Source organism: Phocoena phocoena, chromosome 2, assembly GCF_963924675.1.
Source record: "Phocoena phocoena chromosome 2, mPhoPho1.1, whole genome shotgun sequence".
NCBI lineage: Eukaryota > Metazoa > Chordata > Mammalia > Artiodactyla > Phocoenidae > Phocoena > Phocoena phocoena.
Window position 1 is genome coordinate 98507164 of NC_089220.1, and position 121896 is coordinate 98629059.

At 41.1% G+C, this 121896-nt stretch overlaps 2 protein-coding genes and 1 non-coding gene across 4 annotated transcripts; all 3 read right to left on the reverse strand.

The window, feature by feature from the left end:
- Positions 1-14998: 14998 nt before the first annotated feature.
- RSL24D1 (ribosomal L24 domain containing 1) lies at positions 14999-41183 on the reverse strand. Its single transcript, XM_065872009.1, has 6 exons — positions 41069-41183; positions 23119-23232; positions 21293-21365; positions 18531-18594; positions 16688-16773; positions 14999-15740 (listed from the first exon to the last, which is right to left on the reverse strand). The coding sequence occupies exons 1-6, from the start codon at positions 41147-41149 to the stop codon at positions 15667-15669; spliced, it is 492 nt and encodes a 163-aa protein (XP_065728081.1). The 5' UTR covers positions 41150-41183; the 3' UTR covers positions 14999-15666.
- Positions 41184-47528: 6345 nt separating this feature from the next.
- Positions 47529-121253, reverse strand: RAB27A (RAB27A, member RAS oncogene family). 2 transcript variants are annotated; one of them, XM_065870975.1, is made up of 7 exons: positions 121132-121253; positions 105456-105574; positions 74666-74840; positions 66368-66453; positions 64291-64394; positions 58835-58958; positions 48410-49863 (listed from the first exon to the last, which is right to left on the reverse strand). In XM_065870975.1, the coding sequence occupies exons 3-7, from the start codon at positions 74816-74818 to the stop codon at positions 49665-49667; spliced, it is 666 nt and encodes a 221-aa protein (XP_065727047.1). In that variant the 5' UTR covers positions 74819-74840; positions 105456-105574; positions 121132-121253; the 3' UTR covers positions 48410-49664. The 2 variants fall into 2 exon arrangements, with proteins under 2 accessions (XP_065727048.1, XP_065727047.1); XM_065870976.1 differs by lacking the exon at positions 105456-105574 and having other exon boundaries at positions 47529-49863; positions 121132-121225.
- LOC136119752 (U6 spliceosomal RNA) lies at positions 96640-96746 on the reverse strand. The gene has a single exon (XR_010655711.1). It is a non-coding gene; the product is annotated as a U6 spliceosomal RNA (small nuclear RNA).
- Positions 121254-121896: the final 643 nt, after the last annotated feature.

The following is a 121896-nucleotide window of genomic DNA, read 5'->3' on the forward strand; positions in this document are numbered from 1 at the left end:
TTCCTCCCTCTGCAATTTTTTGGGATAGTTTGAGAAGGATAGGTGTTAACTCTTCTCTAAATGTTTGATAGAATTCACCTGTGAAGCCATCCGGTCCTGGACTTTTGTTTGTTGGGAGTTTTAAAATCACAGTTTCAATTTCAGTACTTGTGATTGGTCTGTTCATGTTTTCTATTTCCTCCTAGTTCAGTTTTGGAAGATTGTACCTTTCTAAAAATTTGCCCATTTCTTCTAGGTATTCCATTTTGTTGGCATATAGTTGCTTGTAGTAGTCTCTCATGATCCTGTGTATTTCTGTTGTGTTGTAACTTCTCCTTTTTTGTTCCTAATTTTATTGATCTGGGCCCTCTGCCTTTTTTTCTTGATAAGTCTGGCTAAAGGTTTATCAATTTTGTTTATGTTATCAAAGAACCAGCTTTTAGTTTCATTGATCTTTTCTATTATTTTCTTCATTTCTATTTCATGTATTTCTGCTCTCATCTTTGTTTTCTTTCTTTCTACTAACTTTGGGTTTTGTTCGTTCTTCTTTCTCTAATTGCTTTAGGTGTAAGGTTAGCTTGTTGATTTGAGATTTTTCTTGTTTCCTGATGCAAGATTGTATTGATATAAACTTCCCTCTTAGAACTGCTTTTGTTGCATCCCATACGTTTTGGATTGTCATGTTTTCATTGTCATTTGTCTCCAGGTATTTTTTTTATTCTTTGATTTCCTTGGTGATCCATTGCTTGTTTAGTAGCATATTTTTTAGTATCCACGTGTTTGTGTTTTTTAGGTTTTTTTTTCTTGTAGTTGATTTCTAATCTCATAACACTGTGGTTGGAAAAGACCCTTGATACGATTTTAGTTTTCTTAAATTTACTGAGGTTTGCTTTGTGGCCCACCATATGATCAATCCTGGAGAATGTTCCATGTGCACTTGAGAAGAATGTGTATTCTGCTTTTGGATGGAATGTTCCGTAAATATCAATTAAGTCCATCTGATCTAATGTGTCATTTAAGGACTGTGTTTCCTTATTGAATTTCTTCCTGGATGATCTGTCCATTGATGTAAGTGGAGTGTAAAATTCCCGCACTATTATTGTGTTACTGTTGATATCCCCTTTTAGGGCTGTTAGCATTTGCCTTATATATTGAGGTGCTCCTATGTTGGGTGTATATATGTTTATAATTATTATGTCTTCTTGGATTTACCCTTTGATCATTATGTAGTGTCCTTCCTTGTCTCTTGTAACAGTCTTTATTTCTAACTCTATTTTGTCTGAGTGTTGCTCTTCCAGTTTTCTTTGGATTTCTATTTGCATGGAATACCTTTTTCCATCCCCTCACTTTCCGTCTGTACGTGTCCTTAGATCTGAAGTGGGTCTTTTGTAGACAGCATATATATGTGTCTTATTTTTGTATTCATTCAGCCAGTTTGTCTTTTGGTTGGAGTATTTAATCCGTTTACATTTAAGGTAATTATCAACATGTAAGTTCTATTTCTATTTTGTTAATTGTTTGGGGTTTGTTTTTGTGGGTATTTTTTCTTCCTTTCAGCTTCTCTTGTGATTTGATGACCATCTTTGGATTGCTTTTTCTTGTGTGTGTGAATCTATTAAATATTTTTGGTTTGCAGTTCCCATGAGGTTTTGATATAGCAGTCTATATATAAACAAGATTGTTTTAAATTGCTGGTCTCTTAATTTCAAATGCATTTTCAATATCCTGCATTTGTACTCTCTTCTTCTCATGATTCCTGGTTTTGATATCATATTTGTGTGTGGATAATTTCCTAACTTTACTGTATGTTTGCCTTTACCAGTGACCTTTCCCATTTGTAATTTTCTTTTTTCTACTTGTGGCTTTTTCTGTTCTGCCTAGAAAAGTTCCTTTAGCATTTGTTGTAAAGTTGGTTTTGTGGTGCTGAATTCTATTACCTTCTACTTGACTGTAAATCTTTTGATTCCTCGGTCAAATCTGACCGAGACCCTTGCTGGGTAGAGTATTCTTGGTTGTAGGTTCTTCCCTTTCATCACTTTAAACATATCATGTGAGTGCATCGTGCATGCTCCAGGAGAGAGGTGGTGTCAGAGCCTGCAGATTTTTGCTGAGTTTCCCTGAGAAGTTTCTGGAAAGTCAGAGCTCAAGGGAAGCTGGGGGATAGAGAGTGCAGGGAAGCAAGCATTTGAGAGAAGGAAAAGCAAAAAATCCAAAGCACACTGCCACTGCCCTGCCTCCATCCATCAAGCCATGACCAAAGCAAAGCCCAAGCCCACCAAGACCCTCATGCCTGAGGAAGAAGCATGGGGATGACAGCAGCTGCTCCTTCTGCCTGTGCCCACCCCCTGATACCCCTCACCACAGGGAGAAGGGAGAGAGCAGGAGGGAACGATGAAAATCCTAAGACACTCACTGGATGTTTGCGTGGTGGAGTGAAAGCTGACATCCACGCTCTAAAGTGCCTGCATGCAGTGAGCCACTGGTGGCTCTTCACTGCTCTCTTGGGTGTGGACTCAGTGTTGGAATTCAACATGGCTGCTGAAGGCCTGCTATGGGACTTTAGCGCCTTTTCCTTAATTTCTCCTCATCAGGGGACTCTTTGATTCCCCTTTCCTATCTTTACTTTGGTGGCCTGGAGTTAAGCTGCGGGTGTGGAGACCCTAGGAAAGGGGTGCTCCCTCCCCCCGTCCAACCAAAAGGGTGTCCTTGGCAGACAAGTGTCACCTAGCAGGTGTGCCATGCTCAGTTCTTTCCAGTTTGTATGCCCTTAAGTAAGAGCCTCCTGAAGAGGGGGCTGTTTGGAAGGGAAAAGGCAGCCCAGGCACAAAGTTGCCAAGTCTTTGGACTTGAGAGGGCAGAGGATGGTGCTGCTGGGTGGGGTGGTATGGGAAGGCCGGGGTGTCTCCACGAGGCCACGGAGGTGTGCCTGTGCCCAAGGAGGGCTGGGGGCCCTGACCACCATCAAGAGGAAGCTCAGGCTTGCATTGCTGCACTAGGGATGGGATCCATGGCACCTTTAATTTCTCTGCAGCACCTTTAATTTCCCCTCCAGTGCCCACTTGGGGCCTGGCCCAGCTGTCATCTTGTGACACAGCTGCCATTTTGTGGCGTGGCCACGGTTTCGCCCAGCCATGGGGGCCATGTTGTGGGGGAAGGGCACACTGCCAAAGAAGGGTGGGTCTGGCAACTGGGCATGGGCTGCCCCCAGGAGCAAAGGTGGGCAAGTCCCCTTTGTTATTCTTCTGGGCTCAGGGCTGGGCTTGGGCTCTGCCACAACCCTCTCCAGACACAGGCCAGGTGCATGTGGTCTGTGAACCTCTAAAAAGCACAGAAAGGCATGCATGGAGTCCCAAATCCTTCCTGCCCTCTAAGCTCTTGAAAAGTGGGATTTTTTCATGCCCACCCTTGCAGTGTGATAGGGATTGACTTTATGAGGCTGTGCTCAGAGCTCGAGCATGGGAAGCTGTAATTTCACTCTGAGAGTGAAGGCACTTTCTGCAGCCCTGTGCTGCTGAGAGTCGTAAGCCCACTGGAAGGCCATACCTTGAACCACAGTGGCATTCTGCAAATAAAAGTTACACTGCGGACCTGGGAGAACCAGCAATGGTGCTAAACACCAGTGTAACTGAGAGGTCAGTCTCCTTAAAAAAGAAAAAAAAGAAAAGGTAGTGTCTTTGGAGTGCCATCAGCCATAGAAAAAGGGAGATGTTGCTTTTCATTGGCTGGCTTTGAAGCACACACTGTGCAACTATTTTCAGATCATGTTTATTTTATTTATATGTGAGCTATAAACTGGAACAATAGATTTGAATATCTTATTTCTGTCTGTTGAGAACATCTTCCATTTAACTTCTTTTTAAAATCCCTTATGAGTATGTAAATAACAAATTGACTCAATAAAATCTGTTATGTGCCAAAAATAAATATCAATATGTATCTACCTATATCATGCCACTCCCCTCTGGCCTTCAGAGTCTCTGCTGAAAAATCAGCTGATAACCTTATGGGGATTCCCTTGTATGTTATTTGTTGCTTTTCCCTTGTTGCTTTTAATATTTTCTCTTGGTCTTTAGTTTTTGTGAGTTTGATTTATATGTGTCTCGGCATGTTCCTCCTTGGGTTTATGCTGTATGGGACTCTCTACACTTCCTGGACTTGAGCGAATGTTTCCTTTCCCATGTTAGGGATGTTTTTGGCTATAATCTTCAAATATTTTCTCGGGCCCTTTCTCCCTCTCTTCTCCTTCTGGGACCCCTAGAATGCATTGATGGATTCAGTGTTGTCCCAGAGGTCTCTGAGACTATCCTCATTTCTTTCCATTCTTTTTCTTCTGTTCTGCAGCAGTGATTTCCACCACTCTCTTCCAGCTCACTTATTTGTTCTTCTGCCTCATTTATTCTGCTATTGATTCCTTCTAGTGTATTTTTCATTTCAGTTATTGTATTGTTCCTCTCTGTTTGTTGTTCTAGCTCTTTGGTAAACATTTCTTATCTTCTCAGTCTGTGTCTCCATTCTTTTTCTGAGATCTTAGATATCTTTACTATCATTAGTCTGAATTCTTTTTCAAGTAGATTTTCTGTCACCACTTCACTTAATTGTTCTTCTGGGTTTTTACCTTGTTCCTTCATCTGGAACATGTTTCTCTGCCATCTCATTTTATCTAACTTTCTGTGTTTGTGATCTCCTTTCCACAGGCTGCAGGATCGTAGTTCCTCTTGCTTCTGCTGTCTGCCCCCCCCGGTGGGTGAGGTTGGTCCAGGGGCTTGTGTAAACTTCCTGGTGGGAGGGACCCGTGTGCTTGCCCACTGGTGGGTGGATCTGGGTCTTGTCCCTCTGATGGACAGGGCTGTGTCAAGTGATGTGTTTAGAGGTGGCTGTTAGCGAAGTACATCTTGAGGCAGCCTGTATGATGATGGGGGGGGCTGTGTGCCCCCGCTTCCTTGCTGTTTGGGCTCAGGCGTCCCAGCAGTGGAGTCTGCAGACTACTGACTTGGGCCAGGTCTCAGTGGCAAAATGGTGACCTCCAGGAGTGCTCATGATGATTGATATTCCCTGGGGCCAAGCCACCAGTGTCCTTCCCCCCACAGTGAGCCACAGCCAACCCCTGTCTCCCCAGGAGACCCTCCAAGACACACAGTTATGTCTGGCAGAGGCTCCTATGTAGCCACTGCTTTGTGCTGTGTCCCAGTGCACATGAAATCTTGTGTGTGCCCTCTGAGAGTGGAGTCTCTTGTTTCCCCCAGTCCTGTGGCGCTCCTGCATTCAAGCCCCACTGGACTACAAAGCCAAATGCTCTCAGGGTTCCTCCTCCCAGTGCCAGATCCTCAGGCTGGGGAGCCTTCCACGGGGCTCAGAACACTCACTGCTGTGGGAGAACATCTGCAATATAATTATTTTCCAGTTTGTGGGTTGCCCACTCAGCAGGTATAGGATTTGATTATATTGCAAAAGCGCCCCCTACTGTCTCGTCGTGACTTCTTCTTTGTCTTTGGATGTAAAATATCTTTTTTGGTAGGTTCCAGTCTTTTTTTGTTGATGGCTGTTCAGCAGCGAGCTGTGATTTTGGTGTTTTTATAAGGAGAGATGAGCTGAAATCCTTCTACTCTCCCATCTTGTCCAGAATCAAGGGGCTGCTTTTAGTGTGGATGCTTGCTGCCTCTTTCCTCAGTGTGTGCTGGCCACTATCCCCTTGATAGGTGGTGTGCAGGTGCGGCGGCCTGTGCGCTCTCCCAGTACGTCAGGGGCAGCGATTGGCACCCACTCGCAGGTCTCCCAGCCATGGCAGCGGCCCACGCACTCCCAGGACAGCAGGAGCAGTGCTTGGCGCCTGCTTCTGTGTCTCTTACTGGCGGCGACAGGCCGTGCACTCCTGGGATAGCAGAGGGAGCAATTAGTGCCCGCTGCGGCCCATGTGCGCTCCTACAGGTCTTTTGCTTCCTTAGGTAGGTTTATACCTAGGTATTTCATTCTTTTTGATGTGATGGGAAATGGGATTGTTTCCTTAATATCTCTTTCTGATCTTTCGTTGTCAGTGTTTATTTATATGATTTCAATCTTAAATTTATTGAGGCTTGCTTTGTGGCCTAACATAATCTATCCTGGGGAATATTTCACGTGCACTTGAAAAGAATGTGTATTCTGCTGCTATTTGATGGAATGCTCTATAAATGTCTATTAGATATATCTGACTAATGTGTGGTTTAAAGTGCGGTATTTCTTTATGGATTTTCTGCCTGGATGATGTATGCTTTAATGAAAGAGGGATATTGAACTCCCCCACTATGACTGTGCTGCTTATATATTACTCCTTTCATGTATGTTACCACTGAAGTTATATATTTAGGTGCTCCTTTGTTAGCTGCATAAATATTTACTGATGTTTTGTTCTACTGATAAATTGAACCCTCTATCATTATTTGATGACCTTCTTTGTTTCCTGTTAGTCTTTGACTTAAAGTCTGTTTTGTCTAATGTAAATTTAGCTACCTTGCCTTTTGATTTCCATTTGTTTGGAATATCTTTGCTAATCCTTTCACTTTCAGTCTATGTGTATCCTTAAAGCTGAAGTGAGGTTTTGTTTGTTTTTTGTGGTTTTTGTGTGTGTGTGTGTGTGTGTGTTTTGTTTGTTTGGGCCATGCTGCACAGCTTGTGAGGTGTTAGTTCCCCAACCAGGGAGTGAATCCATGCCCTCAGCAGTGAGAGCATGGCATCCTAACCACTGGACCACCAGGGAATTCCCTGAAGTGAGTTTCTTGTAGGCAGCATATAGGTGGGTCTTGGATTTTTTTCATCTTTTGTTTTGGTTTTGGTTTTGTTCGTTTTATCCATTCAGCTACTTTGTCTTTTATGAGGATATAGCCCATTTACATGTAACGATTGTTAGAAATGGAGTTGATATTGCTATTTTGTTATTTTTCTGGTTGTTTTGTAACTGCTTTGTTCTTTTGATCCTCTCTTGGTTTCTCCCTTTGCGATTTAATGATTTTCTGTAGTGGTATTCTTAAAGTCATTTCTCTTTATCTTCTGTGCATCTACGATAGGTTTTTGCTTTGTGGTTACCATGATGCTTACATAAAATATAAGTCTATTTTAAGCTGATAATATAACTTTGAAGGTCTACATTTTTACACTCCCCCACCCACATTTTTGTCACAATTTGTCTTTTTATGTTGTGTAACCATTAACAAATTATTGAGGTTATTATTAATACTTTGGTCTTTTAATCCTTATAGAATTATAAGTGACTTACCCATCAATGTTATAACTTTACAGTATTCTGAGTTGAACTATATAGTTACTTTTACCAGTGAGTTTTATGCCTTCTTATGTTTCTCGTTACTAATTAGGATCACTTAATTCCAGCTTGAAGAACACTTCAATATGTCTTGTAAGGCCAGTCCAGTGGTGATAAACTCCTTTAGCTTTTGTTTGTCTGGAAAACTCTCCAAATCTGAAGGATATTTTTGCCAGAATATTCTCCATTGGCAACATTTTCTTCCTTTCCTTCTTTCTTTCCTTCTTTCCTTTTTTTCCTTCTTTCTTTCCTTCTTTCTTTCTTCCTTCTTTCCTTCCTCCCTTCCTTTTCTTTCTTCCTTTGTTTCTTTCTTCTACTTTGAAAATATTCTGCCGCCCACTTCTGTCCTGCCAAGTCCCTGCTAAAAAATCCACTGATGGTCTTATGGGGGTACATATACAACTTGTTGCACGAAACAAGTTGCTTTTCTCTTGCTGTTTTTAAGATTCTTTCCTTTTCTTTGTCCTTTGGCAGTTTAATTATAATATGCCTTAAATGGGTCTCTCCGAATCCTCTTTATCTGGAACACTCTGGCATTCATAGATGTGTAAGTCTGTTCCCTTCCCCAGATCAGGGAAGTTATCAGCCAATATTTTTAAAAATAAGCTTTCTCTCTCTCTCTCTCTCTCTCCTCCTTCTAGGACCTCTTTAATGCATATAATTGTGCTATGATGGTTGGTATCCCATAAGACCCTTATGATATCTTTACCTTCTTCATACTTTTTGGGTTTTGCTTCCCTGGATGAATTCCATTGCCCTGTCTTTAAGTTCACTAATCCTTTCTTCCAGTTGCTCTAATCTGCTCTTGAATCCCTCTATTGAATTTCTTAGTTCAATTTATATTTTTCAGCTCTGATTTGTTTTGTGCTTTTCTGCATTTTCTCTCCCATTTTTGAAATTATCATTGTGTTGCACATTGCTGTCTGACCTCAGTTAGCATCTATATGACTGTCATTTTGAATTCCATCAGGTACTTTACTTTTCTCCATTTCATTAAGATCTTTTTCTAGAGATTATCTTCTTTTGTTCAGAACATACTCATCTATTTCTTCATTTTTCTTGATTCTTTATGTTGATTTCTGATAAAACAGCCACCTTTCCCAGTCTTGACAAAATGGTCTTGTGTAGGAGATAAACCTCATCTGTCAGCCTGGCCCCAGCTCCTGGTTCTCTCAAACCTCTGTGATCTTCCAAGCTGCCTTCTTTGTTCTGAATGGCTCCCAGTACTTGAGGGTGTACCAAGATCTGTCAATGTCCTAAAGTGGAGGACCTCAGCCGGAACCTAGATACAGACTGATTAGAAGGCAGACCCTTAGGCGGCAGCTGGGAAAGTTTTTAGTTAAGCCCCTTCTAGGGAGAAACTGGGAGATAAGAATTTTTGCCTGCTCCCTCTGCTCTAGGCCCGCATATATAGATGCAGGGGTCAAGGGGTGCTTCTGTGCCCATTAAGAACTGCTTCTTTGTTTGTTACTATTCTGTAGGACTCGTGAATGCAAGCCCTGTTAGCTATCAGAGCCAGGCAATCTAAGGGCCCATCCCACAGGCAGCAGCGCAAAAGCTGGGCACAGATATGCATATAAGCTCGTTCCATGGTGACAGTGGCAACTTTGAGGGGCTGTAGGGAGAGGCTATAGCAGAGGAGGTGTCCGACAGGTTCCTGTCTCCAGGAAACACAGCTAGTGCCTAGATGTGTCCTAAAGTAGAAGCCTGACCCTAAGGCAGCAGCTTTCAACATATGCACATACACTCCTTTCAGAGAAAGATTGGGAAACTGGTGATTTTTGCCTGCTCCTGCCACACAGAGCCCAGGGGATATAGCCACAGCAAGTGCTCACACACCCACTAACAACTGCTCCTTTGTTTGCTGTAGTCTTGTGGGTGCAAGCCTGATTGGCTTTCAGAGCTAGGTGTTTTGGAGGACCCACTCCTCAGGTGAGCATCTTTAAAGTTGGGACACCAGATGGGAGGTTCAAACCCTTTAATCCTCAGGGAGAAGCTGGAAGTTGGGAGTTTCTACCTGACTGTATGGTGGTGTGCTGGGCGTGGGGTTTACGGTGAGTGTGTCGCAGCCTTCCCTATCCATTTCAATGTGGGTTTTGTTCATTCACCAGTGTATACAAGTCATTCAGCTAGTTTCTAAATTTCTTTCAGAGTTGATGACTCTGCGTGTCCATGGGAGAAGAGTTCAGGTACCTCTTTTGTCACCATCTTTCTTGACCCTAACACCTGATAACTTTTTAAAAATAACAATGCCTGGGCCTCAATCCCAGATTCTCATTTAATCGTTCTGGGGCAGGGACCTGGGACTGATAATTGTAAATTGCCCCAGATGATTCTCTTGTGCCATCAGGCTGGAGGCCCCCACTCTGAGTGCTGCTGTAGCTAATCCTCAACTGTTTTGATCAAATCTTCCTGGATCCCTAATCTCCAGTGGGGACTTAGCATCAAGAAAAAGGAATACAGTTGCTTAGTAGGGCCCACATTATTTCTGAGGTTCCACTTAACTAACAGTGGGAATAAAATATTATCATGTGTGCTTACGCGTTGCAAGAACATGATTTTAGATTCTTTTCCACATCAGTTATTAGAAAGACAAATCCAATAGTACACTGGGCATCTTCAGATCGCACCTCTCACCTTCGATGAAACCTGAAGCTTGTCAGCATCAGGACTTTCAGCCCCTGGGAAAAAGACGTAACTGTATTGTCAGTAATCCTGACAGTCTTAGAGAATTTAAGAATTGGCCCAAGAGCAACAGCTATTAGAATTAAAGTCCTATAAAATGAACTCTAACTAGAGGAATGCACTTTGCAATGATTCCGATTTCTCAAGTATAACATGAATTAACTTGCTAAGTGAGGCAAACAGTGCCTCACACATAGCAGACACAAAATAAAAATTTAAAATTAATACTGAAGTTGCTCAATTGAAGCAGGTGTTGAATTTCAAAATCTTCTTGGGATAACAAGATTAGCAAGCATTGTAGTGCTAAATGAACACTTGCTCCAATAATTATACTGTAATTACTTGTACTGCTGTACTAATTTTTGAAGTAAATTTCAAAAAAACTTAATTTCCCTGAACTTGCTGTCTGAATTATACTCAACCTGGGATAGGTGATCACCTGTCAGTCCTGGAAGAACTGGTAAGAAAAAGTGTTCATTCTAGAGTCATAGGTTCAACTACTCCATGAAATCTATCCTTTTCTCCTGGATACTTTTTTACTGCTAGATTTTTTTCCTTGAATGAATAAACACAGGTATATTGAGCACCAACATGCTCGATGCTGTTTAGGATTTCAGCTAGTGATTGTCAGAGCTTGAATTTAAGCTCTGCTACTTGTTAGTGACGAGCATATGGATGAAGCTGTTTTCATATTCTAATGTTCCTCATCTACAAAATGTAGGACTAACTTAAAGGGCTGTGAATATTATGAGATAATATATGCAGTGTACCTGGCCGTAATATTTCCTGTATCACTGAGTTCTCACAACTCTGGGATAAGGTGGTACTACCTCTTGGCAAACGTGTGATCAAAGGAACTGAGAGATTAGGATCTAGATATTTTCCCCTACAGAACTTTTATTTCCATTGTATATTATCTTCTAGAAATGGGGAAACTGTCTCTACAAAGTCAAAAAGCTACTAGCTCTGGTGTTTCAGCAGCATGAAGAATCAGAGTACTGAAGAGAAACTCAGTGGACAACAATGTAGTTTAACACAGTATAAGCATGTAGTATCATTTGCTTTGGAATGGGGAATCCTTTTAATCAGCTGGACTGCCTTTACTTGCTCACTGCCTACATCATTCTGTATCAGAAGAGTTAATATGTAACAATATCATCAAATGTACACTGGAAAACAGTGTGAGGTAACTCACTAGAATGGCATACTGTTCATTGGTGTTCCTCTTAAGAGTCCAAGGCTTGGTGCCGAACCAAACATATATACACTTTATTGGAATATATTAAACAAATGAAGTATTTAAAATCTGGCATTCTCAAAACAAAGAGTTCCTCAAAATGCTAATGGACCAGTCTCCTGTATTTTTTTGGTTGGTTAACATCCCTTTAAGAGAAGCAGTACTCTTTTAACAGATTCTTCCCAATTGTCCTTCTTTCTATTTTAGACTCTGTGGCTCCTGAAGTAAAGTTCTACTTCCACCAGCAAAGCACGTTCCAAACAAAACATTAGGAAACCTGCCAAAACCATGGCTCATGCTCAGTTTTTCCTGGGATGTCTTGACTTGTGAATGCTCCGCCAGACCCAGAAGTGGAGGTTGGTGTACCACGACTAGACGGTTAGACCTAAGCGGCAAAATCAGTTTTCTGCAACCCAAGGTAAGCACTGTTCTTCAGCAAGTCTTCCCAACAGTGCAGATACAATTAATGTTAAAGTCACAGACAGGCTGCTTCCTTTCCTGATGTAGTATCTCTCTACTGCTAATTGATTCTTTGTATCTTCCAAGTTACTGGCTATCTTAAAGATAAGCAGGAGTAAACCTAGCAAATGGCTACATTTAGTCGCATCTATTGAGAACCTTCCATGCACCAGGTACATGTGTCTGGGATAAGAAACAGTCCCTGCAATCTTAATACATTATGATAGAAATGGGTTGCCTGGACTTGCTGGAGAGGATGGGGATGTCTATCAATCAAAATTTTTGGTTACAAACACTGGCAAAAGGAATTTATTGTCAGGATCAAAGGAAAGACACAGAATCGATGGGAGCCTAGAGAATCAGTTCAGGTAACTGTAGTGAGTTTTTCTACTATGTTGGTAGAAACATCACCTCCAACCCCTGCATGATAGCTTGAATTAAGATACAAAACCTAGGGGGGGGGAGGGGGCTTCCCTGGTGGCACAGTGGTTGAGAATCTGCCTGCTAATGCAGAGGACATGGGTTCGAGCCCTGGTCTGGGAAGATCCCACATGCCGCGGAGAACTAGGCCCGTGAGCCACAACTACTGAGCCTGCGCGTGTGGAGCCTGTGCTCCCCAACAAGAGAGGCCGCGATAGTGAGAGGCCCGTGCACCGCGATGAAGAGTGCCCCCGCTTGCCACAACTAGAGAAAGCCCTCACACAGAAACTAAGACCCAACACAGCCAAAAATAAATAAGGAGGCAGATTAAAAAAAACAAAACCTAGGGAGAGTGTTCAAGAAGGAGAGCTTAAGTTAGAGACTCACCCCATGGCACCAGAAACTAAAGATTGTTACATCCAGAGTGTCAGAAAAGATAAGAAAAAGGTCACTTCTCCTTTAAAAAGAAATTCAACAGACAAAAACGATTCCAGTCAACACGAGGCTGATGGATACACTCATTGTAAACACATGCAGGGTAAACCATGTGGGTTAACTTTTCCATTCTGCTATGTATCAGTAAAGAATAGACACCTTAGAAAATTCTTCCTATAGCCTTTGAAACTGATTTTTAATATATTTTTCCCCTTAGTTTTTCAACACTCTCAATTCAGCAGGCTGCTAAGTTAATTTTTACAAGGTGTAGTGTTCATTCAATATTGGAATTTATATTGAGTGATTAAAGTCTGATGTCTTTTTCCAGATCTCCATTTAAAATGTAAGCTAAAGGACAGAGGGAAAAAATAACTTCCCTTATATCATGTAAATTAGCCATTAAAACTACGGGCGATGAGTCATTTTTTAAACTAATGCTGATGAACCAGAAATGTATTTCCCCCTCCCAATCTTCACAGCAGAGAATGTTTGTGGAATGAGATGCTTTTAATAACTGAACTTGCCAGCTGACATAAAGGCTAAAATTAACATTTTAAACCATACATACCACTTTGTAGACTAAGTACACTGCACTCAATTTAGCACAGCTAGCCCCAACCCTAAGACCTTCCATCTTTCTTCCAAGTCAAAGTCCTTTGCTGTTACTGAGTTTGTTAGTAGCTAACTTTTTTTTTTTTGCGGTATGCAGGCCTCTCACCGTTGTGGCCTCTCCCGTTGCGGAGCACAGGCTCCAGATGTGCAGGCTCAGTGGCCATGGCTCATGGGCCAGCCGCTCCGCGGCATGTGGGATCTTCCCGGACCGGGGCACGAACCCGCGTCCCCTGCATCGGCAGGCGGACTCTCGACCACTGCGCCACCAGGGAAGCCCCGATAGCTAACATTTTAACAGTACCTTACTATAGTGGTGGAGTTGAAATGACTATTTTACATGTATTAACTAATTAGATCCTCATAAAACTCCTGAGGTTAGTCATATTAGTCTCCATTTTTTTTTTCCAGATGAAGAAACCAAAGTATAGTCAAGGGAGTGTTACAGCTAACACCTGGACTTGTGAAGATGGGATCTGAGAGGCTCTAGATCAATCCCTTCCATATAAACGCAGGGCAATGCTGGAAACAGACTGGTAAGAACACAACTCCCTGCCTCTTCCATCTTCTGTTCCGTGTGATTAAGGGGCAAGATTTTATACCTGAAATTTGGCCATTTATAAAATTAGAAAAATGCTGTCTTCTTCATGAGATAATAGGCTAGTTCTTCTCAAACTTTCTTCTACAGGGCAAACATCTTCCTAGGGTTTCCATTTTTAAGAAATGAGATTTTTTTTTATGTGAGAATTTTTTTTCTGCAATCTTACAAGGTTTTTTAAGAGGTACATGTTAAAAAAAATTCTATGACTTCCAGCCCTATGCTGTTCTTAAACAATGAGAGAATATATTCTGTGTAGTGAGTGTTTGGACAATTTACGCTTTTGTGTTTATGCTAACTGCCCAGCAGAGGTCTCAACCAGACAAGCTAAAACAATAGTAGCCTAAAACCATTGAACCTCGCCACTCTCAGGCAAACTTTAAAGGGACAACTCATCCTCAGTGGTCCAACCAAGCTTAAAAAGCTGTGGGTGGATAAAATCATGGCATTTGCACCCAAATACTTATCTGGTGTCTCACAATAATATGAAATCCTGACAGCTAAGAGAACTGCCTGAATGTTAAACCTGAGACACAGTGTCACCTCTTTGTTTCAGCTCAATTTCCCCAATTAATGATCTCAAAGCAATAGCTAAGCTGCTCCCTAACTAGCACAGTAGGAAATTTGTTTCTTAGTAAGTTTTACTGAGTTTTAAGAAACTAAGTTTTACTTAGTTTTACTATGTAATTTTAAACAAGTTTATATTAAAACAAACATGAAATGAAAACATGCAATGAAAACTTCAAGTAATTTTACAAATGTCTTTACATACATATTTCCCCTAAATGTTGCATCAATAATGTTTACAAATGAGCTTTATTTTATCAATAAGAACAAAGCTGGATTTAGGTCTTCTAACACGTGGTCCAGTGATCGGTCCACTTTTTTACTATCTAATACTAAAATTAAAATTTAGCCATAACTATATAATTATATAACCTTAAAACTTGGAATTTATTCTAACTTTTGTCCTAAAAAAAAAAAAAACCTGAGTTACCTAATACTCTAAACATACTTACTCATAAGTAATGTAAAAAAAAGAAAACATGAAGTATAAAGTATACATTTCTCTCTAAATGTATCTCCTGCTTCTTGTGTGAGCAAACGTCATACCTTTTGTTTAGTACTTTTAAATAATAAATATGTAGGCACTTACTTCAGAAACAATTTTATGTGCAAATAATCTATAATGTGTTACCCATACGTCCAATTTTCCACAAACAATTAAGGAGTTTTTAAAAAGAAAACCACACAAAACATTTAAATAGGTACTGGACGCCTAGAAAAATAAAGCTTATTCTACTAGGAATCTCAACTTAGAAGTGAGTATTCTCCAAAGTAGAAATTATATAGTGCCATTTCAGGAACAGACTATTCAACTCACCCCCAACATCCACAAATCCCTATCAATCACAATAGTTAAAACCAGATCAAAACGGTCCAACATAATTAGGCTTCAATATATTAGACCATTATGTTCTTCTAAGAAGCTAATAAACCAAAACCAAAATCAAAAGAAATTACTAGATGCTAATTATCATACAGATGTTAGTTCCTTGCTGTATCCCTTCTAGAAAAGGAATATTTTACTGCAATGAAAGTTTTATTTTATATATAACTCGTCATGAATTTGTCATTAATTGTTACATAAATGCTGCCTAGTGCCATTAACCAAATGGCATGACCATTTTATGTCCACAATTCACTTCTGTATTTACAAACAATTTTCATGACTTATAAAAGTGTATCTCTCAGTGAAGGCTTAATGTTGAGATGCAATCAAGCATCCACATCTGCTGTTTTGTAGAGACCAATGTAGGAAGGAAGTACTTTAATCCCCTTTCATATGAGTGACCTTATATGAAAAAAACCCCAATAATTTAGAAGTTCTATGTCGCCAAAGGAGATTTCCAGATGCACTTATAGAAATGGTTACAGACAGTAAGAGTTCTAAGAAACATCTTCCATGTCCACATCCTGTTGTAATTTCTGCACCATTCTGTCTTCCAGCTGCTTTTCTTTGCCTTAAAAAAAAAAAAAAAGAAAGAAATTAAACTCTTGACAAAGAGCTGGGATGTGAACCCTGGCCACCTTGAACCAGGGTCTCTGCTCTTAACACTGTACTACCTACCTCAAAGAGGGTTACCTGAAAACTTAGGTAACAATGGTTCATTCCTATTGTTCTTTGGGTGTCTGTCAGTCCATATCATCTATATGTGAAACAATGCTCCAGGATTTTGTCTTTTTTTTAAAAATTTGGTACAAAAACAACCTAGCTAGGACTTTTGCATAAATCTACCCAATATGTGGCTATAGGATTTGACTTTACTAAGGTTTAGGCATAGCTATATCTCACCAAAATTTCTCTCCTTTTAACAGATTGTACTTGGCACCAGCTGAGTAAAGAGTGGTTTCCTAGCATCTCACAGAAGAAATGATGCACACAAGCAACTGCTCAAGTGAGTGCCTAACTGTAAGTTACATGAGCACAAGGAGGGTTTTTGATACAGAACTGTAGTTCTCAGACTCACCTGGAGAGCTAGTAAAGAACAGAGGTCCAAACTCAAGGGGCTTAGACCTCTAAGTTTACATACTAAGTCCCCCAAGTAACTCCCACACCAAATGAAGTCTGAGAGCTACTATAAAACATTATCCTTTAATCAAAACAGGTATGAGGCAAAATCATCTATTAAATTATTACTCAAATCGTTTTGATTAACTTGGATTTTGTGGAAGCTAGGATTTTACGAAGGGAGAAAAGAAACACCCTACGCAATAAACTGACTGGAACTGGGAAACACGCTGACTAAATTATTTTTATAAACAGTCATATCATAAATGAGGGAGAACACTTACATGAAAAGATTCAACCTTAAAAAGTTGGTTGGTACCCAATTACATGGACCACAACAATCCAGATTTTTCATTTCTCTACTTAAGGCAGAGAACTCCTGCACAATGCAGTAGTTACCTGCAAGAGGGGCCCGGATAAGATGGATGTTTTGCTTCACTTCTTTAATGTCCTGAACTTTCTGTAGTTCTTTATTTTTCTTCAACCTAGGATAAAGGCCAAAATTTCAGTTACTAAAATCTCTTTAAAAGAAAGACATTAATTCCTAATTTGTAAAAATTGTATTAAGTTAGCCACACAAATGAGCAATGGGAACACAATTCATTTCTTGTTCCTAATTAGCTTAAACATGATTCCCGCACTCCCAATTTGTTCATTCACTGTATTCTTAGCACCTAGTCAGGAATAAAACAGGGGTTGAAAAGATATTTGCTCAGTGAATGAAGGGATGTGATTGAAACAAAGAATTAACAAGTCTCAGAGATTACACAGAGTAAGAATCTCTAATTATTAAAGTGTCTGTGTTCTCTATTTGAGGAGAAAGATTTGTAGTCTCTGTGTTACCTAATTTTTTAAATCATTCAGTAATTACAAGAGCACAAAACACAAGACATTCAACAAAAAAAGCTAACAGACTAGTTCTCAAGCATTTGGGTCCTTTTTTGTAATGCTTTAAAAAATAAAAAAAAAAATTTTTTTTTTAAGCCAGAAAGCTGTTGACGCATGCTTTTCTATGACTAGATCAAAAGCGATGCCCCTTGTAAAGAAATGGCCAATTCCAAGCTGGGGCAGGGAAAATCTTATTAGCCATAAAGCAAAAAGCAAGAAAGGACTCAAAGAATGGTGAGGTACTGTCAAAATGACACACAGCCTGCCTGAAGGAATTCTCACTGGCCAACTTGGGGCACTTAGAACATCAAAATAATGACAAAGGATTATAACTCGTGGAATACAATGAATTAATGAATACATACAGATATGATGTGAATAAATGAATAAAAGAATAAATTTTGGAACTGGGGAAAAAGGAAAATGCTGTTTCTTAGATAAGAAGGTCAACTAATAAACGGAGAAGAAATGATGAAATCAGAAAAACCACCATTTGGCAACAATCACAGTAATCACAGTAATAACAGATTCAGGCAGAACGCTAATGGATGCGAAAACCAGTAGGTATCAGTTTGAGGAGTAACAGGCTCTTTGCTGAGTCTCAATGTGTCTCCCTCAAGATATATACTGATTAAAAAGGGGGGAAAGACAGTAACTTTCCAGTGGAGAAAACTGGCAGACACTACTTTAACCAAGCAATGAAAGTTAACATCACCAGTAAGGGACAACAGGTGCCTCTGCTGGGGTGCTTAAGGGGGACACACTTCTATGATGTTCTGGCCAAAGGGACCTGAATCTAATCACGAAGAAAACATCAAACAAAAACCGGGGAACATTCTATGAAATGACTGACCTGTACTCTTCAAACAGGCCAATGTCATCTAAGACAAAGGTGAGAAACTGTTTGGATTAAAGGAGCTTGAGGAGATACGACCACTAAATGTAATGTATGATCCAGGATTTTCTGCTATGAAGGACATTATTGGAACAACAGGTAAATCTAGTAAGGTCTGTAGTATTTTAGCAGTGTTAATTTTCTGATTTAACTATACTGTGGTTATTAAGAGCATGTTCTTATGCTGTACACCTGAAACTAATGTTGTGTGTCAATTATATCTCAATTTTAAAATCCCAGAGAAAAAGAACATACTATTTTTTAGGATATATATATAGATGAGAGAGAGAGAGAAGCATACTTAGGAGGAAAAGGTATCATGTCTTCAACTTACTGCGCACAGAGTTAAAGTAAATTTGGCAAAATGCTAACAGAATATACAAGACTTCTTTATACTATCTTGCCAGTTTTTGAAAGTTTGAAGTTACATGAAAATAAAGGTATTTTAAATATTCATACCTGTTCATTATAAATGTAGCCTGGCGTTTCTGTTTGATCTCTTCAACTCTCTTCATTGCATCAACTACAAAAAAAATTCATATATATTAAAATTCATAAATGTTAACAAATTTATGTACATTCATTCAAGCAGGATGATTATAACCAACAGGAGCTTTAACAATCACTACTTTACTGTGGCTAAGAAGTGGATTAAACTCAACAAAAAACTCACCTCAAAAACAATTCCTACTAAAATAGCTGACAAAGGTATGCACCCTTGGCTGATATCACTGTTGACTCTTTCCCACGTATCATTTCTCTTTTATTTTGCAAAAGCCTTTACTACTAAATTTTTCTTGTACTTGAAACCAGTCCAACGCTTTTCAAATTTATTCTACAGAGAACTTGGATTAATGGCAGTTAATCCCATTCTTAGCTTGTCATCTCCATAAATAGACTCTACCTTGTCATAAAAGCCACTTTTTCTTCAAGTGCCTAGGATATGATCTGCACATGAGGAATACTGGTAGAATGAACCAGTCAATCTGCCACGTTCTTAACCACTAAAATCCAACTGTTTCAGAAAATGTGTAGAGGAGCCTTGGCTATAAGGGAGTTGAGTCCAACTACTCTAGAATCTATATCAGCACTGTCCAATGTAAGATAAATCACATATGTAATTTAGAATTTTCTAGTAGCCACTTTTTTAAAGTAAAAAGGAACAGTTTGAAATTAAATTTAAGATAGATTTTGTTTAACCCAACATAGCCAAAATACTGTCATTTCAACATGTAATTAATATAAAAACTTATTACTGAGGTCTCTTATGCTTGTTTTCATACTAAGTATTCAAAATCCAGCATGTATTTTATATTTATAGAACATCTCAATTCAGGCTAGTCACATTTTAATTGCTCAGTAGCCCCTGGGGCTAGTGGCTACCACACTAAATAGCACAATTCCCAATCCAGATTCTTAAAAGTGTAGTCTGTGGATCTGAGTGGGGCAAATGAATGAGACTCCGTGATAATACCTAAACCAATTACTGTCTTAACAGAAACAATAAAATACTCAGTAAAATGCACTGAGAGATCAGGGACTGTGTATGCCCTGTTCATCTTTGTATGCTAGAGTCAGTGGTTATTGGTAAAGGAGACAACATCTTAGAGAACACACAGTATTTCTCAGGAACAACATAAACAGCATGATACCAGCACAGAGGATCTTAGTAAGTGAAGATCCACAGATGACTAAAATATGTACCTTAGTTTCCATATCAAGCTGAATACCCATCAAGTAAAAGTAGTTATAGGTAAAAATGGTCTGGAGCTGCTATCTTCAAGTAGTAACAAAAAAGAAAACAAAGGCCAAAGTGAAATAAAACTCAATGGGGTCCAGAAACGCTTTAGGGTCTTCCAATAATGTCCCTGCCAAGAGTACCTTTAGGAATCAATTTAATAATCCTATGAAAATCAGCTATGTATGGTGTAGATGTTAACCAGACTTACCTTGGTGATCATTTCACAATATACACAAATATCAAATCATTGTGCTGTGCACCTGAAACTAATATGTCAATTATAATCTCAATTTAAAAATCCTATTAATCTCTTCAGAAATCCTTGCGTTTGAATCAGTGTTATTTCCTTACTAAATAAACCCAATAAAACCAACTGCTAATCAGAAATTAACTCCTCCTCTAATTACAGAACAGAAGGGAAAGACCTTATTTTTTAAAAAGATAAAAAAACCAAACAAGCACACCAAGGGGCAGAATACTTATTCCCCATTAGGACTCTGATTTTTCCACACAGTTCAGGAAGATAAACAAGGCTTTAGAGGGTGTCAAATGCTACTACAAAGGCCCATAACTTTCCAACTCTTCCTCTGAAGTCTTGTGACTAACTGGTGAAAAGGTGTTGAAAGTATGCCCTGCCAATAATCCATTAGACACCAATAAAGTTGGTAGAATTCTAAGTCTTAGAGACTTCTAGTTAACAAACTACATCACCTCCACACCCAAGACTAGAAATGGCTGAAGGCCGCATAAGCAGGCATGGGGGAAGGAGAAAAGGCAGGGCCAAGGGCCTCAAACAAACACACATAGAGATGTAGTGGAATCTACAAGCTAGCTTAAGGAACTACGTTTTACTACATTAAAGCCTCTGCTTACTTAAATAAGTAAACAAAACAGAGATAGGTAGGTAGGTAGATAAGAATTAAACATTACTGCTTTTAGTTTCAGTAGCCTATAGCTTCATTTTTACCCAAGTCAAGCACTTAGAAGTTCTCTTAGAAAATTTGTAATTATCACCTTACATGCTGTACTTTTTAACTTTACAGAATCACTAAGTTTTATTAGGTATACAGAAAAACCTAACTATCACTTTACAAGTTTAGATCTAAACTTGTAAAGTGTGTTAGGTTTTTTGTATATTTTAACTATGCCACACTCACCCCCCAAAAGTATTTTACATCTCTATTTTTTTCCCCAGATATTTGAATGTTTTTATATTTCTGTGTAGGCACTTCAAGTAATATCAAATTTAATAATTATGTCATTTTTATAATGGATACATCAGCCAATTCTGAAAAGGATTTGGGATAGCTTATTAAAAAAACCCACAAATACAACAGAGCCATTAAAATAAGGATCAAAGTATAAAAGCTAACTGATGAAAAGAAGAAATTTAATATTTAAACAACCAACTGATATTAAAGTTACGGTAATACCCCAAACCAGTGTCTCCTGAAAATCCCCGGTAGTCCTTGTGACTTACTGGTTTTATTCCACAGCTCTCGCTGGTATCTGACAGGTTCATTTCTACGTTTTTCAAATTCAAATGAATTATCCTGTAAGAAGAAGAGAAATACGGTTTTAAGAGAGGTAGAAAGGAAGCATTTCTTAAAACTTTTTCTCCTTTTCACAAAAGTTCTAAGTGTTTCAAGCTATGGGCACATATTAAGATTTCCCCCGGGGTGATCCCAGAGGATACAAGTTTTCAACCTTTTTCTCCTTTAAATACCACGATGTACAAGACAGCCCTATTGAAAACGTCTGTCTATGTATGAGTGATTCTCAAAGGGAGGGGAGAGGATCACCACCATCCCTCATAGGGGCCTATAACAATCATGGGGATTATAAACGAACTAAAAAACTTCCCTAATTTCCTATTCCCCTAATTTCCTATTCCTAGATGAGACTCACAGCCAGAAAACTTTATATTAGTTTGAACCATATGAAATTTCCTTTTCCCATAGATCAAAAAGTCAAACACTGAGGACCGCATATGGTTCAACAAAAATACCTAGCATGTTTATATATTTCAAGACCTATAAACCTTTGTTACAGCACAGAGTTGAAACCACATCTTCAAATAACGTGGTACTACTCTGCATGATGTAAGCTTCAGCCTGAAATTCCTTAGTCCCCTCCAAATATAGTTGATATTTTGACAATTAACAATCCTGTTTATCTCAAAACATGCAAAATAATTTTGGAAAAACTACAGATATTTCTTAGTTTTCAAATCTATCAGACTCTGGCATGTGGAACAGCATTAACTCTGCACTTGGCTATTTCATTTATATACACATGCCTCTGTTCGGATCACAGATTTATATACACATGCCTCTGTTCAGATCCCAGTAACCTCAGCCATGATAAGGTAAGTGGTCACCAGCAAATGACTATGACCCGGCATCCTTTCTTCACTCATACAGTTGCCACCTGTATTTGAGACGCAACATATCTATTCGTCCACAGTGAAAATTACTTTTGTGACAATTATGATTTGGCCTTATGTGTTGTCAAAAAATATTCTTTATGTTCACTGAAGAACCTCAGGTGTCGAGAAAGACAGCAAAGGGCTTCATAGCAACTACTAAGATACTGTCTTTAAGGAGTGGCGAGGTGGGAAAGAGTCATGGGTTTGGGGGAAGGGGAAGTCCGGCGGAAGGGGACAGTTGAAAGCTCTCCCTCCCTCAAAGGTAGCCTGTGCAGCAGCTTCCCCTCCTCCCTTTTTAAGGATCCAGTGCAGATCAGCTTCACCAGGTCCTTACACCAACTCAATTAACAGCAATATGATGGTGGGGGCTTGCTCCATGGAACTCCCTCACCCCTGATTCCTCACTATTCCTCCTTACACTGCCATTATGAACTAAGCTCTCTGCTCTCAGACACAGAGTCCTGCTAAAGAAATCAAGAAACTGATAAATGAGTCTACTACAAACCTCATCTGAACCCTCACTGCTAGTCAAAAACCCTTTAATCTCTTAACCTCCTTTCAAAACCCTTAAGTAGCAATTTCCAACTTCAATCCATTTAAATAATTCTCCCCTTGTTGCAAGAGCTAAAAATACTTTTTCAAGAATAAGAAAAATCACTTTCACAAACTAGATTAGGAATTTTTTTCCTTTTCAGAATTCTACAGATTTATGGTTCTGAGGATCATGTGAGAATGAGATTACCAAACCCAAATGCAAATAAGTCACTCATTAACCATTCTATAGGAAGCCTTGTTAGAGTTAATGAAATCACATCTCCCACCCAAAAGTTAAAATTTTGAAAACTGTAAAAACTATACTGATAGCTAACCGTACTCACCACTGTGAGCTCTTTACCAGCTGCTTTCCGGAATGCTTTGGTCCACCTGACCTTGCGAGGATTGCGCTTCTTTTTAAAGTTTTTATGACACTTGGATTTACAGAATCTGAACACCTACAAGAAAAGTGTTAAAATAGTGAAAAGTCAATATTAAAAAATTTTATACCACAGGATGTTATCCTACCAAACAAAATATACTATAAAGTCTGAGAAGTAACAATAGTTCTCACTCACAACTGCTTCTACTTACTCAAACTCAAAACAGCATTTAGAAATGTGTGAGACATATCACATAAAATGGAAATTGAACTATTTTTTGACTAAAACAGCATCACAACTAAAGATTGGGGGCCCCAAAAATATGGTTAAAAACGACCATTGGGGCGTCCCTGGTGGCGCAGTGGTTGAGAGTCCGCCTGCCGATGCAGGGGACACGGGTTTGTGCCCCGGTCTGGGAAGATCCCACATGCCACGGAGCTGCTGGGCCCGTGAGCCATGGCCGCTGAGCCTGTGCGTCCGGAGCCTGTGCTCCGCAGCGGGAGAGGCCACAACAGTGAGAGGACCGCAAAACAAAAACAAAAAATGAAAAGGCAACCTACTGAATGGGATAAAATATTTGCATATCATATATCTGATAAAGGGTTAATATCCAAAATATGTAAAGAACTCATACTATTCAATGGCAAACAAACAAACAATTAAAAAATGGGCAGAAGACCTGAATAGACACTTTCCTAAAAAAGAAGATGGCCAACAGGTACATAACAAGATGCTCAACATCACTAATCAGAGAAATGAAAATCAAAACCACAGTTAGAATGGCTATTTTCAAAAAGACAAGAAGTAACAAGTTTTGGAGAGGATGCGGAGAAAAGGGAACACTTGTAATTGTTGGTGGGATTGTAAAGTGCTGCAGTCACTATGGAAAACGTTATGGAAATGCTTCAGAAAAAGAACAGGACTACTATATGATCCAGCTATTCCACTTCTGGGTATTTACCCAAAGAACACAGAAATACTAATTTGAAAAGATATATGCATGTCTATGTTCATTGCAGCATTACTTACAATAGCCAAGATATGGAAACAACCTAAGTGTGCATCTAGAGATAAATGGACAAAGAAAAAATGTGTATATATACAATAAAATACTATTCATGCCACTGTAAATATGACATATATATATATAATGGAACATTATTCAATCATAAAAAAGAAGGAAATCTTGGGAATTCCCTGGTGGTCCAGTGGTTAGGACTGGGTGCTTCCATGGCAGGGGGCCCGGGTTCGATCCCTGGTTGGGGAACTAAGATCCCACAAGCCACGTGGCACAGCCAAAGAAAAAAGGAAGGAAATCTTGCTGTTTACAACATGGATGGATCTTGAGGGCATTATGCTAGGTAAAATAAGCAGACAGAGGAAGACAAATACCGTATGTATGATATCACTTACATGTGGGATCTAAAAAAACAAAAACACAAAGCTCACAGATACAGAGAATAAATTGGTGGTGGTTAGAGACTGAGGGAAGGGGGAGAGGTGGGCAAAATGGGTGAAGGGAGTCAGAAGATACAAACTTCCAGTTATAAAAAAAATAAGTCATGGGGATGTAATATACAGCATGACGACTACAGTTAATAGACTGTATTGCATATTTGAAAGTTGCTAACAGTAGATTTTAACAGTTCTCATCACAGTAAAATAAATTCTGTAACAAGGTAATGGTGACAAATGTTAACTAGACTTACTGTGGTGACCATTTCACAATGTATATAAATATCAAATCATTATGTTGTACACATGGAACTAATGTACGTCAATTATAACTTAATAAAAATAAGATGGTAAATTTTATGTTATGTAAATCTCACCTCAATAAAAACGAATTTAGAGTTTGTTGCCAATGCCCTACAAGAAATGCTAAAGGGAGTCCTTCAGGCCGAAATGAAAGGACAATGGGCAGTAACTTGAATCCACAAGAAGAAATAAAGAATACCAGTTTGAATCCACAAGAAGAAATAACACCAGTAAAGGTAACTAAATAGGTGACTATAAAGGTCAGTATTAATGAATTTCTAGTTAGTGACTCCTCTTTTTTCAAAAGATTTAATTTAAAAGACAATTGTATAAAACAATAATTATAAATCTACATCACTGGAAATTAAGATTAATTGTAGTCACCAGAGTAACCATTAAGAAAGTTACTAAAACTAAAAATATACAGACAAAGAAACAAGAAGGGAATCGCAACAGTACACTACAGAAAAAGCAGTCATAAAGTAAGACAGTAATAAGAATTGAGGAACAAAAAAGACATGACATAGAAAACAAATAATAAAAATGGCAGAAGTCCTTCCTTACTGGTAATTACTTTAAACGTAAATAAATCAACTTCTCCAATGAAAAGGCAGAAATTGGCAGGATGAATTTTAAAAAATGATCCATCCTGGAACTTCCGTGGTGGCGCAGTGGTTAAGAATCCACCTGCCAATGCAGGGGACACAGGTTCAAGCCCTGGTCCGGGAAGATCCCACATGCCACGGAGCAACTAAGCCTGTGCACCACAATTACTGAGCCTGCGCTCTAGAGCCCACAAGCCACAGCTACTGAAGCCCATGAGCCTAGAGTCCGTGCTCTGCAACAAGAAAAGCCACCGCAATGAGAAGCCCACGTACTGCAACAAAGAATAGCCCCTGCTCCCTGCAACCAGAGAAAGCCCGCATGCACCAACAAAGACCCAATGCAGCCAAAAATAAAATATTATTTTAAAAAAAGATCCATCTATATGCTGTCTACAGGACAGCCTAACGGTAGTTATATTGTTTATATAGTATAACTATACTAGTAGTTATACTAATATCAGGCAAAATAAGTCTTAAGAAAAATTGTTACAAAAGAAAAAAGGACATCATAAAATGATAAAAGGGTCAATCCAACATGAAGATATAATTTAAAACATATATGCACCTGCATGTAAATCAATGAAGTTACAACACACCCTCACACCGTACACAAAAATAAACTCAAAATGGCTTAAAGACTTAAACATAAGACATGACACCATAAAACTCCTAGAAGAGAACACAGGCAAAAATTTCTGACATAAATCGTACCAATGTTTTATTAGGTCAGTCTACCAAGGCAATAGAAATAAAAGCAAAAATAAACAAATGGGACCTAATCAAACTTACAAGCTTTTGCACAGCAAAGCAAAATGAAAAGACAACATACAGACTGGGAGAAAATATTTGCAATTGATGTGACCAACAAGGGCTTAATTTCCAAAATATACCAATAGCTCATACAACTCAATAACAAAAAAACAAACAACCCAATCAAAACATGGGCAGAAGATCTAAAGAGACATTTCTCCAAAGATGACATACAGATGGCCAACAGGAACATGAAAAGATGCTCAACATGGCTAATTATTAGAGAAATGCAAATCAAAACTACAGTGAGGTACCACGTCACACCAGTCAGAATGGCCATCATTAAAGAAGGCTACAGATGGGCTTCCCTGGTGGCGCAGTGGTTGAGCGTCCACCTGCCGATGAAGGGGACACAGGTTCGTGCCCCGGTCCGGGAAGATCCCACATGCCGCGGAGCGGCTAGGCCCGTGAGCCATGGCCGCTGAGCCTGCACGTCCGGAGCCTGTGCTCCACACGGGAGAGGCCACAACAGTGAGAGGCCTGCGTACCGCAAAAAAAAAAAGTCTACAGATAACAAATGCTGGAGAGGGTGTGGAGAAAGCAAACCTTCCTACACTGTTGGTGTGAAAGTACATTGGTGCAGCCACTATGGAGAACAGTATGGAGGTTCCTCAAAAAACTAAAAGCAGTTTTGTGGGAAGATGAAGGAAGAGTAAGACGCGGAGATCGCCTTCCTCCCCACGGATACACCAGAAATACATCTACACGTGGAACAACTCCTACAGAACACCTACTGAAGGCTGGCAGAAGACCTCAGAGCTCCCAAAAGGCAAGAAACTCCCCACGTACCTGGGTAGGGCAAAAGAAAAAAGAAAAAACAGAGACAAAAGAATAAGGACGGCACCTGCACCAGTGGGAGGGAGCTGTGAAGGAGGAAAAGTTTCCACACACTAGGAAGCCCCTCCGCGGGCGGAGACTGCGGGAGGCGGCGGGGGGAGCTTCAGGACCGCGGAGTGGTGCACAGCGACGGGTGCGGAGGGCAAAGCGGGGAGATTACTGCACAGACGACCGGTGCCGACCGGCACTCACCAACCCGAGAGGTTTGTCTGTTCACCCGCCGGGGCGGGCGGGGCTGCGAGCTGAGGCTCGGATTTCGGTTTTGGACGGAGCGCAGGGAGAGGACTGGGGTTGGCGGCTTGAGCATAGCCTGAAGGGGTTAGTGCACCACGACTAGCCGGGAGGGAGTTCGGGGAAAAGCCTGCACCTGCCGAAGAGGCAAGAGACTTTTTCTTCCCTCTTAGTTTCCTGGTGCGCGAGGAGAGGGGTTTAAGAGCGCTGCTTAAAGGAACTCCAGAGACAGGCGCGAGCCGCGGCTAAAAGCGCGAACCCCAGAGACGGGCGCGAGCCGCGGCTAAAAGCGCGAACCCCAGAGACGGGCGCGAGCCGCGGCTAAAAGCACGAACCCCAGAGACGGGCGCGAGCCGCGGCTAAAAGCGCGAACCCCAGAGACGGGCGCGAGCCGCGGCTAAAACCGCGGAGCCCAGAGACGGGCGGGAGACGCTAAGGCTGCTGCTGCCGCCACCAAGGGGCCTGTGTGCGAGCACAGGTCACTCTCCACAGCCCTCTTCCGCGGAGCCTGTGCAGCCCGCCACTGCCAGGTTCCCGGGATCCAGGGACAACTTCCCCGGGAGGACGCATGGCGGGCCTCAGGCTGGTGCAACGTCACGCCGGCCTCTGCCGCCGCAGGCCCGCCCCGCACGCAGTGCCCCTCCTTCCCCCATCCCCCAACCCCCGGCCTGAGTGAGCCGGATACCCCGAATCAGCAGCTCCTTTAACCCCGTCCTGTCTGAGCAAAAAACAGACGCCCTCCAGCGACCTACACGCAGAGGCGGGGCCAAATCCAAACCTGAGCTCCTGTGAGCTGTGAGAACAAAGAGAAAGGGAAATCTCTCCCAGCAGCCTCAGAAGCAGCGGATTAAAGCTCCACAATCAACTTGATATACCCTGCATCTGTGGAATACCTGAATAGACAAGGAATCATCCCAAATTAAAGAGGTGGAATTTAGGAGCGAGATCTATGATTTTTTTCCCTTTTCCTCTTTTTGTGAATGTGTACGTGTATGCTTCTGTGTGAGATCTTGTCTGTATACTCTTGCTTCCACCATCTGTCCTAGGGCTCTATCCGTCCATGGTTTTTAAAAAAAAATTTTTTTTTCTTAATAATTAATTTTAATTTTAATAACTTTATTATACTTTACCTTCGTTCTTTCTTTCTTTCTTTCCTTCCTTCCTTCCCTCCTTTAGACAACGAATCACCCCACATTGAGGAGGTGGTCTCTGAGAGCAAGATTTATGATTTTTCCCCCTTTACCTCTTTTTGTGAACGTGTATGTGTATGCTTCTGTGTAAGATTTTCTCTGTATAGCTTTGCTTCCAACATTTGTCCTAAGGTTCTATCCGGCCCTTTTTTTTTTCTAAATATTTTTTAATTCAATAACTACATTATACTTTATTTTATTTTTACTGTATCTTCTTTCTTTTTTTCCTTCTTTCCCTCCTTCCTTCCTTCCTCCCTCCCTCCTTTCTTTCCTTCTTTGCTTCATTCTTCCTTCCTTCCTTTCCTCCTTTCCTTCTTTCTTTCCTCATACTTCTACTAATTCTCTCTACATTTTCTCCTTCTTTCCCTCCTCCCTTCCTCCCTCCCTCCCTTTCTTTCCTTCTTTGCTTCTTTCTTCCTTCCTTCCTGTCCTCCTTTCCTTCTTTCTTTCCTCATACTTCTACTAATTCTCTCTACATTTTCTCCTTCTTTCCCTCCTCCCTTCCTTCCTTCCTCCCTCCCTCCCTCCCTTTCCTTCTTTGCTTCTTTCTTCCTTCCTTCCTTTCCTCCTTTCCTTCCTCATACTTCTACTAATTCTCTCTACATTTTCTCCTTCTTTCCCTCCTCCCTTCCTTCCTTCCTCCTTCCCTCCCTCCCTCCTTTCTTTCCTTCTTTCTTCCTTCCTTCCCTCCTTTCCTTCTTTCTTTCCTCATACTTCTACTAATTCTCTCTACATTTTCTCCTTTCCCTCCTCCCTTCCTTCCTTCCTCCCTCCCTCCCTCCCTCCTTTCTTTCCTTCTTTGCTTCCTTCTTCCTTCCTTCCTTTCCTCCTTTCCTTCTTTCTTTCCTCATACTTCTACTAATTCTCTCTACTTTTTCTCCCTTTTATTCTGAGCCGTGTGGATGAAAGGCTCTTGGTGCTCCAGCCCAGGAGTCAGGGCTCTGCCTCTGAGGTAGGAGAGCCAACTTCAGGATACTGGTCAACAAGAGACCTCCCAGCTCCACATAATATTAAACGGTGGAAATCTCCCAGAGACCTCCATCTTAACACCAGCACCCAGCTTCACTCAACGACCAGCAAGCCACAGTGCTGGACAACCTATGCCAAACAACTAGCAAAACAGGAACACAACCCCACCCATTAGCAGAGAGGCTGCCTAAAATCATAATAAGGCCACAGACACCCCAAAACACACCACCAGACGTGAACCTGCCCACTAGAGAGACAAGATCCAGCCTCATCCAGCACAACACAGGCACTAGTCCCCTCCACCAGGAAGCCTACACAACCCACTGAAACAACCTTAGCCACTGGAGACAGACATCAAAAACAACGGGAACTACGAACGTGCAGCCTGCAAAAAGGAGACCCCAAACACAGTAAGATAAGCAAAATGAGAAGACAGAAAAACACACAGCAGATGAAGGAGCAAGATAAAAACCCACCAGACCTAACAAATGAAGAGGAAATAGGCAATCTACCTGAAAAAGAATTCAGAATAATGATAGTAAGGATGATCCGAAATCTTGGAAGTAGAATGGACAAAATGCAAGAAACAGTTAACAAGGACCTAGAAGACATAAAGATGAAACAAGCAACGATGAACAATGCAATAAATGAAATTAAAAGTACTCTAGATAGGATCAATAGCAGAATAACTGAGGCAGAAGAACGGATGAGTGACCTGGAAGATAAAGTAGTGGAAATAACTACTGCAGAGCAGAATAAAGAAAAAAGAATGAAAAGAACTGAGGACAGTCTCAGAGACCTCTGGGACAACATGAAACGCACCAACATTCGAATTATAGGGGTTCCAGAAGAAGAAAAAAAGAAAGGGACTGAGAAAATATTTGAAGAGATTATAGTTGAAAACTTCCCTAATATGGGAAAGGAAATAGTTAATCAAGTCCAGGAAGCACAGACAGTCCCATACAGGATAAATACAAGGAGAAATACGCCAAGACACATATTAATCAAACTGTCAAAAATTAAATACAAAGAAAGCATATTAAAAGCCGCAAGGGAAAAACAACAAATAACACACAAGGGAATCCCCATAAGGTTAACAGCTGATCTCTCAGCAGAAACCCTACAAGCCATAAGGGAGTGGCAGGACATACTGAAAGTGATGAAGGAGAAAAACCTGCAACCAGGACTACTCTACCCAGCAAGGATCTCATTCAGATTTGATGGAGAAATTAAAACCTTTACAGACAAGCAAAAGCTGAGAAAGTTCAGCACCACCAAACCAGCTTTACAACAAATGCTAAAGGAACTTCTCTAGACAAGAAACACAAGAGAAGGAAACGACCTATAATAACGAACCCAAAACAATATAGAAAATGGGAATAGGAACATACATATCGATAATTACCTTAAATGTAAATGGACTAAATGCTCCCACCAAAAGACACAGATTGGCTGAATGGATACAAAAACAAGACCCTTATATATGCTGTCTACAAGAGACCCACCTCAGACCTAGAGACACATACAGACTGAAAGTAAGGGGATGGAAAAAGATATTCCATGCAAATGGAAACCAAAAGAAAGCGGGAGTAGCAATTCTCATATCAGACAAAATAGACTTTAAAATAAAGACTATTACAAGAGACAAAGAAGGACACTACACAATGATCAAGGGATCGATCCAAGAAGATATAACAACTGTAAATATTTATGCACCCAACAAACGAGCACCTCAATACATAAGGCAAATACTAACAGCCATAAAAGGGGAGATCGACAGTAACACATTCATAGTAGGGGACTTTAACACCCCACTTTCACCCATGGACAGATCATCCAAAATGAAAATAAATAAGGAAACACAAGCTTTAAATGATACATTAAACAAGATGAACTTAATTGATATTTATAGGACACTCCATCCAAAAACAACAGAATACACATTTTTCTCAAGTGCTCATGGAACATTCTCCAGGATAGATCATATCTTGGGTCACAAATCAAGCCTTGGTAAATTTAAGAAAACTGAAATTGTATCAAGTATCTTTTCTGACCACAACGCCATGAGACTAGATATCAACTACAGGAAAAGATTGTAAAAAATACAAACACATGGAGGCTAAACAATACACTACTTAATAATGAAGTGATCACTGAAGAAATCAAAGAGGAAATAAAAAAATACCTAGAAACAAATGACAATGGAGACACAACGACCCAAAAGCTATGGGATGCAGCAAAAGCAGTTCTAAGGAGGAAGTTTATAGCAATACAAGCCCACCTTAAGAAGCAGGAAACATCTCGAATAAACAACCTAACCTTGCACCTCAAGCAATTAGAGAAAGAAGAACAAAAAAACCCCAAAGCTAGCAGAAGGAAAGAAATCATAAAAATCAGATCAGAAATAAATGAAAAAGAAATGAAGGAAACAATAGCAAAGATCAATAAAACTAAAAGCTGGTTCTTTGAGAAGATAAACAAAATTGATAAACCACTAGCCAGACTCATCAAGAAAAAAAAGGAGAAGACTCAAATCAATAGAATTAGAAATGAAAAAGGAGAAGTAACAACTGACACTGCAGAAATAAAAAAAATCATGAGAGATTACTACAAGCAACTCTATGCCAATAAAATGGACAATCTGGAAGAAATGGACAAATTCTTAGAAATGCACAACCTGCCAAGACTGAATCAGGAAGAAATAGAAAATATGAACAGAACAATCACAAGCACTGAAATTGAAACTGTGATTAAAAATCTTCCAACAAACAAAAGCCCAGGACCAGATGGCTTCACAGGTGAATTCTATCAAACGTTTAGAGAAGAGCTAACACCTATCCTTCTCAAACTCTTCCAAAATATAGCAGAGGGAGGAACACTCCCAAATTCCTTCTAGGAGGCCACCATCACCTTGATACCAAAACCAGACAAGGATGTCACAAAGAAAGAAAACCACAGGCCAATATCACTGATGAACATAGATGCAAAAATCCTCAACAAAATACTAGCAAACAGAATCCAACAGCACATTAAAAGGATCATACACCATGATCAAGTGGGGTTTATTCCAGGAATGCAAGGATTCTTCAATATACGCAAATCAATGTGATAAACCATATTAACAAATTGAAGGAGAAAAACCATATGATCATCTCAATAGATGCAGAGAAAGCCTTCGACAAAATTCAACACCCATTTATGATAAAAACCCTCCAGAAAGTAGGCATAGAGGGAACTTTCCTCAACATAATAAAGGCCATATATGACAAGCCCACAGCAAACATCATCCTCAATGGTGAAAAACTGAAAGCATTTCCACTAAGATCAGGAACAGGACAAGGTTGCCCACTCTCACCACTCTTATTCAACATAGTTTTGCAAGTTTTAGCCACAGCAATCAGAGAAGAAAAGGAAATAAAAGGAATCCAAATCGGAAAAGAAGAAGTAAAGCTGTCACTGTTTGCAGATGACATGATACTATACATAGAGAATCCTAAAGATGCTACCAGAAAACTACTAGAGCTAATCAATGAATTTGGTAAAGTAGCAGGATACAAAATTAATGCACAGAAATCTCTGGCATTCCTATATACTAATGATGAAAAATCTGAAAGTGAAATCAAGAAAACACTCCCATTTACCATTGCAACAAAAAGAATAAAATATCTAGGAATAAACCTACCTAAGGAGACGGAAGACCTGTATGCAGAAAATTATAAGACACTGATGAAAGAAATTAAAGATGATACAAATAGATGGAGAGATATACCATGTTCTTGGATGGGAAGAATCAACATTGTGAAAATGACTCTACTACCCAAAGCAATCTACAGATTCAATGCAATCCCTATCAAACTACCACTGGCATTTTTCACAGAACTAGAACAAAAAATTTCGCAATTTGTATGGAAACACAAAAGACCCCGAATAGCCAAAGCAATCTTGAGAACGAAAAAAGGAGCTGGTGGAATCAGGCTCCCTGACTTCAGACTATACTACAAAGCAACAGTAATCAAGACAGTATGGTACTGGCACAAAAACAGAAAGATCAGTGGAACAGGATAGAAAGCCCAGAGATAAACCCACGCACATATGGACACCTTATCTTTGATAAAGGAGGCAGGAATGTACAGTGGAGAAAGGACAGCCTCTTCAATAAATGGTGCTGGGAAAACTGGACAGGTACATGTAAAAGTATGAGATTAGATCACTCCCTAACACCATACACAAAAATAAGCTCAAAATGGATTAAAGACCTAAATGTAAGGCCAGAAACTATCAAACTCTTAGAGGAAAACATAGGAAGAACACTCTATGACATAAATCACAGCAAGATCCTTTCTGACCCACCTCCTAGAGTAATGGAAATAAAAACAAAAATAAACAAATGGGACCTAATGAAACTTCAAAGCTTTTGCACAGCAAAGGAAACCATAATCAAGACAAAAAGACAACCCTCAGAATGGGAGAAAACATTTGCAAATGAAGCAACTGACAAAGGATTAATCTCCAAAATTTACAAGCAGCTCATGCAGCTCAATAACAAAAAAACAAAAAGCCCCATCCAAAAATGGGCAGAAGACCTAAATAGACATTTCTCCAAAGAAGATATACAGAATGCCAACAAACACATGAAAGAATGCTCAACATCATTAATCATTAGAGAAATGCAAATCAAAACTACAATGAGATATCATCTCACACCAATCAGAATGGCCATCATCAAAAAATCTAGAAACAATAAATGCTGGAGAGGGTGTGGAGAAAAGGGGACACTCTTGCACTGCTGGTGGGAATGTGAATTGGTTCAGCCACTGTGGAGAACAGTATGGAGGTTCCCTAGAAAACTACAAATAGAATTACCATATGACCCAGCAATCCCACTACTGGGCATATACCCTGAGAAAACCAAAATTCAAAAAGAGTCATGTACCAAAATGTTCATTGCAGCTCTATTTACAATAGCCCGGAGATGGAAACAACCTAAGCGCCCATCATCGGATGAATGGATAAAGAAGATGTGGCACATATACACAATGGAATATTACTCAGCCTTAAAAAGAAATGAAGTTGAGCTATTTGTAATGAGATGGATAGACCTAGAGTCTGTCATACAGAGTGAAGTGAGTCAGAAAGAAAAAGACAAAGACCGTATGCTAACACATATATATGGAATTTAAGGGAAAAAAATGTCATGAAGAACCTAGGAGTAAGACAGGAATAAAGACGCAGACCTACTGGAGAACGGACTTGAGGATATGCGGAGGGGGAAGGGTGAGTTTTGACAGGGTGAGAGAGAGTCATGGACATATACACACTAACAAACGTAGTAAGGTAGATAGCTAGGGGGAAGCAGCCGCAAGGCACAGGGATATTAGCTCGGTGCTTTGTGACAGCCTGGAGGGGTGGGATGGGGAGAGTGGGAGGGAGGGAGACGCAAGAGGGAAGACATATGGGAACATATGTATATGTATAGCTGATTCACTTTGTTATAAAGCAGAAACTAACACACCATTGTAAAGCAATTATACCCCAATAAAGATGTTTAAAAAAAAAAAAAACTAAAAGCAGAGTTGCCATATGATCCAGCAATGCTACTCCTGGGCAAATATCCGGACAAAACTATAATTCAAAAAGATAGATGCACTCCTATGTTCATAGCAGCACTGTTCACAATAGCCAAGACATGGAAACAACCTAAATGTCTACAGATAGATGAGTGGATAAAGAAGATGTGAGAGACATTACATATGTATACACACACACATATATACACAATGGAATATAAAAAAGAATGAAATAATGCCATTTGCAGCTACATGGATGGACCTAGAGATAATCCTACTAAGTGAAGTACGTCAGAAAGAAAAGGACAAATACCATAGGATATCACTTATGTGTGGAATCTAAAATATGACACAAATGAACTTATCTATGAAACAGAAAAAGACTCACAGGCATAGAGAACAGACCTGTGGTTGCGAAGGGGGAGTGGGGGTGGGAGAGGGTTGGATTGAGAGTTTGGGACTAGCAGATGCAAACTATTATATACACTGAGTTGGCCACAAAGTTCATTCGGTTTTAAGTAAAAATAAAACACACATTTTTCATTTTCACCAAGAACTTTATTAAATGTATACATTAACCAAACGAACTTTTTGGCCAACCCAACAGAATGAATAAACAACAAGGTCCTATTGCATAGCACAGGGAACTATATTCAATATCCTGTAATAAATCACAATGGAAAAAAATATGAAAAAAATGTAATATATATGTATAATATATAACTGAATCACTGTGCTGTACACCAGAAACTACCACAACATTGTAAATCAACTACACTTCAATAAAAAAAAAAAAATATATATATATATATGCACCAAAAGAAAAAAAAAACACCAACAGAATTGAAGGAAGAAATAGTTCCACAGTAACAATTGGAAACTTCAAACACCCCACTTTCAATAACGGTCAGAACAAAAAGATCAGTAAGGAAACAGAGGACTTGAACAATGCTATAAAACAACCAGACATAACAGACATCAGTAGAACTCTCCACTCAACAGTAGAACATACATTCTTCCCAACTGCACATGCAACATTCTCCAAGACAGACCATAATTTTAGGACACAAAACAAGTCTCAATAAATTTGAAAAGACTAAAATAATACAAAGTATGTTCTCTGACCACAACAGAATGAAACTGAAATCAATCACAGAAAAAAATCTGGAAAATTCACAAATATGTGGAAATTAAACAATGCACTCAAACAATCAAGGGTGCAAAGAAGAAATCACAAGGGAAATTAGAAAATATTTTGACATGAATGAAAATAACAAAGCCTACCAAAAGTTAAGGGATGCAGGGAAAGCAGTGCTAAAAAGGAAATTTGTAGGGCTTCCCTGGTGGCACAGTGGTTGAGAGTCCACCTGCCGATGCAGGGGACACGGGTTCGTGCCCCGGTCCGGGAAGATCCCACATGCCGCGGAGCTGCTGGGCCCGTGAGCCATGGCCGCTGAGCCTGCGCGTCCGCAGCCTGTGCTCCGCAACGGGAGAGGCCACAACAGTGAGAGGCCCGCGTACCGAAAAAAAAAAACCGACCATTTTTATAGAATAATAGTAAAACCTTACAAATGATCTTGAATGAAGGGAACAGTTTTAAGGAAAGTCATTTATTTAAATCCCTTTGCAATTCAGAATTCTCAAAATTCACTTTCTAAATACCTCAATGGGGGGAAGGGGTTAAAAGTTTCAAACAACCATTCTGAAACTTCCTTTGGTTCTTTCCACCACTGCACAAAATAATTTCAAAAAAGCAACTAAAACTGACTATAGATTTGTTTTCTAAAGAATTTATTCAGAGATCTACTAGGAAGATTCTTCACTACTCTAATTCTTCACTTTCATCCCAAAAGATGTGATCCTTTAATAGTGTTTACAATTTAATGATCATTCAACATGCTCCTGAAATGGCTTATTGGGACTCATTTTATAAGTCTAAAATGTATCATTTTGTTACTTTGTCTTAGAACACATTGAAATTTGTGTGTATTACTAGAGGAAATCTGAAGAGAAAAAGTAATTGTGTTTGTAGATCTTGGCAAAGAAAATTAAGTTGAATTATCATACCTAGAAAATGTGACCCATTAAAAAAAAAGGTCAAAATAAGGTATCACCATTTCAAGCTAATACACACACACACACACACACACACACACACACACACACTCGCATATATCACAAACCAAAATACTTTTCATTTTATATACACTTTGTTCTATGGAGACCTTCAAATAGGTCACTAAACACACTAGGACATAGTTTTCTTAAAAATGGTCAATACCAGATCAATCTGATCTAAGCCCTGACCTCATGGAGAGCCCTCTCCTGGGAGACTTGAGTAAAAGCATGTCTACATTCTTGAATTAATTTCAAACCAACCAGAAAATAGGAGAATATGGTAGTCTTCTGGAATAACTCGCTGTAAAATCATTACTGGTAAAATTTCTTTGAGTATTTTCAGCCAAAGTACTATTACCTTTTTTAAGTAAAAGCCTTCAATGTTTAATACCTACTAGATAACTCCTAAACAAATCCCCATTTCTGAGATATACCTAATGAGAGGCCTGAACTTGTCCCAGGTCTCCTCGGTTCCAAAGAGAGCCAATGGGAAGTTACAGGCAAGTCTACTTGAACTCCATACCTAACAGACGTCACCTGAAAAGCACAATGAATTATCTGAAGAGACTGGAGTCATTGAAATGGGATGAGGATTCAATCCCCAAATAAAGAGCAGCTACTATGTGCTGGATGTTGTACTAGATACAAGAATAATTAAAACATGACGCCCTACGTTGAGAAGCTTAGTCTAGCAATGTGGTAAAATCTCATTTTGCAAACAAGAGAGATAAAGAACGGACTAGGATATAAACAATGAGATATAACTATACACAATAATCAAGTATAAAGTAATATGCAAGTACACGTTAAGGAAGTCGTTAAATCTATGGTGGGGTAGGTGGTAAACGATTATGTGTGAGACAAAGCTTCATAGACTCAAATCTCCCTTTTACCCTAGTCCTCTGGCATCATCCTCAGTCTTCAACATGCACACAAATGATCCATCTGAGCCTCAAAGTTCTTCAGCACCTTCAAGTTCTTATGCCACATCTTCAAGTTCTTATGCCACTAATGCAACAAACATTTATTAAGCACACCTTAAGAGTATGTATATTTTTCCTGTTTGCAAACTATGAAAATACGGAGCAGTAATACACTAATTCTACTCTTAAGAAACTACCTAAGAAGCATAAGAGGGGAGGTTTCTATGAAAGATGGTCCCAAAAGCTAAGAGCATAAATGCAGAAAGACTAGTTAGGAGGCTACAAAAGCGACAAGTGCCTAATCTGGACCCAGGGCAGGTGGGCAGAAAGAAAGCTAAGACACCACTCTCCTTTGCAAAGGCAGAATGGATAGAACCTATAGCTAGATATAAACGGTGAAAGATTCAAAGATGACTCTCAGTTTCTAGCAGAACTGTCTAGGTGGATGACAGTATCAATTCAGAGAGCAAAAAGATTTGAGGTAATAAGGAACACTCTCAGTAGGCTCACTGTTAAGTACAAACAGGATTTCCCTGTCAAGCGGAAAATTCAGACCTGGAACTAAGGAGATAAAGATTTCGGAATCATCAACAAAGAAAAAAATGAGGTACCTGTTCTTCATTAGTGCTTCAGGGCCTCTACTTATTTCCCCAATCAACTCTGTTCTGGATACACTGGTCTTCCCTACAGCAAGCTAGCTCCCAGCTAATTGAACACTATCCTTGCTAGCAATATAGACTTCCTCATCAACTTGAACTTCCACTGTGTCTGCCAGATCAACATACAACTCTAGATAGCTCCCATCATCCTTTCTAATTCCCATACCCAGCTGACAAACACTGATGGACAAAAATCATAGTCATGATGACCAAATCATCCACAAAGCCATAATGCCCACCCCATTGGGCATTACACCCCAACCTGACAATCATTTCATTCATTGCTATAAATTCTTTGTCATGTTCCTGAGAGCAGGAATTAAAAATCTTTTGGGCTCCCCTGGTGACGCAGTGGTTGCGAGTCCACCTGCCGATGCAGGGGACACGGGCTCGTGCCCCGGTCCGGGAAGATCCCACATGCCACGGAGCGGCTAGGCCCGTGAGCCACGGCCGCTAAGCCTGCGCGTCCGGAGCCTGTTCTCCGCAACGGGAAAGGCCACAACAGTGAGAGGCCTGCGTACCGTAAAAAAAAAAAAAAAAAAAAATGCGTGGAAGACCTAAATAGACACTTCACCAAGGAAGACATACATACAGATGGCCAAGATGCACATGAAAAGATGCTCAACATCACTAATTACTAGAGAAATGCAAGTCAAAACTACAATGAGGTATTACCTCACACTGGTCAGAATGGCCATTAGCAAAATATCTGGAAACAATAAATGCTGGAAAGGGTGTGATGAAAAGGGAACCCTCCTGCACTGTTGGTGGGAATGTAAATTGATACAACCACTAGGGAGAACACTATTGAGGTTCCTTAAAAAACTAAAAATAGAACTACCATATGACCCAGCAATCCCACTACTGGGCATATACCCTGAGAAAACCATAATTCAACACTGGTGACGCAGTGGTTGAGAATCCGCCTGCCGATGCAGGGGACACGGGTGCGTGCCCCGGTCCGGGAAGATCCCACATGCCACGGAGCGGCTAGGCCCGTGAGCCATGGCCGCTGAGCCTGCGCGTCCGGAGCCTGTTCTCCACAACGGGAGAGGCCACAACAGTGAGAGGCCCGCGTACCGCAAAAAAAAAAAAAAAAATCTTTTACATGCTCTTTCAAGTTTCCAAATATCGCTTTGGTCCCACAATTTTGGCAAGACCCCTTACTCCTAATTTAGTGAGGTCAATATCTTTCATGTAGAATACAGACATAAGGTGATTAAACAGGAACTGTAGTTCTTTAGCATGTCAAAATCACCTCACTGAATATAGATTCCTAGCTCCTCTTCCTCTCTCCCCAGAGATTCCAATTCAATAGATCTGGTGGAAACCAGGAATCAGTATTATCTACGAGTGTCCAGTGATTCCGAAGCAAATACAAGAGAGGTCTAATTCTGAGAAACAATGTGTTAAACAGAGGAATGAGATCCATTCCGGTATGAAAGGCAAATTCATGTATCACTCATGAAGTCTTTCACACAGAGGCCTTATACAGACGGTCCCCAACTTATGATCTTTCGATTTCATGATGATGAAAAAGTGATACACATTCAGTGGAAACCGTACTTCATTATAGCCCTACCCCAAGCCTCTATTACCATCTACAATCCGTCACTTCCCTAAACAGAGAAGTAGCTGCTCCCCCTCTGTGCCTTTGCTCAAACTGTTCGTTTTCCTTCCACCTAGATTGCCTTCTCCTCACGTTCTTAAGCAAAACGCAAGATCCAGGATAAACGTCACTTCCTTTCTGTGCCTTTCTACAGACGACCCTCTCCAAAACACCTCCAACAGCTTCATAATACATAACTCTACTATTAAGCCATATGCAACATTTCTATCAACCGCTACAGACTATGGCCGACCCCAAATCTTATTCATCTGTACAGACGCGGACCTCAGCAATGATGCTTAACCCGGCATGCGTTCAACAAAGTTTACCGAACTGAAGAACGTGGCCCATGTACAAAAGTGGGCAAACAGACTCCCAGCTTCCCCGACGGCGCCTCAACCTCATCGCAGCCAGCCTCGCCCAACGGCGGCCTAGTGACCAGCTCCGGTCGCGACGCCGGCAGGAGAACCTTCCCCAAGAGGGAGGTCGAGGTCGGAGCCGCTAGCAAAACCAGCCCCACGAGCCGAAATCCTAGACCAAACCCCACGCAGAGGCAGAGGAACCCCGCGCCGAGCGGGCGCGGCGTCAGCCCGGAGGGAACGCAGCGGAGCGCGCGCTACTCCCGGCCGTCTCACCTTGCAATCGTTGCGAACGAACATCATGCCGTGGCCTGGGTAAATAGGACCCGAACAGAAATAACACTTCTCAATCCGCATGTTGAACGCTCGTGCGGACGCCCCGGCCACACGCCGCGCTTAAGAGGAAGTGACGTAGCCCCTCCACGGGAAGTGATTCTCTTTCCGGTTCTCCACCCGGAAAAGGCGGTGTTCCATCGCTCTTGCGGGCCCCTGGAAAGCTAGCCGGACGTGACAGCGCCACCCCGCGAGCGCGCCGGCAAAAGCGCTGCCGTTTGGCGCAGGCCCAGACTGCGGCCGCCCGCTGGTGAAGTGCGCGTTTCTACGCAGGCTTTTGAACTGGCTGTCCGAGCCTCTAGTTTTCCTCCCCACCGTGTCGTTTAACGTCAGCATTTACTCACGTCTTGTATATCTTGTTTCTGGTTTGTACTCTTCCCAAGACGGCTCTCCACACGTGGCTCGTCTCCAGGAACTCATTTCTCTGCGGCCCGAGCCCCGCCCATGATTCCAGTCCCAAGCCGACTTGCCTGATGTTCCCGCCACGCGCTGCAACCGAAGCAGCTGAGCCTCAGGTTCGGAGGACTTAACCGGCAGTGTTTTAAAGACTTGTAGTGGTGGTCTCCACCTTTACTCCCCCACCTCCGCGCTTTTTAATTAATATACATATGTGGTTAAAAAAATTTTTTTTCTTCACAGTAAACTGAAGTTCTCTCCCAGACCTCCAGTCCTCCTCTCCAGTAGCAGTCACTTCCTTTTATTACCTACCAGAGGTTTTCTGTGCATAGACATTTGTGTGTACGTGTCTCCACTCGCTCTTCCTGATAACACTGATGAGCATCCTGTTCACCCTTTTCTGCATCTTGCTGTTATCTGCCTCCCCTCAATGGGATGTGAGCTCCATGAAGGCAAGGATTTTTGTCGTTTTGTTTACAGCTATACTCCCAGTACCTAGAACAGTTCCTGGCACGTAATTAAGCATCCAATACACATTTTATTATCAGTGAATACTTCACATTCTCTTCCATAGTTACATAAGCGCAATTGTAGGAGGGTATCATCTTAATTGGTCGCCTGTGTTTGGACATTTGTTTCGTATCTTGTCTCCTATCTTTGGGAGATAATAAGCATCCTTACTAATTTTTTTTTTCAAAAGAGTTTATTGGTATAGAGTTGCTGGGCCTATAACACTTAAAATTTGGTAGATAATACTAAATGCCTTCCAAAAGGTTTTACCAATTAACACTCAACAAGAACAAATAAGATGCCTACTTCACGACGTCTTTGTCGAAGGTGATCTTCGCCAATCTGAGATTAAAAATTTTATTATTATTTTAACTGGCATTTATTTGATTATGAATGGAGTTAGGAATCTTTACAAATGTTTGACATCTATTTTTTTCTGTGAATTGCCTGTTTATGTCCTTCACACAGTTTTCTACTGTGTTGTTGATTTTTAACAGCATTTTACATGTTAAGAAATTTAGAGCTTTGCTCTAACTTTCAGAAATTGTTTCCCAATTTATCAATATTTTAAATTTTGCTTATAGCATTTCTCTGTGCAGAAATGTCTTATTTGTATGTATCCAAATTAATCTTTTCTTCTGTGGTTTTGGATTTGGTGTTTTGCTTGAAACTGCATTTCCCTCTTCAAAATTGTTTTTCAAAGACTTTTCTCTATTATTTTTATAGTATCATTTTTCACATTTGAATTTTCAACTAATCTGGAATTTGCTTAAGTATAAATAATAACATAGGATTCCAGTGCATTTTTTTCCCCCCAGTACCACAGGTTGAATAAGGGCATTGCTTCCTCCACTAATTCAAAATATCACTTCTCCATGGGTCTATCTACTTTGTTCAACTGATTTATCTATTTATGTGACAGTCCCAAAATGTTTAAATTATTGTAATTTTTTAAATAACTGGGTTTACCAGCAGTCCTCCTCTTCCTTCCTTGGCCTTCTTATTCCTTGTTTCTCTAGCTATTCCTTAAGTTTTTTCTTTAACTTTAGAATCAGTTTGTCTAGTTATAATCTGTGAATACATGTGTTTTCCTTTTATCTGATACTTGCATTTATTTTTCTTTGCTAATCACTTGACATGCAATTCCAGAACAATGTTAATAACAAAGGCACACATCAGAAATTTCAGTAATAAACGTTTTCCCAACACTTCATTGGCAACCAAGATACTGAAAATTATTTTACTTTTGTTTGATCTCCTCCCTCTCTCATCCCCCTCAATAATTATAGAAGAGCCTCATCAGTCTTGCCAAGCTCTTTACACAGTTCCTTTCCAACTCTCTCAGTTTTATCCCTTTATTTCAACAAGAAATCTCCTGCCTTTCTCACCAACATGATAACCCAGCTTCACTTCTTACCTTCAGTGTCAGGGGCCCTATCCCTTATCTGTGTTCTTAATCCCACACCTTAAGGCTTCATTTGAGACTCTGTTCCCTTCAGCCTATGAGCATACTCAGTGCTTCGCTCTAGGTTGAATAGGTGAGTAGCCAGTCTTAGAAAATATTTTTCTTTCCAATTATTATAATGGAATACAGAGGAAGGGGTTAACAACAACAACAAACATGTATTTCACGTCCAACAGACTGAACTGAAATCTTGGAAATACTATTTCTTTTTGTTTAGCTTGCTTGAGACTTAATGATTCCTGAATCTGAAGGTGTATGTCTGTCACCATTACTGAAAAATTCTCAGCTATTTTCTTTTCATATATTTCCTCTTCCTCTATGTCCTCCCATTTCTCCTTCTAGAATTCCTATTAGACATAAGTTGGAGCCTTAATCTTTCCTCTATCTCTCTTAACCTCCCTCATACCTTATCCCTGTCTGCTGAATTCTGTATAATTTCCTCCAGTCTATCTTCTAGTTCACCAATTTTCTCTTCACCTGTCAAACTTGCCATTTAACTTCTGACCATTCCATTTTGAACATCAATAGCTACATTTTTCCATATATGGAAGTCTTTTTCTAAAATTCAAACCAGTCTTGTATCTTTAATAAAGTCTTCTTTTCCCAGATGTTTCCATTCCTTTTATGTTTGTAAGCATTTTAAACATCTTTACTTTATGGTCTCCATCTGATAACTATATTATCTGAAGTTCTTAAGTGCCACATTGCTGGATTTTGGTTCACTGGCCCTTGCTCATGTTTGGGGCTGAAGGGGGTGAGGAAGGAATGGGTTTTCATTTTAAATAATGAGCTCACTCTTAGCAGGGTGTTTTCTGTAAAAATCCTGTAAGTTCTGGGTGAAAATGTTTTCTCTGAAGAGATTTTACTTTGCTTCTCCCAAGAAATCCAGAGGTATTACCAACCACAAATCACTTTATGTTAGTTTATGTTCATTTTTTGGCTTAGACATTCCCAGAAAGGGGGGCTAATGTAAACTTGAACCTCAAGCCTGTGTAAAAGCATACTTATGGTTATAAATGCTCAGGGAAGATTAAGACATAGACCAGGCCCTGGCTTTGTGTGTGTTTGGAGGTAGGGGCCCTCCACCCCAGTATCCTACCTCCAACAGATCCAAAGCTTTCTCCCATGATGGCATGTAGCCATTAAAACCAAGCACCTAGATTACGGATGCTGGAAAAAACCAAACCAAAAGCAAACCACACTCAGTATCAGTTTGTTGTAAGTTCCCTCTGTTGCTGCCATTGTTGTTGCTGATGTTGCTGCTGTTGTCTGTTTTGTGGAAAAAGAGGGATGGTCTCAGGGTATTTCCCTTACTTTCTTAAGAGATCAAGAGGTCATTAAAAAAATGTTCATTATATTTTATCCAGCATTATCAAAGTGTTTTATATTGGGAGAGTTTTCCAGTTCTATACTCACCCATATTGCCAAAAATAGAAGACCTGGAAATACCATATAGAGTTTTCCAGCTTATAAAAAGCCAAGCAAAACATTCTTTAGTGTGCAAAAATAAACAAATGGGACCTAATCAAACTTACAGGCTTTTGCACAGCAAAAGGAACCATAAACAAAATGAAAAGACAATCTACAGAATGGGAGAAAATATTTGTAAATGATGTGACCAGCAAGGGATTAATTTCTAAAATATACAGACAGCTCCTACAACTCAGTATCAAAAAACCCAAACAACCCAATTCAAAAATGGGCAGAAGATCAGAAGAGACATTTATCTAAAGAAAACATATAGATGGCCAACAGTCACATAAAAAGATGCTCAACATCACTAATTATTAGAGAAGTGAAAATCAGAACTACAGTGAGTTATCACCTCACACCAGTCAGAATGGCCATCATCAAAAAGTCTACAAATAACAAATGCTGGAGAGGGTGTGGAGAAAAAAAACCCTCCTACACTGTTGGTGGCAATGTAAATTAGTGCAGCCACTATGGAGAACAGTATGGAGGCTCCTTTAAAAACTAAAAATAGAGCTACCATATGACCCAGCAATCCCACTCCTGGGCATATATCCAGAAAAGACAAAAACTCTAATTCAAAAAGATACTTGCACTCCACTGTTCATTGCAGCACTACTTACAGTAGCAAAGACATGGAAGCAACCTAAGTCTCCACTGACAGATAAATGGATAAAGAAGATGTGGTAATATATATACGATAGAATATTACTCAGCCATAAAAAAGAAAGAAATAATGCCATTTGCAGCAACATGGATGGACCTAGAGCTTATCATACTAAGGGAAGTAAGCCAGGCAGACAAATACTATATGACTTAAATATGGAATCTAAACAATAACACAAGTGAACTGATTTGTAAAACAGAAACAGACTCACAGACATAGAAAACAAACTTATGGTTACCAAAGGGGAAAGGAGGGAGGAGGAATAAATTAGGAGTATGTGATTAACAGATACACACTACTATATATAAAATAAACAACGAGGACCTACTATATAGCACGGGGAACTATATTCAGTATCTTGTAATAACCTCTAATGGGAGAGAATCTGAAAAATATACATATGTATATTATACATATATAATGTATGCATAATGTTAGCAAAGAATTACTTTGCTAACACATATTGTAAATCAACAACAGTTCAATAAAAAAAAAAAAAAAAAACTCCTTATTGGGAATTCCCTGGCGGTACAGTGGTTAGGACTCTGTGTTTCCACTGTGGGGGGCACGCGTTCCGATCCCTGGTCAGGGAACTGAGATCCTGCATGCAACGTGGAGCGGCCAAAAAGTCCTCATTGAACATTTCTTCAATAGATTATTAGCTATCTTGACATCAACTTCAAAACACCAGAACATACTTCTCAGATTTCCTAATTTCTCATAATAAACCAATATGGATTTATTATATGAGAGCATTTCTAAACATTTTTGAAGTGGTTACTTTCAAATTCTATTTCTGTCTTTGAACATTAATAGTGACTCCTGTTTAGAAAACTCTTTCACTTGACCCCTGCTGCATCTTAAGTCCTTTATTCAGTCCACCAATAACCATCTGAGTACCTACTGTATACCAGGCCTTTTCCAGGTAGTGGCAACACAATTTTGAAGAAAACTTCCCAAGTCCCTGTCCTCATGGAGCTTATATCTTAGTGGATGGAGACAAACATACAAATATATTGAGTGGTGATAAGTGACATGTACAGAAACAGAGCAGGATAACAAGGCAGCAGGTGACAATCTGGTTGGGGCCATGAGGGGGAGTGACTGATATTTTATTTTTTTGCGGTACGCGGGCCTCTCGCTGTTGCGGCCTCTCCCGTTGTGGAGCATAGACTCCGGACGCGCAGGCTCAGCGGCCATGGCTCACGGGCCCAGCCGCTCCGCGGCACGTGGGATCTTCCCGGACCGGGGCACGAACCCGTGTCCCCTGCATCGGCAGGCGGACTCCCAACCACTGCGCCACCAGGGAAGCCCGACTGCTATTTTATATAAGGTGATCAGTAAAGTCCTTTTGGACAACGTGACATTTGAACTGTCTTAACGGATGGGAGAGGGAGCCGTGCAGATATATGGAAGACTAGCGTTCCAGGTAGAGGGAACAGCAAATATTCCTAAGGCAGGAACATACTTGGCCGCTCCAGGGAGGCCCGTATGCCTGTGGAGGAGTAAGTGGGGTGAACAGTGGTGGTAGGAAATAAGGTAAGAGTGTCCATTTCCCCACATATTTATTCCCTCCTCATCCAGTCAAGTACTACACCACTCCCAATGCCTCTTGCACCCATCTCTCAGTCCCAGTCTTACTTCACGCCCTTACCATCCTTGCTTTGTTCACCTGAGGACAGCTAGTACAACACTTCCTGCACTGTAGATGCTCCATAAATGTTCGAGGATAACATATTTGAATTATCTTCTCCAGAATATATGTTGTCTTGGCTGGTCCCTCATCACGCACCTAATGGAATTTGTGTCTCTGAATGTGGTTTCCTTTAGCATGATGACTTCTGGTTGAAACTTTATTGTGATGGGAAATGAAGTTATGTTCACATCCAAACTTGACAGATTAAACCACTTTTTTATTATAAGCTTAATTGGCACACAGTTCACTGAAGATACACTTCACTTTTACAGAAGCCTGTCAATAGGAAAATACATTGACGCACACAAAAATTTATATTGGTACTTCAATATAAATTTAAACAAATGCTTTCCAAAGAGGATACAGGTTATTTACGTCAATAATTAAAGATGGCTCTTGCATGTGCCAATGTCATGTATATGTTTAATTGCGTATTATGTTTAAGGCCGATGGAATCTGTAGCTAACTTCTCAGTTGGTTCCTAAATAGGAACATACTGATATTGTCTTCTTGTTAACTATACAAATGAATCATATAAAATGTTCCCTGATATGTAGCTATAAAATTATTATTTACTCCACACTTAAGTCTTACGGCAACTTTAGAAGGCACTGCCTGTGAGGATGACCCTGCCCTTGAAATGTCTGTATCTTTTTCTCACCAGGATACACAATTCAAATGCATAGGACTCAATGACTCCTTAGTATTTAAAAAGGTCCTCATTTCAAGGATAGAAATATATAAGATCTTAGTAAACACAGCTGAGTTTCTTAAGGGGATGGTGGGAGGGCAGTGGCAAAAAAACCCCAGGACAGATGCTCAACAAAAAGCCGTTTGAAAATCATCATAAAAGTAAATACTTTCCATCATAGCTGTATTTTTCTAATTACTGTTATGCCAAACATTTGCCACCACAAAATACATTCATTTTTATTCTTTATTTAAATTATAATGAGTGGTGGGTGTTTCTTCCTAAATAGCCATTAAGCTCTTTGGAAATTTTAATCTACTTTACTTAAACTAATTTAATAAACAAGAATTTTCCCCTTTGATTTTTATAAGCAACTGCCATGAAGCATATTTTGAAACCACCTTTAATTTGGTAAAAAGACACTTTGGCAATGTGGGAGAGTACATGACCTTGGAAAGACCCAGCAAGTACAGTAAATGCCCATGATCTCAAGGAAAACTACAGGCTACAGAACACTCCATTTTTCTTATACTGAGCTAGAGTACAAATGTAACTGCTTAAACACAAACATCCATCTTCCACCAAATAGTAAACAGATATTTTATGTAATTATAAGATAATTCCTTCAATTCCACCAATGTAAAAGCAAAACAAGTTGCAAAGATCAACAATATAGAGACCGAGGGTGAAAACAAGGTGAGTCGTTCACAAGCTAATTGAAACTGCAGCCTGAAGATGCCAGACCAACATTATAAATATGAAGGAAAAGAAGCTAAATGTTTACTTATCACAAATAACTTCGGCATAAGCACCAGCTATGTTCAGATGGGGCCAGCACACAGGCCAAGTATAAATGCACAGATCACAGTGAACGAAAGCCATAAAAATCTAGCTCCCTGGCCCTTCAATCAACCCTTCAGAGCAACGGGAATTTAGCAGGGAGCCAGAAGTCCCCCTTCAGCTGCTTATACAACATTAAGCCACCCCACGCCTCACCCCCAAGCCCTTTCCCACCAGCAACAGTCACAGTGAGCATATAATTTCTCGATCCAGTTTATCCAAGGTCTGTAGGTACGGGCAATAATTTGCCCTATTTCATTTTAAAGAGAATGCTTACATAAATTAATACTCAAAGACATTGAACCATCATTTGTGTATATTCTCATTTAACATTCAAATGGTTTAGATGGCATTTTAGAAGGTCCCCTATGGTGCAAGTAAGGGTCTTTAAATTTGGATTAAACACTGATATTACGTCTAAGATCTTGAATGTGAGACTCCAGGCCTCTCTATGGTAAGGCAGGTGACAGTATCTTCAGTCATTCTACATAATAAATGCACTGTTCTGTGGCTACAAAATCCTGACTACTTGAATGATCTACTGCCATGGGCTAAGGTTTTATAAGGCACTTTTGGCTATGTGAAATATTTCTCCTAACTCTCAGGCTGAATCTTAAAGAAATATTTACAAAGCTGCAGCAAAGTAATTTTAAAACTGGATGCTCTACTGATAGGTCTAACTGGGATGGTGAGAAGCAGTTTGTACACAATGCCCGTTAATTTCTCCCTGTGCCGTGCGTGTATCACCGTAGAGAAGGTCACAGACGTGGGCCACCTGAATTACTGTGTAGCTCGCTGGACTCTTCAACAGCCACATGACCCCTTTTCCTTTTCTTCATTCAACTGATCTGCAGAGGTGTGACCGTTGGATCGCACCACGCCTTCGGGAATCCAGGACTTGTCCACACACCGTTCCATTCGCTTCATTATCAGGTCCAGGAGCACCTCAATCGCTTGGTTTATGTTTGTCCCATTGGCAGCGCTAGTTTCAAAGTAGGGGATTCTGGAAGACAGTGACAACTCGGGTAAAAACATGTGGAGGGAAAGGACAGTGACCTTTTTGCTCTTGATAATTCAACTTAAAAAATCGGAAGAATACAAATATACAAGACAACAAAAGCATTTTGCCACACAGGCTACATTAAAAAGCGAAAAATAAAATAATTGACACTGCATTCCTAACAGACGTAAAACTTCTGGAAGTGTTTACTCCCATTTAACAGATGATTAAACCGCAGCTCAGAAAGATAAAGCAACGTGCCCAGTTTCATTATGCTAGAAAGTAGCGGAGCCAGGATTTGAATCCACAGCTGTTTGATTCTAGTGTAACCAACTTAAACCATTGGCTCCACTGGTTCCAAATATGCATACTTGCATGAGGATTTCCAAAACAGAAAACTCTGTTTCACTTGATACATACGGGGGGCGGTGGGGGAAGCTGATATAAGAGAGACTTCAGAGGTCCCTGGCTGTATTTGTCAAAGGCTTTGCCACTTGTCAGCTCCAGGCTGTGTTCCTGGACCACACACTTGAAGACGTTCTGAATTCCACAGCACTTCAGAGTTCCTCAGGTATTATCAATCTTAAGCATGTTTGTTTTGTTATCCCAGGACCCGAGGTTAGGTGTAATTTTTTAGTAACTCACAAAGCATCATTTCAAAACTGTAAGGCTACTTTTCACATATTCTTAAGACGTCAGTCTTGTCATGGTGGTCACCTTTCATACTCAGAGTCAGTCTTTGCAAGGGGATTAATCAATCACCTGCCAAGTTCTTCCTCTCATGAAAATAGTGATAAATTTGTATTTTCTTCAAACTGTTGATTTCATTCCCACCACTTAGTAAGGAATCTGACCAAAAATGCTCTTAGATGTAAAATCTACAAAAGAAAGTTGTTTTGGCACCTCTGGGAGCCCTGCAATTGAATTCAGTAAAATATTCCTTACATTTATAGAGACTTTAACATCCAACTCTATTATAATACTTTTCCTGAAGAATGTCTTTGTTTTCCTGTCTTCTCATAGCATGTTAACACTACATCAATGACTCTGATTACAACTTTAGTTATTCTTTCATCATTTCCTGGCTAGGAGCAGCTTCCACAGGAGAGCTTTTACAGATTTGTTTTAACCTTCTTACTACTTTTACAGATCTTTTCACAACTGTTCTGCTTCCTGTGTCACCAAGAAGCACATTAGGGGCACATGTGTAGGGATGGAAGGCTGTTTGTCCATTATGATTTCCTCAAGATGTTGCCTTATTATCTACTCGCTTCCTATGGGAGGTAACAGGCCTTGCAACTGGACTCTACAATCCTCTCCCGTCTGAGTATAGCTCTTAAAAACCGGTTGAGGAACCATCACTTCATTTGAGGATTTATCTACCTATCTGTGAGTTCTGAAGGACATGCTTGCTCCACTGATTCTACCATGACCATGTTCATAGCCCTTCATATGCTGACTCTAAAATATCTTAATCAGAGAAGGGTCCACTGGGCAAATTACATCATCTCAGTAGTTTTTAAACCTTTTGCCTGGATATCTCTTTGGTTACTGTCAGTCTTTTTTCCCTACATCTTCATCTGGTGCCTTAGCCACAAAATGAAGGTAATACATCTTTCCCATCCCCCTGGTCACATGCAGTATTTCTTTACCAAGTTTGAAGAAGACATTCTTTGTAGGGACTGAATAAATACTTATTTATCAAGTTCCTATGTTATTGAGCTAAGTCCTGGGGACATTTTGTAATGCTGCCATTTTTACATGAGCTGAATTTTAGATTAAGAATTCTCAAAATTTAAATACTTAGATTTTCTCCATCGTGCTCTTTCTCAATTGTACCCATGAAGAATCATTTAATATCTGCAGAACATTTCTTATACTTAAGGAGAAGGCTTGATCATTCTATCACCATTCAGAAAGCTATTGTTTAATGGAAAAGCAACTGAAAAACTCATCTCTCCCTCAGAGAATAATGGGCTGAAATTGGAAATACAAAAATAAAAAAGTAGCTGAGCAGTAAACTTTCTTGTAAATACTAGTCATAATAGTGTACATCTTACTTTTAAAATTTCCTCAAAGTCAATTAAAAGTATCTTTCCAGCTATAGAGTCCTCAGCCTCAATGAATCCCTCAACAGGATCTCCATTAAGCTATTTCTACTTTCCACAGTTTCTTCCATCTCAGCTCCTGGTAATTACCTCACAACAATTTTTAAGGCATAAATGAGAAAGCACAGTTGAAAATACTTTTTAAAAAATAATAAAACCTATGCATTGAAGTTACAGACAGTTTGGAGAATAGTTAAGAGCCATAACCTCTGGAGCCAGCCTGCCGGGATTCAAATCCTAGTACGACTCCTTACCGACTGTGTAGCCCTGGCAAGCTATTAACATCTGTGCCTCAGTTGCCTTATCCATAAAACTAGATAATATCAGTATCTTCCTATTAAGGATTAAATGAGTTAACATTTCAAGCACTTAGAAATGCGCAATTTCTGACAAATGTGTCATTGATAAACATTTCTTATTTCCAACGCAGTAATGGGTTAGGTTACAAAAGTTTGTTTTTAATTTTGTTGTTTAAAACTTAGGACACATAGAAACAATGTCACTGAATCATGGAAAATCATAGCTCCAAGAGACCTCAGCAAGATTATAAACATTAAATTTCCAGATTAGCCCATAAGCATTGATTTAATCCACAATGTAGCTGATATACAATCCTGCCCTAAATTCTGGTAAACTGAGCCATGCTTCCCTACGTCAGAGATGGCTCACTCAGATCTGTCCTAGCCAAAATGTTTCATGCTTCAAAGCATTTGTCTCGAGGTCCAGTCCCTGTCAAACCATAAGAGGTTCCTTACTGCCCCCAAGTGATCATCACTAAATGCTGAGAGAAAATGGATCTTGCTTTACTGATCAATACTGAAGTATAAATGACTGGTGCCTCTAGCAGAACTATGAGCTATTCTCTATTTACTAACTTCAGCAAATATTTAATTGGTACAATTTCAGGGTATATGAGTGAAGGTGTACATTTTTAAGTCACTCATATGAAAAGAGGTACGGTATTAATGAGATGTAGTTTAGAGTTATAATTCAAATTCTAGTAACAAACTAAAAATATATTTACTGGCCATTTGTGAATCTTCAGGTGATGTGACCAGGAGTCAGGTTAACAGACTTAAAATCTTTGGACTAATCATTCAGAATCTTCTGAGCAATTGGGGCGACATGGTTTTCGTTTCTATAGGAATAAATGAATGCTAGAGATCACTCCTCTCTACTCTCAGTTCTTTGAGCTGCCAGACGAAAAGCAAACTAGATGAGATGCACATCGAAGACCCTGAACTAAGACTTCTGTTCCAGCATAAAATGATGCCCCAGACACAGAAATGTGCCTTGTGCTCACATTTGAAAATTGGACTTGCTCAGCTTGTCCTAAGGGCATAGGAAGTCTAGCGGATGGAGTCAGTCATATTTTTACGTCCATATCTTCCTGATGCTCACTTTTAGAAGGCATTCGGGCTACTTTATCTGAACAGTTCTCCGCGTCTGTAAAGAGGTGTAACAGTGCTTCGTGGGGTCTTGATAAGGAGGCAATAAGATAATACACGTAAAGGGTTTAACACAAGCCTAGCATCCGCAAGTGCTCAATCAGTGTTCATCTAATGGGGTTCTCTTCTTCTCTAAAAATAATATTCTGCTTTTCCTAAAACTTTCTAGGCAAAAATTTAGTAATCTTAGCTTAAATTCAAGAGGATCAATTGTCCCCCTTTTAAGCATGGAGACAGGTGTGTTGTTCCTTCTCGCCACATGGTGGTGCTAGAGCAGCATGACTAGGGAGCAGTCCCGCCAAACGTTTGAAAAAATCATGTACAGCTAATTGATATCTGTAAACGAGCACTTACTGACATTTTGGAACACATGCAGAACACAAATTTTGATGTGCTTTTAATAAATCGATAAATCACAAATTTTTAAATTAAAAAATAATGAGCAAAACGAAAATTAGGGTGGGCATTATCACTTGCAGCTTTTCACCGAGACACCTATATCCAGCTCACGTCATAGGTTAGGACCCACATTTTTAGATGTTTTCTTTTCCATGACTTATTTCTACAACACGAGAAGATCTTAGATCCCAGGAATGAAAGCAAGTGTATCTGGTGATTCTGTCCAATGGTTCTAGATATTTGGCTCACGTGTGGATCCAGAAATTAGGAAGATATTTTTCACTAAAGTAAGAAGTGAGTCTCACTACTCTTCATGGCCTGTTGGCTGGTAAATGAACAAGCATTTACAGGAAAGAGTGAGTGTATAAACTGTTTCAGCCTGGGAGATTGTGCCCAAATGAAATTCAGGTCCTCCTACTGAGTTCTTTGGGGCTCTGGAAATCAGCCTTATCCGTTTAGTTGCAGCTTATGTGTGTGGTTTTAAAATGTGCCCAATGATACGGCATTAATTTATTTCTGGAATAAGGGTTGGATGTCCACAAATTTTCAAAGAATAAAAAACTATTCAGACTAGATAAGACACTGACAGCAGTTTGCTGTGCTAAGCCACTTGAAATCCCAGAAATGGTCTGTACTCATATTACTAATGTTGTAAATCAATGTTTTTAACACATCCTTTATTCAAGAAACTCTTCAGCACCCTTCTCAGCACTAGCCAGCAGTCTCCAATGGGGGGAAAATGTTGTCTTATATTTGCTGCCCCTAAGAATAGATCTTAAAAGCTCTCATCGCAAGAAAACAAAATTGTAACTACATGGGACTTTCCTGGTGGTCCAGTGGTTAAGACTCTGCACTTCCACTGCAGGGGGCACGGGTTCCACCCCTGGTCTGGGAACTAAGGTCCCACATGCTACCAGGCATGGCCAGAAAAAAAAAAAAAGGAAAATAAAATTGTAACTACATGTGGTGATGGATGTTAACTAAACTTACTGTGGTGATCATATCACAATATATACATAAATCAAATCGTTAAGTTGTATACCTAAAACGAATACAATGTTATATATAATGATATCTCATTTTTTTAAAATTTGCTGACTCTTTCTTTGCACAGCACATGTGAAATACATACTTTCAATTATCATACTTTCATCATATTCATAATCTCTATTCCCCCCGACCCTGAATCAAAAACAAAAGGCTTATATTGACCACCAACTATCTTCTGTGAATAAAGAGGGTAGAAGGATGCTTAGATGCAACCATTTCCACTCACAATAAAGTCCTTTCCTACCCAGTTGTGGCTGGTGCTCCTTTGGTACCAATCCCAGTGTCCCTGCCCAGTCTGTATCAATTATGACATCAATTATGTCATCAGTCTGATGTCATTAACTGTGCAAGAGAAAAAAATCCTCCTGCATTTAGCATGGATTTTCCGATGTTAAGTCATTGAGCGCATTTCCCTTCTCCAAGCATGGCACAAGTAGACACCTGTTTCATATTCTGTGCATAATGATTTTGTCCAGGTCTGCTGTCAAGGAAAATATCTGCCAGCATGCACAGCTCATAGTAACTTGACATCTACACAGGTGGTTCTCAAAGTGTTATCCTCAATCACTAACAGCAGAAGCATCTAGGAATCAGCTAGAAATGTAAAATGTGGGGCTTCGTCCCAGACCTACTAAATGAGAAACTGAGTGGGACAGCGTTCAGGTGAAGCTGGAGCACACTAAAGTCTGAGATCCAACAGTATCATCTAAAAGACGAATGTTGTCCATGTTGCATTCTGCTTTCTCTTTTAATATATTTGTCACTGACTTTGTAGCTATTTTTAAAAGTATTTCAGCAACAGTGTTAACTATAATAGTTTTTTGACTGGCAGAAGTACAAATTTGAATAACCCTGTTTTGCTCTCTTCTCCGATTTCATTGACAATATTATTCAATATTACATACTAGAAAGCATTATTTTGTAGTTGTTCTAAAAAACGTGACTGCTTTACGGGGCACATCGCTTTGTTGTGTTAGGAAGTGACCTAAGAGCTTCACATTACAATTTAACCACGTTTTATAGCAAAAAAAAAAAAAAAAAAAAAAGGTAATTAGGGGTGAAGGGATTCTTAGTCTACTAAAAATAATTTTTTGAATATTCATCGTCATGCATCCAATTCACCCTTTCTACTTTGGGCTGCTGCATGAAGCCCTCATTCTCAGATTTACTTGTCCCAGCAGACACAGATTTATGTTCCATATTTGCATTGTGACATGTTTTTATTAGGTTTGCAAAGTTTTTCTGAGACATAGTCCTTCACTCTCCAAATGCATGTATATTTCAGAGAACCACCTGTGAACCAATGACCCATTTTTATGAACTGAGGAGAGAAGGCAATACCATAGTAACAAAAAATGCAAATTTATCAGACAACATACAAAAGATATGAAGGTATGCCATAAACTACCGGTTTCTGAGTGTTAGCATGTAGATGGACGAACCAACATAGTCCTCTAGTGCATGTGCAACCAATGAAAATATTACGATTATTAAAAATGAAAAAAAGATGTCTGTGAAAATAATCATTAAACTTATATGTTCAAATTTGTGAAATGCACGTGAACCAAATTTCCCCTTTACACCTTCCTCTTAAACTGCCAAACAGCCTACAGAACTCTATTTTATGCTTCCTGAATCCTGAGGGATGTCCGTTTCCACCCCTTTCCATTCTTCAATAATTTCAATTATCTTATCTGCTAATCTCTCCTCTCCTTATTTTAACTCAGCTCAGAAACTTTACATCGAGTCCCTCTTATGAAATACTCCCCAGATCTTCCAACCTGGGCACAGAGGGAAGACAATCCCTGTTATCCCCAGATCCCCCATATAGTCAGAAAGCAACGCCAGGCTCTTTCATACCAGGCAGGAGACGGAATCCTAAGAACCTGCCCAGAGGAAACAAGCAAAAGGCTGAAGAAGGCCAGAGGGGTAAGAAATCAATCCAGACTCCCCAACAAAGCTTGAGAATGTGCTTGTTTGATCCAGCTAACTCCCCTAGCTGCCCTATTTTTTTTTTTTTTTTTTTGGTCTTTGCAAACACACTTCTCAAAAGCATGGTCCACAGTTTCCTTTGCTTCATCACTTACTTCCTCCTCACCCCCTTGCAACACAGCGCCCAGCTTCAACACTTCAGAATCCTCCATGATATTTGATCCCTCCCTCTTTCCTTCCACTACTTTACACAAAGTGCCTCTCATGAGAGGAGGGGACATATCAGGTGATCAGAATCGCCTGCAGGGCTCTGTCAGCCTCCATTTCAGAATCACCTCCGTCAGAGGTTCTCAACCTCTGCTCACAAAAATCACACGGAGAGCTTTTAAAAGATACCAGTGTCCGGCCCCCACTCCCCACCTGTGGTGGCTTTGCAATCTGTCAGCTTGGCTAGATTGAACAATACTTCCCAGAATTCCCTTCCCAGTCAGGGTGGACCACAGAGAGATGCAGCGGGGGGGATGCAGAGGGCGGAAGTGAAGGAGCAGCCGTTCTGCTCATACAACGACGCTTCTCCACTAGCTCATCTCGTTGGCACAGACCAGTGACCAGACCTGCCCCCTTTCCACCTTCCCCTAGATCCTCCTTCAGCTTCTCCAACTCCTGGGCCAGGTGTGTGTGTTTAACTCTGTGGCAAAGGGTCTTGGCTTCTGTAGGACACCCACACCATCCAGGTCAGAAGCCATAAGAACTGATACAAGTTTCAGACCATCATTACGGGTCCCAGCTGGTTCTGGCTCTCCGCCACTTCAAATCCATCTTCCCCTCTGACTGCCTGCCCTGTGGGCTCCAGAGTCAGACACAAAGCAACACTTTACAAAGGCTGCCCAACAGCTCTCCACTTCACCCCACTCGCCATCCCCAGACTGACCTGGGAAAGTACTCATAACAGCCCTCCACGTTTGAAGGCTTTCGGCAACTTCCTGTGTCCCAGGAGATCAAGTCCACTCTTCTTACCTGGTGTTCAAAGCTCTCCAAACTCTGGCTCCTTCCCACCGGGCCTTCCACTCCCCCCCACCACCCCCGGTGTGAACCCCATCCTTGAGTGCTTTCCGAACTCAATCAGCCCAAGGAAGAACAAAGCAGGGGTCACACAAGGAAAGGGGCAAGGGCCTCCTCTGGTCTCCTCGGGCTTGTCTAACAACAGAGGCCGCCAGCCTGGTAACGCCCCTACACACAGCCTGCCTATCTCTTTATCTCTCTCTCCCTCCCTCTCTCTCTCTCTCTCTCTCTCTCTCTCTCCCTCTCTCTCTCTCTCTCTCTCCCCTTCCTTCTCTACCCTACTTGCTGCCTCCCACTTATATTAAGGGTAATTAATACATACACATTTGCATTCTCATTATATGAGAGGCAGAAAGAAAGTAAAGCACGAATTGTTTTGTAGACGTGCCCCAGACACCTTAATTAGCAGCGGCTGACCCCTTCTCTCATGTCCAGTTAATGCTGCTGCTACTACGAACCTATTCCCTGAGCTAAAGGAGGAAGACAGTATTTAGTTGATTCTCCAGCACAAAAACACAGCTTAAACCAAAGGGGATCTTCACAGTCCTCTCCCAGCACAGGTATTCCAAAGCCAATAAGGCCTTCTTGTCTGCGGGAGCTCTCTACAGCAGCATAGGAACTGGCTTTGAAATTTCCTCGCTGAATATAGAGAATTTCCTTATCCTGGGTGTCTCTTACCTGCATCTTGGAAAGGAGGCCTTACATAGTTAGGGCATTTGACCTCAAAGCTTTCTTCAAACACCAAGAGATTGAGAAAAACGGTACTGAAGCGCTGAATGAGGGTCCTCGCCCACTGCTGTGGCTATGGTTCCCATATCATATAATATTAATATGCAAAGTAGGTATTTGACACCTCCCCCCAAGGGCTACATCTCAGTGTTTCAATTTTTTGCTTTTGCCCTTTTTGTTATCCATTCATATGCAAATGTTTGTATTGGAAACTTGCTCTGTAGATTCCTCCACAAAAATACTCACCCATACTTCTCCGCAAGTCCTCTGGCCTCTTCCTCTTTTACTACTCTTTGGTCTTCCAGATCACTCTTATTTCCACATAACACTATATCTGGGTTTTCACAATATGCATGCATTTGTAGCTGGCCTATTAATATAAGAAAATTTATTATAGGTAAGTAATGTAAGTCTATGATCAGTGGAGAATACATGCAAAAGTGCTTTGAAACTGTAAATGGATATACAGATATAAGGAACTGATATAATTCTTTCAAAGCACCAAGACCCTAAGCTATAAAACTAAATGGATAGGGCAGAGATGTAAAACTAATCCTACCCTTATGCACATACCCCAGCTTATTTATATCGGAGAGGAATGGGAGAATTTGTTCTCTCTCCAAAAGTTATGTACACACACACACACACACACACGCGCGCGCATACACATACAACATAGCTGTCTCTCTTATGAAGGCCATTTGAAAAAAAAAAAACACTTGGAGGATTTACTAGTGCTTATGGCTAATCTTAAAGCTCTGATTTTCATATATTTTCTCTCCACAGCAATGACATTTTAAAACAAATTGTCTTTCTATAAACTAACCTATTTCCGTCTGAAATGTTTTTCACATTTTCCTATTATCCTAAGGCAGAATCAATTTATCTAAAACAAACAAAATATAGGATCAAATGAAGATAGAAAACCCAGAATAAATAGTAAATGATTCTGTCACCAGAACCAAGAAGCAGGAGACTACAATTCTTACTCCATAGCTGCTATTTCTTTTCACCTGAAAACCTGTAAATAGGCAATAATTTTTTTTTTTTTTTTTTTTTTTTTGCAGTACGTGGGCCTCTCACTGTTGAGGCCTCTACCGTTGTGGAGTACAGGCTCCGGACGCGCAGGCTCAGTGGCCACGGCTCACGGGCCTAGCCGCTCCGCGGCATGTGGGATCTTCCCGAGCTGGGGCACGAACCTGTATCCCCTGCATCGGCAGGCGGACTCTCAACCACTGCGCCACCAGGGAAGCCCGGCAATAATTTTTAATAGCAGTTAAATCAAGGGAACTTCAACTAAGCTAAAGAGCTTAATCTCCCCAAGAAGGAAAATAAAGCCTTATTTCTTCCTCATCACACTCCACAATGAAATGAAAGCAACCCAAACTTGCACAATAAGACTTCCTCAAAAATGTGTGGCTTAATTTATTTTTTATCATGGTTAACCAGAAAAGTGTTGACATTTTAGTTCCTCATTATAAAGTCACGTTCGCTATATCTTACCATGAGAAAGTCAAATCGGCAAGTATTTACTGAGCAATAAGGGAGGCCTGATACTTGGTGTAGAATTCAGGGCACTGACCTTCGCCCTCAAGGGATAGTTAGGGGAAACGAGACCTATACAGGCAAGACCAAACTGTGTACCATTTCCAACAAGAGCCGAGACCTTTCTTTCCTCCAGGCTGTTACACATGCTGTCCCCACACCCTTGAATACCCAAACACAACCTTCCTTCAGGGACTCCCAACCCTTCCTTTAAGACTTGCCTCTCAGTTACCTCTACTGTGAAACCTTTCTGGTCTCCAGAGAGACTCTGAGCTCTGTTAACACCATGTCTATTCAGTGTCATGGTTATGAGCATGAACTCAGGACTCAGGGTGTCTAAGGTTGAATCCTGGCTCTGCCATTTACTAGCTGTGTGGCCTTGAGGAAGTTATGCGGCCACTCTGTGCCTCAGTTTCCCCATCTGTAAATGGTGATAATGACGGTACTTACTTCATAGGGTTTAGGTGAGGATTAAATGAGTTAATTCAGCAACTCTTCAGGTAAGGTCCATGGACCAGCAGCCTAACCATCACCTGGGAACTTGTTAGAAATGCAAATTCTCAGGTACCACCCCAGATCTACTGAATCAGGAAGGCTGGGTTTCAGGCCTGGAATCTGTGTTTTAACAAGCCCTCTGGGGGGATCTGGATGCATGCTTGCACTTGACAATCATTAAATTAATATAATAAAGAATTTAGAGCTGCTGTGTATTACCAGTAGTAATGTTTAATAGTATTTACTATGAGGAGTCTGGGAAGTACAATAATTGATAATTTTTTTTTCTTTTTTCCCAACTTTTCTAGAAAATCTGTGAATTACTTACCGTGGGTTCAATCCCTGGTCCAGTAAGATCCCACATGCTGTGGAGCAACTAAGCCTGTGTGCCACAACTACTGAGCCCGCGTGCCACAACTACTGAGCCCAGGCACTGTAACTACTGAAGCCCGTGTACTGGGGCCCACGTGCTGCAACTACTGAAGCCTGTGTGCCTAGAGTCTGTGCTCCGCAACAAGAGAAGCCACCGCAATGAGAAGCCCATGCACTGCAACGAAGAGTAGCCCCCACTCACCGCAACTAGAGAAAGCCCGTGCGCAGTAATGAGGACCCAACACAGCCACAAAAGAAAAAAAGGTAAATTAGGGATGTCCCTGGTGGTCCAGTGGCTAAAGACTCTGTGCTCCCAATGCAATGGGCCCGGGTTCGATCCCTGGTCAGGGAAAATAGATCCCACATGCCGCAACTAAGAGTTCGCATTCTGCAACTAAAGATCCTACATGCCTCAACTAAGACCCGGCACAGCCAAATAAAAAAAATTTTTTTAGTAAATTGATTAATTCTTTTAAAAAAATCTCACTAAGGAAAAAAGCACATACATAAATAACTACAACTAGAGGTGGTATGTGATACGGACCCTGTAAGTAGTACAAAAGGTAACAGGAGTTAAGAGGAAAGAAAAAATTTAATCCAACAAAGTTGTCACAGAAAATTTCATGGAGGCCATATTTTGCTATATTTTAAAGAAAAAGTAAAACTCAACTTTTTAAGGAAATGGGTGTGGGTGTGAGGAGGGCTTTTCAGACAGAGGGAATAACAGGAATAAAAATATAAAGGCAAAAATACGTTAAAAATATACCTGCTGGGCTCCTGTCCCATTTATGTGAGGCTACAGAAGAAAAGTTTAGAAATATAGGCTGCTTTAGAGTTTCCCTACAAAACACGCTGCCTGTGGGCATGACTGCCTCCTCCTACAAGCTCCAGAAAGACAGGTGAGTGATAAAACCTATCTGATTCCTCTCAGATTTCAAATTCAGGCCCAGAGGACACAGCTCTCTATTCACTCTCCTAAACTCAGCAGGGATCACCTTGGGACTCTTACCCCTTGCCCAAGAGGGCATGGACAGATCTTGGGTCAAGGGAGAAGGGACTGCAATGCAGCTCTGGAGAAGCAAAGGGAGGGGGCAGACCTGCTTCCTCCCCCTGGGCCTTCAGCGCCCAGGACTCAGCTACCTGCTCAATGCAACACTGCCTCTGTTCTTCTATCACCATTAGTGTGTATATATATATATATATTTTTTTTTAATTTGACCAAAAAAAAAGAAGAAATGAATGATCCCTCTAATAGTCAAAATACTAACAGGAAGAGGAAAAATAAAATGTATAGATAATTAACAAATTTTTATTCCTAATTAAGATTTGCTATTACCACCTCTGACACTGAACCTTATACCATTTTTTTAAAAACGGGGCTGGAGGGAGGAGAATACTTTCCATTGAAGATGCGAAATCTCCAATATGCATGTTTTCTTTACCTAACTGGGCAAAAAGAATTCTTTTACACTATAAGGAAAACATAAAATAATACATACATACACATAATTTCACATGATTTTGTTCTTCATCTAACTAGCCATAAAGCCCAAATGGACAAGATTTATCTTCTCCAGAGTTTCAGTTTCTGCCAGTGAAAAATAGGTGGGTTGATGCTCTTTCGATGCTAAGATTCTATGAGCCCATCTCTAACAACAATCCTTATAAAGTGCTTGACTTAAGAAAGCCCCAGAATTTGTTCCGATGATGCAGAGGAGAGAATGATGAGCGAGGATAAGAGATTAGAAATAGCCACCACCCTTCAATTGTAAGGGTGTGTGACTCAGGCAGGCATTTAACGAAGTGAAGCCCAGTAAGCATGACTAAATTGGGGAACCTATATTTAAAGTATTAAATAGCTCTTCAACTCTTAGTGATCAACTTAGTCGAGAAAGAACATAAAGGGCCACTGAATCAAGGGGAAAAAAAGGCCACTGAATCAAAAGCCAAAAGCTCCATGTCATTGGACACGTCTGTTACTCTGTGAGGCTCAGCATCTTCATCCTAAAATTAGGACACACCACCTCCCTGCATCTGCTCACAGGGGGCACGTGGGGATCAGACACAAACTAGGTGAAAATGCTTTGAAAACCACAAGGCACTAATAAATTACTTATTTAAAAACTCTCTTTTTTTCAATGTTTAAAAATTGTTTATTTTTGGCTGTGTTTGGTCTTTGTTGCTGCGCGCGGGCTTTCTCTAGTTGCGGCGAGCGGGGGCTACTCTTTGTTGTGGTGCACAGGCTTCTCATTGTGGTGGCTTCTTTTGTTGTGGAACATGGGCTCTAGGCTCACGGGCTTCAGTAGTGTGGCGTGTGGGCTCAGTAGTTGTGGTGCAAGGGCTTAGGTGCTCCGCGGCCTGTGGGATCTTCCTGGACCAGGGCATGAACCTGTGTCACCTGCATTGGCAGGCGGATTCTTAACCACTGCACCACCAGGGAGGTCCCTCATTTTCTAAAATAAGGTTTTCTACTATAAAAACCACAGCCCATTACCCTTTCATAATACAAAAACTCCAAATTCTTAAGTAGTGGGTGTTTCGAAGTAAGTGTTTTCGCTTTAAAGATTTGGATGTTAAGAATTTAACATCACAGCCCTCTCAATAGATTCTCTAAGGTAACACTAATACAGCCAACAGAGGAAAATGTACATTTGCAAGGCAAGAAAATGATACATTTGGTCAAGTAGCAGGATTTTAAATGGCTACTATAACCAATCATGTAAGAGATTAGGCTGTCTCCGAAGAGCCAAAATGCAGGTTCATATATATTGTGCTGGGGACCACTCTGGCCAATGCAGTTCTAGACGTTTCTATGACGGGCTCCTCCTGGTAAATGCTCTGGCCCTAAAAGTAGAAAGGGGCCTCTAAATACAGAAGAGACATGGAGCCAGGGGTAGGGTCCATTAAGTTTTCAAAAGGGTCAATGTAATATATGTTTTAAACCCTGGGATGGTAAAATACCTGATAGCACTTCTCTAGGCTTCTATTTCCTCATCTATAAAATGCAGATGAGAGTCCCCTTTGTGGAAAAGACTGATGAAGAGATTACACAGAAAGCACTCCTTGTATCTAGAGTGCAGGATGCACTCAACAAATGAAAGTGAGCATGACTAGGGAAAGCAGAGTATTTCAGTTATCTTCACCCCTAAACTAAGAGCCTTGCTCCTTTAAACAGCATCTTAAACAGCACTAGGAGCTCTTACAGAACAACTTACAAAAGAGGTAGAATATAAAAGGGATTTTATTGCAGGGAGTGGGAAGCAAGAGGCAGGGAGACTATTAACACTTACTTATCCAGTTTCTGACACTGAGGAAACTTTGCTCATTTGTCAGATCAAAAAGCAGAAGAAACCCCATAGCATCTCTGAAGAATGCGGTTGTCAAGCTGCGGAACCTGGGAACAGAAAGCAGATTGGTCACCTAAACCATGGCCCCACCCTTGAGAGATAAAGGCACCAGCAGTACCCTCAGCCTCTTACAATAGTTCATCAAAAACAAGTTAGATGTTTAATAACATGCCGCTGTTTCTAGTAACTTCACATTATATGTGCACATCATACACGCATAAATCTTATTTGTGCAAGATTTACTGTATTACATTAATAGATAATTTCAACAGTGTAAAATTATGTACATAATCAATGATACTGGATAGCATACAAAATATAGTAAATAGTTATCTAGAGCAAGAAAGAATATGTGAAAACAAATCTAGACTTTCGAAAATGCCAACAATTATCCAAAGTTAAACGTGCCATTTTCTTTTAAAATAAAGACCATCTGTGTAAACTTTTAAAAAATTTTAAATGAGTTAGATGATGATATTCCAAACATGTATATTACAGTTATTTATCTAACTGATAAAAGTTTATGTGTTAATAATAGGCCATGTGATTTAAAAACCCAGCCTGCTGGACAGGGATGACAAGAACTAGCTCGTGATGCCTTAGTCTCAGCCAAGAATTTATTGTACAATTAAGAGTTCAATAGGCCAAAAGCAATGGTGCTTGCTGTGTTTGTCTTCTTTGTCCTGTGAAAGCTTGACTTGATTGAACATCACAATGTGTTCCATGACCTTTTAATGTTCAGTCTCTAAAGAAATCTCTTATGCCACAGTCTCCCCTTTCTTGGTACTCTTTCCACCAAGGATTTATCCTGCTCTCTCCTCTCTCTCTCTAGTAGCAGGTTTTCTCTTATTTTGCTTTTATGCAAAGCCTGCAACTGACAGGCATAGGCTCCAGGGAAGAAAATACTGGTATGAATCTGTCATCTAATCTGCTCTAATTGATGATGAATCTGTCATCTAATCCGCTCTAATCTGCTCATCTAATCCGTTTCCTCAAATATCTCTAATCCATGTTTTTACAAAAAGAGTACTTATCTTTCAGAGATACGTACCAAAATAGTTATGAATGAAATAATTTGGGATTTGCTTCAAAATAATTGGGCGGTGGGGGTGGTGAGAAAAGGTGAGGAATATACGTGAAGTACGATGGGCCACAACTTGATGGCTGTTGAAACCAGGGAATTAGTACCTGAGTTCACTGTACTCTCCTCTCTATTTCTGCATATACTCGGAGTTTCCCATGATAAAAAGTTAAACAAACAAAATCCTTCAAGGAAATTGTGAGAGATAACATAGCTATAGCTAACTAAAAGCAACTTCAAACAGACTTGTGGTTGACAAGGGGGGAGAGGGGTGGGGGAGGGATGAATTGGGAGTTTGGGATTAGCAGATGCAAACTATTATAAACAACAAGGTTCTATTATATAGCACAGAGAACTATATTCAATATCCTGTGATAAACCATAATGGAAAAGAACATAAAAGAGGATGTATATATTTGTATAGCTGAATCACTTTACCATACAGCAGAAATTAACACAACACTGTAAATCATCTATACTGCAATTTTTAAAAAGTAACTTCATATGAAGATTTCATGTGACATTTTTGTCAAGCAACCTCTGACTATATAAATTAATTCCAATGAGATTTTCTACTAGGTTTCAACAATCAGGTAAGAATAATGCATACAACTCTACAGCTTTCTTTGTGGTTGAGTAAACAGCAAAAGCAAACGGAGAAAAGTATACAGGTCTAAAAAAAGGGTGGGAGAAAAAGAAAGAAGTCCATAAGTAAAAGGGTCCATTTTGAAAAGGATTCATTTTTCCTTTGACCTTGTATGAAATAAAGCCACCATTATCAGCTCAGACTGATACATTTCCTGCTAATTTGGAAGCATGTCTTATCCAGGTGCAAATCAACTAATCAGCTGGCCTTTTCCTGCTCAGGTCACTGTGTGAAGAGCGCAGCTGTTTTTCCCCTTTCCTCCAGTAAGGAGCACGTAACTGAAGATCTCATACCTCTCCTGCCCTGCTGTGTCCCATAACTGCAGGTGGATTCTCTGGCCTCTGCCAATGGCTCCATCTGGTCCATTGGCTCTGTACACCTAAAATGGAAAAATGAAAGAGAAAAAGAGAACTTCTTCTCACTTTTCTATTCAGTACAACTCCCCTAAGCATCTAAACTTCTAAAGGAAATCCCATCTGGAATACAATCTTATTTGTATTTTATTCCAAATAATCGTCTTTGGGTAACACAATAATTTGTATTAAATGATGTATGTACATTATATATCTTTATAAATATATTACAAAATATACAAGTAATACATAATTTGTATTAAAAAATAATAATCAGCTTACCTTTCCTCAAAGTCCCCTCAGGTCACTAGTTTCAGGAAATATTACCTTCTCCCCATCCTATCTTTAAAAAGTACTCTTAAAATAATTTTATAGGAAGGGCCTCTGAAAATCTCTTCCTCCATCAAAGCAATAAAAACACTGGCAAAAATAGTCAAAATCAACTTTTTCCAAACCCTTAAAATTAACAAAGGCTTGCAACATTCCAAGGAGCACCTATTCAAGAAAAACAGCTGAATATCAGTAAAAAATTGTAAATTTTGTGCCTTTTTAACTAGTCCTATTCCCATTCCCCCTCCCCAGCTCCACTGTAGCCTTGAAAACCAACAGACGCACAACTACAGTAGCTGTGAAAACCATCAGTGCAGCAACCACTGTAGGAAGGAGAGGCAGAACAGGTTTGGAGTTCCCCAAAAGTCTCATCCCCAGAGTAGTGTCTGAAATCTGCCTGTAAAGCTCCATTCCCAAGTCTTGTCTTTATTTTATCTGACTTAACTTGCTCTATGAGAAAACCCTATCCTTAGACCATTTATTGAAAGCAATCAGCAGCAATTATTTAACATCACAGCTACCAAAGGCAGCAGGACCAGTTGGACCTAATCTAACCCAAAATCTTAAAGATATGAGATGTCCACAGAGAGATTTGAAAAGTTTCAAAATATTCCTTGGAACCTACTAGGCCAGGTTCATGTACATGGTTGTACATATGTCCAGGAAAGACCTAAAAATGCCCTAATCTCTCACCTTTGGCTGACCTTGAGACTCTTCTCAAGCAGAAGTGAAGGCTAAGGCAGAGTTGTGAACTGCCTGCAGGAGTATTAAGCAAACATCCCAGCACACACACACACAGAGTCCCTCAGAGAAAGCTGAGAGATATACTGGCTCAAGAATTTAAGAAACTTTCTGTCCACTCATTAGCCGACCACTAAGTTAACTAAGCAGAGACTTCAGTAGCTGCACGTAACAAGAAATACAGACTTCACAGAATTAGCCCAAGAACATCACTATACAAACAGTGATGACAAAAATAAAGGGGAAAAACAAGAAACCCTTGGGAATGGGGAGGAATCTGATTTCCAGAGTTGCTACATTCTATCAATTTAAATGTTCAGCTCTCAACAAAATTTATAAGACACACAAAGAAATAGGAACACACACACAGATAAAGCAACCAAAAGAAACCACTCCTAAGGAAGCTCAGATGTTGAACTTACAAGACTTTAAATCAGCTATTATAAATATGTTCAAAGAACTAAAGGAAATCATGTCTAAGGAATCAAAGGAAAGTATGAGAATAATGCCTCACTGAATAGAGAATGTCAATAAAGAGATAGATACTATAAAAAGTAGTAAACAGACATTCTGGAGTTAAAAATTGTAACTGAAGTGCAATATTCACTAGAGGGGCTCAAGAGGAGATTTGAACTGGCAGAAGAAATAATCACTGAATCTAAAGATAGCTCAATTGAGATCACCTAGTCTACTCACAAAAGAAAAAAAAAGAATGAATAAAAGTGAAGAGAGGGAATTCCCTGGTGGCACAGTGGTTGGGAATCCACCTGCCATTGCAGGGAATATGGGTTCGAGCCCTGATCCAGGAGGATCTCACATGCTGTGGAGCAGCTGGGCCTGCGTGCCACAACTGCTGAGCCTACACTCTGAAGCCCGCGAGCCACACTACTGAGCCTGTGCGCCACAGCTACTGAAGTCCATGCGCCTAGAGCCCGTGCTCCGCAGCAAGAGAAGCCACCGCAATGAGAAGCCTGCGCACGGCAACGAAGAGTAGCCCCTGCCTGCTGCAACTAAAAAAAGCCTACGCACAGCAACAAAGACCCAACACAGCCAAAAATAAATTAATTTAAAAAAAAAAAAAGTGAAGAGAGTCTTGGAGACCTATGAAACACCATGAAACATATGGTTTCAAACAATGTTTCAAACATATATTTCAAACAATATATGCATACTAGCAATCCGTAAAAAAATAAAAATAAAAAAAGGGAGAGATAGAAAGAGGCAGAAAAAATATCTGAGGAAATAACAGCCCAAAACTTTCCAAATCTGATGAAAAACATTCATCTCCACATTCAAGAAACTCAGTAAACTCCAAGAAGGATAAGCTTGCTGATACTGACTAGACATATCACCACCAAACTGTCAAAATCAAAAGACAGAGAGAATTTTAAAAGCAGCAAGAGAAAAGTGATTCAGCACATGCAAGGGATCCCAATAAGACTAAGAGCTGATTTATCATCAAAAAAAATGAAGGCCAAAAGGCAGTAGGATGCCAAAAAGTGTTGAAAGAAAAAAGACTGTCAACCAAGAATCCTATATCCAGCAAAGCTATCCTTTAAAATTAAAAGAGAAATTAAGACATCCTCAGATAAACAAAAACAGAAAATTCATTGCTAACAGAACTGCCCAGCAAGAAATAATAAAGACAGAGCTTTAGGCTGAGATGAAAGGACCCTAGCCAGTAATTTGAATCCATACAAAGAAATAAAGAGCACCAGTAAAGATAACTACGTGGGTCAATATAAAAGACAGTATAAATGGTTTTTTGCAACTCTTTTCTTCCATCTGATTAAAATACAATTGCATAAATTAATAATCATAAACCTGTGTTGATGGGCACACAGTGTATAAAGATACAATTTGTATGACAATAACAGTGCAAAGTAAGGGGGAGGAAATGGAGCCACATAAGAGCAGAGTATGGCATTGAAATTAAATTGGTACTAATCCAAACTAGATTGTTAAAAATTAAGATGACAACTGTAATCCCTAGGGGAACTATTAAGAAAATAATTCAAAAAATATATAGTAAAAAATGAGAAGGGAATTTAAATAGTATACTAGAAAATATCTATGTAACACAGTTGCAAAGAAATAACAAAACAGCAGAAAAAAGATACACAGAAAACAAGTAGCAAAATGGCAGATATAAATCCTACTTTATCAGTAATTATACTGAATGTAAATGTATTAAAGACTCCAAGTGAAAGGCAGGGGTTGGTAGAATGGATTTAAAAACATGATCCAACTATGCTATCCACAAAAGACACACTTTAGATTCAAAAAGGTGTAGGGAAAAGGATGAAAAAAATATATACCATACAAACAATAACAAAGAGAGAGCTGGAGTGGCTATACTAATATGAGACAAAATAGACTTGAAGACAAAAAGAGTTATTAGAGACAAAGAAGGATATTTTATAATGATAAAAGGGCTGATTTATTAAGGATGCATAGGGATAAAAAGAGAAATGAACAATTTGACAATAATATTTAGAGACTTCAATACTACTTTCAATAATGGATAAAACAGGGGCTTCCCTGGTGGCGCAGTGGCTGAGAGTCCGCCTGCTGATGCAGAGGACGGGGGTTCGTGCCCCGGTCCGGGAAGATCCCACATGCCGTGGAGCGGCTGGACCCGTGAGCCATGGCCGCTGAGCCTGCGCGTCCGGAGCCTGTGCTCCGCAACGGGAGAGGCCACAGCAGTGAGAGGCCCGCGTACCGCAAAAAAAAAAAGGATAAAACAAGCAGACAGATGAACAATGAAACAGAAGACCTGCAGAACACTGTAAGCCAATTAGACACAATAGACATCTACAGAAGATTTCACCCAACAACTGCAAAATACACATTCTTCTCAGGTACACATGAAACATTCTCAAGGACAGACCATATGTTAGGTCATCAAACAAGCCTCAATAAATTTAAAAAACTGAAGTCATACAAAGTATGTTCTCTAACCACAATGTGGTAAAATTAGAAATCATTAACAGAAAGAAATTTGGAAAATTCATGAATATGTGGAAATTAAACAATACAGTCTTAAATAACCAATGGGTCAAAGAAGAAACACAAGGGAAACTAGAAAATACTTATAGATGAATGAAAAGCACAACATACAAAAAATACCAAGTGAACTTAAAACAGTGCTCAGAGGGAAATTTCTAGCAGTAAACACCTATATTAAAAAACAAGAAAGATCTCAAATCAATAACCTAAACTTCAACCTCAAAAAACTACAAAAATAAGAGTAAACTAATTCCAAAGCAAGCAGAAGGAAAGAAATAGATTAGAGTAGAAATAAATGAACTTTTCTTTGAAAACAAATCAAGAAAATTGATAAACCTTTAGTTAGACTAATCAAGGATAAAAATAGAAGACTCAAACTCTTAAAATCAGAAATGAAAGAAAGGACAACACTACCAACCTTACCCATGTAAAAAGATTATAAAGGAATAGTATGAACAATTGTATGCCAAAATATTAGATAGCTTAGAAGAAATGGAGAAATTCCTAGACCCAAACAATTGAAACCAACTCAAGAAAAAATAAAAAATCTAAAGAAATATATAACCAATAAGAAGACTGAATTCATAATAAAAATAACTTCCCACAAAGAAAAGGCCAGGCCCAAATGTCTTCAATGATGAATCTGATCAAATGTTTACAGAAAAGTTAACACCAATCCTTCTCAAACTCCTCCAAAATATAGAAAAGAAGGAAATACCTCCCACCTCATTTTATGAGGCCTATACTATCCTGACACCAAAATCAAAGATACGAGGGGAAGAAAAACTACAGACCAATATCCTCTCTGAATACAGACACCAAAATACTAGCAAAAAGAATCCAGAAAAATATATAAAGGATTATATACCATGACTGAGTAGAAGTTATCACGAGAACAACAAGATTGGTTTAACATACAAAAATCAACCAATATTGATTTGTAATGGAATAGAACGATTATAGAATAAAGGACTAAAACCACACGACCATTTCAAAAGATGCAGAAAAAGCATTTGAAAAAGTCCAACACCTTTCATGATAAAAATGCTCAACAAATTAGGAATAGAAGGGAACATCCTTGACCTGAAGAACAGCATCTATGAAAAATGCACAGCTTATATTACACTTAATGGTGACTGAATGCTTTCTCCCTAAAAGACAAGACAAAGATGTTCTCTCTGGACACTTCTATTCGACTTTTTACTGGAGGTTCTCATCAGGGCGATTAGGCAAGAAAAAGAAACAAAACATACCCAAGTTGGAAAGGAAGAAGTATAACAGAAGATGGGAATTCCGAACATCTATTTCCTATCTTGTATATAGGAAATCCTAAGGAATAAATACACACACAGATACATACACCCCCTACACACACATGTACAGGTTATATTAGAACTAATAAACAAGTTCAGTAAGGTTCCAGTATACAAGCTCAACTTACAAAATAAATTGTATTTTTATACACTGGCAAGGAACAATTCAAAAATAAAGAAAACAATTTAATTTATAATAGCATAAAGAGATTAAGATACTTAATAAATTTAATAAAAAAGTATAAAACATATTCTGAAAGCTATAAAATATTGTTGAAAGAAATTAAAGAAGATCTAAATAGGAAAACGTTCCACGTTCACAAATCAGAAGACTTAATAGTGTTAAGATACCAATACTCACCAAATTATTCTACAGAGTCAATGCAAACCCTAACAGAATCTCAGCCGGCTTCTTTGTAGAAATTAACAAGCTGTCCCTAAGATTCATATGAAATTGCAAGGAACCCAAAACAATCGTGAAAAAAGACAAAGTGGGAGGACTCGTGCTTCCCAATTTCAAAACTTACAACAAAGCTACAGTAATCAAGATAGTGGCATAAGGATAGACATATAGATAAATGGAATAGAACTGAGAGTCCAAAAATAAACCCTTACATTTATGGTCAACTGATTTTCAACAAGAGTGTCAAGAACATTCAACAGGGGAAAGAATAGTCTTTTCAACAAATGGTGCTGGGACAATTAGATATACACATGCAGAAGAATGAAGCTGGACCCCTATTCACCCTATACCCCAAAATTAACTCAAAATGGATCACAGATCTAAATGTAAAAGCTAAAACTATTTGCATATCATATATCTGATAAGAACATTTATTCAGAATACACACACCAAAAAAACCTCTTAAAACTTAACAACAATAAAACAACCAGTTTCAAAATAGGCAAAGGATCTGAACAGACATTTCTCCAAAGATGATAAACTAATGGCCGATAAGCATATGAAAAGGTGATTGTTCCACAACATTCATCATTAGGGAAATTAAAGTCAAACTTGCAATGAGGTACCACTTCACACCCACTAGAATGGCTACAATCAAATAGACAACAAGAAGAGCTGGTGAAGATATAGAGAAATTGGAACCCTCATACATGGTTGGTGAGGATGTAAAATGGGGCAGCATCTTCCGAAAAATGTGAAAGTCCCTCAAAGTTAAACAGAGAGTTATCATATAGCCAGTCAAATCCGCTCCAAGCCTATATAAGTATATTGAAAACATAAGTTCACCCAAAAAATGTATGTGAATATTAATAGAAGTATGGTTCATAACAGCTAAAAAGTGAAACAACTGAAATGTCCACCAATGGATGAATGGATAAACAAAGTGTGGTATACCGATACAGTGGAATACTATTTGATCATAAAAAGGAATGAAGTTCTGATACATGATACAACATTATGCAGAAAACATTACACTAAGTAAAAGAAGCCAGACGCAAAAGGCCACATATTGTATGATTCCATTTACATGATAAATCCAAATGAGCAAATCCAGAGAGTAGATTAGTGGCTGGGGGAGGGAAAATGGAAAAATGCTAAAGGATATGAGGTTTCTTTTGGGGTGATGAAATGTTCTAAAATTTGGTAGTGGTGACAGTTGCACAACTGTGAATATACTAAAATACCACTCAATTGTACATGTTAAATGGGTGAATTTTATATAAATTATATCTCAATAAAGTTATTTTTTAAAAACAAAGTTATAAAATGGGGATTAGTTAATAAATATAATCACAAGCATATAGGGGAGGGGCAAGATAGTGGTAGGGAACTGAGAGTTACAAACTACTATATATAAAATAAATAAGCTATAAGGATATATTGTACAACACAGGGAATATAGCCAATATTTTATAATAACTATAAATGGAATATAACCTTTAAAAATTGTGAATCACTATATTGTACACCTGAAATTTATACAATATTGTACAGCAACTATACCTCAATTTTAAAATAATTTAAAAAAAAAAAGAAAGAAAAAGAAACAGACTCTCTGGTAGTGGAAGGCTTAGGGTGGATCAGAGGGAATGAATATTTCCATCCTAGAAGCCAGAGACAATTCATTTTTCCCAGGTAGAATACTCTCCACTGCAGGGTTTTTGTCATTAATCTCCTGACTACTTGTTGACCTGCTTCATGGGAACAGCTGCTTTTTCAGTAAGAAATGTAGTTCCTGGACATACTAACCTCCTGACTTCCTCCCTAGCCCACAATAACTTGTCTTGCTGTCCTTTGAAAAATAAATTAAATAAAAATATTTTAAAATATCCTCTTCCCTTATTCTACAGAACCTTGCTGTTCCCTTGGTTACCTCCCAGATCCATATGCCCTGCCGCCATTCCCATCCCTACTCCAACCTCACACTCCTGGTGGGATCAATGAGTTCTGATACTTAGTGTTCCACATGCGATAGCTGAGGCCTTAATTAAGAGAAAATCCATTGAAAATGATATCAAAAATGGAAGAAATAGCCCACAAAACAGGGGTATGAGGAGCAGAGAAGATTGCAAGCTTCATAACAAAGGTACGAAGCAAATTCCACAAATAACTTTGTGGAAATCAGAAGGAACATACCAGCCAAAAGAGTATCAAGGAAATTTTTTTAAATCTTCACTTTTATTTTATCTGCTTGGTTTTATATGAAGTGTCCTCAGTTACAGCCTTTAATCACATTGCCCAGACTGAACATAATACACTCTCATATGTACCCTTTAATTTTAGATTCCAACCTTTGTCCTCCTAATTCCTACAAAGTAAACAAAACAGACAGGCAAATGTTGACTCAGATTATGTTTTTATATAGAAGGATACAGAACTTACCACTCTCTTTTCCCTGAAATCAATGCCGACTGTCGTGATAAATTTGGAGTTAAATTTACCATCTGTGTACTGGTAAAGTACACTGGTCTTCCCTACTCCAGAGTCTCCCAGAGCTAAAAACTTGATGAGGTAATCATAGTCTCCATCAGACATAATGAAGAACTCAGTGGTTCACCTGAAAAATACAAACAAATGTATATTTACCAAAAACCGATTAGAAAATATTAGAATCTTCCATGTATTAAATGACTTCCTTTAATATCCAGTTCATCAAGTACTTCTACGTAACACCTATGTGCCTAAGGGTTCTGTGAAGAGAGGGTTAGACATTATTCACTATCCCAAGGGCTTAATCATTTGCTAGATGAGATGCTACTGAACTTGTAAATAAGTAACAGTTTAGGTTAAATTTATCGTGCATATTATAGTACTGTTAAGACAAAAATTCCAAGTGAGAATGAAAGTCAAGAAGATAATGGTCACTAAGGCTTATACGCAGACGGTGTAGAACAAGAGTTGACAAAACAAAGAAAGAAAGGAGGAAGGAGAATACTACAGGAATAACAATAATTCTTAGAGTGCAAGTGGTTCCAACTGCCCCTCCTTTCTCAAAGTCTCCTAGTGCTGCATCCTTGGCTTTTCTTTTTTTTACTTGGACATTGAGGCAATTTCATTTATCCTATGCATTTTCACATGTGATTATCATTCCTTCAAAGATAATGTTAAGTTCACAAGTAAAACTTGGTTTGCAGCTTCCTTACAAATTATTGTTACTACATATTAAATCAGATCTTTCTAGAATATCACTGCTCACTTGAGAACTGAGTTCTACCATGAAGGGCTCATTTATCTACATTTGCCTTGGTATTCTACAGGAAATGCTACCAATTCAGCTCTTCAATATTGGCCAGAAGTCTACCTTTGAGAAGAAATATTCTTGGTTTTACAGCAAGACCTAACCATGGTTACTTTCTATCCTTTGCAATCAGCACTTTTCAAGATTTGTTTTTATCCTCTAAATAGATTCAAACTATTCAAAATATCAGTCTGACTAGAAATATAGTCTGTCTCCAGGGAAGGCTTACTTCTTTTTATCCTCCCATTTCTAATACCGATAAACACTCCTGAAAATCAGAAAAACAATCAGCTATTCCGTTACCACTGACAACTCTACCTGCCCATTCAACATACATATTCACCCATCCACATACACATCATATGCCCTACATTAGATGCTGCTGATTTTCCTCTCATTGTCCGCTTTTCACCCAGCCATCACCTGCCCAGAAACTTTACCACAATTCTCAACGCTTCCTATAGGATTATTTCTATAGATCCATAAAATTCTTAAAAGCTCAGGCAAGGACATTTATTGATTTTCAAGGTTGCCTCCCCCACCCTATCCTCAATTTGGTGACCCACCTTATGCTCAAAAATCCTGAATTCTGATCCCCAAGAGCTGCTTCAGTGACTTCCACAGAGTCCCTTAGTGCAGAGCTGTGGCCTCACATTCAGATATGGCTGGTCAGTCGACAAGGGCAAAGCCTCTACAAACAGTTGGCATTCTATTTGCACACTATAAGGCGTGACACTGTACAGATGATGGCTTTCCTATATTATAGCTTCTGTACTCACAGGTACAGGTTGCCAGCATTAATGGTGTGTAACAGAATGCCTCTCCAGAAGATGACCACTTGGATACAAATAAAGATTCTAGTACGTTTTATCACAGCATCTCACTCGGCTCCAAGTTATTCATAAATAAGAGCTAAGAATTGAAAAGTAGGTCCAGATAACATTGAATCATTGGGGGGGGCTCCCCTCCAAATAAATGAGGAAGCAGAAAGCAACTCCAAATTCTGCAAGGAGAATGATGCAAGAAGTCGCTGTGGCTACCTTATTTCCTCTTTATTTTTTTTATTTTATTTTATTTTTTTTGTGGTACGCGGGCCTCTCACTGTTGTGGCCTCTCCTGTTGCGGAGCACAGGCTCCAGACGCGCAGGCTCAGCGGCCATGGCTCACAGGCCCAGCCGCTCCGCAGCATGTGGGATCTTCCCGAACCGGGGCACAAACTCGTGTCCCCTGAATCGGCAGGCGGACTCTCAACCACTGCACCACCAGGGAAGCCCTCCTCTTTACGTTTATTTTGAAAAAAGTTGGTCATTTTTATAACTAGTTTCTGTATCATTTCAGGTACAGGAGAAAATGTTGTCACCAATGGCATATTCTTCTAGAATTCTTTAAACCTACTTCAATGGAATTCAAAGACTGATGAACCTATCTCTGCTGCGTCAAAATTTAATATGTTTAGTTATCATGGGAGAAGAATTACACAGGTAAGTCTACAAATGATCTTCATGGGTTTTGTCTTCTATTCGTGATGACCGCAATATATAACAGTTTGTTCCCAAACCAAACCATCATAAAGGAAGTGTTAACAAAATACCACAGCTGAAGGTATAGACACCACCATTGAAATTAATCATATTTTATACTCTTCAGACTGCACCTTTAGACAATTATCTGCCTTGCTGATCTGAAAATAAATGCTCAGACCTTCCATTTTCTGGGTTCAGTTTGCTAAAGAATGAAACAGAACCCAGAGAGTTTAACTCATTTGCACAGTCTAGAACATGTGTCTCCCAACTTCAAGTCCAATGTCCATTCTACCTCAAGCTTTGTGGCCATTACCCAAGTTTTTACAAATGGATGTTGGATTTAAAAGTGACCAGGTAGGATATCATACAAGGTAGCCTAACAGGAAACATGTGACTTCTGAAGCCAAGCAGAGCTGGATTGGATTCCATATCTCCCACATACTGGCTACTCAGATGTTTTTCAGTCTTGGATTTTCAGGTTTCCATTCCATGAAAAAGAAAATGTACACTACTTCCCACCATTGTTCTAAGGATTGAATGAGATACTCTTTGTGGAGTGCCCAGCACAATGCTTGGCATATGCTGGGTACTCAGTAAATGTTGGCTCACTTCTTCTCCCCATTCTGGACAGATCAGACAGGCTCTGAAGACCTAGAATAATTTCTGAAATTGCCTCTGGGCAGCTCAAAACATGTATTTCTGGCACAAAAGATTGCTGACTGGCTCAGAGTAGTTTACCGAGTCAGCAAACATCACCTTCTTTTTTGGCTGGTTCAAACCATATTCAATTAATTTTAAGTAGATATGTCAATTTCAAAAGCGTTATGACCAGCTTAAGAACGGGTTTAAATTGTATAAAACACTCTAATCCATACTAAAAAATTCATACTTGTTCAAAAGGATCTCAAAGGTTCATTCTGGTTCAGAGTGAAAGAGTTAAGTTCAGAGACATTCTACCTACAAAACCATTTCTGATTGATCTAAAGCCACCTGGTTAAAACCACGTGTATTACTCAGCCATAAAAAGAAACGAAACTGAGCTATGTGTAATGAGGTGGATAGACCTAGCGTCTGTCATACAGAGTGAAGTAAGTCAGAAAGAGAAAGACAAATACTGTATGCTAACATATATATATGGAATTTAAGAAAAAAAAATGTCATGAAGAACCTAGGGGTAAGACAGGAATAAAGACACAGACCTACTGGAGAATGGACTTGAGGATATGGGGAGGGGGAAGGGTGAGCTGTGACAAAGCGAGAGAGAGGCATGGACATATATACACTACCAAACATAAGGTAGATAGCTAGTGGGAAGCAGCCGCATAGCACAGGGAGATCAGCTCGGTGCTTTGTGACCACCTGGAGGGGTGGGATAGGGAGGGTGGCAGGGAGGCAGACGCAAGAGGGAAGAGATATGGGAACATATGTATATGTATAACTGATTCACTTTGTTATAAAGCAGAAACTAACACACCATTGTAAAGCAATTATACCCCAATAAAGATGTTAAAAAAAAAAAAAACCACATGTATCTAACCAAAATCATTTAGGTCTGGTTTTAAGAGCTCAAACTGCTTCACACTGGTTTTAGCTAGCTCAAATAAGCTCTGACCTGGACAAGTAGGTTCTGACTGGCTCACCTAAGGTTTGATTGGTTCAGAGCATATTTTACTGAATCAAGCTAGTGCTGACCAATTAAATCTATCTCCAACTGGGTCACAGTTGCTCTAATTTTATCAAACTGCTTGTAGTTGAAGGTAAAAACTGGCTCAAAACAGTCCAAGTTGACTGATAAGATGTTCAAACAGTTCAAGACTAAAAATGTAAAATGATACTCAGAAGCACCAAAAGCAATGGTTTGGTGCTTTTAAACTTATACCAAATCAACAAACTTAAAATTTTCCTTATAATTACCCCAGCTGTAGACAATCTGTACTCAAATATTTATCTCCATCACAGTCCAGTCTCTTTCTACACTTGAACAGCTTGTACGTGTTGGAGTACAGAAAACAGGTTGGGAGAAGGGATACTGGCAGAGGAGAATACGATAAACAACAGGGAAAGGTATGATGAGTGACACAGGCTTCCTTGGTTGAGAACTCACCTCCTGCCTTATCTCAAGGACCTGGCAGCAAAACACTGATCTGTAATCCAACAATAAAACAGAGATTTCAGCTGGGGGGAACCTTTAGCAAATTGGGATGCTATTTAGAGTTTGCCCTAGGTTGGTCACAGTGACCAGGCTGGTCTGGGTTAACAGAGACCAGAATTCTAAAGAGTAAAGAAGCTGCTAGGAAATAAAAGTATTCAGGGAACAGGCAGGTCTTCAAATTGCTGACAGAGATTTTTCAGGGTATTGGTGGTGACAGGTTCCTTATCTGAGTTTACAGTCAGTTAGTCAAAGCCTAGAGTTAATGGAATCATTCCATCTTTCAGGAGAAAATAATTCTAGTCCACAGCAGACTACAATCCCAAACCCCTGCTGCAGTCCTATATGTGGTTGTCTTGCCACCGCTTACCACCACGAGGTAAAGACAACTAAATGTTAAGTTTCAGCTTCTGGTACGTCTTCACGTAGAACCATCTTCATATTATTAAAAATTATTTTTGGGACTTCCCTGGCGGTCCAGTGGTTGAGACTTCGTCTTCCAATGCAGGGCGTGAGGGTTTGATCCCTGGTCAGGGAACTTAGATCCCACATGCCTCAGGGCCAAAAAACCAAAACATAAAACAGAAGCAATATTGTAAAAAATTCCATAAAGATTTTTAAAATGATCCACACACAAAAAAAAGAAAATCAGGGCTTCCCTGGAGGCACAGTGGTTAAGAATCGCTTGCCGATGCAGGGGACACGGGTTCGAGCCCTGGCCCTGGAAGATCCCACATGCTGCGGAGCAACTAAGCCCGTGAGCCACGACTACTGAGCCTGCGTTCTAGAGCTCACATGCCTCAACTACTGAAGCCCACGTGCCTAGAGCCTGTGCTCCACAACAAGAGAAGCTACTGCAATGAGAAGCTCGCGCACCACAACAAAGCGTAGCCCCCACTCGCTGCAACCAGAGAAAGCCCGCGCACAGCAACGAAGACCCAACGCAGCCAAAAATAATAATAAATAATAAATAAATATATTTTTTAAAAAAGAAAAAAATTTTAAAAAGAGTATAAACATTTTTTTTAATTAAAAAAATTATTTTGGCTTTTTATTTTTGTTACTCAAGTCTTGAGTGGTGTTTCTGGAACCTGTTCTTCAGAAAAAAAAAAAAATACTCCACTCCCCAATTATGGAAATAACAAATTATTTTTATGTTGGCATTTTACAGCAGACAGGGAAACAGTAAAAATACACAGTGCAGAATTTGGGGCACCCAAACAACATTTTGTGCACACAATTTCCAGCAAGCACTCCAGCCTATTGATGCTTGGGAAGCTAGTTCATCAAGGCCTCTCAATTGCACTGCTGTTGCTAAAAATAAGTAAGATGTCCACATGTCAGGCACTTTACCGGCATTAGTGTAACAGCCCTCATCACAGCCCTAAAGGCAGGTGATACATACATCACACACACTTCCTCCCTCGGAAGAATCTCGGTGCCAGTCTATCATGAATGCCACAATGAAAGGATGAGGAAGTGGGTCTTGGGCAGTCTCTCCACATATTAACATGCGCTCAATTCCAATGAATTGTTGATAGGCATAAAAAAAGTGGAAGTTAAGAGCCAGGACTCTAGAGTTGAATCACCTGGATATGAATCCAGTCATGTCACTTTAGAAAATTTAATGTCTTTTGCCTCGGGATCCCCATCTTAACAATGGGAATGATAACCTATTTTATTAATACTATCATGTATCTGCTTTCTTAACTTCTTTAAAAGTGGGGTGCATCTTATATTTCACAGTCTTACCACCCATGACATCTTACAATTGTTATTAAATAAGGTGGCACTGGAAATACAGTTGTGTGAAACCTTTCATTAGCAACTTCTAAGCAAAATCAAGAAGGCAGCATCAACACATTTTAGATTCGATGGAGCACAACAGTAAACCTATCTCAGAGGGCTGTTGTGAGGACTGAGTATACATATAAAGTTTAGTTTAGAACAGTGCCTGGCACACAGTAAGTCCTGTATAAGTATTAACTGCTATTAGCATCATCAAGCAGTCTAGCTCTGAAGGGTCAATACGAAGGCAATATTCTTTCTTAGAAATGAAGGAAGAACTGAATCCCTAATTGAAAAATAAGATTAAAAAAAAAACTCTATGGAGATGTAATGGCCTATATGGGAAAAGAATCTTAAAAAAAAAAAAAAGAGTGGATATATGTATATGTATAACTGATTCACTTTGCTATACACCTGAAACTAATACAACATTGTAAATCAACTATACTCCAATAAAAATGTAAAAAATAAAATAAATTTTATGAAAAAAAGAAAAAAAAAGAATCTATGGAGAGCACTTGAACCTAAGGTCAATTCTTTAAACACTGTACCTCCTGGAGGAAGTAGCATCTAAATACCTCAAGGAAATGTCTTCTAAAAAGTCAGGAATGCCCTCAATTTGAGACAGGCAAAAGATTTTCTTATTCATCTCATATCTATCTCCTCCTTACACAAATATTTTTTCAAAGTGATCTACACCCTCACTCTCATCAGATTAACAACAGAAAGCAAGGAACACCTACTTCCTCAACGTGTACCATGTGGTGATAATTGCCTGGTGAGAGAAAGTCAATGATCTTCTTCCTTATTTAAAAAATAAAATATATTTTAATTGCTTTTCAGGAAATAAGATAGAAGAAATTGATTTTAGTTAAGTGCAAAGGGGAAAGCTCTCTCTCTCGCTCTCTCTCTCTCTCTCTCTCTCTCACACACACACACACACACACAATAGCCCAAATTCTCCATGAAACTTCCTATTAAATTCAGTCAAAGATTCCAACCTTACGATCCCCAATCACTAGGCAGAATCATTCAAAATCTACTCCAGATAAGCCAGTTTTTAAAAGCCCAATGTTCCCTCTATCAACCACATTTAATACAGAGAGTAAAAAAGCAGGGAGGGGGGCTTCCCTGGTGGCGCAGTGGTTGAGAGTCTGCCTGCCGATGCAGGGGACGCGGGTTCGTGCCCCGGTCCGGGAGGATCCCACATGCCGCGGAGCGGCTGGGCCCGTGAGCCATGGCCGCTGAGCCTGCACGTCCAGAGCCTGTGCTCCGCAACGGGAGAGACCACAACAGTGAGAGGCCCGCGTACCAAAAAAAAAAAAAAAAAAAAAAAAAAAAAAAGCAGGGAGGGATAATATTACCTGAACAACTACTATGTGTCATGAATGGTAGTAGACGTGGTTCTATTTTATCATCCTTAAGTGGAACTTAATGTCTGGGTAAGACATAAAGAGAACGTTGTTTTCTTAATGTGGTGGCACGTAGGCTTGGGTTCAAATTCTGGACTCTTCTTGGTGTGACTTGGTCTAAGTTCTTCAAACTAAGTCTCCTCTCTTTCAACTACAAAGTGGAGATAACATTACTAACCTCACTGGGTTACTTTAAGGATGAAGTGACATAATCCACAGAAAGTTTTAGCACATTGCTTGGTTTGTGTTAAGTGTTCAACAACTGAAACTTCTTTTTAGCAATACTATTACTAACGTATAGCCTCATCAAGTTCTTATTAGGCAAGGCATGTAATTTTATAACCTATTCCTAATGTAACCAGTACCTGAACCTTTAGAAAAAATAAAGAAAGTCAATTTAGGTGCAATCATTTATGAGGTCTCTATCACAAAACCTACCTTGGCATTCCATTCTAACAATGAGGGGTTTTTTTTTTTTGCAGTACGCGGGCCTCTCACTGTTGTGGCCTCTCCCATTGCGGAACACAGGCTCCGGACGCACAGGCTCAGTGGCCATGGCTCACAGGCCCAGCCGCTCCGCGGCATGTGGGATCTTCCTGGACCGGGGCACGAACCTGGGTCCCTTGCATCGGCAGGCAGACTCTCAACCACTGCGCCACCAGGGAAGCCCAACAATGAGTTTTAACTGGGTGATTTTTGGCAATTTCAGAGCTAGAGTGTTCATTATAAAAGCATTTTATAATGGGAAATTCCCTGGTGGTCCAGTGATTAAGTCTCCTCATGCTTCCATTGCAGGGGACCTGGGTTCGATCCCTGGTCAGGGAACTAAGATCTCACAAGCCACGAGGAAAAACCAAAAAAAAAAAAAAAAAAAAAAAGCAGCATTTTGTAATGTACCAAGATATGAGTAGGGGCAACTTGTGTTTACCAGATGAGCTCTGGCTACAACTGTCTTAGATCACTGCAATTGCTATACCCTGAAGTAACATACATTTACTCTCACTGCAAAAGCAAGATGTGTACTGCCCAAGAGTGGGGCTCCCCATTTCCACAAGAGGAGATAGCCTCTGCCCTCTGTGCACGTGACCTTCCTCTTCTCAATTTCTGATCTAGTGTGAGTAGATAGGTTTCTACCCTCCTGAATAGGTTGATAGGAGAATAGATGAAATTATAAACAAAGAGCTTATCTTGTTTGTGCAAAGATCTTAGGTAGAGAGAAGTAAGTAGAAATGTAATGGCATTGAAGAATAGACAGAAATTGGAATCTGTTTCATAGTAATACAACAGATCCACCCTTAACACTGAGAAGAGAGGTACATAGCTAAAAATTGACAATCTAAATTTACATTCAATTTGGCTTAATATTTATAAATGTGCCTCTTACACAGGAATATTCCATTTTCCCCAATTACACAAAGTGAAAAGACTAAATTATAGTATTCGATGATATTCCAACATAGTAAGTTATTCAGAGAAAAAATAAAATCATCTACAAACACTACTGAATTAAATATACATTCCCAAATACTACCAGGACATCCAAATATATCATTTGTAAAAGCATCCTTCAGCCATTTGCAATTCCTTATGAGTATTAAAGAGAAAGACCAGAATAAAGAAAAAATAAGCAGTCTCAATCCAGGAGTTGACCTACTATTTCTGAAATGTTACCATCACCTCAGTAGGTGACTAACATAAGCCAGTAGTCAAATAATACAAGAAACTACACATTAAGAAAGAAGGGGGCACTGGAATGATTCTTGAAAGTAGAAAATGTTCTTCTGGAAGACCACTGTCAACGACTCAAATGAGATACTGGCTTTTTTGTTTTTGTACGATATGGAGATCATCGATTCATTTACTCAAAAGACATTATTTGCTGCCCACGCCTCTTTTACAATCAGAATATAACTGTTTATCGAAATTTATGGAAAGTAAATACTGGGTGTTATTTACTTACAGTTTGTGACAAGTACATCTTATTTTATAGACACAGGGTAATAGGAATAAAGGCGTACTACAGAAACTGTCCTTTGTAAAATATAGACAATACAGTGGCAATAGGAGTGGCTGTTTGGTTTGCCGAGTAATATCTCAAATAAGGTGAAAGTAGCCCTATAATGGCCACAACCACACGTCCCTGCAATGGAATGTCCCACCCATGGCTAAATGTGCTTCCTAATGACACTGTAAAGCAGGAAATTCTTGGAATTCTCCAAGAAGTCCACAGAAGTGCAAAACGTGTAAAGTCTACTCCCACTCAGTGGTTGCTTTTTGTGAGCACATAGAAAACAGTAAGACATAGGTGTTGGAATCAGGGTCTCCTCAATTCAAACAGGGGACCACCACCTACTGGTGTAAAGTGAGTAGCAAAATGCATGATGGAGGGGCTTCCCTGGTGGCGCAGTGGTTGGGAGTCTGCCTGCCGATGCAGGGGACACGGGTTCGTGTCCCGGTCCGGGAGGATCCCACATGCCGCGGAGCGGCTGGGCCCGTGAGCCATGGCTGCTGAGCCTGCACGTCCGTGAGCCTGTGCTCCCCAATGGGAGAGGCCACAACAGTGAGAGGACCGCAAACCGCAAAAAAAAAAAAAAAAAAAAAAAAAAGCATGATGGAGGTCAATATATCGTAGCTGTTCTTATGACTACGAGAGATTAAGGTTTGAACACTGACCTTATGGCATTAAGACTGGTGCTTTTTCCACTATTCCTTAAGAGGGACACTGAACCTAATAAATCTCCTAAAAACTGGAGAAAAAACATTTTACGAAAATGGAAAAGGAGGAGTGACCTAAGCTACCTGGAAGGTAGCTGCAAGACCAACTGATTCATAGAGGGAATTCTGCTATTAAGTTCTGAAGAGGTAGAAGTGAAGAGCCTTTGGCTATGTCAGAGTGATGCCAAACTCCTGGGCCCAAGACTCAAAGATGGAAACATTAGGAGTGACTGTGCTGCTACCGCAGCCAGGACTGGAAGGATTACAAATCAAGTAGCACTCAAAGGACTTGAAATTGAAAAGTGCATTTCCATGAACTGGGAGACTAGGATTGACATGTATACACTGATGTGTATAAAATGGATGACTAATAAGACCCTGCTGTATAAAAAAATAAAGTAAAATTCAAAAAGAAAAAAAAAAAGTACATTTCTAAGGTTGCGAAACACAGAACACCTTTCCATTTATGACCTAGAAATGGAATCAGGGATTCTTGCCAAGCCTAGTCCTCCCGGAATATGCGAGAGTTGTAAGGCCTCTGACCAACACAGCCTAGCTGCCCTCTTGCATCTCACCTCTCTCAAAGTTTTTCATGTGCTGCAACACAGGAAAGATGTTGATTTGTCAGAGGAAATGCACCAAATCAAGAAAAGAATCACTTCACTTTGTGATGAGGCAATGATGCTTCTTTCATTCCAAGAAAAATTTTAGGATGGAAAAGCAATTGTGAATTAAAAGAATCTTAGACCTGTTGAGGATGACTGTCCAAATAATAAAAACAATTAGATTAATATCCCTGAGTTGGCAGTAGCTGGGGAAGAGAGGGATTCCTTTACCATTGCCTTTTTTAAAAACTAGAATGAGTGCTCTATATTTATTCACCCCGTAGAGACACTGTGTCCAGAATATACCACCACCCTGCCTTTCCAGACCCAATCATTTGCATACCAGGATATTATTTTCACTGTTGTTTTGTAGGGGTGACTTCTACAGTGTACTGTAACCATTTCCCTGACTTCTTAAACAAAGGGCATAGACCATACCTCAACTTTTCTGTGATGAGATACTGTAACTGTATACCTGCAGAAACTGTGAACGGTGAGGGCTCCTATCCCACACACCCTACTCTGAAGGCCAAGATGAAGCATCAGTTTGGCACACAGATACTTACAAAGGCCGCTAAGATGCACCGGACAGGGCTTCCCCTCTCCCTCGTCCTGCCTACACCACAGCCTCACCCACGCTGACCACACCAGGGCACAACCGTTCTCCACCCCAAGGGATATGCTTCTCAGGTGCAGTCTGGCTTACGAAAGCACACAGGACTCTATCTCTTCACAGCTGGTTTTCTTTCTTTTTTTTACATATAACTTTATTTATTTGTTTGTTTTTATTTTTGGCTGTGTGGGGTCTTTGTTGCTGCACACGGGCTTTCTCTAGTTGCGGCGGGGGCGGGGGGGCTACTCTTCGTTGCGGTGCGCGGGCTTCTCATTGTGGTGGCTTCTCTTGATGCGAAGCACGGGCTCTAGGCACACGGGCTTCAGTAGTTGTGGCTCGCGGGCTTCAGTAGCTGTGGCATGAAGGCTCTAGAGCACAGGCTCAGCAGTTGTGGCACACGGGCTTAGGTGCTCCACGGCACGTGGGATCTTCCCGGACCAGGGCTCGAACCCTTGTCCCTTGCATTGGCAGGCAGATTCTTAACCACTGCACCACCAGGGAAGTCCCATGCACAGCTGCTTTTCCTTTCCATAGTCTCCTATCCACCCTACAACACCCCCATGTTGGGTTCTAACAGTCCCACTTCTATTCATTACCCTGAGCCTCTCTACTCTTTCTTGTCCCTCATCTCCACGTACTCTTCCCAAACTCCAGTTTGTGTGTGCAAAAACTGACCTCACACCAACAACACCAGTCCATGAATACTGATGCTTTCCTTATAACAGTGAGCTGCTATATCAATTTAAAGGTACTGGACTCTCCATAAGCTCATTTGCTACTCTGTCTTCAGGAACTTCTGCTTTTCCAATAAGGAAAGTTTTCCCCCAGCTAAGTCTGGGAACAGAACCATTTCAGAAACCCAAGTGCTTCTCCACTGTGCCAGTTTGGGGTTTACCATATACTGATGAAAAGGCAGCATACTGACACGTTAATCATGAGTTTAAAAAACTAGTGTCTGAGGATTTCCCTGATGGCGCAGTGGTTAGGAATCCACCTGCCAATGCAGGGGACACGGGTTCGAGCCCTGGTCTGTGAAGATCCCACATGCTGCAGAGCAACTAAGCCCGTGCACCACAACTACTGAGCCTGTGCTCTAGAGCCCGCAAGCCACAACTACTGAGCCTGCACGCCACAACTAATGAAGCCCGCATGCCTAGAGCCTGTGCTCTTCAACAAGAGAAGCCACCTCAATGAGAAGCACGCTCACCGCAATGAAGAGTCGCCCCCGCTTGTTGCAACTAAAGAAAGCCCGCACGTAGCAACGAAGGCCCAACGCAGACAAAAATAGATAAAAAACAAATAAATTTTAAAAACTAGTGTCTGTAAATATTCCACATGTGTTAACTTAGTTCTTTTAAAAACAGTAAAATAGGCTCAGAAAAATCAAACTATTTCCTGATGTTTTAGCACCACAAAACAACAGTACTAGGATTCTTAGCCTCTCTCGTTTGGTGTCAATAAGCTCTAAACAGCCAGCTATAGGTCTTCCTGGTCCTCGATCAGGTCCACTCTCTCCATTTAATATACTTACAATACATGTTTAACTGCTCCCTAAATATCATATTCTTTAATAGCTGAATCAAAAGGAAAGAAGAGAAACTCACCTGTGGTGCAGGTCCAACCTGATACACTTCTTATTGATTCTTGCCCCGTTCCACCTATGCAGTAGGCAGTCTTAGCAGGGACTGTTTGCATTTCTATCAACAGCTTTTTATAGACTAGGGCGTGCCTTGGGTTTACTTATGCAAAAGAGGACTGAGGTACTTGCAGCCATCCAGCCTATTTCTAAATCAGCCTGTCAGATCACAGTTGGCTTTTTTGCGATTGTTGTTGTTTTTTCTAATTTTCTTACCTTTGAATCAGTAAGTGCTGCCTAATACCACATTTGGGGGGATTTGTTAAGTTTTACGAATGTCCCCTGGTTGCGTAAAAAGGATCTGTATTCCCTGTTTGTTGTATGCAGAATTACGTATGTACTAGTTCAAGCTAGTTAGTTGTATTTTTCAATCTGATATATCCTTGTTTATGTTTTCCTACTTCACCTGTTAGGTTCCGAGAAAAAACTGGATGGTATTTATTTTTAGAAAATAAACACAAGACAATGTCTTAAATGAGATGAATATAACACATCATAAAAGAATAAGGCACTGCAGTTCTTATTAGAGAGGCCTCAAGTCTGTGGAACTCTGGGACCCACTGAGGTTCTTTAGGAGTCTATAAACTTTTATTCAAATGTCCTTTTTCTCTTTATTGTTATTTTTTTTAACTGGAATAAAAAGTTAGAGCCAAACGAGTTATATACCACATTTAGAGATCTCCAAATTGTTCACTTACTGCCTGGCTAAGTTATTTGCTTCTGCCTTTAGTGCATACCTATTATTTGGAATTCTTATAAATCTGTCATTAATTGAGAAGGCTATAATTTGCACTAGGCTTTTGTCATTCTCTTTCCTTTTTAAAAAAAAAGTGTGGAGTGGATTCACATGTCCCCTCTTGTGAGAATATTTAAGGAAGCATATGTGAGCCACACTCAGTAAATGACAGCAAGGCTCAGGCACATCTGTTCAGCACATGTTGGCTTTTACTCAGGACAATTGAGCCATAAGGAATGAACACAGTATGCTGCATCCTAACATTCTATTACAGAGCACTGCAGACATGACTTTATGTTTGGGGAGCTTCTTCTCTGACTTAGAGCTACGCTAAGCTTGGGTTACTTCTTGTTCATAGCAGATCAGTGTTTTCACAGCCAGCTGAATACTCTTGCATAGCGTCTCAGAAAAGCTACATAATGTCACTGCAGCAAACCTTTCGCTCCCTCAGAAAACTGCTCTGGTCCAACTGGTTGCAAACTTTCTTTAGCAAGGTTCTTCACATGAAATCTTACCTGGCACTTTAACATATAAAACAGGTGAAAGTAGAACCACTCTGGTAAAAGAAGTGAAGGTAAGACCCCACCTCCAAGGCCTGTGGACCCAACAAAGTCCTAACAAGTGCTCCATTGTACACATGTGGAAAATCAACGTGGAAAGCTCGACCTCAAATGGCTCTGAATCATCTCTTTTACTTTCAACTTTGTACCCAACACTTCCTGCCTGCCTAAACACCTCAAACTGACACCTCAAAAATGCCATCTCTCAAATCTCGTCCCCTTACCACAACCTTAGGACTCTTCTTATCTGGGATTGAAAATCTGGAATGTATTGGGTGACCCTGGTAAGAATTCCAAGAAGGGCTACCTGGAGCTTCACAGAATAAGTCTGTAGGAAAGGACAATGATCACTGGGTCAGTCAAAGGGAAAGAAGAGCTGTGGATCTAAGGCTGAATAGTCCAGGGAAAATCTAGACCAAACTGGCTAGAAGTGAAGCAAGGGGCAGCATCCCCCTTGGGACAGAAAACCAGTGTTCTTGAAAAAGGCAACTATTGGGAGGATGTTTATAACCAGCTACACTGGTGATCTTTTCCCAAAGGGCATTATACAGCATAGCCATGTCAGTCTCAATGGACTCAACAACCTATGCTTGGGTGGAACCCTCAAAAGTCAAGATATGCTTTGAAGACCACAATGAAATGTTGATATAGCAAACTTAAAATAACTGAGAATATATTATTTTGTGCTACGTCAGAAGCCACTTTGTACTAAAGTACAGCACAGGATAACACAAAGCAGCATAAATTAAAAAAAAATACTGATGGGAGAAAAACTTAAAATTCTCTCCACTAACTTGACTTTTTTCTATAAATTCAAAAGAAATTGCTAGTATTGTATTTTCTCCATAGAACCCCCTGTTCCAGCTAATGGCAATGTCATGAGGAATGTTTCATATGAAAGGACTGCTACTGGGACTTCCCTGGTGGCGCAGTGGTTAAGAATCCACCTGCCAATGCAGGGGACACGGGTTCAAGCCCTGGTCCAGGAAGGTCCCACATGCCACGGAGCAACTAAGCCCTTGCACCACAACCACTAAGCCTGTGCTCTAGAGCCCGCAAGCCACAACTCCTGAGCCCACATGCTGCAACTACTAAAGCCCGTGTGCCTAGAGCCCGTGCTCCACAACAGTAGAAGCCACCGCAATGAGAAACCCACACACCGCAACAAAGAGTAGCCCCCGCTCACCGCAATTAAAGCCCACACGCAGCAACGAAGACCCAACGCAGCCAATAAATAAATAAATTAATTTAATTTAAAAAAAAAAAAAAGAAAGGACTGCTACTTAGAACCATTAGAAAGTTCCAGGGAAGGAGGAAAGGGCATGGGGAAGACGGGAACAGAGCAATCCCTAGCGTTCCCTACCAGAGCAGGCAGCCTCATATGAAGATGGCATAGAACCAACTTCAGGCCAGAAGGGGGAGATACAAATGGAGGTCCCAGACAGGTGGACAAAGTCACATCAAAGTCAAACACCAAAAAAGTAAGGAGCAGATCAAAAAGGGGAGAGATGGCTTGTGGATTTGAGCAATTCAGGAGGACAGCTAGCCATACAGACTGGGAAGACTACTTGCTCATCAGAGCCAGTAGGAACAACACCTAGAAAAGACCCAGGTAGCTGTTACTTTATCAAAAGCCAGAGAGATTCTTCCTTTCTAAGTCAGGACAATTTATTCCATCTACTTGCTCTCCCCTGCTTAACCTATCCAATTTCAAAGGCTCCCTAATCAACCCAAACAGGTCCCTTCACTAAGTTTCCTCCAGCTGCCCTGGGCAAATGGAAAAGTCAAGCATCCAGGTTAGAACTTGGTTCCCAAAGCCATACCTGTCTCTGCCATCAGCCAAGCCTGGGATAAGGACACCTATGGGAACCAAGCTCCTATTTTCTTTTTTTTTTGGGGGGGGATGGGTAAGAAGTGGATTTATATAACACAAAATAAAGATTCTGTGTTAGCAAGGAAACTATGAATCAGCAAGAGAACAAGGTTCTATTAGGAAACTGGACATTTACCACATACATTCTAGTGCAAGAGGTTTTACATTTTGTTAAGATGCAAAATGCTTATTTACTCAGGAGATGCAGTGTGATTTTCCAAACCAAAATCTGAGGCATGAGGTCTGTCAGTGGATCTTCATGACCGTTTTGGGAAAAAGGCAGAATTGGGAATATAGTTTAGTTACCAAAGTACTGGAATTTCTAAAGCACCTCACTAATTTATAGGGCAAATACACAGAGAAGAAAGTGAAATGAAGCAGTATCGGAAAAGCCATGGAGTTGGCCATCACAGCACACCTCTGTGCACAGAGGACACGTGCAATCATTTGAGTTCCCTTCACTTCTGACCATCAGGGCTCAGGACTGAGACCCTACTGATCGCCGTAGTAGAGAAAGGGGAAGGGAAGTTGTTTCAATGGCAACGTCCTCACCTACTTATGTTCCTCTTCTCACAGTCTCAGTAATTAACACTATGACCACGAACTAAGCCAAAAGTTTCTCTACCCATTCCACTCTCAGCCTGGAAACCAGTCCTCCTAGGCCACATCATGCTCTGGATATTCCTTTAACCAATGTTTTCTCAATATGTATGAGTGCTTTATCTTGGTTAACTTGGACGGGTATTACACTACTTCTGAGTACTCCTCTCCCATTCCTCAGCTCCCCAGTAAACTTGCGTATTGCCGGGACTGTTCTTCTCGTGTGTCGCTTCCCCTCCACACCTCACCGCTGGACTTAAAACAGGCCAGCTGTCACTCAATTGCTAATTGTGTCTACCATCTGGCTTTCTCTGACAGCCTTTTCCTTCCTCTGTTTCCCTCTGTTCCCTGCTGATTTCATTCAGGAATGACTCATAAGGTGTCTTGGAGCTCCACTGATAGCGGCTCTTTTTTTTTTTTAAATAAGTTTATTTATTTATTTATTTTTGGCTGTGTTGGGTCTTCGTTGCTGCGCGCAGGCTTTCTCTAGTTTTGGCGAGCAGGGGCTACTCTCCATTAGAGTGTGTGGCTTCCTCATTGCAGTGTCCTCTCTTTGTTGTGCAGCACGGGCAATAGGCTCACGGGCTTCAGTAGTTGTGGCACGAGGGCTCAGTAGCTGCGGCGCACGGGCTTAGTTGCTCTGCAGCATGTGGGATCTTCCCGGACCAGGGTTCGAACCTGTGTCCCCTGCATTGGCAGGCGGATTCTTAACCACTGAGCCACCAGGGAAGTCCCTAGCTGCTCTTTTTTGATAAATTAAATCATATTTGCATTCAACTCAAAAGTATTTGATAAGCAGTTTATGTGCCCAGTACTGTGTTGGCAACTACAAATGACACAAGAGAAATATGAGAACCCTCAAGAACTTGGTAATTGGGATGAGCAAATAAAATGAACTCACTTCCAACAAAGGACAAATAAGACAAGATAATCAGGAAGCAAAATGTTACCCAGCCCAGGATATCAAAAGTGAAATGGGGGGCTTCCCTGGTGGCGCAGTGGTTGAGAGTCTGCCTGCCGATGCAGGGGACGCGGGTTCGTGCCCCGGTCCGGGAGGATCCCACATGCCGCGGAGCGGCTGGGCCCGTGAGCCATGGCCGCTGAGCCTGCACGTCCGGAGCCTGTGCGCCGCAACGGGAGAGGCCACAGCAGTGAGAGGCCCTCGTACCACAAAAAAAAAAAAAAAAAAAAAAAAAGTGAAATGGGCTTGATGTCAGAACACCTGGATTCTGCAACTTACTTCCTAGCTGTGTGATCTCGTAACCTCTCCCAGCCTGTTTCCTCAATATGGGAGTATTTATCTAGCAAGATCACTGGGAGGATTAAAGACACCAAGAGGTCAGAAACAGGGCACAATCTGACCAAGGCTTCAAGCAGAAACCAGGGCCTTAGCTGAACACCTTCAAAGCCGGAAGGGATTTAGCTCAGTGGTGGTGAGTAGGAAAGGTGGAATGTTTAGTGCAAGAACATGTTTTGACTGCAATTTAACAAGTATTGAGAAGCCCTGTTAACTACTTCAAAGGCTATGAATGTAAATACGATATAGTTCTTTCCCTCAAAATTTAGTCAGAGAAACATAAGACAAATCCACAAATAACTACAAAACTGGCTATAAATTCAAAGGAATGCTTATGAGGCAATGTGGCAAGCTGAAGAAGGCTGGACAACGAACCCGTCAGTGTGCTGGGTACTCGTTTCAGCTCTGCTACCATCTGCGTGTGATCCAGCATGGGTCACCACCCCTTCTCCAGGCCTTGTTTCCTCAAATATGAAATAAGACGGCTGAACTCAATGGTCTCTTCCCTACACAAACATTCTACATTTGAAGAGTTTAGCCACGAGACGTTTAAATGGGGTCATGGTGGCAGCTGTCCCTCGTGTCACCTCTCACTCCTTAAAGACGAGAGCCTAGACATGAGCATGAGATGGAAAACATCCAAGAGACATCTGCATTGATTTTGTGGATTCTTGATGGTAAATAAAATGGTTATAGTATAAAAAAAATAATAATAATAAAATGCAGTGCCTCACTGGGTAGAGGAGGAAGCAGCAAAGAGAAAGTACTACCAAGAATGAAACTGGGTGACCAAGGCGGCAAAATGGGGCTGCTGACAGAAACAGGATATTTGAAGTTCGGGAAGGGAGAGAGCTGAAGTGGGCAGAAGGTTCTTGTGGGTGGCCCCCAGATTTTTGGAGGGAAAAGATGATGAGATTGGATTGGGACAGACTGAGAGTTAGGGGTCAACAAAGCCACATGACAGAGAAGTGCTTGAAAACCATCCCCTTTCACTATGGTCCCACATTTATCTCTGTCCTTGGGACAGAGGCAGAGGGGCCAACAGTGAAAGGTCCAAAAAGAAGGCCATGACTGTACAAACCACAGAAGAGGGAACACACAAGACCAAGGATCACAGCAGGGTGTTCTCACTCAAACTAAATTACATGGGACATGGTGGGAAGTCCCTGCTGTTGTGATGAAACTTCATTTGCAGACATCATGCCTCTAGTATCTGACAGTAAGTAAAAGGGAAATGTCAAGGAGGACAGCTGGATATCTCCTTGCCTCTAGACTGTTGTCTCCTTTGGGGAGCCTTTATTAGGGCACCAATTCAGATTCAAAACATCACCCTATATCCCACCCGTCTGACTACATGTTAATAAAAATACATACTGGCCAGGGGTATATCATTTTCCTTCAGTCTCATTCTCTGCCTCTCTCACTCGGCTTGAAATAATTACCACTTTTACCGCTGATATTAAGAAATGACAAGCCCAAACCCTTTTCTAATTACTTAATGGCTGAGGGTTTTCCGAAGAGAATTAGCTAACTAGACCATGTCCCCCATGTTTTTGTTCTCATTTAAAATAAAGCAACACTTCTATAAATATGCATGTGCACCGTCTCCTGACGCATGCCAGCAAGAGCTTCTCCAGGAAATTGTTTGGCAACCTTTTTCATGCTGTTTGTTTGACGAACTGGGTCAAATGCTCTTAATCGAAGGCCACAGATCTGGGCATTCCAGCAATGCCAGGCCCTGCCCAACAACCCTGAGAGAAGAAGCGCTTACTGTCTCAACACATCTGAACCAATTCAGAACATACAAGGGGAGAAGGGTAGATACCAAAGAGTGACATTCCTGGGGCATAGGTATGTGCGCGTTCAATAATATTCAGTACAAGACGATGCCAAATTGTTGTCCAGCATAATTGTTGTACTCTCCCAACTTCACATCTTCACCAACATTTTATTGTCAGACTTCTCAGAACGGTAACACACTGTAATCTAAATTAGCATTTCTTTTATTGCTAATGTGGTTGAGCCATTCAATTTCTTTTTTTTTTTTTTTTTAATTTGTTGGCCATTTGATTTCTTCTTGTGGAAGAGCATAGTCAGGTCCTTTCCCTTTTCCTTCTGTTGGGTTGTCTTTTTCTTACGGACATGCAGGAGTTCTTCATATATTCTGGCTACTCGTCCTTTGTCAGTTACAGAGGTTGCAAATATCTTCTTCCTGTTTGTGGTTTGTCTTTTCACTTTTTTTTTCTTAATTGAAGTATAGTAGGATTTGCAATCTTGTGTTAATTTCTGCTGTACAGCAAAGTGACTCAGTTTATGTAGAGAGAGCGAGAGAGAGAGAGCGCGAAAGAGTCTTTTTTATATTCTTTTCCATTATGGTTTATCTCAGGATATTAAATATAGTTCCCTGTGCTACACAGTAGGACCTAGTTGTTTGTCTTTTAACTTTTTTAATGTGAAAAAAAAAGTAGTCATATCTATCAAACTTTTATAGATAGTTCTTTTCATATCATGAAAGAAATCCTTCTTTACCTAAAGTAATAAAGACATTCTTCTACATTATTTTCTAAAAGATTTTGCCTGTCACATTAAGTCTTCAATCCAGTGGGAATTTTTAAGGTGTATGTGGGAATCCAATTTCATTAGTTTCCCCAGAAGGACACCTAATTATCATAGTACCATTTATTGAGAAAAATTATGCTTTCCCTAGTGAGTCACCATATCTGATTAGATCTGTTTCATGGCTCTCTCTTCTGTTCCTTTGGTCATTTTCATTATCCCTGGGCCAATGTCATATGGTCTTAACTACTACTATGGCTTTATAATACAGCTTTATATTTATTGTTTATATCTGGGAGGACCAGGCCCCTCTACCTCACTGTGGACATCCTTGACCTTTCACACGTCCATCTAAGTTCCTCAAAAACCATAAGGAAATTTTGATTTGGAGTACATTAAATCTATAGATCAAATTGAGAAGACTGACTTATTCATGATATTGAATCTATCCATGTAATGTATAATCTCTACCTTTATTTATGTCTTCTTTAACGCCTTTAAAAATGTTGTCAAAGTAAATTCTCTTCATAAAGACCTTGTACGTTTTTAGATTTACTGGTACTTTATTTTTTTGTGACTATTATAAGTGACATCTTTTAAATATATATAATATATATGTAGTATATATATATACACACACACACACATATATATATATACATTCTATATCTTTCTTTTCTAATCTTTATACCTTTTATTTATATTCCTTGTCTTACTGTACCAGTTAGGACCTCCAAAACTACTGAATAAAAATCTTGTCTTGATTCTAACGTTTCACTGTGATGAATAACATTTGCTACAGGTTTTTGGTACACACTCTTATCAGGTTAAGGAAGTGCACCATCTATTACTAGTTTTCTAAGAATGAGTATTATGAATGCATATCAATTTTATCAAATTTTGTTCCTAAATCTATTGGGAAAATTATGTGGGTTTTTTTTTCTTCTTCCATCTGTTAATTTACAAGCTTTTATAATTATTCTGCCTTTTTTTTTTACATCTTTATTGGAGTATAATTGCTTTACAATGGTGTGCTAGTTTCTGCTTTATAACAAAAAAATATGGAACACTTCACGAATTTGCGTGTCATCCTTGCACTGGGGCCATGCTAATCTTCTCTGTATCGTTCCAATTTTACTATATGTGCTGCCGAAGCGAGCACTATTCTGCCTTTGATCTTTATTTTTCCTTTCGTCTAGTTTTTTCTCTAACTTTCCTGACTTCTCCTCTTTACCTATACTCTCTACCCAAGACTTCTCTTTCAAAGTCACTGTTTCTTCCATGTCCATCCCTGAGGAGAGGAGGCTATAGTTCTCAGAATCATTAATAAATATTTGAACGAATAAAAAAATGAAATACCTAATAAGTATCACATAATTGAGAGGATTTATTCAAAACCAATCTTCAAATGTAACACATCACGTGTACATACGTTGCTCTAGCTTGGAGCCAAAAGAAAAAGGTTACTCAAGATGCAGTCAGTTAGAGACAGAAGTAATTATCACAGAAAGTTTTCAACTGAAATAGTCTTTTACTCCCCAGAGAAATATCAGAAAATCATTAGTTGTCTTTTGAATTTCTTTTCAGTACTATGTTGGACTTTAAGTACTGGGGTTCAAGCGCCCCCCCATTATAACACCTAGCAATGAGGGTGATAGATTTCAAAAATGGTAAGCATCTTAAAAGAGATAAAAAGTGATGCTTATATATATTTTGCAATTCAACACTACCAGCCAAAGGGGCCAGCCCATGCCTCAAAACCTTGGTTCCAAACCTAAACCAGACCAGCCACAATGATCATCTAATTTGTACAATCTGAGGATAGAGGGGGAAATATAGTTATTTCCTTTTGCTTAAAACAGGATGAACAAATCTGATTTGTGGAATGCTGCATCAAGGGAGGTTATACCTCTAGAAAAGACTGGATGTTCATTCATTTAATAGTTGAGTGCCCACCACAGGCAAACACTGTGCAAGGTGATAGAGATGCAAATAAGACAGATACAGCACCTGCCCCACCCCCCCACCCCCCCTGCCAAATTTACCATCTAATGGAGAACATTGACCACTGAAGCAAGACTCCAAGTGTGGTTAGTACCTATGGGTGGCATAATGGAAGGAGCACATGAGATTAACACCTAACCTAGATACAGGTGAGGTGGGTTCTGAGAGGAAGTGTACAAAGGGTTTGGTGTCTGGAGATGGAGAAGTTCTCTAAGTAATTTGCCCTAAATAGTACATTAAAGCTGGGATTCCCTAGGGGGAAAGCATTCTACAGTCCAACAGTGTACAACAGGAGAGAATAGAAAAGCTGAAAGATCCAAAGACCCTCATCCATACTCTCCCCTCATCCCACCCCACTGCCCATACACACACACAACTGCGTGACTCACCCTGAAGGCTACAGTTTAAAAAAAAAAGTCAATGTATTCCCCAGATACTTGGAGAAAAGACTGTGACAGTGAGTATGAAACAGGTTCCTCATCTTTCTTGCCTTACTATACCTCTCTTGTTATGCACTAGATCCTACCCAATCTGCCATCTCCCTCTACTAGTCAAAAAATGTGCTTTTCATATAGATGGCTAAAAAGCACATAAAAAGATGCTCAACATCACTAATTATCAGAGAAATGCAAATCAAAACTACAATGAGGTTATCACCTCACACCAGTCAGAATGGCCATCATCAAAAAGTCTACAAACAATAAATGCTGGAGAGGGTGTGGAGAAAAAGGAACCCTCCTACACCGTTGGTGGGAATGTCAACTGCTACAACCACTACAGAGAACAGCATGGAGGTTCCTTAAAAAACTAAAAATAGGGGCTTCCCTGGTGGCGCAGTAGTTGAGAGTCCACCTGCCGATGCAGAGGACATGGGTTCGTGCCCTGGTCTGGGAAGATCCCACATGCCGCGGAGCGGCTAGGCCCGTGAGCCATGGCTGCTGAGCCTGCGTGTCCGGAGCCTGTGCTCCGCAAAGGGAGAGGCCACAACAGTGAGAGGCCCACGTACCGCAAAAAGAAAAAAAAAAAAAAAAAAAACCTAAATATAGAACTACCATATGATACAGTAATCCCACTCCTGGGCATACATCCAGAGAAAACCATAATTCGAAAAGACACATGCACCTCAATGTTCATAGAAGCACTATTTACAATAGCCAGGATGTGGAAGCAACCTAAATATCCATCGACAGAGGAATGGATAAAGAAGATGTGGTACATATATACAATGGAATATTACTCAGCCATAAAAAAGAACAAAATAATGCCATTTGCAGCAACATGGAGGGACCCAGAGATTATCATACTAAGAGGAGTAATTCAAAGACAAATATATGATAACACGCATATGTGGAATCTAATTTTTAAAAATGATACAAATGAACTTATTTACAAAACAGAAACAGACTTACAGATATCAAAAACAAACTTATGGTTAACAAAGCGGAAAGGTGGGGGATAAATCAGGAGCTTGGGATTAACATACACACACTACTATATATGAGATAGACAACCAACAAGGACCTACTGTATAGCACAGAGAACTCTACTCAGTATTCTATGAAAACCTATATGAGAAAATAATCTGAAAAAGAATGAATATGTATATAACTGAATCACTTTGCTGTACACCTGAAACTAATACAACATTGTAAATCAACTATAATCCAATAAAATTTTTTTTAAATGTGATCTTATCACTTTTTAAAAGGTGACATCTTGGGGCTTCCCTGGTGGCGCAGTGGTTGGGAGTCTGCCTGCCGATGCTGGGGACACGGGTTCGTGCCCCTGTCCGGGAAGATCCCACATGCCGCGGAGCGGCTAGGCCCGTGAGCCATGGCCGTGAAGCCTGCGCGTCCGGAGCCTGTGCTCCGCAACGGGAGAGGCCACAACAGTGAGAGGCCCACGTACCGCAAAAAATTAAAAAATTAAAAAAAAAAGAAAAAAAAGGTGATATCTTGGACTTTCCTGGTGGCGCAGTAGATAAGAATCCACCTGCCAATGCAGGGCACACAGGTTCAAGCCCTGGTCCGGGAAGATCCCATTTGCCACAAAGCAACTAAGCCCATGTGCCACAACTACTGAGCCCACGTGCCCCAACTACTGAAGCCCGCGCGCCTAGAGCCTGTGCTCCGTAACGAGAAGCCACTGCAATGAGAAGCCCAGGCACCGCAACGAAGAGTAACCCCTGTTCACCGCAACTAGAGAAAACCCACGCAGCAACAAAGACCCAGCACAGCCAAAATAAATTTAAAAAATAAAAAAATTTAAAAAAAGGTGACATCTTCATTTTAAAATTAAAGAAGTTGAAGGTACATTTCTAAACTCTAGCTAATTATTTACGATGCACTTTTGAAAAAACTGCCAAGTTTTTTTTTTTGTTTTTCAATTGGCCTATACAATTATACTAATGTCTGTATTTAACTCCATGAAATACACCTATTTTACCAGGGATGTTAGATGAAAAAGGGCAGTTAAATAGAAATCAGCAAGCAGCTCTCAAACAAACTTCTAGAGTCTTTCATCCTAAGAAAAGTAAATTAAACATCACAAGACTATATAGAATTGTAATTCGCACCTGACTCCAAGGAGCCCCAGGGTCATTGCCAGCAGTAAGTTTTCTAACACCATAAAAACAAAAACAAAACAAAACAAAAAACAGTCTATCTTCATTCTGTGATTTCTATAAACACTTAATCACTTTTACTTTTTAAACACTTTTCAGAACTATAAAAACTAGACTAGATGGCAATCTATTTTTTTTAAACACACTTTTAAGTGGCTTTAAAGGAAAAATTTGGGGGACTTCCCTGGTGGCAGAGTGGTTAAGAATCTGCCTGCCATAGCAGGGGACACAGGTCAATCCCTGGTCCGGGAAGATTCCACATGCTGTGGAGCAACTAAGCCTGTGCACCACAACTACTGAGCTTGCGCTCTAGAGCCCGCAAGCCATAACTACTGAGCCCACGTGCCACAACTACTGAAGCCCTTGCGCCTGGACCCCATGCTCCGCAACAAGAGAAGCCACTGCAACAAGAAGCCCGTGCACCACAACAAAGAGTAGCCCCCGCTTGCCGCAACTAGAGAAAGCCAGCGGGCAGCAACGAAGACCCGACGCAGCAGAAAATAAGTAAGTAAATTTATATAAATAAATAAATAAAGGAAAACTTGGCTCAAGAGACAAATGCAGGGACTTTCCTGATGGTCCAGTGGTTAAGACTCCGTGCTTCCACTACAGGCAGCGCAGGTTTGATCCCTGGTCAGGGAACTAAGATCCCGCATGCCATGAGGCACCACCAAAAAAACAAAAAAGGCAAATGCAAAATCAGAAAAATTATAAAGGATAGGATGATGTGGAGAATGGCTGTGACAGATACGGAAGTATTTCCCAAGAAATATACATACACCAAATGTCCTTAAATATAACCAGAACTAAATGCAAAATGATATATAAATATCAATCCAAAAGGCGTTAATAATTTTAAATAAAATTTGACAAGTGGACTGTCCTACACCAATGATCCAAAGATATACCAGCAAAGCCTGAAGACACTGAGGAGGGAGAGCCTGGTATGAATGATAGAAATTCAGGTCGTGGCTGATGAGCAGATCAGTTCAAACATCACGCCTGTAATAAGTTAGCACTGAGAACAGGCCCTGCGCTCACCACTATGTTAAGCACCTAGCACAAGGCTCTAGAAAAGCAACGTCTCACAGAAGCGCTGTACGTGGAAATGAACAACGAAAATGCAGTGGAACAAGAACGTTACAGAAATATGCACACAACGCTGGGCAGCCAGGAGGCCTGGGGCAGAGAGCGCCAGAGGGGCGGGGAGCCCACTATGCCGCCTCACAGAGGGGCACCTGAGCCAAGGACTTACATCAGCACACAGAGACGCAGGTGACAAATGCGAATGAACAAGAATTACACAGTTCACATATGATGTGGTAAAGGACTTCACCTCATATGTCAAATAAGCATTATCCTTTAAAGATCATGGAAACCATCAACCAAAATGATCCCAGATGCCAATCCGAAAGGCGTAACCGAGTTTTGATGGAATTAGGTAAGGGCTGTCTGACATTCGAAGTACAAAACACAGGCCAGGTTTAGAGCCATGAGAAGGGAGCAGGTGCTGGGGTGACTGAATGGGAGGGTGGGAGTCGGGAAAGAGCATTTGCACTTGCAAAGGTCTAAGAGGGAAAAGGCTACGATGCACTTAGCGGACCTCAGCAGATGCATGCCGCTATAGGGCTGTACGGGGAGGCGACAGGAGGTGTCCCAACAGGCTGAAAAGATGGGAGAGAGTTGGGACTTGGGCCTGAAAGGACTCTTATATGGCACTAGGAAGTCTTGTGTTGTCCTCTGGGCAATGGAAAGCCACTACAGGCTTTTACGAAGAGGAGGAATACAAGGTCTGTGTCTTAGAAAGATCTTTCTGGCAGCCACATGGAGACTGGGAATACACAGAGGACCAGGAAGCTATGAGGAGAGACAGTGAGTGACATGTGTTGGTGACAGTGGGATGAAGAAGAAGGGATTAATTCAAGATAGATTTAGGAGGCAGAAAATCAGTATAATTTCTTAACTGACTGGTATGAGTTAAAGATAACCAAAACTGAATGAAAGGTATTATCATTAACTAAGAGAGGAAAAGCTGGTTTGAGATGATTATAAGTAACACTCACTGACTACTAAGCCCTTTAAAATATTAACTCATTAGAGCTTCGCAACCCTATGAATTCTCTAATTTACAGATGAGAAAAAACTCATGCATAGAAAGGCTAAGTAAGTTCTCCAAGGTCACACAGCCAATAAAAGGCAAAGCCAAGATTTGAACCCAGACACGCTCTCAACTACTATGTTATACTGTATGGGACAAGGCCAATTAAATGTCCCTCATGTCTCAGGGACATCCAGGGAGTTGTGTTTAATTGGCATGTGGAAAACAGAAACAGGGCTCAAAAGAAAAACAAGGGTTAACACGACGGATTTTAAAGCCCTCAACACAGTTGATTTACTGAGAAAATGGGAGAGATAAGATGGCCTTTTAGAGTGAAGAGCCAAAATGTGAAGGCTCAACCAGAGAGATCCAAGAAGGACGCTAGGAAGGAAATTTTTCAAACGACAGTCCATAGGCTGGGTCAGTCACCACCGCACAGAGGTGCCAGCTTAAAGCCGTCTGGACTTTCTCCTTCTTGTGAAAACAGAGGATCCATTCAATATTTGCTGAGTGATAAATCCAGCACTTACAATAAAGGACCCCTTTACAGACGACATCAGGGAGAAGAGAAGCCCAACAACATCGATGCTCTCAGCTCTTGGATGATTTGCATCTGTGTTTGAGCAAAGTGGCTCCTGCCTCCAGAGAAGCAGCAGCAATGCGAGCTCACCTCTCACGCAGCGCCCTCATCTCATCACCTCCCTACCCTCCAACCCCCACCAAACCCAGCCTCTGCTCTGCCAAGAGGGCAGGGCCCCTGCCACGCCACAGCAACACCGGGAGCACCCCAGAAAGCAAGAAGGTGTCCTCTTGCAAAGACAGCCCCAGAGAACGATGGCTTCTGCAAAAATCAGCTTTTGTTTTTAATGGGCCTGTTCCATGACTCATCAGCTATCACATATGCTGCACCATGGCTCAAGCTATAAATCAACCACGTTCCTAGGGAGGAAGGAGGGAATGACAGCAAAAGAGAGATGAGAAACAGAGGGAAGTGGGGAGCATGTCCTCCGTGAGCGCTCAGGTACTGAGGGACTGGAAAGGGCAGATGCTGAACCAGCGGCAGAGGCAGCCCTGGGCTCCCAGCCCTGCCAAACAGGCGCAGGTCCTGGTTCCCATGGCGCTATCCTGCTGGCCGGTAAGGTTGCATCAGCATTCTCTTTCTACCACAGTTCCTGTCTTGTGGGCGCCAGCAGCAGCAAGAAAGAAGAAAAAATGTTGTTTGTGCTCTAATGGCTGCTGGGTCACTGAACACTGTGCCTGGAAAGAATAAAGGGAAAGTGGAAAGAGACAGAGAAACTAACCAAGGTGGGAGCAAACTCCTTTGGGATGTATTAACTACAACCTGGACATTCTATAGATGAAATGCCCTCATGAATAAACACTCCTCCCCAAAACTTTTTTTTTTTTGGTACTTAGAAGAATCTCAACAGAGAATGTCGGCTTTTTATCAAGTCTCTTTCTCATGGGAATTTTTTTTTTTTTTTTTTTTTTTTTTGCCACACCACGTAGCATGCAGGATCTAAGTTCCCCAACCAGGGATGGTCCCCTGCAGTGGAAGTGCAGAGCCCTCATCACTGGCCCACCAGGGAAGTCCCCCTCTCATCTGATTTCTGATGAGACTTTGGGTTCCCTCCCAGGTGAAAGCATGAACTGTGACCAAGAAAAGAAAATGATGTACTGGGGTGGAAGTCAGGACACTGCCTTGGCTCTGACGCTCCTCAGCCAAATGACTTGAGCACTTTGAAGCCTCAGTTGCTTCATTTGTGAAATGAGGAGGTCAGACTAGATGAATGTTAAGGGTCCTTCTACTCTCCTCACCTATCTTGAGGGTGTTCCAGAGCAAGGGAGCCCTTCCAGGTGCCCTTGTGCCAAGATGCTGATTGTGTCTCCAGGGACACCCAACAGTGAAAGTGGCCACGACTCAATGGAAGAGGTAAGTGAACGCACACTCACGAAGTTATATCCATACATATGATTAAACCAGTGTTAGTGGGCAGAGACCATGTCTTATGTATCTTCACACACTCAACAGCCAACACAGTCTAGGCACCCGGCTTAATAAATATTTATTGCATGCACGTGGAGGCAAAGTGTGATGTAATGAAATCTTTCAAATTTATCTGTGATGAGTTGAATTGTGTTCCCCCAAAATTCATATGTTGAAGTCCTAACTCGTAGTACTCCATAACATGACCTGATTTGGAAGAGGGTCCTTAGAGAGGGTATCAAATGAAAAAGAGGTCATTAGGGTGGGCCCTAATCCAATGTGACTGGTGTCCCTATAATAAGATTTCTGAACAGAGACACACAGAAAAGGAAGATGACAAGAAGAGACAGAGGGAGAAGACAACCATATACAAGCCAAGGAGAGAGGCCTGGAACAGACCCTTCCTTCAGAGCCCCCAGAAGGAGCCAGCCCTGCCAACACGTTGATCTCAGACTTCTAGGCTCCAGGACTGAGACAGGAAATTTCTGTTATTTAAGCTACACAGTCTGTGACACTTTGTTATGGCAGTTCCAGCAAACTGGTACATATCTAAAAGTAGGGAGAATTGTATAATAAGATACCCCATCATACTCATCACCCAGATCTTTCATTCCTGCATACTATCACTAAGCACCTCTAAAATAGATGGACCTTTCCTCACAATGCTGTTTCCACACATCACAAAATTAATAATTTGAAGGCAAATTTAACTGACAGAAGAAATACATCTTACACTAAAACACATGCTTATATAATTCTCCACTAGAGCTATTAACAGTATTGAAAACAAAATCCCAATAAGCTTCAATTGTTGTGGATAAAATGCTCAGAGGATGAGCGAGACTCTTAGAGCAATTCAATTCCATAATCGGCTCTCTTGTTCAACATATTATCTGAGAATAAAAGCCTCTGTTACTTTGTTAAAGCACAGAAAAGAAAGGAAGAATGCAGTCAGTATTCATACTCACTCTCTGGTAACTGAAAATGCACTTTTCAAACTAAACCCAAGAAATTTAGCAGATGTCTTGAAGTCTTTGTTTAAAAAAAAAATTAACGTGCAGTGGCATCTTATGTTAAAGTGCACATGTTTTAAGTACTTGAAAATTGGCATGGCAGAACTCTACCTCCCTCCCCACCACCAAAAAAAGCAAAAGCATACGTTGATAAAGTATAAATCGCTGGTTAATTTTCCTAAAACTTCAGAGACTGGCGTTCCCAATACTTCAACAATTATACAACTTGGAATCACATGTCCTCTTCTAAAAAGTTACTTTTTGTCTAATACAAAGATGTGAAAGTCAGAATCGCCTACTTGTAAAAGTTTTTCAAAAGAGTCTTTTGAAAAGCAATTTGCTCCATCAACTTTCAAAATCAGGCTTCTCTGTAAAAACCCACAATCCAGCTAATTAGTCTCAGCTGTTCGTCATATGGCCTGCAAACCAGTCAAGTGACTTTGCCCCTTTCAAGTTTTTACTAAAACCCAATCTCCTGGTCTCTCAGACAGAAGGTGGCTGTATTAACCGCCTTCCAACGTTAGAAGACTCACACTTCAACTTTTTCTTTTTCCCCCCATCAAAAAATTAGATGTTTCTTGAAAAAACATCTTTAAAGGTACTGTGTTCTCAAGGCCCTGAAGGTTTATATTAATATTGTTTCTTTACAAACACAAGGCCTGATCCAAACAAACACCACGGGAGATCAGTGTTAAGTGGCAGAAGTGACGGGACTTCCTACACCTCTCACTCCGGCCTCCAGACTCACGAGGGAAACTCTCTACCGCGCGGTCCACCCAGATATCTTGCCGGCATCTTAAATTCAACATGTCCTGCCCTCCACTTACCTCCTGTGCTCTCCTCTCCAGACCCTGCTTCAGACCCTCCTCTCCTCCTGTGTCTTGAGTAACACAATCCGAACACACATCCAGCCAGACATCTGACTGGCCCTCAGTGGCTCCTCCCACTTCCATTAGCCACCAAGTTCTAGGGCTCTTCCCTCCTCTTGCTTTTATTCCAAGTGTTTATCATTTCTCATTGGATGGCTACAATCAACCACACGTTCGGTTTTCTGGCCCCCAACTGGGCCCCCCCACGGACCCATCCTCCACGCCTCAGCCAAAGTGATCTTTCCAAAAGGTAAGTGGGTGTCCATCACCGTCCTCTGCAAAGCCAGCCAACGGCTCCCCACCACCTCCGCAGTGGCATCCCCACTCCTCAGGCCTCTGCCTTCCTTGTCATCCCTGCCTCCTGACTCCAGCCACCACAACTAGTTGTAATTCTATAAACCAGTGATTTTCAAAATGGGAGAGCAGAGTCACCAGCAGCACCTGGGAAACTGTTAGAAATGCACATTCGTGGGTCCACCCCAGGCCTATGGGATCAGAAATTCTAAGGATGGGGGCGGCCAACAAGCCCTCCAGGTGATTCTGATACACTCCCCATAGGGCACCTGCTCTAAACTCACCCAGAGACTTAGTCCTTCGCTCCTTCTTCTGCCAGTAATGCTGCATGAGATGCCCCTTCTCTGTGCTCACTCTTCCTAGAACAGGTTAACCCTGTATGGTAATTATCCAATTTATTTCTTGCTGGTTGGTGAATATCTTTTTTTTTTCTTGGCCGTGCCGCATGGCCTGTGAGGTCTTAGTTCCCCAACCAGGGATCAAACCCGTGCTCCCCTGCAGTGGAAGCACGGAGTCTTAACCACTGGGCCGCCAGGGAAGTTCCTGAATATCTTGAAAACAGGAATTGTGTCTTATCTGACTCACCCGTCCCACAAATCACTAGCTGAAGACAAGCCTGTCACTGGGATAGATGCTGGGCGTAAAACGAATCACTCTATCCTTTGCCTCTAGGGGAAGCCACCCGCTCACTTTGACCACTCAAAGTGTGACTGAAGGCTCCACCGATACAATCTACACAATCCCATCACCAACCTGAAATGTGAGCAACTGAAAACACCTGAACATAACCAGTCTGACATCATCTGGTAAATGACACGGAATTTTCGGTTTATGTGGTTTATAAAGGAAAACTTATATACTCCTCTTTTCTCACAGCAACCTCTAGAATGTGGAGAATAATTTATTAAGGGAAAGTACCAAAATGTTTAAATCCCAGATTAAAACTCATTATAGTTAGCTTATTCTAAATTACAGTAGAAGCTGAGTAAAGTTTCATATTAGCACTTCTCAGCCTTCAGGGTTCTTAGGAATCTTAGGGTTTTGTTAAAATGCTAATTCTGATTCAATAGGTCTGGGTAGGGCCCAGGATTCTGCATTTCTAAGGAGCACCCAGGTGATACCCAGGTAACAATGATGCTCCTTGTCCTGGAACGACACTTTCAGTAGCAAGTAAAACTTCAACAACCCCATTTTTCATAGAACTATAAGTCTTAGAGCAATACAACCTTTTTTTAGACCACTTTGCAGTGAAAGCTTTCTCAAATGTATTTCAGGCTTCAGGATACAGATGGCACACTAAATACATTTAGTTCTATTACCTCCCCAAATCTCACTAGTATAACAAGGAAGAGAATTTTATTTCTTACAGACATAAACTTACAAAAACAAAGAGAACATAAGTGGAAACAACAGGAAGAAAATGTTGGAAGCTAGAAAGTATCGAATAGATGAACAAGAGGTAATCGATTAGCAGACCCAGGAAAGCGGACTCTTTACCTGCCGTTAGAGAAAGCCAACAAGCAACTCATCACAGAATCTCCAGAAAGGCTTAGGCAGTTGGGGCCCCAAACACCTCCGAGGGAGGGGAGAGGGTAAAGTGGGGCTAAAAATGGTGGAAGTCTGTTTACACCCCAAGCCCCACCCTTGCCAGCCTTGTGACTCCTCCAGGTCTGGCAGTAGTCGAAGGTTTATTCTCTGGAGAGAGTAAAACGCCGAGTACCAGACTCTCAGAGGGTCTCTGAGTCATACCAACTTCAGTGGAGGCAGGGGGAGGCACTGAGAAGTTGCTAAGTATGAAGACACACCTCCACCCTCACCTACACACTGGACTTCCAGAAGGCAGGCATACTCCACAGGCAGGTGGGTTCAAATGGTCTTCTCGGGAGAATCTGCCCAACCCAGGAGGGACGCTGAAAGATGCAAAGGAGCCCATGACATGTCAATCTAGCTAAAACTCTGATGTACCTGTCGGGAGAAGGAGGAGATGGAAATGGTATACGTGTGTGGTAGGGGTATAGGTAGAAAAACAAGCTAAAACTCTCTTCTTCCATAGTAAAGCATCAACAGATAATGCCTCAAACTGAAAAACCGGCCATAGAAATATAAGTACGTCATTTAGAGACGGGATATAACGACCAGCAAGAGTCAATTCATTGCAAGAACTGAAAGCAGTTGACTCTGGGGAGCAGGAAATGAACTGGGGGCGGGGACTCAGATGGCTTCTCCTAACAGGCCTTGTAGAACTATGCCCTGATAAAATCTTTAAAATTAATTAATACAAAATGAAATGTAATGCCCAAGCTTAAATTTTTTTTTCTTGGATGAGTCAGGCCATCACAATAAACACCTCTGATGTGTGCTACATCCTCAGGATCTAGGGTCTACACGGAAACAGGATGCTGAGGATCTGGGCCCTGGAGGCAGGCTGCCTGGCTCTGAATCTCGGCTTTACCACTCACTGGCTGTGTGACCTTCAGCAAGTTACTTAACCTCTCTGTGCCTCAGTTTCCTCATCTGTGGAACCAGGATAATAACAGGATTATTTTGTAAAAATTGAATTATGTAATACCTATAAAGTACTTAAAACAGTGTTTGGCACATAGTAAATGTTCAAAAGTAGCTATTCTTATTAAGGTATGTTTGCCCCTATAATAAAAGCCTCCTGACACTGTATTGATTTTGTCTTTTATTAGTTTACATTTCATTCTCCCTGTCCTCACCTCCTCTGTTAGCCAGCTGTCCCTCACCATAATAATCAGTGTGCCTTTCTAGGGTCACCCCTTCCCCCGCCAATGTGCAGCTTCTAATTGACAAGGCACATGGAAACCAAATAAACGAGATAAGAATTATGTATAAAATAGAGAAAAATGGGCACCACAAAATGTTCTGACGGTCTCTCTGTGGGGCAAATCTGCACATTTCCATATATGAATCATCTATCTGACAATTCAGAACCCTTTGGGCTTACTTTCTAACTATCAACTGTAGGTCAGTGAGCTGGGTGACACTCAGGGAAACCAACCATCCCAGTTTACCTGGGACTGCGTTTTAGCACCGAAAGTCCTGCATACCTGGAAACCCCAGTCCCAGCACTGGTTAAATTACTTAACCCTTCTGAGCCTATTTCATCAGCTGTAAAATGAAGGATAATATTTACTTTGAAAGTCTATTGAGGATTAAGTGAGAGAATGTTCATATAATTCCTGACACATAGTAAGCTCTCAATAAATGATAGCTCTAGCTACTGGACTCAGTTACCTGTTGTTATTACCAACTCTGATATCAGTGGCAAAATAAATTATCCTTAGAAACTTAACCTGTACCTTGGTTATTTTCTTACTGGAAAAATAATTAACCTTATATACAGTGGATCCCAGGAAGCTGAAATGTTTGCTTTCATGAATTTCCTTCCACCCTTTTCCTACACAATTTGTTTCAGGGACTAAGACTTGTTAAAGAAATGTAATATTTCAACAATGTTGACTTCTCCATGCATCTTTTCTACTACAGACGCCCTGGGGTTCTTATGTTAGTACTTATGTTCGTAGTTGCTTCTAAACTTCTGGACAGAAATCAGCATTCCAACTCGCAAAGAAGGACATCAGACATGATGAAATTCTTTTTTAATTTTCATCTCCCTCTTTTCCTTCAGAATGGCACCAAATCATTGTCTCCTAATGGATTAACAATTCATTCACTAAATATGTCCATTCTATGCCTGAAAAATAAGGTGGACATCAGGGCAGTCCACCAACACAAGGGCGAAGTTGCTATAAGAAAAGTTGCACGATTTGGGGTAGATAACTGAGAGGATCACAAGTTACTCAAAGCCAAGACATGGCCTGGGCACTCTAAGAGGCAGCAGAGAGCATGAACACCCAGGCATGTAAGAGACTTCTCTGTCCAGGCTCCCAAGCTCCCACCTCCCATGTTCATACTTCTTCTGCCAGTGTCCCCACCCAGTGCCCAAGGCCTGTGAGCAAAACACTGGCGAACCACAGAACCTCCGAGGAGCCTTGAGAGACATCTGGTCCAACTACTGAAGCAAGAGTGATTGGATCCAGGAGAGAACTTCTCCAAGTATGGTCTGATGCCCACTGGCAGCAGAATCACCTGGAGCACCTGAAGAAAATCCACCCAGGCCCCTGAAGGAGGATCTCTGAGAGGATGGCTAGGGAATGTGCATTTATAACAAGATTCCCAGAGGACTCCTGATTGTGCATAAAGAGGTTTGAGTGGAGACCACAGACAGCAAAACGCACAACCATCTCTGGGCAAATAACCCAGAGGGAAGACCACGTTTAACGTCCACCAACCTCAAGACTCCAAATCTGTAAAATAGGGATAATAATACCTACCTAGCAGGATGGTTGTGAGAATTAAATGAGACAACAGGTAAGAGCTTCCAGCACAGAGCGTCACATGCAGCAGGTGTTCAACAAGTATTAACCCATCCCCCCCTTTCTTGTGTAGCAGTCTAATGAAGATTTATAACAAAAGTCCCTATTTTGAACAAACTTCACCAAGGAAAGCAGATGGCTAGCTTAAGTCCTGCATGTTAATGAGTCACCAACTAAAAGGCCGAGGCCAGCTTCTTTAACCAATGGTTGGGTTGTAAAAAGTGCCTGTGATGGTGGTTCTCAAGCTTCAGTGGGCATCAGAATTATCTGGATGGCTTGAAAATACAGACTGGTGGGCCATCTCCAGAGTTCCAGAATCAGTAGTTCTGGGCCGGGGCTGAGAATCTGCCTTTCTAACAAGTTCCCAGATGGTGCCGGTGTTGCTGGTCCCAGAACCACACTTTGATCATCGCTCCACTAAAATCAGATTGTTCTGACAGTTTGTAATAAAAAAGGAAAACGATGCTACATGCATTTCCTGTTTGACACCAGACTGGTTAGTTACATGTCAATAAAGAAAAAAGTAATAAACCCACAACTTCCAAGGCTGTGCCACCTCTGTCCCTGAGACTCTTTCTCACTACATTTTTCAAAAGGCGCAGAGAAAGCTGGGAGATTTGAGTGCCATCTCCCAGCTCCCCAGGTGGGTGCCCCTGAGTGAGACAGGGGATCTCTTTGAACCTCTCAGTGTATTCACCTGGGAACAGAAGTGGGCTCAGTAACTGGTTCCCAAACCTGGCTGTGCACCATCCATCACTACAGCAGCATTTTAGATAAAACATGGATTCCCCAGCCTTAATGCCAAGAATAGCAAATTAAAATCTCCAAAGGAGAGACTGAAAAACGTGTGGTTTTGCATGTGTATTTTTTTTTAGGTTTTGGTTTTTTTTGTTTTTTTTTTTAATATTTATTTGGCTGCACCGGGTCTTAGTTGTGGCACACGGGATCTTTGTTGCCGTGTGCGGGATCTTTAGTTGCAGCATGTGGGATCTAGTTCCCTGACCAGGGATCAAACCTAGGTCCCCTGCATTGGGAGCACAGAGTGTTAGCCACTGGACCGCCAAGAAAGTCCCTGCGTGAGTATGTTTTAAATAAAAGTTCCCTGTGTGATTTTCATGGGCAGCCAGTTTTGAGGAACCATTCCCATGGTGATCTTACAAGCCTCATCCAGCACTAAAGCTCTTGGACCTGTCTGATTTCTAAGTCCCTGTGTCTGAGTCTGTGCTTACCAAGTACCCTTGTCCTTTTATATTTGCTTCCCACAGAGTTTTTAACAGAGGAAGTGAGTACATTCATCTTCAAAGAAAGGAATCTAGTCTGCTTAACTGTTGCACTTTTCTCATGTATCAAACTGGCATTCCAGTTTTAGTTCAAAAAATAAAGTCCAGGACTTCCCTGGCGGAGCAGTGGTTGAGTCCTCCTGCCAATGCGGGGACACAGGTTCGAGCCCTGGTCCAGGAAGATCCCACATGCTGCGGAGCAACTAAGCCCGTGCACCACAACTACTGAGCCTGCGCTCTAGAGCCCGTGTGCCACAACTACCGAAGCCTAGGGCCCATACTCTGCAGCAAGAGAAGCCACCACAATGAGAAGCCCGCGCACTGCAAGGAAGAGTAGCCCCCACTCGCCACAACTAGAGAAAGCCCGCACACAGCAACGAAGACCCAACGCAGTCAACAATTAATTAATGAATTAATTTTAAAAAAAGAAAGTTTAAAAAATAAATAAAGCTCAATGTAGGAAAAAATAGGAATTACATAGGACAATCTGTCAGGCAATCTTCTCTAACACCAACTCCCTAGTTACTCTATCATTCATTTATTACCTTAGCATCTACCATGTGCCAGGCATTATTCTAGGTGCTAAAGCATAGAGAGTTCACAAAACAGAAAAAGTCCCTGCTCTCATAGACAGAACAATTCAGTAGGAAGACACAGACAGTAATAAGTGAAGATAGAGATAAAATAATTTCAGAGAGTACTAAGTCCTGTGAAGACAATAGTGTAATAATAGGGAAGAGACTGACTAGAGACTACTTTCAACAGAGTCATCAGGGATTACTCTGCTGCAAGGGACCAGCCAGGTGAGGATCTAGAGAAAAGAATTATAGGCAAGTATAAAGGCTCTGAGGAAGGAAAGAACTTGGCATTTTTAAGGAACAGAAAGGAAGTAGATAAGGCTGAAAGATGGAGGCACAGGGATGAACTGAGGTCAAAGAGGTCAACAGGGCTCAGATCACGGAGACTCTTCCAGACCAGTTAGAACTTTTGGATTTTACACCAACTGCAATGGGAAGTGACTAAGGAATTTTTGTTTTTTTTTTTGCGGTACGCGGGCCTCTCACTGTTGTGGCCTCTCCCGCTGCGGAGCACAGGCTCCGGACGCACAGGCTCAGCGGCCATGGCTCACGGGCCCAGCCGCTCCGCGGCATGTGGGATCCTCCCGGACTGGGGCACGAACCCGTGTCCCCTGCATCGGCAGGCGGACTCTCAACCACTGCGCCACCAGGGAAGCCCCGACTGAGGAATTTTAAACAGAAGGATATGATCTGATTTACATTGTTTAAAGATCACTGGCTTTGTGTGAGGAATGGGTTATGGGTGGCACAGAACGGGACCAGAAAAGCAGCAGGGACTTTCCTGGTGGTCCAGTGGTTAAGACTCCACGCTTGCACAGCAGGGGGTGCAGGTTTGACACCGGGCCGGGGAAGTATGATCCCACATGCTGCATGGTGTGGCCAAAAAAAAAAAAAAGAAGAAGAAGAAGAAAAGCAATAGTACAGGCAAAAAAATGATGGTGGCCTTTAACTGGCAGCTGGCACACAGCCATAGCAGACAGATATTTCTGGACTGCTTTAACATAGGGGAAAATCATTAATATACTTGCTTCAATTCCTGTGATATTTCAGAAGAGTTCAAGGAAGAGACACTGCTGGTTAATTAAGAAACATTTGCACAGGGGCATAGAAAGAACCAGCAGACCTGTCTTCTAGAACCGTCTCTGCCATCAATTTGTCATGTGACCTTGGGGACCGCTCTGAACCTCCGAGGTGGAGGGGAGGCTGGGCCCCCTTGTTTCTAAGGTGCCTACCAGCCCTTAAATTACACGATGCCATAAGTGTAACAAGTGAGGTTTCCTTATCTGGGGGGCAAAATGGGCTGCTGACTCAGGGTTGGGGTTTTTGCTGTTGACTTTTAATCTCTCAGAGAGGCTCTAGCTAAGCAGGAAATGGGGTGTTAGTGAAGAAACTGGCCAGTCCTACTATTTCCTTGGGAATCTCTGAGGTCTCTGGCACCTCTGGCACAAGGGTACGGTGGCCAGCTGGGAATCTGTGAAGCAGACACTCCCGGGAAGCTGAGAGCTCGTCAGGCCGAGGGACTGAGGGCCCCATCTCTGAGGAATTCAGGGACCAAGCCTTCAGGCACAGCGCTCCCTGCGGCCCTTCTGGCAGCCTTCCACCTGCACTGAGTCACACGGCAGCCAGGCCCTGCCACCCGGCTCTCACTTCCTACTGGTAGGCTCTCCCTACACCATCCACTCCCCTCAAATGGTCCACCTGGCACCTTGGTGAGGACCTCACTCCATGATCCCTGAGGGCAGGGTTCTCAGTCCCAACTGCCCACCAGCATCCCTGGTGGGGATTAAAAACTATGTACACATATAGATGCCTGGGTCCTACTTCACATTTAATGACTTAGAATTGGGGTGAGGGAGAGGTTAGAAAGGCAAGAGTGGTGGAGTTAGGCTTAGTTAACTTTACATGATGGAGAGAATGTGGAACTCAGGAAACCGCACACCAGAGAGGTTCAACGATGTGTCTAACGCAGGGTTTCTCAGCCTTGGCCCTACTGACATGGTGGGCAGGACTGACCCTTTGCCATGAGGGGCTGTCCTGTGCATTGTGGGATGTTTAGAGGCGCCCCTGGTCTCTAACCACTAAATGCCAGCAATAGCTCCCCAGGTGTGACAACCAGACGTGTCTCTAGACATTGCCCAGTGCCCTCTGCGGGAGGAGCGAGTCGGAACCAGCCCAGCTGAGAACGCTGGTGTAATATCACTTAGTTAATTATTGGCAGTGTTAGAAGCTAAAAACCAATCCACTAATTCCTGCCTGTGTTGGTTCCTCCACATTCCAGCAGGAGCTGTGGAACACAGGGATGAGTCACTCCCTGAGGAAATACCACAACCCACTTCACGGCCCTCTGGGCCTAAGCAGAGTGGGGGCAATGGAGAACTGACCTTGTCCCTGACGAAGGAAGCCCAGCCTGGAACAGCCAGCAGCTTGTTTGGCCACATTTGGTCTCCAGTATCTGACTAGAAGGACGGTACCTTATCTTTTCAAGGGCTGCTAGACCTTTTTACTCATGCCTGGGGTTGCTCCCTTGCAGTGGTGAGATTCATTATGAAAATGATTCACACACTGCAGGAAACAAAGAAATCCCGACCACAACCATGGATTATATTTTAAAATTCTCAGGTGTATGTCTCATTCCTTCCTTCCCGTGTTAGGGCTAGTACAGCAAGAATTTAAACAATACCTTACCATAAGCTTTATTAGCTGACTGAGACCCTGCCTTTGTTGCAAATGATACAAATATACAGGAGATAAGTAACCAGCCATACTCAGATAAGACTTGACCAGCTGCCCATGAGGTGGGATCAGAGCAAGATAGATGAGCAGCAGTTAGTTAAGAACGAACAGATTTTTCAGTCTCTTGGCAACCAATTTTATTGTTATGCTTTGACCTGGCAGCTGGTAAGGCTTTATATGAATTAATCAACAAAGCTATGAAAAAACAGGATTAGTGGCTCTGAAATAGGGTATTCTCGTGGCAGTCAGAGGAAGCATATTCGTTTTCAAGACTGCTTTCTCAAATAAGTACAAATAACTTTTAAACAGTAAGAAAATAACCCAGTGTTTTAAAAGGACACATCTCTAAATAGGAAGTCACATATACCTATCTACTGCATTGGTCCTTACCACGTAGCTTCCATATTTATTCTACCAAAATACAAAAGGATACGGAGTATCAAAGGAATAGGCCACACAAAGCAAGTGACTTACAGTGAGACAGTACTTGGTGGCTGTGGAATTATTCTCAGCAAGTCCTCCTAAATCAAAGCATCTTACGATGAACACTCAAAGGTGACAAAAATATTAACCAGACCTTAAAAGGAATAAAAACACATGGAAAGACAGGCTTTCTGGCTTTCTGGCATCACCACAGAAATACAACCTATGGTGGCTCTAAACAGTCCTATGGTTCTCAGAGAAAAGACAAGGGTATCCGTGAGGATGGCTTCGCCTGCCACATAACGTATCTAGGGACTGGAAGGACAGCAGGAGAATGGAACGATCATGGGAGGGTGGCAAAAGAAGTGATTAAAGGCCAGCATGAAAACATAAGCAACTTACACATGATCTCTTAAGGGAAGACATTATGTAGCAGACCAACCACTGGACCCAGAGTTCCGGTTCTGGCTCTGCTACTAACTGTGTGATCTTAGAAAATGACTTAACATCTCTGGATAAAAATTTCCTTAACTGCCAAACACTAGAGTAAGATAATCTTCTACTTCCTTCTAGTTCTAATACTCCTTGAGTTTACAAGCCCCCTCCTTCCTTAAGATGGACACATGTGCAATCACCAAAGTGAGCCATAGCTCAGTCGTTCTTTGGACATTATCATGATCAATGCATTCCCTGTGCATAAACCTAGGTTTACCAAACCAGGGTTACCAGATTAGATTCAAGACACCAGTTGATTTTGCCTTTCATAAAAACAACTAATTTTTTAGCATAAGTACGTCCCAAATATTGCCTGGGACATACTTAGAGTAAAATATCAGTTGTTGGTCATCCAAAATGCAAATTTCTTTTTTTTTTTCCAGTTTGCTAAATCTGGCACCCTACCTCTGAGCCCACGTTAAAAGTTCAATTTCAAGACTCAAAAGTCCGATTTCATATTTGTGGGTGGTGCCAAGCGTGGCTGAGGCACCAAATGGGAGGCCTTCTCATGGGTAACATACAAAGAGGCAAAAAACAAAACAAAAACAGGCAAGGAAGAATAACTTTCAACATTTCTTTTGAGTAAGTGAGGCATCAAGTTTTCTTTAACAGTAAATGAAATATGAGTGTTATAGACCTCAATCATACAAGAAAAACAATGTGGTGTACTGCACCACCAGACAGGAGGCCAAAACGAGCTGGATGCTCACAGCTCCACACCTCTCACCCTCTGGACATAAAGTTAATTACAAACCCTTTATCTCTTCCTCCAACTCAGTGCTCACAGTCTGCTCCCAAGATAATCAGCTTAAGGGAAACCAGACCATAAACTGGAACTTCCTGACCAAGAGGCAGAGGAATAAATAAGATCCAGGCAAAACCTGCACACAGTATAAAAAGCGAAGGCAGTGAAAGGGAAAACTTCCTCTCTTCAGAAGGCAATCTTGTTCTAACAATGGCAAGACAATCTTGCTGCCTAGGGGATCACATTTTCTTTTTTATTATTGTGGGCCAGCTTTATTGAGGCATAATTGACATACAAAATTGTAAGATGTTTAAAGTGTACATCATGGTGATTTGATATACATATACATGGTGAGAGGGATTCTCCCACCCATCCAGTTAATTACGGACTCACACTTTAAATATGTGAGCCCTGTTTGGTTTTTCAGGTGGTATCAAGCCTATCATAATTTATTAGAGAGAAAAAAATATATATATATTCCATGTACGTAAAAATAATCCTTTTTCATAGTTTGTAGTGAAGATATAGACAGGGCACATTCCAAGATAAGTTTAAATAATGATGGAAGGCTAGTTCAGTTTTCAAAATAACACAGAAGATTGATTACTGTGCTGTCTGGGCCAGTTAATTCAATTCTCACTGAGAGAGGTCCGCGGGAAACCCCTCTCAACTGTTGCCAATATTGCTCTATCAGGAGCACCAGGATGAGGTGGACTGAGACCAGATACTTACATCTGTACACTAAGAAAAATTCAATATATGGGCTCGAGGTTTCTAATGAGGAAAACAAACCCAAGTTTATTCATTAACTTATGGGTACATTCAGCAAGAGTTTATTGAACACTTCTTTTTTTGTCTAAGGCCACATACACATAATCAGCTGACAGCCTAAAGTCGTCACGTCATTAAAGGCCAAAATGAGTCTCAGAACTGGCAATTTCAGTTAGAAGTCAGAAAAAGATTAAATTCACTGTACTGCAAAATATTCATTAGGAAATGAAATTCCATTTTCTCAAATTTCCAAGGGATTTCACTCTCTCCCTAGATCAGAACAAGAGACCGAATCACTGGAGACACATGCTGAATGCCCCCACCCAGAGGAGAGGTCTCCCCACTGCCACGGTGGGAAGGACCCAAAGTCCTCACCTTTCTGCTTGTTTGACCTTTCCCTTTCCAAGAAGGGTAAGGCCATTATCTTGAGGAAAATAGGAGAATAGAAGAGGAGAGATTTAGGAGTTGTGGTATAGCTATGGACATTGCTTCTCGGATAAAGTGGGAAGAAGAGTGAGAAAGAAATAGCAGAGTGATCCCCATTTCTCAGCCTCTCATTCCCTTTTCACTCACTCAACATGATTTTTTAGGGCTTAATATGTGCCAGAAACCATTCTAGGTGCTATGCCCACCATAGGGAACAAGACAAATTCCTGACCTTCATGGAGCTTGTATTCCACCAATGGGAGATAGATGTTGTGTACAACATCTCTGTGTGTGTGTGTCTGTGTGTGTGTGTGTGTGATGACAGTAAGTGCTATAAATACTCTAAAGAAAAATAAGGCAAGGGAAAGGGGAAGAAAATGATGGGGCAGGGCGGGGGTGGGGGGTGAAGGATGCTATTTTAGATGGGATGGTACAAGAAGGCATCTCTAAAGAAATGACTTTTGACTTGAAAGAAATGAGTGAGTAAGCTGTGCAGACATCTGAAGGAAGAACATTCCAGGCAGAGGAAACAGCAAATACAAAGGTCCTGAGGCGTGGCTGAAGCAGAGTGTGAAAAGAGGGGAGCGATAGAAGATGAAGCCCCCCACACCATGTAAGGGGACTGCAGGCCACAGTAAGGACTTTGGTTTCCTTCTGAGATAAAAAGCCACTGGAGAGCTTTGAGCACCGGAGTGAGACATAATTGACTCTGGCTGCTGTGTTGAGAACAGACTGTAGAGTGGTGAGGGTGGAAGCAGAGTGGCCCTGTAGGAGGCTTTTGAGTAATCCAGGCGACAGAAGTGAAAGGAACTTGGTGGAAGCAGGGGAAACTGTGGAAATTTCCTATCCTAGGTATAGACTCAAAATAGAACCAATGAGATCTGCTGAGGGACTAGATGTGGAGTGTGAGAGAAAGAAAAGAATCAGGGGTGACCCTGGGGTGTTTAGCCTGAGCACCTGGAAGAGTGAAGTTGCCATTAACGGAGACAGGTGAGACTAAGCGAAAGCGGGTTTGGAAGAGGAAAATCAAGAGTCTGGTTCCTAGAGACTGTTGCCCACTTCAAGACCCTTAGATCTCTTTTAAAACCAAGGCAACAGAAATTGAGAAGCTGATCTTAAATTTCATATGGAAATTCAGGGAACCCAGAATAGCCAGAACAGTCTCAAAACAGAAAAGCAAAGTGGGAGGACTCACACTTCCCGATCTCAAAACTCACCATGTACATAGCTAATAAAGAGGCGAGTATGATACTAGCATAAGGACAGACATACAGATCAGTGGAGTAGAACTGAGAGTCTAGAAATAAACCCTCACATTTACAGTCAATTTATTTTCAACACAGGCACCAACAGCATTCAAAGGGGAAAAAATAATCTTTTCAACAAATGGTGCTGGGAGAACTGGATGTCCATATGCAAAAAAATTAAGTTAGACCCCGTACCACACACCATATAGAAAAATTAAAGTGAGTCAAAGATGGAAATGTAAGAGCTAAAACTATACAACTCTTAGAAGAAAACATAGGCATAAATCTTCATGGCTTTGGATTTAGCAATGGTTTTTTAGATTTGACACCAAAAGCAGAGCAACAGAAGAAAAAATAAATTAATTGTACTTCATCAAAGTTAAAAATCAAGGCAGGCCATGGAAATTAAGGAAGTGAGGGAGTAAGGAAGAAAGAATAAAGGAAAGGAAGAAAGTAGGAATGAAAACTAACATAAAATATAGAAGAGAATGATGGTCAGTCAAGTCTTTCCAGCACTACATTAACCTTTCTTCATTTGTAACCAACTGCAGAAATTCTGTTTTCCAGACTGTGTTTTCCCCCTAAAGCAAGTTTCTAAGAAGGTTAAAATAAATAAATAAATGGAACAAGAACAGTGAAGCACCAAGTTATATCACCAATAATTATAGAAAATTTATACAGCATAACACTACTCCCCTTCTCAACATCTGAATGATGAGCTGACCCAAAAGTGATAATCCATCCAGTAGGAAAAAATAGCTGTTAGCCCATAGAGGTAAGAAAGAGGACCCCCTGGCAGGAGATTAGGAAGTCATGTGGCCCGCAGGAGCCGAAATGCTGGGAAGGTGAAGTCAAGGGCTCACAAGCTTTCCTTCACTTCAGGCCTGACTTTGCTTAATCGGTGATCTACTGGGACAGAGACAAAAGCTTTGGCAATAGTTACCAAACGAGTCATCACACCAGCCCTACCACCAGTCAAGACCCGAGAGCCTGGCTGCCTGGTAGGGTTTTCTGTCTGATTGGCAGGGAAAGAGAGAACCCTCTCCCACCCGTGCAGTTTGCCCTTCCAGACCCTCACCAGCAAAGGTGTCAAGATGATAAATCATTCAACCGACAACAAAGGGAGGGAGGAAAGAACGGCGGGGGGTTGGGGAGCGGAGGGGGGGAGTGCAGGAGGTCTGGGACCTTCCTCCTCTCCTGCCAGAGAAGTTTCCTTCCTCCCACCCCGAGATGGGGAGCCTCGCACCTGGATGCCGCCCGGAGGTGACCTCAGCCCCGTCCCAACCTGGGACTCCACCTAATCAGCACCTCGCCCAAGCTGACCCTCACCCCCGTCTCTGTCATCGTGGGGTCTGTGCTGAGGGCCTGGGAGAAGCAAAGCAGCTTTTCTGGTGGGCTCAGCCGCCCACAGGCGGGGAGAGAAGGAGCTGCAGCTCCACCCCCCCGCCCCAGGGCCAGACCCTGCGCTCGCCCGCTCCGTCGCTCAGCCCCGCGGGATGACTGGACCCTCCAGGAGCCCCGGGCCTGAGCGCGCCTCCCCCGCCCGCGCCGGCCGCCTCACCTGCTTCGCCCGCGGTCCCCACGCCGCTCCTTCTGCGCGCGCCGCGTCCACCCGCTGACGGCCTTTTTCGGGTCCTCGGCGGGTATTTTCCGTCGGGCCGCACATCACTTCCCGTAAAGGAGAGCGAGGTGGGGGCGGGACCTCCTCTCCACCCTCCACCTCCCGCTTCCTCCTGTCACCTCGGCGAGCACCCCCGCCCAACTCTGCGAGAGCGCTTTGCGGGCGCCCTCCCTGCGCGCCGCCCCCAGCCCCGCCGCACCTGCCACGCAAAGGCCCCATTCGCCTATTTCCAAGTTGGGTCTCCACTGCCGCTTCCCGGAAGGCGCGAAACCTTAGGGTGTTGTTTTCGTTCTGAGACACAGTGGTGACACAAACTGCCACGGGATCGGGCACTGCAAGGTATAGTTTGGTGCCTCTCGCCAAATCTGCTCCCCTAAAAGCCATTTTCTAAAGGTGTTTTCCAGGGCATCAGGTCGGTGTGTCCACCTTGTAGCCAGAGGTGCTGAGCGGCTGCAAAGTCAGCTCTGCCCGCGGTTCCTGAGGCCCGGGGGCGCTCCAGCTCACAGTACCCCCTTGGTCCGGCTCCCCAGGGACCGGATCCGCGCTGGGCATCCGGCTCTGCCACTGTCCATCCCGCCCCGCCAGCTCCTCACTCAGGGGGCCTGGACATGGCCTTCCTGGAGTGAGAAAAAGCTCTGGGTTTCTTGAAAATGACCGGGGGGAGGGGGGGGGCGGGGGGAGAGTAGTAGAATTCTGGCAGGAAAA

Coding starts and splice junctions, on each gene's coding strand:
- RSL24D1 (XM_065872009.1), bottom strand. CDS start 41,149: ATGCGGATTGAGAAGTGTTATTTCTGTTCGGGTCCTATTTACCCAGGC. Junction 23,233..41,068: donor TCGTTCGCAACGATTGCAAG/GTGAGACGGCCG, acceptor CTTTTCTTGTAG/GTGTTCAGATTCTGTAAATC. Junction 16,774..18,530: donor GCTACATTTATAATGAACAG/GTATGAATATTT, acceptor CCTTTATCCTAG/GTTGAAGAAAAATAAAGAAC.
- RAB27A (XM_065870976.1), bottom strand. CDS start 74,818: ATGTCTGATGGAGACTATGATTACCTCATCAAGTTTTTAGCTCTGGGA. Junction 64,395..66,367: donor GACACAGCAGGGCAGGAGAG/GTATGAGATCTT, acceptor TTCTGTTCCCAG/GTTCCGCAGCTTGACAACCG. Junction 49,864..58,834: donor GGACTTGCGGAGAAGTATGG/GTGAGTATTTTT, acceptor ACTGTCTTCCAG/AATCCCCTACTTTGAAACTA.